Here is a 144,179-nt window from a genome sequence, read left to right as displayed (position 1 = left end):
CTGCTCTAGATGCCTGATAATCTACACGTCCTTCAGGATGGAAGAGCTAGCAAAACAGATGGGGTGATCTGTAGGCTTCTGCAGAGTTGAGTGTTAATCATATTTTTATCTAAATCATAGTTTATCTTTACAAATTTTGGTGTGAGGGGATTTTCCCATGCTTAGGGGGCAGGCTGGGAGAAAGTACAAGGATGACTGGGGGAGAAGAAGGTGATGGAGGCTCATTTCTTGGAAGAACAGTGCATGTTGATGGCTCAGAAAACCTAAGCAATCTGATAGGACACGGCTAATTGATGAAACTTAATGGTTCATCGTGCTGAGCCATTATCAATTAGTATTATCATTATTTTTCTAATTACCTGTGCCATGTCTAGAAGTGTGTTAGGATAATTTAATAAACAGGTAATTAGGTAAATTAGATATGGTCCAGAAAGCTTCTTATCTACATTTTAGGAAGAACACAGCAAATAAGAGTGAATAAAGATATGATTTGGATGTACTTAAACACCAATATAAAAATCACACAGATTTCTTACCAGAGCATTTCTCTTTATATTTATACTTTAATTAGTTCCCCTCTTGTAGACTCCATAGCAGAAGTGAGTCTTTCATCAGTGGATCCAAAGCTCTGAGTTGAACGCAAAGAAATGCCCTAAGGCAAATGTGTTATCCACCTGCTTTTTTTACATTACTAAAACTGATGTACATATATCGTTTGTCTGAACCTCTGCCATCCTGAAGGGCTTTTATCAGTAGTTAAGAGGGAGGAGAAGGTACAATTATATATTTGTTAGTGTGGTGTTTTTTTCTGATTTGTGGTATAAACTTGGTGTCAATTGCAAGTGCTAATTGCACCAGGCCAATAGAGATAGATGAGCACACAAACTAGAGTATACCCCAGGGTACGCTCTGTGCCCAAGAATGCCTAATTTCCTGTAGCAGAACATTGATTTTTTTCATCAGTCAAATGAATGGATAAGCTAGTTGTGAATTACTCAAGAAGCCTTAGAATTGCTCATACAAGAATGACCACTGATTTTTACCAATTAACCTTTAAGACAGCTCTTCAGTTAGCAACATTATGTTTCTAATGACTATAACTCTGCTTAATAAATAGGATATTTGAGTCCCTCTGAAGCTGAAGCAGTTGCATGTAGCAGAACCAGAGTGACTAGTTCAGCACTATCAAGATTTATTTAGCTACGTTTTAAGCCCTGAACCACTATCCATTAAAGTCAATGAAAGCTGTTTCACTGACCTTATTATGCATAGACTGAACCTTTCAAACATACATTTAATGTTGAAGGCCTGATTCTACCATTGTAGTTTGTGGGTAACTTTATTTAAGCCATTGATTTTACACTAATGTAAAATAGATGTAAGAGCAGAATCAAGGCTATCCTAAATTATCTCCTTTCAGTTATACTGGTACCATACCTCACATATCAAAGTATCTCTGCAGGTGGAGCTAAAGGAAGAATTTGGATTCATACATCATTCTTTGCAGCCCTTTGTAAGTGTATTTGAAATTCAGAATAGGAATAGACCAGCAGCCAGCAAGCTTTAACAAGCTGCAGGCCGCAACGACCTGGCTCCAGTTTAATTCAGGCTGGGTGGCTTCAGTGGTCTGTCAGTGGCCAGGGACTTTGCCTGTGCTCATGCCAGGCTAGGCAGCTGGGAGCTGTGCTTGTGTTGCTGTTGCTGCTTTCCCCAGCCCTTTCTGCTATCCAGCTGGAGCGTAGACAGTTTCCAGCTGGTGGGGTCAGGCAGTTGGAAACTTCACCCTTGATGATGCCACTTCTCTCCACTCCCCTGCTCATGCCCCCACTTCCTAGCTGTGGTGCAGCTCCCCACCAGCTGGAAGCTGTGCCCATGCTGCTACCAGGGCATGGGGGCTAGGAATAAGTGGTGGTAGCATGGGCATAGTTTCCAGCTATCCAGCCCTAAAGGAGCTCCTTGCTGCCCTGACCCCAGCACAGATAAAGCATTTCAGCTACATGAGCCAAATCCACCCCAGGGGCCATGTGTTGCCAACCCCTGGAAATACACAATGGCCTGTCTCACTGGGCATCTAAACATGTACATTGTGGCTGCCCTGACATGCTGTAATTACAGCATGTCAAAGCAGACTTGATTAATGGAATCTACTGAAGCGTGGTAATTACCACGATCTAGCAGACTCCAGTATCACAAATATCAGCATCCCTGTGCTGAAAAGTGGCGGGGGGGGACTTTAACTAAAGCTTGTCTGATGAGCTTTAGTTTCAGCACCCCTGCCACCATTTTTTAGCATAGGGATGCTGATGCATATAACACTATGGGTGTTTTAATTACAGTGGGTCTTGGAATCGCTCAAAGTCAAGCTCCTCCTCCCTCCCCTCCCCCCCCACCCCCTGACTCCTGGAGCATGTGTATAAATGCCCACTGGACTAGGAGCAAACCATGTCATAAATGTTTATCATCAATAAAGAGGGGTGGAGGGGTGGGAACTGAAATTCCCATTCTATAAAATGTCCAAAATTTCAGTTTTTCCTCATTCCAATCTGAAATGAAAAGCTGAGATCTCATGCAAAAAGCAGCCTCTAAAAAGAATGATGGAAGACTATTGACTCATTGTTTCAACTTATTAAGTTACTGCCTTTATAGTAAAGTTCACAAATCAAAATTAACTATCACAATCAGAGTGATAGTTAAAACAAGAAACATTTTGATGCAACTGAAATGAAACAAAAAGGTCTATTAATTTTTTTTTTTAATTCATGCATTTTTGCAAAATATTTAGATTTTGACAGAACAGCCCTGGAACAAAGATGGTCAAACAGTATGTAGCAAAATTAATCTCTTCCTTTAGAAATTTCAGCACTGCATTAATTCTTGGGAGCATTTCTGCATCAAGAGTTTAATCAGAGGCTAAGGCTGTACACACAGCTCCCTCTACCTAGAAAGTCATATAATTAACAGCACAAACTTTTATTCCCAGGGAACAAATTTGTCACACGCTGAGAAAAAGACAGTAGAAGACTTTATGTAAAAGTTGCATTGTGTAATGTCTGCCATAACAGAAGCAAGTAGTTCTATTTGTGTTCAGTAAAGATAGCAGAGCACAATCAGCACTAGTTAGCTCATTCTAATAACATCTGAAGAATAGTTAGGTGTTACAGTGAGAGGTTCAGGCAAACAAGTTCATTCAATTTAAAATGGTACTCGGGCGCATCTACATGCATGCTTTAAATGTGCATTAGTCTATTTTAATGCATATTAAAGTGTCACTTAAAAACATGCAATTTAGTTAATGTACATTAAGATAGGTTAATGCGCATTAAGCATCACTTAAACTGTGAGTGCTTGTACACAAGCACGGAGGCTGTTCTGATGCACTGTAAGTACAGTGTGTCAGAGCAGACTCAATTAATTGAGCCTGCTGAAGCATAGTAATTACCATGCTTCAGCAGCCTCCTGTGTCTCATGTATCAGAGTCCTTGTACTTAAGAATGGTAGCAGAAGTGCTGGAACTAAAGCTCACAGAACAAACTTCGGTTCAAGTGTCCCCACTGCCATTTTTAAGTGCAGGGATGTTGATACATGAGACGCTATAGTGCTTTAATTAGAGCAGTTCTTGTAGCTACTCTAATTAAAGCACCCCCACCTCCAAAGTACATGTAAAAGAGCCCCGTACCCTTTAGTTAATGCACATGAAGACAGGCTAATGGGCATTTTCCTGGTACCTCCTAATGGAGGTACTAGATTTAATGCACATTAACTAAAACAAGTTAATGCCTGTGTAGACATGCCCAGTGAGACTGAATTGCCAGAAGCCCTAGGGCCATGATAAATGTGCATAAAATACTATGATTTTAAAAATAAATGTACACATGATAATCTGTTTCTGCCTTAGGTAGATATATGGAAGTTGCTTACTGGGTGAGGTCATCAGCAATTCAAATCTATTAACTTCCAAATTATTTTTATCCTGCAATTGTGGGAAAGAGGATGACTGGAGGCCATATTTAGGTTTGTCAGACTAGGCCAGTATGTGTCCTCAGACAGTTCCAGGAGTATCATTACTACTGGGGTTTTTGGGTCTAGAGTGAACCACTGAAACTTTCCACATAAAAAGTATAATAGGGTCATTTGTTTGACGTATGCATTTCTGTTGTTTTCCTAGTGTATTGTATTGTTAAATTTGAAAAACCGAGCTGAGCAGCTACACGATATTAAAAATGTCAGTATTCTTTTAAAAATCTGAGATGTCCAGTGGTCTATTATCAGCTTCATCTGCACACATAATTTTCATTGACTATAATGGGAAGTACCAAATGGGAGCAGATTGCTTAAGAATGCTTGTCTTTGAGGCAACCAGTCTGATGAATGAGCTGATTGAAACCAGTCAGAAAGACAACAGGAGAGACTGACTTGATTATGAATAGAGACCAAAGCTAGGTAGTCATTTGGGCCTTTCTTGTATTGAAAAAAGTGAAGAATCTTCATCTTCAAAGCACTACTAATATTGACCGGTAATTTATGCCTGACCTCAGAGGGACAAGTATTGTTATCTTCATTTTACAGAAAGGGAAACTGAGGCAAAACAGTTAAATGACTCTTCTACATAAGTGAAGCCAATGTTAGATCTTAACTGAAGAGTTTCTAGTTCTAGCCCTATGCTCAGGTTGGTAGACACTGCAGTTATTTGGTAGAATGAAGAAAACTAGTAGCAACAAGTACTTACTGGCTCTGCAAATACAGTAGCTGTCTTGAGCTGGAGGTCCTTCTGCTATTGTATCCATTGAAAGAAGCACATATGCAGATCTTATGTCAGATGTCTTGTGTCACCACAAGCTGTCATTTCCATAGGAAACAATTGAACATTGGTGAGATCTTGCAGTGCAACACACAAATAGGTCTGGGTTATCTCCTGTGGCAAACTTTATGGAATGCTGGGAATGAAGCCCTGTTTTCTGGCTTTCCCCATTGGTTTCTGGGCTGGTCTTTAGTTGCTCAGAAAAGACAAGTACTGTAAACAGGATGGTACATAAATGACAAAAGCACTTCAACTTTTAACTACAGCACATAAAAAGATAATATTTCCTTTACATATTGGTATTTTCAGTGTTTCTAATAGGAAGTATGGGCTGCAGGATGGATTTTCTTGGCAGCTAAGGATCAACTTGATTAAAGGTAGTGCTTTATAAAAATTTTCCAATGAGACTTTTTTTTTTCCTTAGTAAACACTATTACATCAAAATATACATTTTTTTAAAGGGAAAGCTGACCATTTTGATTAAACCTCATTTATGAAAAAAAAAAAAAATGAAAATCCCAGTGGTCTAGATCAAAATTAATTTTTATTTGGAATGTTTCAATTATCTTTGTAATATAACTTTTTTTTTTAAATGGAGTTATTTGTTTTGATTTTATTGACATGAAATGTTTTGCTTACCCCTAAACAATGTCTGGACTACATGTTGAAATCTTGTTATGAATTTATGGAATTTCTGTAAATTCTGAATTTCTGAATTTGAGGGTTCTTCCTTTTGTCTCTAGCTTCTTACTTATTAACTGCAAGTAAGTAAGGTGGTTAGTTTGAAGTCAGGCAGCAGGTAGAGCAGAGTGGTACCATAGACCATTTGTAGACGTGCTCACTGTTTTCTAAACCGTGTTAACAGATTTGCCTCATGCAGTTCAAATCAAATTTCAATTTGAATTAGGGTTTAATAGGTGATTCTTGACACAATCTATACACTCGACCTTAATAGATCCAATTCACAGCCTCTGTGTGTGGCCTATGTGTTTAGCACTTGGGGTTGGAAGTAATTAGGAGTCAATAATAAGCCTGTTTAAGCACTGCTACATTGTGGCAAACCTACTAACAATGAACTAAAGTGTTCCAGAATCCCTAATGGGTGCAACGGACCCAAGATGACCATCTCAGCCAATATGTTGGGGGGAAGAGAGGAGGGGACAACAATGGGATTTAGTCACAGGCGAGGTGTTGTTGGCACATTTGACTTTATAAAGGTATTACTTTGTGCCTGATAGCCTCTGTTGTGTGGCAGAAACGCAACTGAGTTTTCCTTGCAGGAATTTATATTTTCAATGCTTATCTGCCAAGTTCCTAAGGATTGTTTTTCCTAAAAGCAACGCCATATATACATGGTAATTAGTACAATTTAAATCCCTAGTTTGGACTGCCCTAGTCTGCATTAACTTTAATTTTCTTATAGTGAGGATTAGTTAATTTGGACTGAAGCAAATTTTAATTTGGACTACAAACATCCACATGTATATAGTGATAGCTGTAGTCTGGATTAAACCTAGAACAATGTGTCTATAAGCAGTCATAGATGCTAACTGGTTAAGAGACGCAAGCTTTTGTGAGCAATGACCTATTTCTTCAGCCCATTCCCAGGATCTGATGAAGTAGGTTGTTGCTTATGAAAGCCTATGCCTCTTTGAACCAATTAGTCTTTGATTTGCCACCTTCTGCAAATAAATGCTTAAAGTACAAGTAGATCTTGATGAAATAGCATATATAACAAGTTTCTGTGTGCCAGTTCTAATCTATTCCATGAACACGATGTAGATGAGTTAGTGGGGATCTTAAGATGCTTCTGTAATGAACATCAGTAGGCTTTTTGACACTGAAATGTGATAAAAAATCAGGTGGGATTTTTACAGGAACCTAAGGGAATTAGGCATTTATCACTTTTTGAATTTCTATTAGAATTGGAAGCCTAATTTATCTCAAGCTCTTGTGAAAATCCATCTAGGACTTATTTTTCCCTTAAATGTTTTTGTTAATTTTTTTGTGATGTACACAGTACTATCAGGAGACGTACACAATACTGTTAGAAGTGATATACACAGTACTGTTAGGAGACGGTGTTATTCAGTGAATAGCTGATGGGATTGGTAGTTAGGAGACCCAAGTTCTTGATTTTGCCCTTAAACTTTTGTGTAGTCTTAGATGATCTTTGTATATTTTAGTTCTTCTGTTCCCCCTCCTTCCTTTTGTCTACCTTGTCTATTTAGATCCAAATGGTGTATCTGTCCCAGTTGTGTGTCAGTGAAATCCATAGGGTTCTATGTGATTACAGGGATCCATATGGATTTATTAACAGGTTGTATTTCTTATAATGTACGTTCAGTAGGAAATGTCTCTTTATAACTACAATGGACCGTAGGCATACAGACATTATTATACTATAAATAGTTTCAATGAAAAAAATGGGTGCTTGAATGTAATCAGTTTGTACCTCTGGATCAGCTAAGTTAGTCTATTAGACATAATGGTGCATATCATTTTCAAACAAATTGTTTTTACTTTTTACTGAATAAAAACATTACCATAACATTTTGTTGTAAAGTTGGTGTCTTACAAATTGTCACTCCATTTCAAATGCAAAAATATGTTGATGTAATCACAAATGCTCCTTCAGTTTGAAAACTTTAGGATAAAGGATGTCTGTAATTTCAGGTGATTTTTGCTCATGAAATGTAGACACTTGATTACCCTGAAGACTTGACAGAATTAGCAACAGTAGTTCAAGCTGCTCCCTTCCTCCTCTACCAGTGTTTCCCATGCTTCCACCAGTATTCTCAGCATAAATGTAGGTATCTCTCTCTCTTTTTGGACTTACCAGAATTAATGTTAATCAAAGACCAGCTCAAATTGTGAAGCTCAAATTGACAACAAAACTTCCCCAATGTTTGGAGGCTGCTGATCATGGATTATAGTTTAGGCTAGAAGTGGCCAACCTTTTTGGAAAAGTTCCATAAGGTAAGCCCTGCCCCCCTCCTGAATACGACTCTGATCTCCTCCCCTGAGAGGTGTACCTGATAGACTATGTGCCTTGAGGCACTGGAATGGAGGCAGGTGGGCTTGAACTTCTGGTTGCATAAAGGAGAGTGGGGGCAGGATGCTGCTGTGAGAAAGGTTAGCTGCCAAGAGCCAGGTTAACCCTCCCTTGGCCCTGCAATTGTTTTATATGGCAAGCAAAAATCCAAGGCCTTGAATTTGGCAGCAGCTGCCAGGCCAGGGAAAGGTTAATTTGGATCTTGGCCAGCACTTGGACACCTGACACCACCTCTCCTAGCAGCATCCAGCCCTACCTCTGATCCACCAGGCCAGAGGCTCAAGTCCCCTTGCCTATATTACAGTGCCCCGCAGGCTTGCATGCCACACGCAGCAGCAGCCTATGCTACTTGTGATGTACTTGTAGCAGGTTGGCCACTCCTGGCTTATACCTACTTATAATTGTATCAAAAGCAATGATTCTTTATGGAAACATTGGGCAAAATCTTATTATTGACATTACTATTGCTACTATTGTCTTCAATGAGAGTTTCATCGAAGAATTCACTCTTGCTCTCTAAATGGACTTTCATTTCACTTAAGGTACTCAGCTTCCATCGGATGGTAATAACTTTTTGGTCACAGTGACCTTGTCTGGATTTTAAATGAGTACCAACATTTACAACTGTCAGTGGGCACATCTACACATGCTATTAATACTCAGCAATAAACTCCTGTGCATATTGATGTTCAAACGTAGCTCCCGGGCACCATGTTTGAACATGCACCTGGGACTGTATCACACTGAGCCGAGTTGGAGCAGCCCCAGCTGGCAAGGGACCTGGGGTCGGCCTGCCAGCCTGGTGCTGCTCTAACCTGGATCAACGTGCCCCTGGCTGGGGCACTAGGGTGCTTCAGTGCGGGACTAGCCATCAGGCTAGGTCCATTTACTGTGGAGCTAATTAGATGTCTGTCATGTAGATGTGGCCAGTGTTTCCATCCAACTCCCATTTATTTTCCCACTTTTAATATTTTCCCTTTTCCTGGTTAATTTTGAAGGGGGGGGGGGGAGGGAGGTTGCCCCTTGTTTCCTGTTCTAAAATAATCACTTTATAAGTTGGATTGCCTATGGGATACAGTCTTGCTGGATGGGTAGCTTTCCCTGAGCACTATACATTAGAGTTTCCCTTCTTCATGACAAGTCTTTTGGTTTCTTTCTTTTTTTTTCTAGGCACAGAAAAGGCCCAAGAAAGTATTCCAAAGACTAGGAAGTTTGGGAAACTCCTAGTGAACGTCCATGTTCTTTAAGACTTGGATTTTTCTAGAGTTTGAAATTCAGAGCTTATAGTTGTTAAAATTTGGTAATCAGAAAGTACTGATAAAGAAGAAAATGGGCTTAATCATCCTGAGGGAGAGATCAATGAACATCTACTAAGCAAGCATTTTTTCCCTTACAAATCTCCCCCAAGCTCACATGCCCTAAGGAAATCTTAATACAGTATTCCTGCTGCTGACAGTTTGTCCTTTCTCACACAACCTAGGCACAGGCATCAGGCATTCTGCATTCAGCTTTTGCTCTTGGCTTGATGAATTGTAAGACATTTCTTTTTTTTTTTTTTTTCCAAGATTTTCATTTCTTTTTCAATGTCAGGCTGGAAAGCGGAAGTGAAAAAAATGTATCCAACCTGTTCAGAATACCAGCAAATATTATCTTGGCATGAAGGTTTGGGTGAGTTATTAATTTATCTTCACCAGCTCACTGATTCTTTTATATTTTAAATACATATCAGTCTAACAGAACCCCTGAATACCTTTTAAACTTGGGGGGTACCTTAATATTGGATTTAAACACTGTGCATGGTCCTTAGCTTTAAAATGGTTTAAATCCCAGATAGGAAGCTACCAAACTCTCAAGAGAGGGAATTGTACATTAGAATCCAACCCCATCTTGGGTTTTAAATCATAGAATCATAGAAAAATGAACTAACTAAATTTTCTAAGTACTCTTTAGTTTATTCTCCTCTCTTTGACATCCCACCCTGCTTTGCAAGCACCTCCTTCCACATAACAAATTCATTTCTTTTAATTTCATATAAAAAGTTCTATCCTATTATCCCAATAGCACAATCCCCCTCATTTTCCAGTTAACACACTGATTTATTGAAAATAAAAACAGTTATTCCATGCCACTCTTCCCACAACTGCACAATCCCAGCTGATTTCTTGTTAACAAATTGATCACTCCTTCAGCAGTTGTAAGGCTTGAATTTGAATGTTGGGTGTAGTAAAACCTGGCAGCTAATGCACGCGCTGCTGTTTCATGGGGAGTTGGTCAAGTTTTCCGCTCTCTAACAAAATCTTTTTTCTGTGGGTGTTTTCATTCTGTAGGTCCATAACTATTAAACAGACAAATTTACTAGAACACAGATCCTTTGTGTTATACTAGAATAATCAGGGAAATATGCCTACGTAAGTAACCCTCTTATCCTTAAAAAACAAACAAACCTTCTCTCTCTCTCTTTCCTTCTCTGCACTGAAGAATTGTATCATTTTTAGCCTCAGCTCATAGAAACATTTTTTTTTCTAAAATCTTGAGACCATCTCTAATTCACCTCTCACCCGGTGAATTATTTTTTTTCCTCAAGCTGAATGTGGCGGCTTTGTGCTGATTTCAGCTGAGTGCTGCAGAGGTCAGAGATATGAATGGCAGCAGCATTTGGTTGGTTTCCTGGATATAGATCTAACAGTTGAATGGCAAGGATTCCTAAGCTTGGAAAACTGAAAACTCTGGTAAATAATTGTGCTCCGGCATTTACTAACTAGAGAAGATGAACAATGGAAACTTTTTAAAAGCCAGCCTTCTCTCTCAGCTTTGTAGTATTTTATTTATTGTATGTTTCTTTCTTTCTTTCTTTCTTTCAAGATGGCCGCCGACAGCTGAAGCCCTTCTAAGCTCCTCCAGCTCAGGTGCTTTCAGCTCGTTGCCTCGCACTCCCTGCCCCCCTTTTCCCTTCCCCCCCCCCCCCCGAAAAACCCCTTGCCTCTCCCCACCCTGTCCCTGGGGACCCCCTCCCTGCCCCTTCCCCCCACTTTCTGAGCCTTTTTCCCCTGGGCTCTGGCAGCCTCGTTTGCCTCTGCCCCTCCCCCACCCCCGCCTGAGTTGTCCCTTTGATTTCTGCTGCCTCCCTCCCCCAGGGCCCCTTCCCTTGGTCCCTGCCATCTGCCCCTGCCTTGGGGCTTGCCCTGAGCCCCTGCGGGGTTGCTCTGCCCCCCCTCAGGCCGATTTGGGGGCGTTTTCAGCCCCCTCCCAGTCCCAGTCCCCGTCCCCGGGTCAGCCTGAGGCTTTTTTTTTTTTTTTTTTTTTTTTTTTTGCTGCGCTTCGCAGTTTAACCCTGTCCTGGCGAGGAATGGCGGCTCCTACGCCTGGCAGCTGGCATGAGGATGTCTCTCAGGACCTCCCACTGCCTCATGGCCTGAGGGTTCATGCCCCTCTCCATGTGGGGCTCGAGGCTTGCGTGGAGGCTCTGGCCGCCCTCCTGGGATGGCGTACCATCCGCTACGCGGGGCGCGTGAACACGGTCCCGATGATCTATTTGAGCAAGCCCGCCTTGGTTGACAGGGTGTGTGCGGAGGGCCTGGACATTGCGGGCATCCACTACCCCGTCACGCCCCTAGAGACTCAGGCAGTGAGGGTGGTGATTTCCAACGTCCCACCGCACATTTCCAATCGGGAGCTGGCCAGGGGACTCGAGGCCTATGGGGTTGCTGCGAGTCCTTTTCGCCGCCTGCCGATGGGAAACAAGAACCCTCAGGGCAAGCACGTCCTGTCCTTTCGGAGGCAGGTCTTCATGCTCCTCAAGGAGGGCCCCCAGTCGCTGCCTCGCTCCCTGAGCCTCACGCTCGAGGGGCGGCGGTTTATTATCTATCTGTCTGTGGGAGAGACCACGTGCTTCAAGTGCGGGGGCTCCTCCCACCTGGCCGCGCAGTGCCCTCGGAGCAAGGCGGCCGGACCATCGCCGCCTGCGGCAGCGCCGAGAGACGGCGCGTCGACCTCTGGGGCACGCGGCAGGCCCAGGGAGGCTGGGAGCTCTTCCTCCCGACCTCCTTCCCCCCCCATTCCATCTCAGGGGACCGGGGTCTCCAGCGGGAAGCCATCGTCCAGCCGAGGGGCTGGCGCTACTACCGTGGCCCCGCCGCCCCCTCCCCCGTCTGTGGCGCCCCCTGCCCTCGGTGCGGCAGCCCCACCGGGTGGAGAGGCGGACGCCTCCCCTTGCCCCCTGCCTGCCCCGGCCGAAGTGGCTGGGGTGGCCAGGGACTGCGGTGCTGGAGCCTCATCGGATGATGGGGCTCGGGCATCCTCCCTACCACCCGAAAAAGAGAGGGAGATGAGGGGGGCCTCTCAGGACACCCCATCCCTGACAGACCCCTCCTCGGCCAGTGCCGAGGACCCCCCCACTACAGAGCCGGACCCCGTTCCGGCCGCCACACCACCCGCCCCGTCGGATGTAGCCACCGACGAGGCAGACTTAGCGGGTGGGGGGGAGGGGCCTTCAGGGGTCCCCCTCCCCTCGCCTGTCCCCCAGCCTCCGGAGTCAGGCGGCAGCAGGGATAGTGGCGAATGTCTCTCTTCCGGTGGCCTGGCCCCGGGGGTGGCGGGAGAGCCCGCTGCCCCTTTGGTCACGCCCCAGCCTACCGGAGCAGATGGGGACGTTAGCGAGATGGAGATCCAGCTCTCGGAGTCTCGCAAGAGACGTCGTGAGCGGGATGGCCCCTCCCCCCCCAAGAAGACAGGGAATGTCCTCGCGGAGCCGGTCCTCGACTCGGACGACGAGAGGCGGCTGATGTGCCTGGACATCGAGGGGGTCGACGCTGCAGTTGCGGGCGAGCTCCCGCCGGGGGTGCGGCCTCGCCGCTCTTCCGTGGGCAACATCCACCCCAAGCTGGCGGAGCCCCCCTGGGTCTCTCCTGACTATGGGGGACTCCTGTCCTTGCTGAAGCTAACCAAGGGGCAGAAAAATGTAGCGGGGCACATCACCCAGTGGTGTGCGGACCCCAAAGTGTTTGTCAAGGCTGCCAGGGCGGCAGTCAAGCTCATGAAGCAAGATCGGGGCACACGTCAGATGGCCTACCGTCTGGACAAGCTTGCCCAGAGGGTGAGAGTGGAGTGGGGCCTGGGCGGGTCCCTCGACTAGAGTAGGGCACGGTAGGCCTTCCCTGACCTGTCTGTATTGCCTTGCTCTGCTCTTGGGTGCTCGCTCTTCCACCCGCACTCTGCTTTGCTCCTCCTCTCCCACACCCACCCCCATGGCAGCCACAACCATTGGCACCTTCAACGTCAACGGCTGTCGAGACGCGGTGAAGCGCGAGGCCGTCCTGGAGCTCCTGCGGCAGAAGAGGCTGGCCATCGCCTTCCTACAAGAGACCCACTCTGACAGGTTCAACCAGGCGGCCTGGCGGGCTGCCTGGCGAGGACAGGTGTTCCTGAGCCACGGCACCAGCCTCCGCGCGGGGGTCGCGACACTCTTATCGCCGCAGCTGCAGCTTGACGCGGCGGTGCCGCGGGAGGTCGTCCCCGGCCGCCTGCTGACCGTCCGCGTCACCCTCGCGCAACACCGTCTGCTGCTCGTCAACATCTACGCGCCCTCCGATGGCCAGGAGAGGGTCGCTTTCTTTGAGAGCTTGGCTGCCCTCCTGCGCGACGCTAGCGAGGATGATGACCTGCTCCTCCTCGGGGGCGATTTCAATTGCACCACTGCCCCGCGCCTCGACCGCACAGGGCCTGAGCCCCACCTGCCCTCCGCTCGCAAGCTGCAAGCTGCCCTGGAGGGGGCAGACCTCGTGGACGTCTGGCGAGCCCTGCATCCCGATGCGCGCCAGTACACCTGGGCCAAGACGAGCGCCGGCGGTCTCACCATGGCTCGCCTCGACCGCCTTTATATCACCAGGCACCACCTGCCACTCCTGCGCAGCAGCCGCATCGCTCCCTCGGGTCTATCAGATCATAGCCTGGCCTTCAGCGAACTGAGCCTGCCGGGGAGAGCCTGTGCACGGGCACCGTATTGGTGCTTGAACATTAGTCTGCTCCAGGACTCTTATTTCCGGGACTGCTTTGCCCACTTTTGGCGGAGGTGGGAGGCTGCGAGACCGAGCCACTGCTCCTGGAAGCTGTGGTGGGACGTGGGCAAGGTCCAGACCCGAGCCTTCTGCCAGCAGTACACCCAGCTGGCCGCGAACGAGACGCGCCGCCGTATCCAGGAGTTGGAGGAGGACGTGGCGGAGCTCGAGGCTGCTCTGCTGGCCGCCGGCAGCGACGCGGCACTGAGCGAGAGCCTCCGGCTCCGCAGGAAATGCCTGCGCGACTTGGCGGAGAGCGCGGCCCGCGGCGCGAGGATCCGCGCCCGCTGCCAGGAGCTGGTGGAAACCGACGCCCCGACCCGCTTCTTTTTCAACCTGGAGCGGCGGCGGGCAGCGAGCAAAGTCTTGGACCATGTCAAGACTCCTGAGGGCCGGGTCATTACAGAGCCGGGCGAAGTCCGCGAACGTGCCGTCGCCTTCTATCGCGACCTGTTCGCGGCCGAGCCGTCGTGCCCCGAGGCCACGCGGGAACTCCACGAGGGCCTACCGCGTCTCGATGCCCTGGAGGCCGGCGAGCTGGAGCGGGACTTGTCCCTGGAAGAGCTGGCGGCCGCCACGGCCGGCCTCGCCTCCGGCAAAGCCCCGGGCCTCGACGGGCTGCCTGCCGAGTTCTACAAGACCTTCTGGCCTCTCCTCGGCCCCAGCCTCCTGCGCGTTTTCCAGGAGAGCCTCGCCGACAAGGTCTTGCCGATCAGCTGCCGCCGAGCGGTGCTGACCCTGCTGCCCAAGAAGGGAGACCTGGGCTACATGAAGAACTGGCGGCCGGTCTCCCTGCTGTGCGCGGACTACAAGATTCTGGCCAAAGCGCTGGCCACCCGCCTCCGCGCGGTCATGGCCTCTCTCACCGGGCCCGAGCAGAGCTACTGCGTGCCGGGCAGGACCATACAAGACAACCTGTTCCTGCTGCGGGACCTGCTCACGGCCAGCGAGCTCTTTGGCCTCGACGTCGGCCTCCTCTCTCTCGACCAGGAGAAGGCCTTTGACCGCGTGGGCCACGCCTACCTCTTCCGCACGCTGGAGGCCTTTGGCTTCGGGCCCCTCTTCACCGGGGCCCTCCGGGTCTTGTACCGGGACATTTCCAGCCTGCTCAAGGTGAACGGGGTGCTTTGCGCTCCGTTCCCCGCGCGCAGGGGCATTCGCCAGGGCTGTCCGCTGTCGGGCATGCTCTACGCCCTGGCCATCGAGCCGCTGTTACACGCGCTGCGCCGCCGCCTGAGCGGGGTGGCCCTGCCATCGGCCACGGGCCCGCCCGCTGGCCCTCGTCTCCGGCTGTCGGCCTATGCGGACGACGTCACCGTCTTCCTCGCCACCCGGGAAGACGTGCGGGCTCTGGCAGATTGCCAGCGGGCCTACGAGCGCGCCTCCTCCGCCCGCATCAACTGGGGCAAGAGTGACACTCTGCTGCTTGGCGCATGGACTGGCAGGCCTCCGCCGGACTTGCCGGGGGGCCTCGCCTGGCGCCGCGAGGGCCTCAAGGTCTTGGGCGTGTTCCTGGGGCCGACGACCTTCATGGCGCGCAACTGGGACGGCCTCGAGGAGGGAGTGGAGGCCCGCCTGCAGCGGTGGCGCTGGCGCCTGCCCAGCCTTTCCTACCGGGGGCGCGTCCTCGTCATCAATAACCTGGCGGCGGCCACCCTGTGGCACCGCTGCGCGGTGCTGGACCCTCCGCCGGAGCTACTGGAGCGACTGCAGCGGCTCCTGGTCGATTTCCTGTGGGACGGACGCCACTGGCTCCCACGAGCTGCCCTCTACCTGCCCACCGGCGAGGGGGGCCAGGGCCTGATCGATCTGGCCAGCAGGGTGGCCGCCTATCGGCTGCAGGCCCTCCAGCGGCTCCTGTACACCGAGGGCCACCTCCCGTGGCGACAGCTGGCGTGCCGATTCCTGCGGCGAGTGGGGGGCCTCGGCTTTGACCGGGAGCTGTTTCAACTGGACCTCACCTTCCTGAACGGGGCGGTCCTTCCCCCGTTCTACCGCAGCGTGGTGCGGGCCTGGCGGGCGGCCTTCCATCTCTGTCCCCAGGCCAGGCACCTGCGGTTCCCGCAGCTCCTTCGAGAGCCCTTGGTCCACAACCCGGCCCTGCACCGTGTCGTGCCGAGCCTGGCCTCCGCCAGCCTCACGGCAGCTCTCGTCGAGGCGCGCTCCACCCGCCTGGAGCACCTCCTGGACCCCGCTCGGTCGGACTGGCTGTCACCCGAGGCCCTGGCTGCCCGGCTGGCCATGCGCTCCGTCCGCACCGCGGGGCGGCTTCTGCGGGCCGTTAGGGCCGCCCTCCCGACGGAGGCAGCGACCGCCCTGGAAGCCCATCTCCAGACTCGCCGGCCCCTCCCCGCCGCAGACGCCGCAGAAGACGCCTTCCCACCGCTACCCGTCATCCCAGCGGTACCCGGCGAGCTGGCCGAGCGGCCCAACACGCTGCTCAGGCTCCCGGTGCCCCCCAGCAGCAATACGGGCTGCCCTTTTGGCACCCTGCCCCGCAAGGGCCTCTACATGTGGGTGGTGCGCACCCGGCACGCCCAGGTGCTCGCCGGCCGCCCGGACACCGCGTGGCGGCGGCGCCTGGCGCGGCCCGGGACCCCGGCGTGGCGCACGCTGTATAAGGCGCCCATCGCCAAGAAGACCGGCGACCTGCAGTGGCGGCTCGTGCACGGCATCCTGGCCACCGGCACCTTTGTGCGTCACTTGGAGCCAGCGGCCTCGGCGGCCTGCCCCTTCTGCCCGGGGGTGCTGGACGAGGACATTTTCCACGCCTTCCTCGACTGCCCCCGGCTGCAGCCTCTCTTTGCCGCCCTGGGCGCACTGCTTCGGGTACTGGGCCGTGACCTCTCCGAAGACGCTTACGTCCACTCCTTTCCATACCGGGCGGCCGAGCGGGCCACGGTCAGCCTGGCCAACTTCCTGCTGGGCCAGGCCAAGATGGCCACCCTGAAGAGCCGGCGAAACCAGCTCAGCGGCACCGGGATGGTCGACGCCCTGCAGCTCTTCCGCCTGCTGGTGCGGGCCCGCCTCTCGCTCGAGTTTGAGCACGCTGTCCTCCGGCGGACGGTGCCCGCCTTTGAGGAGCGCTGGGCCCTCGAGGGGGTGCTGTGCCGGGTCGAGGCGGGACGCCTGATCCTCGCTCTGTGATGCCACCGGCTGCTCAAGCCGCAGAGACGCGTCAAGCGGGCCGAGGCCCTGGACTTTTGCTCGTGCGGGTCGACCCCGGAGGCCTCCATGGGTGTCCCTGCTGGCAGAACTGTAAATACTGTAAATAGTCCTTATGTTTCTTTGTGTTGGTTGTTTTTTTTTTTGACTAGAGTGTACGGGCAGGCCTTGCAGGCCACGAGCCCAGGCCTTGTCCATGAGGCCCAGAGCTTCGGGCATCCTTGTACATGCTTTTGACTGGCTCCGAGTCATCACCCTCCGGGGAATAAAGGTCTCTTAAAAGTCAAAGTCTTTCTTTCTTTCAAGATGGCCGCCGACAGCTGAAGCCCTTCTAAGCTCCTCCAGCTCAGGTGCTTTCAGCTCGTTGCCTCGCACTCCCTGCCCCCCTTTTCCCTTCCCCCCCCCCCCGAAAAACCCCTTGCCTCTCCCCACCCTGTCCCTGGGGACCCCCTCCCTGCCCCTTCCCCCCACTTTCTGAGCCTTTTTCCCCTGGGCTCTGGCAGCCTCGTTTGCCTCTGCCCCTCCCCCACCCCCGCCTGAGTTGTCCCTTTGATTTCTGCTGCCTCCCTCCCCCAGGGCCCCTTCCCTTGGTCCCTGCCATCTGCCCCTGCCTTGGGGCTTGCCCTGAGCCCCTGCGGGGTTGCTCTGCCCCCCCTCAGGCCGATTTGGGGGCGTTTTCAGCCCCCTCCCAGTCCCAGTCCCCGTCCCCGGGTCAGCCTGAGGCTTTTTTTTTTTTTTTTTTTTTTTTTTTTGCTGCGCTTCGCAGTTTAACCCTGTCCTGGCGAGGAATGGCGGCTCCTACGCCTGGCAGCTGGCATGAGGATGTCTCTCAGGACCTCCCACTGCCTCATGGCCTGAGGGTTCATGCCCCTCTCCATGTGGGGCTCGAGGCTTGCGTGGAGGCTCTGGCCGCCCTCCTGGGATGGCGTACCATCCGCTACGCGGGGCGCGTGAACACGGTCCCGATGATCTATTTGAGCAAGCCCGCCTTGGTTGACAGGGTGTGTGCGGAGGGCCTGGACATTGCGGGCATCCACTACCCCGTCACGCCCCTAGAGACTCAGGCAGTGAGGGTGGTGATTTCCAACGTCCCACCGCACATTTCCAATCGGGAGCTGGCCAGGGGACTCGAGGCCTATGGGGTTCCTGCGAGTCCTTTTCGCCGCCTGCCGATGGGAAACAAGAACCCTCAGGGCAAGCACGTCCTGTCCTTTCGGAGGCAGGTCTTCATGCTCCTCAAGGAGGGCCCCCAGTCGCTGCCTCGCTCCCTGAGCCTCACGCTCGAGGGGCGGCGGTTTATTATCTATCTGTCTGTGGGAGAGACCACGTGCTTCAAGTGCGGGGGCTCCTCCCACCTGGCCGCGCAGTGCCCTCGGGGCAAGGCGGCCGGACCATCGCCGCCTGCGGCAGCGCCGAAAGACAGCGCGTCGACCTCTGGGGCACGCGACAGGCCCAGGGAGGCTGGGAGCTCTTCCTCCCGACCTCCTTCCCCCTCCGTTCCATCTCAGGGGACCGGGGTCTCCAGCGGGAAGCCATCGTCCAGCCGAGGGGCTGGTGCTGCTACCATGGCCCCGCCGCCCCCTCCCCCGTCTGTGGCGCCCCCTGCCCTCGGTGCGGCAGCCCCACCGGGTGGAGAGGCGGACGCCTCCCCTTGCCCCCTGCCTGCCCCGGCCGAAGTGGCTGGGGTGGCCGGGGACTGCGGTGCTGGAGCCTCATCGGATGATGGGGCTCGGGCGTCCTCCCTACCACCCGAAAAAGAGAGGGAGATGAGGGGGGCCTCTCAGGACACCCCATCCCTGACAGACCCCTCCTCGGCCAGTGCCGAGGACCCCCCCACTACAGAGCCGGACCCCGTTCCGGCTGCCACACCACCCGCCCCGTCGGATGTAGCCACCGACGAGGCAGACTTAGCGGGTGGGGGGGAGGGGCCTTCAGGGGTCCTCCTCCCCTCGCCTGTCCCCCGGCCTCCGGAGTCAGGCGGCAGCAGGGATAGTGGCGAATGTCTCTCTTCCGGTGGCCTGGCCCCGGGGGTGGCGGGAGAGCCCGCTGCCCCTTTGGTCACGCCCCAGCCTACCGGAGCAGATGGGGACGTTAGCGAGATGGAGATCCAGCTCTTGGAGTCTCGCAAGAGACGTCGTGAGCGGGATGGCCCCTCCCCCCCCAAGAAGATAGGGAATGTCCTCGCGGAGCCGGTCCTCGACTCGGACGACGAGAGGCGGCTGATGTGCCTGGACATCGAGGGGGTCGACGCTGCAGTTGCGGGCGAGCTCCCGCCGGGGGTGTGGCCTCGCCGCTCTTCAGTAGGCAACATCCACCCCAAGCTGGCGGAGCCCCCCTGGGTCTCTCCTGACTATGGGGGACTCCTGTCCTTGCTGAAGCTAACCAAGGGGCAGAAAAATGTAGCGGGGCACATCACCCAGTGGTGTGCGGACCCCAAAGTGTTTGTCAAGGCTGCCAGGGCGGCAGTCAAGCTCATGAAGCAAGATTGGGGCACACGTCAGATGGCCTACCGTCTGGACAAGCTTGCCCAGAGGGTGAGAGTGGAGTGGGGCCTGGGCGGGTCCCTCGACTAGAGTAGGGCACGGTAGGCCTTCCCTGACCTGTCTGTATTGCCTTGCTCTGCTCTTGGGTGCTCGCTCTTGCACCGGCACTCTGCTTTGCTCCTCCTCTCCCACACCCACCCCCATGGCAGCCACAACCATTGGCACCTTCAACGTCAACGGCTGTCGAGACGCGGTGAAGCGCGAGGCCGTCCTGGAGCTCCTGCGGCAGAAGAGGCTGGCCATCGCCTTCCTACAAGAGACCCACTCTGACAGGTTCAACCAGGCGGCCTGGCGGGCTGCCTGGCGAGGACAGGTGTTCCTGAGCCACGGCACCAGCCTCCGCGCGGGGGTCGCGACACTCTTATCGCCGCAGCTGCAGCTTGACGCGGCGGTGCCGCGGGAGGTCGTCCCCGGCCGCCTGCTGACCGTCCGCGTCACCCTCGCGCAACACCGTCTGCTGCTCGTCAACATCTACGCGCCCTCCGATGGCCAGGAGAGGGTCGCTTTCTTTGAGAGCTTGGCTGCCCTCCTGCGCGACGCTAGCGAGGATGATGACCTGCTCCTCCTCGGGGGCGATTTCAATTGCACCACTGCCCCGCGCCTCGACCGCACAGGGCCTGAGCCCCACCTGCCCTCCGCTCGCAAGCTGCAAGCTGCCCTGGAGGGGGCAGACCTCGTGGACGTCTGGCGAGCCCTGCATCCCGATGCGCGCCAGTACACCTGGGCCAAGACGAGTGCCGGCGGTCTCACCATGGCTCGCCTCGACCGCCTTTATATCACCAGGCACCACCTGCCACTCCTGCGCAGCAGCCGCATCGCTCCCTCGGGTCTATCAGATCATGGCCTGGCCTTCAGCGAACTGAGCCTGCCGGGGAGAGCCTGTGCACGGGCACCGTATTGGTGTTTGAACATTAGTCTGCTCCAGGACTCTGATTTCCGGGACTGCTTTGCCCACTTTTGGCGGAGGTGGGAGGCTGCGAGACCGAGCCACTCCTCCTGGAAGCTGTGGTGGGACGTGGGCAAGGTCCAGACCCGAGCCTTCTGCCAGCAGTACACCCAGCTGGCCGCGAACGAGACGCGCCGCCGTATCCGGGAGTTGGAGGAGGACGTGGCGGAGCTCGAGGCTGCTCTGCTGGCCGCCGGCAGCGACGCGGCACTGAGCGAGAGCCTCCGGCTCCGCAGGAAATGCCTGCGCGACTTGGCGGAGAGCGCGGCCCGCGGCGCGAGGATCCGCGCCCGCTGCCAGGAGCTGGTGGAAACCGACGCCCCGACCCGCTTCTTTTTCGACCTGGAGCGGCGGCGGGCAGCGAGCAAAGCCTTGGACCATCTCAAGACTCCTGAGGGCCGGGTCATTACAGAGCCGGGCGAAGTCCGCGAACGTGCCGTCGCCTTCTATCGCGACCTGTTCGCGGCCGAGCCGTCGTGCCCCGAGGCCACGCGGGAACTCCACGAGGGCCTACCGCGTCTCGATGCCCTGGAGGCCGGCGAGCTGGAGCGGGACTTGTCCCTGGAAGAGCTGGCGGCCGCCACGGCCGGCCTCGCCTCCGGCAAAGCCCCGGGCCTCGACGGGCTGCCTGCCGAGTTCTACAAGACCTTCTGGCCTCTCCTCGGCCCCAGCCTCCTGCGCGTTTTCCAGGAGAGCCTCGCCGACAAGGTCTTGCCGATCAGCTGCCGCCGAGCGGTGCTGACCCTGCTGCCCAAGAAGGGAGACCTGGGCTACATGAAGAACTGGCGGCCGGTCTCCCTGCTGTGCGCGGACTACAAGATTCTGGCCAAAGCGCTGGCCACCCGCCTCCGCGCGGTCATGGCCTCTCTCACCGGGCCCGAGCAGAGCTACTGCGTGCCGGGCAGGACCATACAAGACAACCTGTTCCTGCTGCGGGACCTGCTCACGGCCAGCGAGCTCTTTGGCCTCGACGTCGGCCTCCTCTCTCTCGACCAGGAGAAGGCCTTTGACCGCGTGGGCCACGCCTACCTCTTCCGCACGCTGGAGGCCTTTGGCTTTGGGCCCCTCTTCACCGGGGCCCTCCGGGTCTTGTACCGGGACATTTCCAGCCTGCTCAAGGTGAACGGGGTGCTTTGCGCTCCGTTCCCCGCGCGCAGGGGCATTCGCCAGGGCTGTCCGCTGTCGGGCATGCTCTACGCCCTGGCCATCGAGCCGCTGTTACACGCGCTGCGCCGCCGCCTGAGCGGGGTGGCCCTGCCATCGGCCACGGGCCCGTCCGCTGGGCCTCGTCTCCGGCTGTCGGCCTATGCGGACGACGTCACCGTCTTCCTCGCCACCCGGGAAGACGTGCGGGCTCTGGCAGATTGCCAGCGGGCCTACGAGCGCGCCTCCTCCGCCCGCATCAACTGGGGCAAGAGTGACACTCTGCTGCTTGGCGCATGGACTGGCAGGCCTCCGCCGGACTTGCCGGGGGGCCTCGCCTGGCGCCGCGAGGGCCTCAAGGTCTTGGGCGTGTTCCTGGGGCCGACGACCTTCATGGCGCGCAACTGGGACGGCCTCGAGGAGGGAGTGGAGGCCCGCCTGCAGCGGTGGCGCTGGCGCCTGCCCAGCCTTTCCTACCGGGGGCGCGTCCTCGTCATCAATAACCTGGCGGCGGCCACCCTGTGGCACCGCTGCGCGGTGCTGGACCCTCCGCCGGAGCTACTGGAGCGACTGCAGCGGCTCCTGGTCGATTTCCTGTGGGACGGACGCCACTGGCTCCCATGAGCTGCCCTCTACCTGCCCACCGGCGAGGGGGGCCAGGGCCTGATCGATCTGGCCAGCAGGGTGGCCGCCTATCGGCTGCAGGCCCTCCAGCGGCTCCTGTACACCGAAGGCCACCTCCCGTGGCGACAGCTGGCGTGCCGATTCCTGCGGCGAGTGGGGGGCCTCGGCTTTGACCGGGAGCTGTTTCAACTGGACCTCACCTTCCTGAACGGGGCGGTCCTTCCCCCGTTCTACCGCAGCGTGGTGCGGGCCTGGCGGGCGGCCTTCCATCTCTGTCCCCAGGCCAGGCACCTGCGGTTCCCGCAGCTCCTTCGAGAGCCCTTGGTCCACAACCCGGCCCTGCACCGTGTCGTGCCGAGCCTGGCCTCCGCCAGCCTCACGGCAGCTCTCGTCGAGGCGCGCTCCACCCGCCTGGAGCACCTCCTGGACCCCGCTCGGTCGGACTGGCTGTCACCCGAGGCCCTGGCTGCCCGGCTGGCGATGCGCTCCGTCCGCACCGCGGGGCGGCTTCTGCGGGCCGTTAGGGCCGCCCTCCCGACGGAGGCAGCGACCGCCCTGGAAGCCCATCTCCAGACTCGCCGGCCCCTCCCCGCCGCAGACGCCGCAGAAGACGCCTTCCCACCGCTACCCGTCATCCCAGCGGTACCCGGCGAGCTGGCCGAGCGGCCCAACACGCTGCTCAGGCTCCCGGTGCCCCCCAGCAGCAATACGGGCTGCCCTTTTGGCACCCTGCCCCGCAAGGGCCTCTACATGTGGGTGGTGCGCACCCGGCACGCCCAGGTGCTGGCCGGCCGCCCGGACACCGCGTGGCGGCGGCGCCTGGCGCGGCCCGGGACCCCGGCGTGGCGCACGCTGTATAAGGCGCCCATCGCCAAGAAGACCGGCGACCTGCAGTGGCGGCTCGTGCACGGCATCCTGGCCACCGGCACCTTTGTGCGTCACTTGGAGCCAGCGGCCTCGGCGGCCTGCCCCTTCTGCCCGGGGGTGCTGGACGAGGACATTTTCCACGCCTTCCTCGACTGCCCCCGGCTGCAGCCTCTCTTTGCCGCCCTGTGCGCACTGCTTCGGGTACTGGGCCGAGACCTCTCCGAAGACGCCTACGTCCACTCCTTTCCATACCGGGCGGCCGAGCGGGCCACGGTCAGCCTGGCCAACTTCCTGCTGGGCCAGGCCAAGATGGCCACCCTGAAGAGCCGGCGAAACCAGCTCAGCGGCACCGGGATGGTCGACGCCCTGCAGCTCTTCCGCCTGCTGGTGCGGGCCCGCCTCTCGCTCGAGTTTGAGCACGCTGTCCTCCGGCGGACGGTGCCCGCCTTTGAGGAGCGCTGGGCCCTCGAGGGGGTGCTGTGCCGGGTCGAGGCGGGACGCCTGATCCTCGTTCTGTGATGCCACCGGCTGCTGAAGCCGCAGAGACGCGTCAAGCGGGCCGAGGCCCTGGACTTTTGCTCGTGCGGGTCGACCCCGGAGGCCTCCATGGGTGTCCCTGCTGGCAGAACTGTAAATACTGTAAATAGTCCTTATGTTCGTTGTGTTGGTTGTTTTTTTTTTGTCTAGAGTGTACGGGCAGGCCTTGCAGGCCACGAGCCCAGGCCTTGTCCATGAGGCCCAGAGCTTCGGGCGTCCTTGTACATGCTTTTGACTGGCTCCGAGTCATCACCCTCCGGGGAATAAAGGTCTCTTAAAAGTCAAAAGTCTTTCTTTCTTTCTTTCTTTTGTAAGCTGCTAAACTGAATCAGCCATTTGCAAAATTAGAGTGTGAGGTTAATACTATATCATTTTTATAAAGTTTATTTTGCATTATAGGTACTAATATTCTAATGATTTCCTACTTTTAAATCAACTTTTTCATCCTTTTTTAACAGCCCTACTTATTACATACAGTTGTATTAATTGATTTAAATAACTGCTGAGTAAGTCTTCTGAATCCATAACCAGCAAAAAGTTCTATTCAGTGCCATAGGTAAGTCTGTTGTAGATTTTTTAAGTCACACTTCACTAATTACCTTATTAAAATGAGTGACATCTACTTTCCCAAAAAAGTTCTTAGCAGTGAAAGGAAGTGGAGTGGGATATTTCAAGAACCATATAAGCTTTGATGGTTCTGAATAACTTAGAATAGATCCAGAAAAGAACTGACTTGCTCAGACAGGACTTAAGGGGGCTTTAGGCACCTCAGTTCAAAACTGTGAACTAAAAAACTTCCTGCTAACCTACCACCTAATATTGGAGACACCTCTGCTTGCTAGAATATGCTCTTCAACCTGCATGTTCCCAAGGCTCCTGCAACTCTGCTTCTGCACCTGCCCAGAGCTTCCCCACTGTGCAACTAGGTCCCTGACTCCCACCTAAGCATCTAAGGGGCCCAATATGATTGTCTTTCACATATGCAATACAGGTGTAGCTACTTTAGTTTCTAAACTGCAGCCAGAAGAGGTGGTGACAGTCACCTTTATTCAGTATGCTATTGGTTGGAGCACTTGCCAAGGAAATGGATGACTTTATGCTCTTCTCAACCTGAGATGGTTTAAATCCATATCTCCTGCATCCAAGAAGAGAGCGGCTCTCAACCAGAGTATAGGCTGTGCAGCAGCAGAGATGCTTTCCCTTCTAGTTAAGCTGTGTTGCTATGCAGAAAAAAAATGCAAGATTTGTAGGACCAGGAAGAAAAAAATGCAACCTAGAGCATTTTTAAAGAATGCTCAGCTTTTTTAAGGAATACTGAAACATTTAATATTAGCATCTAGCTTCTCAGTTCAGTTTTTCACATTTGACAATACTGTACACTAGGAAAACAACAGAAATGTATACATCAAACAAATTACCCTATTATACTTTTTATGTGGAAAGTTTCAGTGGTTCCAATCTAAACCCCAAAACCCCAGTAGTAATGATAGTCCTGAAACTTCCTAAAAAATGCACCCTGTTTAGGGGACTTAGCTTGTAAGGTGAAGTCTAGGGATTCAGTCCTTGCTCTATGGACGCTCTACATGTTTGCATTCACCATTCCTGGTTAACAATCTAAAATAAACTTGGGAGCAGAAATCAGAACCCAGGACTTTCTCCACTTCTCTCCTCCCTGCTGCTGCTTGTTTTTTTACATCACAGGTAAATGTCTGAGCCCATAAGCTTCCTTTTTTTGTTCTCTTTCTGGCCTCATATGAATCCTGAATTCAACAGCAGGGATGGAAGGGAGTTCCCACACCTTAGTCCTGCCTCTAGTTGAGGTGTGGGAATTCCCTTCCCGCTCTCAAAGGGTAGGTAGAGGCAGATTTGAACTTTCAAACTAAGATCTTCCATTTCCTGTGTCAGTTCACTAGCCATTGGACTATTATGTAAAAGTGGCCACTGCTACCACCTAATCAACCACACTTGATACATAAATGCATTGGTTGAGCTTTTCTGACCTTGTTATGCACCCCTGTTCTAGATATACTATGTTCAAATGTTCTCTGCCTAAAACATCTACTACTACCACTATCAGAAACAGGATACTGGGCTAGATGTATCAGCAGCGTAACATGGCGTGGGCAAGTCTGGCACGTGCCCAGGCATCGCCTAAGGGAAGGGGTATCAGAAGGACTGAGGGGGGGATGTCTTACCCCAGGGCTACTACTTACCTTGTTACTGCATACCTTTTGCCCACCTTGCTGCCTGCCTCTATGACACCCATTGCCAAGACCTGCAATGTAGGAAGGAGGGGTTATAGAGCCCAAGGCATTCTGGGAATCAATTTTGTAGACAAGTAGTGGAGTTTGCAGCTGCTGTGGGAGAACTGATCCCCACTTTTTGCTGCTGAATTCACCTTTTTTTTGGCCTTTGGACATGGGGCTTCAGCAACAAAAGATGGTATGATTTTTTTCCCTTAGCAGCAGTAAACTCCACTGTCACTCTACAATTACAGAACTACAATTCCCAGGAGTTCATGACACTGTGCCTGCAAGTGAGAAGGCAGGTAGAGAGGGAAGGGGTTGGGGAGGAAGGATGAGAGACAGCTGTCCTGAGCACCATGCTAGACCTCTGAATTAAACCATTGGTCTGATCCAGTGTGGCATCACTTATGTTTGTATGAGATGCAATTAGATAATCATAAAGGCATCTCATCACTTTCAAATGGTGATAAAAATCTTATTGCCTTAAAATGGCTGGATGTTCCTTAGGACAGATTCTATTATAAGTCCCACTCAGACAAAACTCCCTTTAAGTTATTTTGCTTGCTTCACTTCTTATTTTTGTTGCTGGAGCCAAGACTTACAGTTTACAGGCTTTTTGGACCATTGCCTTCACCCCAAACCTACTTGGGGCAGGTCTTTCCTCACTCTGCCACCTATACCATTGCTGGTTGCTCTGCATATACAAAGTCTGGACACTGGAAGGGCTGGATAGAATTGAATCAGTTCTAGGAAGGGATCTCTCTGAATACAATGCCTGAAAAAATGATGTGGTCTAAGACTGTATTTTATGTAAAGTTGCCACCTTCCCCCTCTGTATCTCAGGAATCTCTTGAGGATTGTATCCAACAGAATTAAACTGTCTGAGCTGGTCAAATCCTGGCTATAGCTAGAGAGAAAGATATGTATATGTAGGCAGCCTACATAGATCTAGAAAGGTCCCTTTGTATTTTCTGTAAGTGTGGGGCTAGTCCCACTAATTATGAGCCCTTTCTTTTCCAATTGGTCAAGTAAAAAATATAGGTTAAATGTTCACCATGTAGAGCTCAGTTCTTAAATCCTTTCATCCAAGCTCCCACTCACTTTCCCAGCACAAGCTCAGAAGGATTGTTGCATTGGGAGGAGCAGTGCTGCATGCACTTCTAAGTATTATAGAACTTGCTTATATGTTGTTGCCTCTTTCAGCACCCTGACTATTAAACTCTTCAGAAAAAACAACACTTCCACATTCTCCTGCTCTGCTTGTATGCCCAATCTTCTCATTTAAGTATTTTAACCAGAAATTGTTGAACTCTTCACAGATGTATGACCTCTATTTTTCTTCTCATAAGGTGGTCATCATCAATGTTTTTCAGCATTTCTAATGTTTCTGCAACTTTTTTTTTTACTCTTCTCATTAACCAATAGCTTTGCCTTGGGTGAATCCAGTCTAGCTTGGCTTTTCTTATTATTTAGAAGTGCAATATAGAGATGAAAACTTTAGAAACCTGGAGACTTTTCTTTTGTTTGATGGATTCTGCAATATTGGACTAAAGTCCACAGAAAATCCCTTTTATATAATACAAGACATAATTCATTGAAGAATCAAGCCAATAAATTTACAGCAGCAGGAAAGGCACTTTTACAGCTGACACTGCATCCCCTCTTGCATTGAGTTTGGGCAACACAGGTGATTAGTTCTGTGAACATAAACTTATGGAACTGATATCACTTTGAGGCATAAGTCATTGCTGGTACACAAACTCTCTGTTTTGAGGCAAATAAAAATGAGACATCTAAAGAAACACAAGTCAGAGGATTTACACAACTCAGAGAATCTTTGAACTTAATGCTTTACAGGAAAGAATAAGGCTCAAAACAATGCTTGCTTTAATCTCTCCCTACATATATGTCAAGCATCAGCTTATGTTCTTTGGTGAAAGCTGATTCACTTCTCTGTTTTTACCCATACATCTCTCATATACAAAATCCAGGACCTCCTGAGAATCTTATTAACTTGGGATTTAAAGTGTGACCTATTTCATATGGCCTACAGGCTTCTGAAGCTTGCATTTTTTATGAAAAGCACCATAAATAAAAAGGTCATTAAATTAATGAGAAGCATCATTATGCCAACAAATTAAATGGGTGCCAAATCAGTATCAGTTTTTCAGAAGAAAACGCCAGGGGTTTTGATCTGGTTCTCATCTATGCAAAACTTTCAGAGTTTGGCACTAGTTTCCTGAGTATATATATTGTATACAACAGGAACAGAAAATAATCATGTTAATATATTAAATCATAATTTTCTATTATTCAATAAAAATTGTAATGAGAAATGAAACAGATGATAAAGCTATTTGTTTTTACCATATAAAATATTTGCATCCATTATAATTCTTGCCAACTGCTAAATTTGCAATTCTATGATGTGTAGATAATTAAGATTTCAAGAGTCAGGTAGGTTACATTTTTTCACTGTAACTACTGAAAATTTGACCTTAATGTAAGGTTTAGTTTTGGGTTCAAGTTCTACCAAATGGCACTCAGATTAAACTTTGGGTGCACTGCCCTGTGTTTAAATATGAACTACTAAAAAGAGAGATACAGAAGTTTAAAATAACAGCATGCAGATTTCTTTATAGAATTTAAAGAATGAAAAACACTTGAAAAAATATTAGCAGGCAGGGGCAGGAAGAACAAACGGTAACCAAATTGGTTCCTGTGACAAACCATAACATTTACTTTAAACCATCAGCATGCTACTCAGTAAAAGTCAAGCTACTACTCTTTTAATAGATCCCAGGCCTTCTTAAACTCACTGGTCTGAAAGTATTACCCAGGTCAAGAGCAGGTCAAAAAGTGAAAACCCATGTGAAAGTAAACTTTAAAATATCTGCTTGTGAAGAACTACAGCAGACAGTCTCCTGTATAGTAAATATACTTCCTTTTTCTGTATGGCACTGGACAACATATTGTACTTAAATACCTCTAGGTAAAATAAACTGCATTACACTATTTGTTTTGTAAAACAAAAATTAAAATCTTCCCACTTTTTGTTACTAGAGCCCTATTTAACTTACTGTGTAAGACTTTATTATAGAATTTTATTAGATTTTTTTATTGCAATCATAATACATTAACATAATGCATTTTTTCACTTTCTTATGACACTTCTCTGAGCAGTGGTTAAAGAAATTTGCAGTTTCTTTAACCATATTAAATGGATTCATTTAAAGAAAAATTGTTTTTAGAATTAATGTTTGTGAAGACAATGGAGTATCAGCATCCAAGATGTTGATAGTTAAATCCCAGAATTGATTCCAAAATCATAGGTCATCTTGTATTGATATAGATTAATTAAAAAAAACAAACAAACCCTTTTGTCCTTTAACATGACCAGAATGAGATTTCTGCCTTCTAAAGAAGACTTGTAAAAAAAAAAAAAAAAAAAATTATGGCTGTTGTATGTCACTATTGTGAGTTCGTAGCTTAGGCTCTGTTCAGAAATGGTATCTGCTTAAAACTGAAACTCTTGTTTCCTTATATATTCAAGAATCTTCTGACTGACTTGCTGTTTTGAATTTATTTGCCTAGTAAAATGGGTATTAATTTGGCCTGCAATACACTTGCTACAGCTTTTGTGGAAGTGAAAGGTCAGACTCTGGAGCTGTTTTTCATTTTGTTTTATATGTGTTAATGTAATACCTTATGAATTACCTTGGAGTTTTGTTCTGACAGCTAAAAAGCATAATCATTTTTCCTTCCATGAGGGCTGAAAGAAAAGCAATTGTTCCTATTTGTGAGATGATTTATTTATGATCTTTTCCCTCATATTTTGCTTCTACATTTATATATAGAGAGTGAAAGCCTGGCTTCATTGAAGTCAGTGGCAAAGCTCCCATTTATTTCCATGGGGCTGGGCTTTTGCCCAATATTGTTTTAGCTTTCAGAGCTTGTGTCTTATTTGAGATCTTTGCCAGTTCAATAAAAAGGCCCATTTTTGAAGCTGGATAGTTCTTAATTTTGTTATTCCACAAGGGCCTATTCCTGCAATCATTACATATGTAAAAGTGCCATTATAGCCAGACCTGAGGGCCTATATAAGAAAAGAAAAAATATCAGCAATTGTATCTTTCTTGCAGCTGACTTCCGACTTTGTACAAACTTTATAATCTGTAAACTAAACTTATACTTGAAATGGGAGAATAGGTAATATGACATTGTAAATGTCTGGAGCAGTGGAGATCTGTTTTTCCTGCCCCCCCCCCCCCCCCGCCCCTCCATGTTTTGCTTTCCAGTTATAACAATTGGAGCACATTTTACCTGTAGTGACTGCAAGTTTGGTTGATGTTTCTTTTTTAAATACCAAAGAAATGTGTAACTTTTTGGGGGGCAATTATCTGGGATTCTTAGATCCTTCTTCAAAAAATTACACCATCACCAGTCATTTAAACACTTTGCAAGTAAAATTATGTTAGTGGCAACTGTGAAATGTACAATTGCAAATTAAGGTAAGTACAGATGTTCAAAAAGTCTGAGGAGGAATCCATCTAACTTAAGTGGTTTTCTGTAAGTGGCCTAGTTTAGGATGGTAGCAAACAACATACATGTTTTCCCTTTGTGGGAGAGGGCAACACAGGCTACCTGTACTGGCCAAGGCCTGCAGATTGGGGGCACTTCTGCAGACCTCCCAGCATGTCTCTGGGACATGGAGCACAGCCGAGCACCCAGACCACTTTTGACTGGCTGCTGGGCATGGGCAAGCATGCCCCCAATGTCCTGCTACATCATGGTGGGCCCTCTCCCATATCCAGCTGTAGGCTTCCAGAAATGCCCCAAAATGATTGCCCTCCATTGTGAATTGGATGTGCCCCCATGTCCTGGGTTGCCTGCACCCTGCCATGGGGTCCTGCCACCCATGCCCAAGCAGGGAGACTCAAGAGCTATGGCGTGTCCTACTTGTCACTCTGTGTGGCTCTTGACAGAGGCTATGGGAAACCTGCACCCACCAGCACATGAGGAGGCAGCTGGTTACCATGGGACACAGCTTAGTGTCCCTGAGCCAGCAGCCAGACGTCCCATGTGGAGCCACCCACCGAACCCTGTGCCTGCCAAGTATCCTGGACTGGGCCACCAACTTTCACTTGGCCAACAAAGATGAAGCCGCCTAGGACTATATGGATGCTTTGGCACTACCTCCAGACCATTGAGCACTGGTTCTGGGCCTGCACCACCAGTATTAATTGGTGGGAGTGGATCATCCTAGACACCTGGGATGATAAACAGTGCGTCCAGACCTTCTGCATGCACTGGGCCACTATCACCCAGAATTGGGACATTGTGTACCAGGATGTCAGCCTGCAGCTACCCCTCACTCCAGAGAGGCAAGTGGTCATTACCATCATGAAACTGGCTACCTCCAGCAGTTATTGCTACATTGCTAACCAGTTCAGTGTGGGAAAGACCACAGCCAAAGAGGCCATCTGGGAGGTGTGCCTAGTCATCTAGGATATCCTGGCCAACCACTTCATCTGCCTCATCCACTCACAGGAGGTGGTCTCTGGCTTCCACTGCATGGGCATCCCCAACTGCATAGGTGCTATGAATGTTCCCATCCTCTGTCCACGTTCCCATCCTCTGTGTACCACGGGGCACCCAGGCATTCATCAACCACAAGGGCTACTTCTCCGTCACCCTTCAGGGCAGAGTTGCCCACCAGGGCCACTTTATTCACATCTTTGCTGGCTGGGTGGGCAACGCTTATGATGGCCACATCTTCTGCAACTGCCCACTCCCCAGGATAATGGAGGAGAGCAGATGAGTTCCTGGGATCCCTGATTTTTGTCATCAGCAATATTGTCATTCACTCCCTCATCATCGGGGACCTAGCTGACCCCCTCCTGCCCTGGTGATGAAGCCTTATGGGGGCAGTGGACCACCAGAAGGAGAACTTCAACTATTGCCTGAGCAGGTATCACACAATGATGGAGTGTGCCTTTGGCTACCTCAAGGCACACTGGCAGCCTCTCAGTGCATGCCTCATGTGAGGTGACTCATTGTTGCTGCATATATCCTTCACAACATCTGGACCCACTTGGGACCCCCATTTCTGTTACCCCTGAAAAGAACCCCTGGAGTGGGGCACAGCATGCTGTGTGGGGGGTGGGTGGCAGCCTCTCCTGCCACTCCTGGCTGGGAGGGCTACAGGTACTCTATAGGAGGTACTGCTGGCTCCAGTCAGGGATGTAATAGGTGGACACAAAGTGGACCGGACCCTGTCCATAAATTCCCTTTCCAGGTGCTGTGACACTGCCAGCTCTGCAGAGATTCAGGTTGCCTCCTTGAAACATCAGGTAGTCATCTTGACCTCCCAGTCCTGCACCTTATCAGCCCAGGTGTAAGCATCCCCTAGCTTGAGCATGACTCCACATCTGGAGTCTCTCCTCATGCTGGTCTTGCAGCTCCTGGTGCTAGGAGTCAGCTGTTCATACCTGGAGCTTGGACTGCATTAAACAAGGCCTGCAGCATCTCCTCCTCCTTGATTTTTCAACACCTCCTCAGGCATCCCTCATGCTCTGCAGCTATGCAGCCCCCAGGCCTTGGGCTGGCACCGCATCCTCCCTGCACTGTCCTCCCTTGCACAGGTGGTGGCTCTGCAGTTAGACAGGGGAGACACAGAGTCTTTGTAAGAAGTTGCAACTTTTGCTGATAAAATGAAGTACCACAGCAGGCATCTGGTAGTTTCCCAGCAGTCGCTTGGGCAATCACATGGAGATGGCAAAGTAGCTATGGTAAGTCCCATGTCTGCACACTTCCCCCATCCAGGGCTGGGAGCCATGCTATTACTCTTCACCCAGCACAGAGGAGACTGGCATCCTGGCTGTGCTGCAGGTGGGCAGCAGGCTCTGCAGTGGTGCTGGGACCAGTTGCATGGGAGGGAAGACCTGGATCCCTCTCCAGGCACTGCAGTGGGCACCTGCTCCCTTCTCTTGGAGCATCCAGTGACCCAAGGTCCCACAGCGACTTGAACTATCCCTGGAACAGAAAGGGACTGACCACTCCAGGGAATGACAGCAGGGCTCTTGCATCACCCCCTCTACCTGTCTTTCCTTTACAAGAGAGGCATTTCAGCGCTGTGTCCATGCACAGGAGTGGTACTTTGCCTCCAACATTTTCCCAGTGAGAGTTGGCAGGGCCTGGGGGGATGAGCTTTACCACTACTCCCAGGGAAATGTGAGCCAATATGCTGTGCTCCTGCTGCAGAACATGGTCTCCTGGGAGGCTCTTGACAGTTGGAGGTGGGCCATCTGCTTTGACAACATGGTAGGGAAGCCCAGGTTGCCATTCAACATGAGAATCCACCTTGTATGCTACCTGTGACTCTGCTATGATGAGCTGACACCCACGGATGAGTTTGCAATCATCACCACTATTGATGTGCTGCTGAACCTGTGACCTGACCCTGGGAGAAGTTCCCCAGACCCTATCTGCCTAAGAAGAGTCCTTCCACGTGCTGCCCTTGGCTTTCCAGCACCAATCTCTACTTTGAATACCCTGTTGTGAGGATTGCTTTGCTTTCAGGTCTTGGGGAAGGGGCAGGACATCCAGGACCAATGATGGGGCTGCGATTGCAGGGGAGGCACTGCTTTGAAGGATTAGTACAGTAACTGGCTGTACCATGAGACTTGTAGACACCTGGCACTTTCCTCAGGGATCAGATCAGAGGTGGGAGGGGGGGTGGGAAGCAGTGCTGGAGTACCACTTACAAGCTTCTTCACAACTTGAGTGTCACCCTGGCAGTGAAACTGGATCAGCTGAGATGATAGTTCCCACATGGGACTCCTGGAGTCACATCTGTGCCTTTCTTGGCCTGGGAGGGAGGGAGAGTGGTTGTTTGGCAAAGGGGATTTTTTCTCATTCCTGCTGTACTGCAACTCTCCCAGTTCTTATAGATAGCTGCGTATTATTGCCTGTCCCTGTCCTCAATGTTGTCTCTGCCAACCAGGCCCATGGTGCTGGCAACTCGGGTGGAGTGCCAAGCACTGGCACTTATACCTGTTTTTTACACTTTGTCAGCAGAACTCATTAAAGTATTTTAGTGGCTTTCTGTGAGTGCAAGGAGGAGGAGGAGGCTGTTTCAGTGCCAATGCTCTGGTAAGCTGGGAGGAGGCTTCATTTCCACTACAGCTCCAGTCCAGGACTAGGAGGAAAGGAGGGATCATTGGGTTGCTTAGTGCTGAAAGGCAGAAATCAAGAGAGTATTTAGTGGCCTGGGGACCTGTGCTTTGAGCAGTCAAGGTGTGGTGTTCAACCTCCCCCTAAACCCCTCCACCCCTCCACTGTCCCCACACAACCCCATGTGACTTTTCAGCCACAATGGCCTGAGAGAGGACTGTGACCAGTGAAGGGCTTGAGAGAGGGCCATTTACTTCAGGGGGACTGAATTTTCCTGGTGCCTGGCTCCCTGTTATGACCGCATGGAGTGGGGGCAAACTACCATCCCAGGCTGCATGGCATACTCATCAGCAGAAGTGGGGATGAGGGCTGTCCATGGGTTCTACAGGTTGGGCTGCAGCAATGACCACTGTGCTGGTAGTGGTGGGGACTTGGGGGTGTTCTGTGTCTGGAAAGGGGGCAGGGAGGTGTCAGAGGATAGGTGTGAAATGCCTCTGGAAGCTGTGTGGGGAACAGTGTCCTGGGGCTTGAATGTTCAGCCATAGCCCATGAGGTTAAGGAAGAAGGGGGGGAAGGGGGGATGGCCATAAAATGGAGGGCATGGGCTCAGATTCCAGGTCCTGTGCCATGCTTCCTGCTCTTGACCATGCCCAAGAAGATTTCAAGGGTGCTCAGGTCCAACTGCAGGTGCAACTCAGCTCCCACATCCAAGAGGTGGTGGGGATCAGCACCAACAAGGCGAATTCCTCGGGGGCCATTCGCATCAGCTGATTTTTAATCCTATGGTCCCCGGGGACTTGGTTGTTCTGTCATCCTGGGGCCTCCCTGTACCTGTTTCTCTGCTGGGGTCCCTGCTGGCAACAACTCCCACCCCTGGTGGTGTGATAGGTATGCAGGGTCTCAACAGCCCTGTCTGTGGTGTGGAAGTGGGACAACTCCTTGTAGAAAGGCATGGTCTGCCTCCTCACCCTGGATTTTTTGTTGTCATCATGCACACACATATGCTGGATCTTCATCCATTTGCTCTTGGTCCAGCACAGCTCCCAGTCCATTATGTGCCCCTGCACCTGTGTCTGCTGGGCAGTGCACTTGAAGACATTCCTGTTCCAGTGCCCTTTCTGGAGCTGGTGCTAAATTTCCTGCTTACCCCAGATGGCGATGAGATGCCTCATCTTCCCATAGTTCCAGTTATGTTACCAGGGTTGCTTAAAGGAGGTTGACAGGACAGGTTCATCCCTGGTCTGTGGCAGTGTCTGTGAGTTCTCAGTGTCAGTGGGTAGGTGAGGGTCTGGCTGCGAGGGGATGGATGAAAGGAAGACTAGAAAGGCGGATGGAGTAGTGGATGACCATAGGTGCAGGTCCTGCTGCATGCCCTGTCTCTGCAACTGTGTGTGGCCCCTGCTCCAGACTGACTGGGGCTCCACTGGTCAAGCTACCCCTACAACCTCAAACTTTCCAGGTGTTTCCAGCAGACACCCTGTAATTCTGGCAATGCCCTACGCTCCACCATGTAGATTTCCAGTGTCCTGTACCTGCACCACGGAGCCAGCTAACTACATCCCACCTGATGAGATTGTTAGTTCTGGATCAACTATTGCACCCTTTTGTAAGCTCTGCCATCTTCTTATACTTCTCCATGATGCTACATACTATTTTAATGGTGTTTTCCTACTACTTAGAACTAGTAGAATCAACAGCCTACACTTTCTACAAGGAGGTGGTAGAGCAAGTGCTATTCCATGCCTCCCTTCATAGCCCTTGGTTGCAGCTGCACTTTGCCACTCTCAGTGCCTTGTTTTGGACTTGGATTTTTCTGAATAAGTGTTTTCTTTGTTCTTAGCTGAGCAGCTGAGGGGAGTGTGATGTCCCTGGCCAATTTTCTGTTGGCCAGGCCAAGATGGGAACCCTAAAGAGCTATAGGAACTGGATCCCAGGGGCACATGTCTCCTTTAAGTTTGGAAACATCACCTTAGAACAGAACAAGGGCTAGTTTGTGCCATGCTGGGCCACTGAGGGGGCACTCCATATGCTGAAAGATGACCAACTAATAATGTGACCACATGAAAGGGTTTTGGGAAAGGGAGAAGGAGAGGTCAATCTCTATCTGTAATAGTAGTTTGTTACTAACAAGCCTTCTCATGCCCACCCCCTTAAGGGGCACTGCACCTCTGCACTTCTATGTTTTCTTCTTAACATTTGTCCTTAATACTCAATAGAGTATTGAGAGAGAAAGAGAAACTATTTATATCATGTGTTCTGAGTTATCTTGGGAATTTCAGTTGAATCTGAATGGACATGTTTGGAGAACAATAGTAAAGATCTGCATCTGATCTATAGGATGAATGAGTACAGGAGGGGGATTTTAGCCTAGCAAAAATCAGGCTGGGAGTAGTCCATCAAAGGCTCTTCATTGTGGGAAACCAGAGGGATCAGCAAAACTGGGTGAATGAGCATGGATTGGACTAATGGGCTGAAAATGCCAGCAAAAGGCACAGGAAGATCTACTCAGCAGAAATGGAGATTTCTGCCACAGGGCTATGCAGGTGCATGAGTTCTGCCAGCAAAACTTCATAGCATAGACTAGGCCCAGGTGTAAGAAAGGAGGGTAAGATGTGGATGAAGGTGTCTGTAGGCGGAGAGGTAAAAAGAAGGCTGGAGACTTACTGGGATGTGCCAATGCTCCTGCTGAAACCAAAGCCAGAGTTCCTGGTTAGAGGGTCTTGCCCGTCTGCTTAGGGTCAGAATAATTGCTATATTTTGGGCCAAGAAGGAATTTTACCCCATAGTCAGATTGGTATGGACTTTAGGGCTTTTTGACTTTGTCTGTAGTGGGTGGCATGACTCTCTAGCTGGGATCTCTTGAGCGTAAATTAACAACCTTCTATAGAAACAGGACATTGGCTGCCATCATTCCCCTGCTTTACCTGTGACAAGTTAGGGTGTTAGGTCTGTGTTGTTTCATGGTTGATGGTAGTCTTATGTAGAGGTAGGTTATGGATTGTATAGGGTGGCTTGGCTAGGGATGATCCTGTCTCAGGCAGGGGGTTGGACTAGATGATCTCTGGAGGTCCCTTCCAGCCCAACTTTTCTATAATTCTGTGACCAGAAGTGGAACACGCTTTCTTTATGCTGCTATAAAACACTTGTTCTGACACATCATCTGAGAATATTTTGTATTTCTGCTTTTAAGGAGTAAAGGTGACTAAAGAGTTAGTTGACTGTGACTTTGGAGATGAACTTGGATTCAGTTCTCTCATAGGTGGATCCAGGATTTTGTAAAGAGGGCTGTGGGAGCAGCCACTGATGCTGCAGTGGTGGCTGCACTTCTGTTTCCAGCTTTTCTGCTCTGCAACTGGACAGGCATAACCTGCAGCAGGAGCACCAACAGGGGCCTTTAAGTCCCCACATCAGGTAAGAATCTTCCCTTTTCCCTTTTGGTTCTGCCTCTCTTCCCTTATGTGCTCAGTGACATGTTTCCTTTGCTCCATTCCTCAGCTTTCCCTGCCTACCACAGCTGCTGTCCCCAGCTGCCCCAGGGATGATTCCAGAACCACTCCTGTCTGCTCCTGGTGGGCTGCACAGGGAGCTGGCATTGGGTGGGAACAACAGCAGCGGCAGATTCCCTCCCCCATGCCTGCTTCTAGACCAGCAGAGAACACCTGGGGCCGTATGAGCATGGAGGAGGAAACTGCCTGCCACTGTTCCTGTCCCTGATTGAGCTTGGTTCACCACAGAGTTTGGCTAGAGTGGGGCAGGAGCAACTGTGCAGCTCCCTCTCCCCATCCCCATCTCCAGAACAGCAGGGACAGCAGCAGCAGCTGGTGGAGGAGGGGGAGAATGGGAGAGGATGGGACATGACGCAGAGGGGAAGGTTGTGGGGGAAAGTCTTACTTCCTTTGGTGTCTCCCATGGCATTAACTGAATGAGGGGAAGGTGCATCCGCATCACTGTGCTCCCCCTGGATCTGTCCTCTGCGCCACCATAGATTTCCTGTGCACATTAGAAAAGTTACTTAGACCCTGAGGTTTTAAAACTACCATCTTTTCTTGCATAGCACACACCCCAAAATCATGCATGCAACTTGTTTTTTGGAGAGCAGAATGAAGAAATGTGTTTTTTTCCAGAGTCATGCTTGCAAAGAGCAGGTTTGATTAGTGGAACATCAAGACCATTAAAAAGGAAAGAGAATCACCTGTGGAAAGAAAAACCAGGAACCATTACGTAATTTTTTTCACCTCAGTTGCCTGAAGTCTTGTGAACAACAATCAAAGCTGAAACAGGAATCAAAGCAGGGTGTTTCTACTCCAGGCGGAAAAATCAGTGTCTCTGCTTAAGATATGCACCCCAATTTTGGGGGGCTGATCTTTGGGGAAAAGAAAGGTATGTATAGTATACAAATAAATACAGTATCTGGTTCTCTTACCGTAAACTACCCTGAGCTTTTGTTGGGAAGGACAGCATAGACATCTAATAAATAAATAAATCAACAAATAAATACAGTAGCATTCTTATGATTACATTGCTCACCAAGTTCCTCACCTGGGAAGCAGAGAAAATAATCCTTCTCTAATTCTCAATGCTGTAATGAAGAATAAATACATTCAAGACTGTATGGCAGCTGGATCCTAAAATGTTTGGGACCTTACTATTAGTAACTTACTAGCTTCTTTAAAACCCTGACTTTCACCTTCCAGAATGACTGGATGTGATTGGTTGCCTTGTCTTTTAGTTGATCTAGGTCGCATGGTTTTAGGAGGATGGATGCTGAGCATTTTCTGAAAATGAGGCCCTACTAAGCTGTCTTAAGTTGGGTACTGAAAAAATCACTAATTGCTCTTGAAAATATAAACCGTAAAACCTCACTACACTCTTGTGTGGTGAGAAAAACTACCTATACTATACTTGAGCTGGAGTTAATTTAGTTGAGCTGCTTTAGTAATTTTGAAAATCCCTCACTAAGGGGAATTTTACTAGTTTAGAAATACTGGTAGTAAAATCAGCACAGGTCTCCCCACAAGTGAAATAAGGTTTAACGCACACTTGCCAGGAAAGTTGTGTCTAGGAAGTCTTGCCAGCAGGGGTTTCTCTTAGTTAAAGATCATTCAAACAATGTATTCCTAGTCCTATACCTGACCCATTAGACCATTGCCTTGTATGCCTGGAAGTGGTGACCTCAAACATAGAGTGTTGCTTCACTGGGATTCTTCCTAAATAAGAGGTAGTGTAGCCATGTTCATAGCATGCAGTGAAGAGGCAAGTTAGCTTGCTCTGGAGGAGTCTGGGTTGGTGGTGCATAGAATTGATAGTTACTTGAGTTCTAATTATCCTGCTCACAACACTGAGTAGAGGTGACTGCACTGTTCCCTTATCAGGAGGCAGCCTGTATGGAGGAGCAGGCCATGTCTACTTCTGCTAGACATGGTAATTTTGCAGTCTAGACATAGTGATTCTTCCCATTCGTATATACATAACATAGTTGGTTTGACAAGCAAATGATAACAGGAAAGTACATAAGAACCTGTAACTTCTCTTTTACAAGCTAGTGTTCAATTTATTGACCATTCTTCACTTTTTTTCATAGTTTTGCTGTTGATTGAAGCTATATATAAGTTTTGGTAAAGTTATTGTGTATTTTGTAAAATGGATCTAACAGTCTTTCACTAGTTCACAGGGGTGTTGTAAAGATAAATAGGTTGAAGATAGTGTTACAGTTGCATGTTACAGTACTGGAGGGGCACATTACTAACTTACTACCTCCTTTTAAAATAGTTTTAAAAAACTGTTTTATATTCCCCTTTTCCATTTTTTCACTTTCTTTTATTCCTTTTTGTATCAAGCTGGTGAGGGTTAGAGACCATTGCAAAATCAGGGGCTACAGAGTAAGCTGAACTTAATTTTGGTTAGTGTCCCACTTCACAGCACTAATCTAGTTTAATAGATGTTTTCAATTATTGTACTGTTTGTTTTGCCTTATGATCCGGCACTACTGATATTCAGACAGCACTCTACTATATGTACAGTCCCATTAGATGTTTTGCAATATATCTTTATTCTTTGCCTATCTTTTTTTATCCCAAGGACTCTGTCTGCAGTTGCCATACAGAACAGCATGCAGATTTAGTACAAGGAAATAATAGTAATAAATCATTTTCAAAATCTTTACTTTTAAGCTAACAGTTTGGGGGGGGGGGGGGGGGGGAGGGAGACAGACCCACAGTAGTTTATAGATATATTTTCCCTAACCTGGCTAAGATCTCTTACACTGAGTATCACAGAGCAAGCTGTTTATTTACAGGGGTCTAAAAACGTGTATTTTTATAACGTTTCTGCTGTCATAATGAATTACTAGCTATAAGCTGTCCTTTGTTGGTTTGGGTGAAAATCAAATGAAACCCAGCAGGAGCTCCCAGAGTGTATTGTCCGAGAGTGTAAAAATGCTGTGTTGATGACAGATCATACTGTTTTTATTAAAGCTAAGAACACTGACTTTGCTTTTTGACCCCAGTGCTTTACTGTCAAGGTGATTTTATTTCTACAAATTTTCCTTCTTCAGGCCTCATCAACGATTCACCATAAAACATTAGACAAATTCCCATCATCTGTATATGATTATAGCAGGTTCTGTTGTTCTGCTTGCCACAACTAAAGAGATGTTTTTCAGCTTTGTCTAAAATGGAATCGGTTTACCAGCCTTCATTCATGATACAATGTCTCCTTGTTTTAATACCAGTTTTCTTTGGTTCTTTATAAGTTGATAAGGACATAATCAAAGGAATTTTAATGCATTGTTTAAGAACATTTGCTAAAGACCAAAACCAATGTTTCAGTCTTACCGGGGAAAAAAAATTACTTGGAAAACTGTTTTCAAATAAATGAACTGACTGCAACAGAATGCACTGTGACAATCTGGAAAGTACTTAGGTTTATTGGAAAGTTACTGAAAAAAGATTCTTCCTAGATCTGCTGAAAATTAAAACTGGAAAGTTAGTCAACACCTTTTAAAAGAGATGCACCCGCATATATTGATACAATTGCATGCACTTAACTGTGTACCACAGCTGGTCATCTGCCTCTCCATCTATCCTTGTTTGTTTGGGTTTTTTCTTTTTTAATAGAAAATTAAATTTGTTTTCATCCTGTATTTAAAACGCCCTCATTTTTTTGGTTTTGTATTCAATTCTTTTTTTTCATTTTCTGAATTTAGCAAACCACAAATTTCAAAACCCTTTTGATGTTTTTATTGAAAAAATATATAAAAAAACAAAATTCTAACAATTTATTTAGCATACAAGATTATATTTTCCACAAAAAAGATTTTGTTAAATAACATGACCAACTTTTTACGCTGTAAAATGCCCAAATTATGTGTATATATGTGGCCCTGGAAAGCAATGCTGTCTGAAGGACTCCATGTACCTTTGAAGTGCTCCAAGCAGTGAGTAGACAGATATGTGGCTGAAGAAATGCTTCTAAAATGGCCATGGGGCTAAAAAATGAACCTAAAAATGAGGAACAGTTTTTAAATACTTCTTTTTGAAGCACTTTCTCAAACACATGTCTGCATACTATGTAGCCCTTCAGTTTTCTACAGTGGTCTGCTTCCCTTACATCCACAAGGGGTTGGGGAGCACATCTGGGGCTGACAGCCAATGAACTCCTTTGTGCCTGGCAGTCCTCAGGAACTTCTGGAGAAGAGGCCAAGTGGCCTGCCAGGGTTCCTGCTTACCAGACCCTCTCAAACAGGCCTTTGTGAACATCTTGAAGCACTTCAGAGGGGAGGGAGTATTACCTATTTACACAGCACCAAATCTGAAATCCTTTGGATGATTGGAAAAGGGCAAATATAGTGCCCACCTTTAACAAAGGGAAGAAAGAGGATCCAGGGAACTACAGACCAGTCAGCCTCACCTCAGTCCCTTGAAAAATCATGGCGCAGGTCCTCAAACAATCCATTTCTAAGTACTGGGAGGAGAAGAAGGTGTTTAGGAACAGTCAGCATGGATTCATCAATGACAAGTCATGCCTGAGCAATATGATTGCTTTCTATGATGTGATAACTGGTTTTGTGGATGTGGGGAAAGCAGTGGACATAATATACCTTGACTTTAGCAAGGCTTTTAATCCCCCGCCTTCTACAGTATTCTTTCAAGTAAGCTAAGGATGTATGGGTTGGATGAATGGACTGTAAGGTGGATAGAAAGCTGGCTGGATTGTCAGTAATCAATACTTCACTGTCTAGCTGGCAGCTGGTATCAAGTGGAGTGTCCCAGGGGTTGGTCCTGGTGCCAGTTTTGTTCAACGTCTTCATTAGTGATCTGGAAGATGGAATGAACTGCACTCTCAGCAAGTTCATGGATGACACCAAGCTAGGGCATGTAGTAGATACACTGGAGGGTAGGGCTAGAATTCAGAATGATCTAGACAAATTGGAGGATTGGGCCAAAAGAAATCTCATGAGGTTCAACAAGGACAAGTGAAAAGTCCTATACTTAGGATGAAAGAATCCCATGCATAGCTATAGCCTGGGGACTGACTGACTAAGCATCAGCTCTGCAGAAAAGGACCTGGGGGTTACAGTGGACAATAAGATGGATTATAAGTGAATCAGTATTTGAGTCAGCAGTGTGCTCTTGTTGCCAAGAAGGCTAACAGCATACTGGGCTGCATTAGTAGGAGCATTGCCAGCAGATCGAGGGAAGTAATTATTCTGCTCTATTCAGCACTGGTGAGGCCACATCTGGAGTACTGTGTCCAGTTTTGGGACCCCACACTATAGAAAGGATATGGACATGTTGGAGAGAGTCCAGTGGAGGGCAATGAAAATGGTTCAGAGACTGGGGTACATGACTTAGGAGGAAAGGCTGTACAAACTGGGTTTATTTAGTGTGCAAAAGAGAAGACAGAGGGGGCAATTGATAGCAGCCTTTAACTACCTGAAGGGGAGTTCCAAAGAGGATGGAGCTAGACTGTTCTCAGTGGTGGCAGATGACAGAACAAGGTGCAATGTTTTCAAGTTGCAGCAAGGGAAGTGTAGGTTGGATATTAGGAAAAACTTTCTCACAAGGAGGGTAGTAAAGCACTGGAACAATTTACCTAGAGAACTGGTAGAATCTGCATCCTTGAAGGGTTTTAAGGCCCAGCTTGACAAAGCCCTGGCTGGAATGATCTAGTTGGGGCTGGTCCTGCTTTGAGCAGGGGGTTGGACTAGATGACCTCCTGAGGTCACTTCCAACCCTAATTTTATATGATTCTATGAGATACATGTCAATCCATGGCTTTGTGTGCGTAAGAGAGAGTGCATGGATATTTTTGTGCAAAAATTAATAAAACATAAATCTTTGACAAAATGGCCTCACATGTCTTAATAATCAAAGACAGACACTGAACATATTTTGGAATGTGTCAGTGCTGTAGGGCTATAACTTGACGGTGACTCACCTACACAACTCCTACTGGAGTCAGTTGGAATTCCCTGGAGAAACTGAAGCCAAAACATGACCATCACTTGATCTACAGAAACACAGTTAGCAATGTTGGCTGCTGACAGATGTGAAAAAAGAAAAACAAAAACAGTGCTTTACCAGAAGAGGAAGCGCTTTAGTTGACCTGGCTCCTCAATGTCTGTATAGACCCGGCATTTCATTGGAGCTTTTTGGTGTTTTTGTCTAATAGCTGATTCAAACAGCTATTAGATAAAAGCACCAAAAAGCCCCAATGAAGCACCCGATCTATGCAGATGTTGGACAGAATGGGTCAAACTAATCCAATGCCTTTTCACCAAGCTTAAAACTCTTTTTTTTCACATCTGTAAGTAACCAATAATCTGAAGTCAAGTAGAAGGCAGGGTAGATTTGAGCCTTACAAACTAACCTCAGTAGCTATATTTATCTAACAAAAGCTTTCTTGGGTTGAAAGGATGTGCAAAAAGGCACATGGATAAGAGGGAAAGAGAAATTTGAATACAAAAGGCAGAAGTGAGGGGAAGAGAAGGAGGAGGGGAGAAGAGTGGCAGCGCTCAGAGAGACAGACAAGCCAGCAGTAAACCCATAGGAACAAAGGAGTCACAAAAACCAATCCAGGTAATGGGATAAGAATCCACAGTTCCTGCTTAAACCATATTTAACACAATCCTGCCTGTGGATGATTTCTTGTTCCTCAGTTTTCCTTTCAATTTGATATTTAAAGGTTTGCTGCCTAAAAAACAGGCACCCTGAGGTCAGTGCTGGAGTGTACAGGGAAGTTAAAGTGTTCTGCCACAGACCTGTGTGTCTTCCTGCAGCTGATGTCAGATCAATATTCATTCATTCTTTCACAATGATATCTTCATTTTTAAACTTCTGTTGTCTAAGAACAGTCACTCTGAGGTCGGTAGTGGGATGTCTAGGGAGGCTTAAGTGTTCTGCTACTGGATTGTGTATCTTTCTGGAATTGGTGTCAGACAGGGGTCCAATCTAGGTAGCAGGGGGGCACTGTGAGGATGTGATGGCATATATAACATTGGTAGAATTACAGGTGATTGGACCTTGGATGTTATAATCCATGTTACGCAGTCCAGTGATGATGTGGTTGGTCTGTATTGAGGTTGGAGCATAGAAGGCATCTAGATCCACCGTGAGGCCTGGTGTCTTGGTGAGATTGGGTATTAGGTAACTCGTTGCTTGAGAGATGCTGTTTGAGGCTGGGGGACTGCCAGGACAGGTTTGCCCCCATGACTACTTTGAAGCAGTCGTCCTTTTCTAGGAGGGGTTGGAGGTCACTAATGATGTATCTCAGGTGTTCAAGCTAGGGGCTGTGTAGGTGACAACCAGAAGGACTTTTTCCTTTTCCTGAGGTTGGTATTGTAGCAGGTTGGAGCAAAGTCTGAGTTGGGCTTTGTTGATCTGAGTGGCTACGGTTCTGGGATTGTATTGTAACTGCAGGAATCCCTGATTTAAATCTTTAAGTTATGTATCCTGGTCAGTGGGATCAGATCAGGTACAGTTGTAACATAGGGCTCCTACGCATGTGCAGGGAGGCTGCTACAACATGCTGTAATTACAGCATGTCAGAGCAAACTCGATAAACTGAGTCTGCTGGAGTGGGTTAATTAGCGTGGTCCAGCAGACTCCAGAATCATGTGTATCAGTGTCCCCACGCTGCAAAATGGTTGTGGGGCACTTTAAACTAAAGCTCGTTCAACAAGCTTTAGTTCAAAGAGCCCCATCACCATTTTTCAGCACCAGGATCCTGATACATGTGACACTCTGGGTGCTTTTAAATAATGTGGCTCTTGGAACTGTGCTAATTAAAATGCTGCTCCTCCCCCTCTCAGAGCACATCTATAAACACCCATAGAGCTTAGCTGATCAGTTGGTCTACCAGTGTTTTTGTGGTGGCTGGATGTTCATCCAAGCAACAGAGCCTGTGTCTCCTTAGAATATTTGACTTTACTCAAATTTGTGGTCTTGGTTTAGAAGTTTAAGCTCTAAACTTCAACAGTGATGGGGAAAAGCAAGAAAAGTCAAGTCCAAAATTCTGGATCACAGCTGTTTCTTGTGACCGGAAATCCAGCCACAAAATCCTAAACTAGCAGATCAATTGCAGCATAAGTAGCAGTTTGATAACCTATAGATAATTTTGTAGGTGATAAATGTCAAACTCATACTTCTTAACTTCACAGTTAATACTAGCTGTTGACTTGCTCTAACCAAATCTTTTTTCTTCATGCTCTTGATAAGTACCTTGCACCATGGCTTACTCTGTCACTTCAATACTGGAAGCAGTTTTGATTTAGTAGCACTATTGCCAGTTTGGCCCCTCTTGCATGAATAAATATGACTCCTGTTTTCTTGTGTAATTTTTGTGATCCTTTCCTCCCTCCTCTTTATCCCACTCTCAATGGATGCATTTACACAAGACACTTTACTATGGAGTAGAGTTAACTAATGCACAGTAGGTGTCCGCGTCTACATGTGCAGATGTTTACTGCACAGTAATTGGCTCTAATTGCAAGTAAATTTGCCACCTGCAAATGCAAGTGGTAAATGTACTTGTGATTAGTAACTACACAGTAGTGCACACATAGATACCTTGTTCGCAAGGTGCAAACGTATAGACACCTATGCATAGCACACATATAGACACCTTGGGAACAAACTTGTTCTTGGGCAGCAGGCAGTGGGAAATTGCTCCCTGCCCCTGGGAGCTGCCTGTTGCTGGGGCACTGGAGACTGGTCAAAGTCAATGCCCCCAGGACCCAGCAGCAGGGAGTTCCCAGCCCCCACTCCCCAATTAGAATAGTGGAGCAGGGGCTCGGGAGATTGTTCCCAGATACATCTCTATAATCATTATTGCAGAGCTGGGGCTGGGAACAGGTTGGAGAGATGCCTGCCGAGGGTAGGTTTACCCTAGAGTAATATATTCTAGAGTAAACCCACCTGGGAGCAAATGCATGTTTAGATGTGCCCAATGAGTAGCTATTGCTTTTGCATCTTCTCAAGAGGTGTGTATTCAAACACCCCTGGATGAAAGTAGGGACTTGCCTTCTTGAGACAAAGGGACTGCATTCTGGCTTTGACAGCAGAGCAGGTATCTTTGCATTTCCTACTGACACTGCCTTTTGCCATACAAAAAGGAGAAGGTCCTGTGGAGAGGATCTTCTTTGTTCCTACTCTAGCTGGTTGGGTCAGGGAAGAGGAAGGTGCTATATTAAACAGCTGTAGGATCTTTCAGCTAAAGACCTAATATATAGATATACTGTGAGTATAGTTTGTAACTGTGATGTTAATTGCTTTGTTTATCTCTTGCAGCACCTGATGAAGCCACAAACCCTAAGTACAGAATCTTTCTTTACAGGATGGTTGATGTGATTCTCAGATCTTATGGTGAGTTTACTAGACCAGCAATTAGAAAATAACTTTTTTTCTTTCTTATAAAAGCGAGCAATTTTAACATGGACTCAGTAATAGACACACATACAATACATTTTGAAACCAACTCTATAATTTTTGCAAGGATGCATTTTGGCATAGAGTTTGAAGTGGAGCAGAGGAGTAGGTTCCTCCAAGAATGTTTCATGGCACAGACTCCAAGATAAAGCACATACAATGTGGCACAGCCATGTTTTCCACAGGCTAGTTGTATCCTAATCAGACCTTAGCAGGGGGAGATACAGAGAGGGTACAGTGGCGTGGAAGCACCCTACTTTTGGACCACACTGGGAGCACCAGCTGAGGACTTTTCAAAGTCCCCAAAGCTGGTAAGAACCTGCCCCCCAGCCCCTACCCCATCCTGAGCAACACATCCCTTCCTCTCCCATTCCCTCCTCCACCACCTGCTGCAGCTGCTGTCTCTGACTGACCTGGAAGCCAGGGGAGCTCAAGAGTTGCTCCTGTCCATCTCCAGCTGGCTGCACAGGAAAGTGAACTCTGGTGGAGATGGTTGCAGTGACAGCAGCAGGCAGGTTCTGCCTCCAAGCCCAATCTCCCTGGGTGTTCCCTGCCAGCCAGAGCGTACGGTCACGGCGCGGGAATGACAGCCACTGATGTTCCCAGCTGAACTTGTGCAGTCTGGGTGGAGAAGGGCAGGAGTGGCTCTGTAGCTCTTCCCACTTTGCATCAGCCAGGGACAGCAGCAGAGATGGGTGGGAGAGGATTTGCCACTGAGCACCAAGGGGAAGGGAGAGGAGATTCTTACCTAATTTAGGGATTTAAAACAAGTCCTCAGCTGCTGCTCCAGTGGTGTTGTCTTCCCACCCTGGAAGTAGGGGAAAAGCTGGGAGTGAGGCTACAGCCACCACTATATTTCCAATCGCTGATCCTGAACACTTCCCTCCCACCCCTTTACAAAATCCTGGATCCATGGATGTACCTAAGAGATGCTATCTCACACAGGGCTGGTGGGTGGCTGTAATGGGTACAATCAGAGCACTGAACTGGAAATACACAAAGTCAGGACCTTACCATATCTGGATTTTAGCAATTAAAATAAAAACTCGTCAAGAGTCTCTCTTGTATTCCTGAGGTATATGTGCATTACTTGCACAAAGAATAATGGCCAAAATCAAATAGAATGCTACTGTTTTATTGTCTACCACTTCATGTATCTTTTCTTTTATATCAACATACATTTTGTTCTGTTTTAATGAAGTATAAACAGGTAGAAGGGACAATCTTACTGCACATTTTAGCAACAAATATAAATTATATAAATGTTATTTTATTATATATATTTTTTCTTCTTCATTTTATCATCTCATTTTGGCAAAAGCAGTAAATAAACTACAAACAAAAACTCACATATGTTGAGGTACATATGTAATAAGTGGTTTTGATGGTAGAATAACATGTTGAACCTGTTCCTGACATTAGGTTCAATCTTGCCAAGAGCTGGAAGCCAATATGAATTTTAAATGGCAAACAACTTGCAGAATTGGGTCCTTTCAGCATGAATTAAGTATATTGCCATTTAGGCTATGAGTTATGTCAACAGGAAATCCAAGCATTTTACACTTTTTAAATGGCTGGCAAAATCACAGGTTATCCCACAGGAAATAAAGTCACACAAACCACATACTTTAAAAATATGCAGGAGGACTTTTTAGACTGATGAGACACTTCTTATGGATTGTTACATGTATAGATCTTTTAAAATTTTTTTAATGTTTCCAAATGTATAGACAGCTGAAGTCTCAGATCATAAGTATTCAAGCATGAGTTAACTTTATAGTTAACTGGTATAGAAAAGTCCCAGACTTTCCCAGTGCTCACAGGACAGACATCACACCATGTAGATAAGCAGGAGCCAGAGGTTTATGCATCAGGTATACAGCAGCATCCAACTCTTTCCTTCAACCTCCTAGAATCTTTTCTTAAGCTTTGGAGATCACATATACAGAGAGGTTAGCCTCTGACAGGACCAGGAGGACATATGTGTTGCTCTACAGTGAATCTCTGAGCAGTTCTACCAGTCAGTATAAACTTCAGTTTAGACCTGTTTAGTACTTTGGGAATTACTGGGTTCAGGGACCTGGGTGGATGAAGAAGCTCCTTTGAGTAGTTGTAGGATTGGAGCCAACTTGCTAAGAACTAACATAGAAGGAACATACACAAATGGCTTTGACATGCCAGTTAAGGGGGCGGGGGGACAAAAACCAATTGCCATTCTAGCACCTTGCTCCCTCATCTTGATTTAGACTTCTTTGTGCTAGATGCTGTATATAGCGTATAGAGTGAAAACCAGTCACTGCCTCTTATGTTCTGCACTGTACTCTAAATAAACTAAAGGGTGGAAGAAGAACTGGCACTAACTTGCTCTAGATCACACAAGAAGTTTGTGATAGGTTGGAATTAAACCCTTACGTGCTGAATACTTGTACATGCCTGTCTTTACTCCTAGAATTTCAAGAGTAAGGGGAAGGGTGGGGCGGTGGGTTTTGGGTGCAAATCTTTCTAACTGTTCTACCTGAGGCACCCCTCAAAGTTTTGCAAAACAGTGAAGGGAAACCAAAGGCGACTTTCAACTCTGCCCCATCTGGGTTTCTCTTTGGAATGAAATGATTCAGCTTAGATGCTGTGTCCAATAGGGCTGTGTGAAGCTTCAGTCCCTGATTCGATTTGGTGGAGATTTGGCCCAATTCAGTGGCTGAATCTCCGAATCCGAATCAAATCAGAGGACCCTTTAATCTCTCTGAATTGAATCAGAACTCTCTGAATTGATTTGGAGAGATTCAGACATAGAGACAGCTTTAAATGTGTTTTTTTTACATACCTCTAGGTAGCAGGGGCTCGTGAGCGCTGCGATGCTGGGGCACATGGAGCATCCCACAGGAGCATGGGGGGGCTCCCCACTGCACTCAGCAACAGACCTGGAAGTGAACCAGAGTCATTTCCAGTCCACTTCCAGTAACTGGTGCCTCCTGAGTCTGGGGGGGCACCTGGGGTCCCCCTGTGGCCAATCTCCAAGCTGCGGAGGTGTGGGGGGCCCCCCCAGCCTGCTCCCCAGCAGACCTGGATGTGAACTGGACCTACTTCTGGTACACTTCTGGGTTTGCCGCCAAGCACATGGAGGGCTCCCCCACACTCCTGTGGGATGCTTTATGTGCCCCAGCATTGCAACGATCCCCACAAAGTGGGATCTCCATAGAGACTGGCCTGCGCTCTCCACAAGCAAGGTCCACTTGGCCAGGCAGATGGGATGGGCTATGGGTGGGCAGGAAGCAGAGTCTGGGAGTGGCCAGGACCAGGACCAGGGCTGGGATTGTAGAGAGGTGACAGTGTTGTCGAAGCACTGCAATCTGCTTCCCGCACTGCCTCTGCTGGGGGCATGATCCACGGGAGTGTTGTGGGGTAGGCGTGATCTATGGCGGGGGAGCATGTGCAACCTACAGGAGTGATGGGGGCGGGGGCAGGAACATTCCACAGGAGCAATGGGGAGTCGAGCACAATCCACAGTGGGGAGCGGGGCAGGCACAATTTATGGGATTGATGGGGGGACAGGCATGATCCATAGGAGTGATGGGGGCAGGTGTGATCTGCTGGGGGAGGTGGGATGGATCAGACTCATCTTGTTATCTGAAAGAGCTAAGAAACAAATAACATACAACCCAATCAGCAGCAGAATTGTGAACACATTGGATGGAATTTTATGGTACCATCTAGTGGAAACTTATGAGCTACTATTTTGCATGACTCCAGTTTAAAATGCACATTGTACAATAATGAATCTATGTGACACAGAAGTGGGCTGTCCTCTATGAAAACTTATCCCTCTCTGAGCCAATTGGTCTCTGAAGTGCCACACTGCCCTGCTTTTGGCATGACATTTTATGGCAGTAGGGAGCCTTGCATATTATTTCTGTCAACCTGTTCTATGCCGTGACTTCACAGTACAACAGTCTTGGAACACAACACCCCCTTGTTCCCAGGAGCTACAAAGAAAGTGAGGGGGTCCTGTGGACCAATCTGAGATGCTTTGGATTTTAGCTGATCTAATCTGACTTCCTGCCTGCCACAGCATTTCATCTGCGTACTCTTCTGCTGAGTCTAATAATTGATCTATCTAAACAATTATATCATACTTCATGAACACTGTTTCAGGGCCAGATTCAGCAAAGCACTTAAGTACTTGTTTAACTTTAAGCACATGCTCAGGTATTATTGATGTCAATGAAAGTAAGCCATGTGCTTAAAGTTAAGCGCATTCTTAAGTGCTTGGCTGAGTAGAGATAAACTTAAGCATGTGCTTACATGCTTTGCTGATTCAGCTAAGTACTTGCATTTGCTTTAGATTCTTGTATCAGTTCCATTTTTACTCCTTCAGTGTATGAAGTTTTCTTTTTTCTAGTTCCTACTGTCAAACAGTTTGGACCGGGAGGAGTGAAATATAAAAAGGATACTGTACTGGTACATTATACGTTTTCATTTAAAATATAGCTTTCTTTTTAAAAGTGTTTACTGTGCACCAAGTTGGGGCCAAAGCCACTGATTTATATTTTCATTCCTCTGTCTCTTTAAATCTGGAAGTTTAGGCCCAGGTCCCCAGAACAGCTTTGGAGATCAGGAAGTGTTTTGCTTCAGGGGTTTTGGCTTCCTGTAACTCTTCCATATTGAGCTGTCCCTTCTTCGACTTTGCAGGTACTGTAACCCTTTTAAAAGCTGTCTAGTTTGATTTCTACAGCTATTACTGAGTTTAAATAGTATTCCCAGAACTAGTAGTGACAAGCTATGCCTGCGAACATTTGTCTCTACGAAAAAGCTGTAGCAGCCAGTTGCAAAATGGAAAACATTCTGATTGAGGTTAGTGCCTTGAAAGCCGTTCTTGTATGAAGTAAATACATAACAGCGTTTGGAATTTTAGTTTGTCAAAGGACTGAAATTTCATAGCAAGTTTGGACTGAAGGCTGTGATCTTTGCAAAAGTGTTTGCGCTACAGTCGTTGCAGCTAGTTGCCAGCTCAGGATTTTATTGCATGCCTGGATGTATTTGGTGTTTTTCAATAAAACCCCAGCTCTTGGAAGCAAGTGATTATGTGAGAATCTTGGCTTTTATTAGACAAAAAAAAGTGAGTTTTCAGCTTTTCAGGGATCAGAAAAGCATGAAACGCATGCCCTGAATGCACCCTACAGGGTCAGAAACCAGAATGCAAAGGGAATGGTCCAAAAAAAAATTTAACTTATTACAAGTCTTTTGGAAAAAAACTTAAAAATGATGATTTGGGGTCCTCTGTCATGATTTTTGAAGGCTGAGTAAATCTGACCTATTTTTTGGGTATTTTTGCTTTGCATTGAGAATTTTTAATCTGGAAGCGGTGTAAATATGTTTTTTATGTGATTATGCAAAGAAAAGGTAATTTGCCAAAAGGATTCAATTCTCCTGGAACGGTTTCATAGTGACTTGCATCTTTCAATTTTCATACCTGCCAATATAGCATACTTACACTTAAGAGATCAAGTTGTCTAATGCCTAGGTGGGCACGGAGCTTAAGAAGCAGTCTTTACTAGAAGTTATTGTAACCTTTAGTTGCAATGCATATCAAGCAGAGTTCATATTTGAGAACAAAAGTTGCTAAACCTTTCTTTTCATTAACCATTCCTTGAAAAGACAGCAGAAATGTCCAACTTGCTAAGTATCATTCTTTCTTTTTTCAAATGTAAATAGTTTTTTTCTTTTCACAGTTGGATTTATAGGAAAGCCACATGCATAATAATAATAATATTAGAAAAGCAAACAAAGCAAATTTTAAATGTTTGTAACAAAGTATTTTACTCTTTGCACAGAGCACTTGCTTCTGTTGCTAGGAATGGGTAAATATCTACTCCCAAAGGAAAGGAATTATCAATAATAAATCATTATCTTTTGATAATTACAGCATAAATAATATATGTAGATGGAGGCAGATTTCAGATGGCCAAATTCTGCACACATTGCTCGGGAGCTGTTGAACAATAATTGACAGGAGCATAAATGCCATGCCCAACTCACTTAAGGAATTAACTTTGACAGAGAAACTTACATTTTGAAAGGGATCTTAAAGACCACATTTCTCTTCCTTGTACCTACTATTTTTCAAAGATTCGAATTGGTTTTGTGAACCTATCAAAATACTGTACAATAAGTAGAACTCTGCTCAGAAACATGCACGCACTGAAAGAGAGGACACCGTAAGCAAAGACAGTGTGGTCTAGTGGATGATGACTTAGGAGGCTCCCCCTTGTATTTGAAACCCTTTTAAGTCATTAACTCTAGGTGACCTTAAACAAGTCTCTTGACCTCTTCTTGCTTCATTCACCCAGCTGTAAAATCGGGTAAAGCAAGACCTCTTTGAAAACCAGATGTTGGTTCTGATCTGAGTTTTCCTGGGTACAAAACTTTTGGGTTAAAAGTCATCCAGAACAGCATTTGTTAAACATTTACTGCTCTCCACCTACAAGGTATAATGTTTATGCTGTAATCTACATAACTAATTAAACTATGTCAGGATTTATCCTGAATGCTTCATGCATATCATATTTGGAAATGTATCCTGCCCAGTTAGGGCTAAATAAATCTTGCCTTCTTCTAGATGGCTGTGTGAGGATGAGGAAAGAAAGAGGTCCTCTTTCCCTCATACAAATAGAAAAGCAAGGTTTCTTCTCAGTATTCAGGAGGGAGTGAAGAGAAAGTGTAAGCTCATATGCTGGCCTGCAAATCTCCTCAAATGGGGCAAGGTTACACAACACAGGGTGTTTTTAGCAGTCCAAGGGTAAGACAAAAAAATGAATGTTGGTTTGAACTCGTGAAAAAGGTTACTTAATTCATGTTCACATTTCTCTTCTATTTGCTTTCTTCAAATACTCTAATGCAGGGGGGTCAAACTCAACTGGGGCCCCAGGCTGGATTCATACTCCTGGGGTACTGTGGCTGGATTCAGACTGGGGCCTGAGGAATGCCACAGTGGCCACTGTGGTGGCGTGGCAACGGTAGTGGCATTAAGCATTAAGCGGTGTGGCTGTGGGGGTCCACGGGGAATTGCTGGTGATGACTATGCCTAGTGGAGCCAAAGGGCCCTAGAGTCTGTGGCAGGCCATGCTCCCCACAACTTCTGGTGGCTCAGATAGGCTCTGTGGGCTGCATGTGGATGGCTGGCTGTATGTTTGACACCCCTGTTCTAAAGAGTAAACTTGATGATCACATAAACAGAGTACATGATCCCTGGAGGACAATGTTTGTCTCTAGGTCCTGGTCATACATTAGAGAATGCACAGAAAGGCATTGTACCTACGACAGAATTCACTGCAGGATTTGGGCTTCAAGATGTACGTGTTATTTTTCCATCATTTTAACAATTACTTGTCTAATTGGGGAACAGAAATGTCATATGGTATATTTGGCCATTTGTACTAACTGGCACAGTTTGAATACTGCCAGCTAGGAAAGAGTGCATATTTTACTACCCTTTGTGGACAGTTCACACTGAAGAAATGACTTGTGGTGTAGATCTAGGACCTACAGGATGTAAGCAGGCTGTTCACCAAAAATTATAGTAAATTTGGGCATGTCCTGGCAAGAGTTTGCCAGCTGCAGTTGCAATATGGAGAAAAGTTCACAGGGAAGGAGATATACAATACTTCACTCATGTAGGCTGATGGAGCTAACATTGAGCAGCTGCTTTTTGTTGTGCAAAAAAAGCTGCATGATAACATTTTGACTTCTCTCTCTTATTTGGGTTCAGTTTAGTTAATGCGCAGAGCAAAGTGTTAAGAATGGCTATCTTATCTAAAAAGAGATGAAGGGAGGAGATGAACCTCTTAGTAGTAGACTTTTGCCACGGTTTGGGGTTCCTTAACCAACTCTGCCAAGCCCTGAGGTAATCAATGAACTTTTTTAACAAAAGCAATACTATACATTTTGAAAAAAAGTAATGGATTTCCTCCCTTTTTTAAGCAAGTCTTCATCAGTAAGAGTCACAAGGAGTCATTTGTGGAAGAAAAACCATGCAGTTAGCTTGACTTGGGGGCTGTGGGGCCATTTTACACCTGTGCTTTGGCCCCTTTGCACTTACCTAACAACATAGAGGGCTGTATTGGTGCCCCCTTACCCAGTGCTCTCCCTCTAAGCATGCAGTCCTTAAGTCATGAGGACAGGAAATGAACACAAAGGGTATATACAAGTGTTACATTTATCTAAATACCTGATCATGCAGGTGTTCACGGGGCTTAAATTGTCCAAAAGTAGTGTGCCCAATCTAAGTTGATATTAGGAGGTAAACACTAACTTTAAATCGATTAAGGGTTGACCTGATATACAAAGTGTTAACCCATCCTAGCAAACATCTGTACACATTCACAGCACAGTCTTGGGGCTGGGAAAGCCCACCACCTGCCCTCGCCCGGAGGCTGTGCCATTTCTATCCCCAGACCTGACTTGGTTATTTTTAGCCCCCAATGACCTCCCAAACCAGTCCCTTTCCTCCCAGACCTGACAGCCCCACCAAACTCTCCAGCAGCCCCTCCCCACCCCGCAGCCTGGGCATGCCTCCTCATCCCACTAGCCCCTCCTCCCATCCTGAGTTACTTACCTTGGGCTGTCCACCCTGCTCTGGGATCAGCAAACACCCTCTTTGCCTTGTGTAGTAGCCACTCCATTTTTCCCCACTGGTGTCTTTCCTTGCTCTTCCCAACAGAAGCTGCCCAGGATCCCTGCTGCAAGTTGTTTCTTCCCTAAAGCTGTTTCTTCACTTCTGATCCTCTGGCTGTGCTCTCATAGCCTTTTCATATCTCTTGGCTCTCAGCCCTCTCCAGCCCTCACATCTAGGACAAGCAGGGCCAAGCTATAACAAGCTCCTGTCTGGAGACATCAGGCAGAACTGTGGATACTAAGGCAAAGTGAAAATGCAAGAGACTACAGTCCTTCTTTGGGTGGGAGATTTTTTCCTAGGTGGATCAGATTACTAATTTGAGTTGATAGAGGTGTGGTCCTAAATTTAAATCTGGCACCCCTACCAAAGTGGTAGAAAACTTGTATGAAAAATGCATACTTTTTTCCAAGCAACACCTCAGATATGTGGCAGAACATGGCCCTAACATACCAAAGGAATTACTTGCATTCTTCCTCTGATAGCCCTAGCTTGGTCTTTGTAGGAAATATAAAAACAGTGGTACTTTTCTTTCCCCTTTTTATTGGGAGGGTGAGGGGGGGAAGTAGTTAAATTTATCATTACAACTGTAATGTACAAAAGGTCTAAATAATAACGTTCCATATTACTATCAAAACCAGTTCTGTTATGCTGCCTAAAATCAGTTTACTGCACACTTAAATATGATACCATATAGATACATGTGTATGTGTGTATGTGTATATTGTTAACATTCATTTAAAAGGCATGAAGGCTATGCTATGCCCCAGTAATCCTATTATAATCCTTGAGGAGGAGGAGGGGGAGCAAAAAGGACATATTTTCAGCATCTTTTCTTTGTGAGGCGGGAAATTGTATTTGCTTTTGTTCACTTATAGACCCAGCATACTTTAATGGATCTGTGACATAGATAAAAAGCAGAAGTGCGTCTAGAGTGCTGACTTTTACATTTATTTCCTCAAAGCAGAGGGCAAGGAAGCTAAAGATTTAAAATGCATGGATTCCTCTGAAAGCTTTAAACCTATTAGGACAGACGCACAGCAACTTTGCACACAGATTGCCCCCAAAGTAAGTCTTGATTTTAGGACTAAGCCAAGCTGGCATGCAAGAGCAGTTGCTGTTGATCTTTTATACTAATTTTGGATTAATTGTGATCTACAGCACTGCGTAAACATGCTAACCTAGTACTTCAGCTTCACCACAGCTAAACATTAATCCTTCTTAATGCTCTAAGTCAACTTTTAGTCCTTAGCAGAATTTACCTTAATCTCTGGCTAGGAAGCTAACTGATTTACAAAACATAATCCAAGAGCTCCAGAATCTTAAGGAAAATGTGCACAGAAGCAATTCACCTATGCAGAATAATATATCTGCCTGGCATCCTTCACAGAACCAAGCACTTGGAACAATTGATCAAAATTGTACTGAGCAATACGGTGTCATATTTCTAGCTGATAGACTGAATAGAAAAAAGCATTTTACTTGAGCTTCTTTTATGCTATAATTTTTAGAAGCTTTCAGCTTTTCCTCATTTCTGCTTCTGTTCTTCTTAGAGCAGATCAGCAAAAGAACTCACTAGTTTGGCAAAAAATGTTGGTCTTGATGATCTGTGATAATTATTAAAATGGAACCTTGTCATTTCATAGTATTTAAATGTCCTTCAAATGGCTTGGGCCCAACTCTTCCTGTATGTATTCTGTCACAATTTGCATGTGAAAATAATAAATGTTCATGAGTCATGACAGGTTTGGCACTGTAAAGCAAAACAGTTGTTGAGTTGCCAGAACACTACATAGTTCTTCAATCATTAAATTCATGGGTTAGATTTTCTACTATGTTCAGGGGTGGGAGCTTTTGGGAGGTGTTATGGCTCTGTGATTCTTCACCAACCATTTTGTGCCTTTCTTCACCTGGGCTAGGGACAGAAGTTACACACAAACCGGTTTAAGTGATCAGAAATGGATTTCAACCTGTATCAGAACAGAAATTTAGTGCACATACACCATTCTTGAAATGGCTGAAACTGGTTTAAGATAAACCCGGTTGAATGTAGTATTAGACTTAACTGATTTGGGTCAAACCAGTTTATGAAACTTCTGACCCAGACTGCTTCCTGGTTCAAGTTAAACCATAGCCCCCAGTATGCTTTCCAGCCCTGGGCTGGGCTGGGCTGTGCTGTCTGCTCCAGAGAGCAGGGCTGGCCTTGCCCTTCTGCTCCCTAGCTGGAGCAGTGAGGGCTAGCTGACTGGCTGGGGGTTCAGGGCGGGGGGGTGGAACTGACCCTCCCAGGCAAACTCTGGCTGGGGTCTGGGTCCAAGGAGGGGGGTTAATCACCCCTGCCTCTGCTCAAATTTACAGCTGGCTGCAACTATGGAATACAAATCCCAGAGGCACCCGGAAGCAAGAAGAGGAAGTGATGAGCAACCCTGCAGAGTCCTGCTGCTGTAACTCTGAACTGTAAATTCCAGACCTCAGGGGCAGCAGAAAGAGGAAGTGAACACGCAGCCAGAGAGCTGTGTGCTAGCATCTCCAAAAGCTTCTGACTTGAGCCACTGCAGGCATGTGGCTGTATTTCCTGAATCAAAGGACAATGTCTGTTCACTTCTGTTCCAATTTAATCTGTGCATTTTAGACTAACCTGCAAAGATTGAATTGATTCAGTCTCAGGATTTTTGACTGTCTGTACTTAGCCTTAGGCACAGGGACTCTCAGTCAGCTGGAGTCACCCAGATCAGGTTGTGCTGCAGCCTCTTCTTCTATGTTGATCGTTGCAGTGAAGGTGCAGTGATAGTAGCCTATCTTTACACTAGCTGGGGACATTAAGTTGGGGAATCCCTGGTAAGGGTGTTGTTAACCTCTGTACCTATGCCAGCTCCAGAATACAAAAGGAGCTGGGCAGAAAATTTTCCTTTATGGTTCAGATTACTGATTTGAGCTGTTAGAGGTCTGGTCCTAAATCTAAATCTGGCATCCCTACCAAAATGGTAGAAAGTTTGTGTGAAAAATGCATACTTCTTTCCAAGCAACCCCAAGGTCTACCAGCTTGTGATTCTTCCACTGCATCTCTGACTTATTCCATACATGTGCTGAGAGGAAGGGGAGAATACAGTTTTCTCCTGCTGAGTATGTATACAATGTGCACTAAAGAATAACTTCCAGAAAGTCTGGGCAGTCCCCTGGCATCTAAACAAAGACTCTACAGTAGAGGCTGCTGACAGCCCCCCTTGTCTTGCTCTTGCTAGTTACCTTTGTATGGGCATGTAGGGAGGCTCCTGACTACCTTGATTGTAGATAGAGGAGTCTGGGAAGCCTTCTGAAGAACCTGAGAGAAAACAGAAGCTTATGGATACAAACAACAAGTGTAGGAAGAGAGAGCAAGGGCCCTAGTTTGTCTGTGCCTTTAAAACCTCTGGGCTAGGGTCAGAAGTTACACATAAACCAGTTTAAATGATCAGAAACTGGTTTAAACCTATAACAAAACACAATCTCAGTGCACATAAACCAGTTTCAAAATGGCTGAAACTAGTTTAAGCTAAACCTGGTTAAATGTAGTATCAGATTTAACTGATTTGGGTAAAAACGGTTTATGAAACTTCTGTCCTTGACCTCTTCCTGGCTCAAGTGAAATCAGAGCCTGCCAGCATGCTTTCCAGCCATGGGCTGGGCTGTACTGTCTGCTCCAGAGAGCAGGCCTGGCCCTGCCCCTCTGTTTCCTAGCTGGAGCAGTTAGGGCTGGCTGACAATGGGGTGTGTGTGTGGGGGGGGGCAAGACCAGCTGGGGATGCAGCCCAGTCTATAGTGGGGGACTGCGCACCCCCCAGGCAAACCCCAGTTGGGGCCATAGTGAGGGGTTAAACACCTGTTCCTCATCTCAGACTTACTGCTGGCTGCAACTATGGACTACAAATTCCAGAGGCACCTGAAGCAGGATGAGGAAGTGATGAGCAACCCTGAAGAGTCCTGCTGTTGTACTTCTGGACTGCAAATCCCATAGATCTTGGAGCAGCAGGAAGAGGAAGTACTCTAGCACCTCCCAGCTTCTGGCTTGAGCCACTGCAGGCATCTGGCTATATTTCCTGATTTAAAGGTTCACTTCTGGTTCAATTTAATCTGTGAAACTTAGACTAACCTCCAAAGACTGATTTAGCCTTGGGCTTTTTGACTGTCTGTACCTAGCCCAGATGTGGAAACTGGGGTCTTTCAGGGATTTGACCCAACTGCATGCAAAATTCAGAAAATTGGATCAGGTTTCCAGATGCAACTCTGAAATTTTAAAGACCATGGCACTTACTTTCCTCCTTCATCAACTGACTGTCCATCACGACTGGAGCAATGGATTGTCTGGATCCCGAATTCTACTTTGGTCTGGGCCCTAGTAGTATCCAAAACATTTTTCTTGTTTTATAAAAAGTACAGTAGTAGAGATTTTTTCCCCTTCACTTTCATTTATATTTTCCATACATGCTTTTCTAACTGGCTAATACTTAGATGGAATGAGATAGAGTATAGTGTTTTTTTTTCTGTCATGTCAAACAAATGCAAATGAACTCAACTACTCCTTTTTAAGTTAATTTGATTGACTTTAAAACAGTAAAATCCAAAATGCTATTTTTAAAATTCTTTTTCTGCACAGGCTGCTGATCTATAAAGAGAAGGAAAGAGGATGGTAAAAGAATTGCAGCTCTGATGATTTAGTTTGTGAGTATTGCAGGATATGAGCATAGAATTACAAGGTGAATAATCCATTTACATTGAATATTTTCCTTACTCAAAACAAGTTTCTGGCATAAGACTGTATGTTTGTCATCACTGTGACATTTGTAACAATGAAATTCAAAAATCTGACAAGTTTTTCATAACCCCTTTTTGTAACCTCTACTGTTGAGCAAACTCATTCAACTAAATTTTCATGTTTAACTTTCTCTTTGTAGCATAATGGAGCATGTGGAAAAGGTTTTTTTAAAAATCATTTGAAATAGGGAAGTCATAATTAACAAGGAATAAAAAATAATGTGATTTCAGGACTTTTTTTTGATGAATTTGTGAATTTTGCATTTTTTTGCTGCTGCAGATGTGTGACTTCACCTACTTTTTGCCACAGTTAGCACCCAGCATGGATGATATGATCCAGGATTGTGCTTTCAGTGGTCCAGCAATTTTCAGAATGGGTAGGAGCAGTGTTCATCATTTGGAAGCTACTTGCAAATGTTCGTTACTGAGCTCCCACTTCTAATTTGATAACCATAGTCTTTGTGGTTGCTAAGAGCAGCCTGGAAATCAATGGGACTCTCACACTGAGGCTTTGATGGACAGCTTGTCTCTCTTCCCAGTTCCAGCGTGACTATGGTTGGGAGCCCACTTGGAAAGCAGGAAAGTGAAAAAAAAATGGCTTCTCTGCTGCTGGGAGTACTGCCTCTAAGGAAAAGTATGAATTAGTCCTTGAAAAAGGGGGTGCATTGTGTAATTAAGTAGCTAGTTAAGTGAGCCTCAACCTTAGAGATTTAACTACTGTGTGGGAATAATTTTTATTCTTCAAAGGTAGGTATCAGGACTAGGATTTCAGGCTAATCTAGAACAACTAGGGTCTCATTGTTAGTGATTATTAGAGGACCTGTTGCTTCTACTTATGTCTGACTGTTATTTAAATGTATTAATTGTATCATACAGTTCATTAACTTATTCTCTCCAGGCCTGGGGAAGCCTGCAGGATGCTGATTTCCCACAAGGCTCTAATAATCAGAGTAACTAATTTTTTTCTCCTTGGGTTGCTTTTGTGGTTGTCTCTGTGTTTCCCAACACTAACCAGTTTGTTTGCACCACTGCTCACATATGCTCAGAGTTCTCTGAAGCAAGAGCAGGTTTGCTTTACAAGATAATTTGACTTGAGAATTTGGATGTGTCATCTTGGGACACCCCGGAAATAGTTGATCTGATTTGTTCAGCAAGTAAACAAAATGTTTTTGTTTGAAATAAAAGTGTACAACCAAATGTTATTCAGACACCTTAGCAGCAGGTCCTGTAACTGCAGCCTGTATTGAGTTCAGTGCAAACTCTCTATACTGAGAAGGTACGAACAGCAGGCCTATACACTTTCCTTTTTCCACAGCAACTGACTTCCCAGGAGCAGTGGAGAAATGGATCCATGTCCTGCCACCTCGTATTCTTGGTAGCTGTAAATCCTTTAGTTATGTACTAGAGGCAGTGAGGAGACTGTTTCTTTTTATAGCAGCTAATTATTGAGACAGCATAATTTGCTATGTTTTTATTTACTTCAGGTTTCTTAATCATCCTGTGAAACATCCTTTTATCTTTGACTAGAGTGAAGGGTTATGTTACTCTCTTTTCTGTGCTGCTCACTGCTAGTATGTGTGGAATCTGTCTTGCAAGGAAATGCAGCTTGTTCAATTTGTGTAATATACTTCTGCATGCTTTTTAAAAGGGAAAAAATGGTGAAAAGCAAGGATGGAGGGAGGGATATACTGGGCAGATCTACTTGAACATGAGATGCTAACTGCGCAGTAGCCTAATAACACTGCACAGTAGTGTGCCAGGCAAACACCATGCTAATACACTTTTGCACAGTAGTATTAGGCTACTGCTCAGTATGTGTCACAAAAAACCCGTGTGCTGGCGCTACTGTACAGTAGCTCAAGTTACTGTGCATTGATTTAGTACTTGGTTAACCAAGTAGTAAACTTAATGTGCCATAACTATGGCACATTAATGAACATGCAGATGTGCCTACTGTGCCTAAGTATGAAGGTTTTTCAAAGTGTAAATTAAAGGGTGGGATTTGTCTCTTGCACAAGATCAGTGAGAAGGTTATGTCTGCCACAGTAAAGCTTACTTTTCATGTCTATCTATGTCTATTTCTACACCTGTATTTAATAGTATTACTATTGGCCCATTGTAGTGAGGTATTAAGGTAGGAAGCTGGTAGTATACTAGCCCCACACTTATGCCTGAACTTATGCCTGAGTTGTTTAGCATATAAAAGTAGGATTTTTTTTCTTTTTTATAGACAAACATGTTTGATTACAATGATTCAACTGCTTTAGTGTTGTTGAGGTCTGTAATCATGGCAAAAGAAGGAGAGTGACATCTGAGTTAGAGAGGCAGATGCAAATGCCTAATTGGTTGTGCATCCAGAAACCTTTACGTAATTTTCCAAAGCCCTTTCAGTGTTGATGTGTTTAGCTGAATGTCACATCTTAAAAGGATAGTATATTTTAAAAATCTACAGGTTTAGAACTCTTTATTACAGATTAATTTAAACTATTAAAGAGAATTATAAACACTAGTTTACTTTTTGCTATTTATAAATGTTTCTTTTTTGCATTAAGCTTGGATAACAAAGTTGAAGGAATGAATATAAGCATTGCTTCTGCTGTAATGAGCACTTATTTTGTTTAATACTGAGAACAATAATATATTATTATCACTCTGACATCAGGCAATTTGTACCTCTTCTTTTAAATAGTTCAAATGAGGATGCCAACCCAGCCTTCCCTTTTTCCCATCCCTAGTCAGTTTCATTTTAATTAACAAGAAGCTTGAATATTATATTTGTATGCAATTTGCAAAAAAACCCCCATATTACATTATAAAACCTAAATTCTAGCAATATAATGACATTTTAATTTTATACCTTAGAATCCAGGGTAAAAGACTTGCATTCCCCCCCCCCCCCCGCCCCCAACATAATAGCTAATAACAGGGACAGACAGTTCTGTGAATATTTTAATTTGAAGGAGTTTTATTATGCAACTCTCAAACTACAAGTTTTCGAAAAAAAATTAGTAAGTCTCCACTTCTTGGTTTGTTGTAAAACATGTGCGTATTTGGTTGCTGCGCTCTATGGAGTGGGTGGGGAAAAAGGGAGGCCTGGATTAGCATAATTATGTTAGCTATTTTAGGAGATCTAGGATGAATAAACAGATGTCATAGGGATAGTGATGCTAAAATTGTCCTCAGTAATGCTAAAGAGGTGCTTATCATTCAGTGAATGTTTTGGTTGTGCACGATCTGGCCTATATTCATCAGTATATAAATAAGCATAATTATTTTTAAATTACTTTAAGTAACAAAGAAGTTGGATAAATTATGTAGGACACAAATCTCTCTTATGCAGGCATAAACGCATATGGATGGAAATATGGCGACACACTGTGTTATTATTAGCTGACAAGCTGAGGCACGATACAGCATTTAATAATGGCTGGTAAATCTCTAAATGATGTCAGTGTATCATAGTGTTCTTTTCATGATATTATCAGCAGACATTAAAATTATTTATTGCTGTCATCATGCATTTCTGTCACCCGTGGCAACTTGGCAGAAAATGTATTGTTAGCACAGCTGATGATAGATTCAGTTTCAGATTTTGGTTCTAATAATCTGAACATCTCAATGGTATTTTTATGTCTACTGGCAAACAATTGCTTCTCAGGTCACACTGTATTTACAAATAGTGCCTAAATAAAGCATTTTGGATTTCTTGCATTCTGCCTATTAATAATAATCTTTTCTATGGAGTTTTTCATTTGCAAATCTCTATTAAGATGCATAAATTGTGTTCTCTCCATTATATTGATCACGGAAACTGAGACACAAAGGCTAGGGACAGAAGTTACACATAAACTGGTTTAAGTGATCAGAAACCAGTTTCAGACTGTAACAGAACAGAAATTCAGTGTACATAAACCACTTTCAAAATCACCAAAACTGGTTTAAGATAAATGTAGTATCAGACTTTAATTGATTTTGGTCAAACCAACTAATGGAACTTCTGTCCCAGACCCCTTCCTGGTTCAAGTTAAATCACAGTCCCCCAGCATCCCAGGAGGCTTTGAAGCCCTGGGCTGGGCTGTGCTGTCTGCTCCAACAGAGCAAAGTTGGCCCCATTCTGCTGGTCCCTAGCCAGAGCACTATTGCTGTTCCATCTGGCTGAGAAGGGGGTGGAGGTAGGAAACCAAGCTCTGACTTGTGGGAACGGAGCAGCCCCTCACAGGCTTTTCCCCCACTTGCTGCTGGAGCAGGTGGGATGGGGGGCATGGCCAGATCCCAGGCCAGGCTGGCAGAATGAGGCAGGGGGTCCCTCTTGCATGGGACCTCTGCTGGGGTCTGCCTGGCAGGGATGGAACAACCCCTGCCTGGCTTTTCTTCACTTGCCACTTAAGCGGAGGGGGCAGGGGTGTGGGCAGACATAGGCCAGGACCAGCATGCTGAGGCAGAGGGGAGGGAGGGGGTTTAAACTCCTTCTCCCACCTGCATGGGACCCCAGCCATGGACTGCTTGGCAGGAGTGCAGCAGCCCTTGCCTGGATTTTCCATGCTCACCACTCCAGTGGAGGGAACAAGAGGGGGCATATTCTGAGTGTGGTGTGTGTGTTTCCAGTGTGCATGCATGTTATTTAGACACAGCATTAGGCTTCGCTGGTCTAGCAGACTTAAATGAAATTTGCAGTGCGTGAAGGAGCTTGATTGCAACAGTAACTTTTTCAAAACAGTAACTTTGTCCCTAGGGTGTTTGTTGTGTGTTGATTTTCCTATATGTTAAATATTTGGATTTTTAATAAACAAAACATTCTAACTTTAATTTGTATCTTCCATAGACATTAATTGTTGCTATAATATGTTTTAATGACTGCATGCAGTATTAGATGTATCTGTCTGTGTAAAGGCTAGTGTACAGTTTTTAAATTTTGCCTTATTGGATATACTGATGAGAAATACTGCAATATTGCAATAGATGTCACCACCATGTCATTAAACATAAGATTTTTCCCCTTCCCGGACCTGGAGCCCTTGTGGATGCACTTGTCTGAGTGTAATCAGTAGTGGTCTGACATGTGATAGAGCCTGGAGGTTTGAAGTTTTGCATGAGACTGACTACAAAACGCATGAAGGGGGCCCATATTCAGGTGGGGTTTTGGTACTTTTACCTGTTATTTCATTCTAGAAAAGTCTTTTTTTCCCTTTTAATATTTAGTTCCTGCCTGCTTTGGATGCAACTGACCTGTGAGATGGTACCTAGCTTGTATGACGCAGTTGGAACATCTGGAAGGTATACAAGATAGATGTGTAATCCCTTATCATTAGAAACTGGGAGGATCTGGAGCCACTTACTTAAGAGAAGTGTAGTTCGCATCTGAAATGTAGTTCCACACCACCACAGAATCACTGCTCTTGCCTCATACTAAACAACAGCATAATTTGCGCTGATGCAACATGCAGATTTATTTAAAATAAATACAAATTATTTTGGCTTCTGAGTTTTAGCAGAGTTTTTGAAGTTTCCTTAAAGTTATTATGATCAGATGAAGCTAATTACAGAGTACTTTACATATACTCATCTGGTAAATGTCATACAACAGACGGAGTCAAAGGGAAGGTATGTGGGATTTTTTGGTCTTTTCTTTTTCATTCTCATTAATGTTCCTGCTCAATTCAAAGCATGCACTTCTGACATAGTTTCTTTTCCTTGGAAACCATTTCCCATTCTAAAGCCAGTTTCTCCAGTTCATAATTATCTGGAGAACTTCTCAAAAGTGGGATGAATATCATATTTCCATTACTGTGTATGTGGCCCAAGAAACTTGTCTGGCACTGTAAAAGCACCATGTTTAGAACACAAGTATCAAAGCCTGCACATATCTACTTGTTAAAAAAATTGTAGCTCTCTTTTGCCACTCTTAATTCCAGAGGAAGGTGGAAGGGCCTGGGGTCTTTAGTCAGGAAGCCACTAAGCTACTGCACCCATTCTCCAGCTAACGCTCTCAAACAAACTTATATCTCACCTGTACTCTTTGTCCCTTAAGGAAACTCTGTGAACTGATTAGAAAATATAAATGGAGAAGGAGAAATGTCTGTTGGATGTTGCCTTTGCTCTATGTTACTTTAAGGGAGTCTGTTCGCCTCCTTTTTTATATACCATTTTACCTTCTGTTTTAAGTCTTTTAACTTGATCACTGACTCTGTAAATTTGATTTTAGAGCTAATCAGCATTTACTGTTTAACCAGAGGTTTTTAGTTTTAGGAAATGCAGTTTTATTGTGTGTTTTGCTATTTCAGATGGGCAAAGAAATGGTCTTTTCAAACAGTTTACTCAGAACTGTGCTAGCGTGATTTCCAGTTGTATTGTATACATTAGCAGTGATAAGGGCATAGACTAATCTATGGGGTCATCTTTTCCTACTGTAGTAAAATAGTTTTAGCATGTGTAAAGTAGCTTTAGTTGTTTCATACAAAAAATGCAGACAGTCATATAGGTGAGCATATATATATATATATATATAGTTAAGCTTCTTGGAAAATTATATTTCTATTGAATATGAGCTTATTAAAAAAACCTCTGAATTTATAATTCTGTCTCAAGTTTTGTACCACAAGATATGAACACAGTTTTTTACTTTGCATAGATGAGATAAATTTTCATATCAACTTATTTGAAACAAACATTGACAATGTCTTGTGCAAGATACACATTCTCCTGCCTCATGTTGAATAGCTTCAGAACATGGCCAGTTGTTCAGGAAAAACACTACTCAAGAAGGGAAACTTAAAAAAAAATATACTGTGTCTTTATAAAACAAAGTGCCTACTTCTGGTTATGCTAAATAGCGAGGGGCCTCATCTGAGTCAGTGTGAAAACAAGATTCTCTTAGTAATTATGAAACAATCATGTTTAGCATATTTTATCAGAATTTGCATAAAAGAAACTTCTCTTCACAAAATTGAGCTTGGATTTTTTAAAAATCTGTTTAAGAAGTGATTCTAATAGCTATGCCGTCATGCTTTTATTTACAGCATACAAGGATATTAAGAAAGAGGGTCGAGACCAATCTGGAGTGAATTTCCATCACCCATAGTGGTTTTTGCTAAGAAAACAGGCTTTAAATATAAACAACATCTGTATTTTTCATGTTGTCTTTCTAAATAATGGTTCTGACAGCTTGCTCTCATTGTAATGCAACAGTTTGATTCCTTCATCTGCCAGTCATGCAGGGCTTTGTGCAGAATGCAGAGTTCCAACATATTTAAACATACATCTCTCAAAACTTTTGATATCTTTTCCCCCCCGACAGGATTTCAAAAGGTAGATGACTGTGAAATGCACTTTCATTCTCTGTGTTAGTGCTTTAACATTAGTCTGACTTTAATAGGCTGGGATGATTTCAGCTTATAAATCTTCAACTGGAGGATAAAGTTCAAGTAGATAAAATCAAACAGATGTTGGTGGGAGGATTTCTTCATGACCCATAAAAGTGCTATCATCAAAGCCTAGAATCATTTGTTTTGAATTATTACATTGTTATCAAAAGGACTGTAGCAGTCTGTTTGTTGAGAAATTGGATCTGTTTATCTGAAAACAGAACAAAGATGCCATGCTAAGATGTCCCTGGGAAAGTGTGGGTTAGCTGATGGCTGACACGGTAGGGTAGCTGTGAGACATTTTGACTGACAGCTGTCAGCATAACTGCGAGACCTGGAAGCTTTTGTAGACTATATTTTTCCTAAAAATGGCATAAAATGCAGTATTATGCATTATCGATGCCTCTCTAAAAAGCAAACTTTCTTAAAAAAAGAAAAGAGGGTTTTATATACAATTGGTAGATGTGAAATAAAGTTACCTTTTAATAATAATATTCAACCCTTTTTAAATGGTTTTTCAGATAAGACATTTCATGCTTTTATTTCAACTCCAGCACACTGTTTAAACGGAAACAAGTTACACCTTTGTAAGTGAAAAAATGTGGATTTTTTATTGCCCATCACAAAGACTTTGCTCTTTCACTCCTGATTCATAAAACAAAAATTAGCGTATAAGTGGCACATGTACCAATGTTTGAATGGATCTAAGGCCAGCTCTCAGATTTAAGTGGAAATCATGTAAAAGCATGAGGACATAACTCTCCTAAAATCCTACAGCTACTACATATGTTCATGTGTAGGAAAAAAAAGTGTGATTGAAACTTGGCCTCTGACAAAGACTTTTAGGGCATTCTCTTTCCGTTACAGGAGTGCTGAATGGGAATTAAAACAGGCCAGAAATTCACTCTGTCCCATTGTAATAATGATGAAATCTTGTCCCAAAGCCCTTTACAGACATGTGATACTAGCTGCCACTTTAGCTGCATGGGGATTCCCAAGTCAGACTGCTTTGTGGTGGTTTTCTTCACCACTGTACGATGCCAGTTCAGGAAAGTGTCACAACCCAAGGGTGTGATTTTTTGTTTGTGTGTGCTTCGGCACTGCTAAATTATTTTCCCGCTGTTTGTAGCTTTCTTTGCAGGGTGCATTTCTTCGGTGCAGCACAGAAATGCACATTGCAAGGAGTTCCCGCCATTTGTATTTAGATTCGTGCCCCACTATTGGTCAGTTTTAAATTATTCCTACGTGGCAGCTAGCGATTGGCTTGCTAGCCGTATAAGAGGCTTGAGTGGTTTCCGCCCAAGTTGGAGGACTCCACGAACATCAGGAGGAGGAGACTTCACGTTTTGTGAAGATCTCTAAGTGCTGCGGAGCCTATTGGACCCAGCGTGAATATCAAGAAGGCATCAGGGGTCTGATCACCCTCTAGCCTCTCCCCGTCACCAAGCGAAATCCTCGACGTACCCTTTCCCTGCACGCACAAGTTCCATGGAGCCTAACAAACTTCGTGTGAATGAATTTTGAGTGAATCCAGAGCTCTGTCCGAGTCCTTAAACTGGGACTGAAGCGAAGTATTCCTGGAAGTTTTCCAGCCTGCACCGCGACCATCTACGGTGTAAGTAAACAATCTTAAACAACCATTAAGCGTCCGTGCCTAATTCTAGCGTGCTGCCTGCCTTCCCCGACCCGGCGTGTCCGGGCTGCTGGCCACAGCCCGCCGCGCGAAAAAAGGGCCTCGGACTGCTCCCGGCCCGCACAGAAAGTATATAAAAGCTTGTAAGTGCTCTCTTGAATAGGCATGCTGTCCTGAATTGGGGCTGGAGGGAAGAATACCTCCATGGTGTGCAGACTGGGCCACCTCTTTACTCTACAGTGGAGGCCAAGTGACTACAGGCATGATGAGTTCTACCTCTTCTGGTGAGAAAGTAAAAGATTCCTTCCATCACTGCTTCCACGTAAGTTTATAAATGAAACACTTTTTTCCTCCATCTTGGTGTCTCAAACACAGTGTTTCTCAAACATGGTATCTTACCTCATAGTGAAATCCATTTTTAGTCACTAGTATATATATTCTATAGTATACACGCATGCACATGTGTGTATACTCTCTCTCTCTCTCTGTATGTATACACACATGTATACATACATATAGTGTGTGTGTGTGTGTGTACACATGCACACCAGTGCCACACACATGGAGAAGTGTACTATATATCTATATCTATATATATTTACACACATACACACACCCTGCGTGTGTATGTATATACACAGTGAAATCCCTTTCTTGTCAGATAGATATACAAATAAAATATGCTGCTATTAAAAAAAAAGATTGAGGGTGAGGGATTTTACTTTGAGGTAAGATGCCGTGTATACCTCTGAAAAAAGGATGTGTATGTGCGTGTATTTGTGTATATAACAAGATATACACAAACACAAGATAGTCCACTTATCTTCTGGAATCACTTACTGAACTTGGAGTAGCTTCAGATGGGGGTTCAAATGCATCACTGAAACCAACAGAAGCAGGTTCAGTCATTTTGCAAGTCATGAAAGGGAAATAAACAGCATGTGATCTTGAGAGGGCATATTATAATTATGAATTTCATTAGAGGATTTGGTGAATACCAAACATGGAAGGTATTTACATGAAAAACGTGGCAATGTTCCTGGATCATTTATCTATATAATTTGCATTTTCAGGTTGTCAAATGATTACACTCTTACGATTGCAGCATCTAGTTGGCCATGTCTAAAAACATGCTGTGTTAGACATTGGCTTTTGTTGATAGTTATTACAAAAGCTACTCTGATAGGAAATTGCCTTCTGTATATCTTAAAAGGTAGACCAGTGTCTGATGGGCATATTGTGACTCTTGGTAAATGCATTTTCCACTAGCCTGTTGTGTTATCATGTTTGGCCAGGTACAGACATTACACTTTTACCAGTACAGTATATGTGATTGGAAACTGGTCTATACCTGTAACAGAACCAAAGTTTGATGCACACGGACTAGTTTAAAAATGGTGGAACCCAGTTTAAGATTTGTCTCCCCGCCCCCCCCCCCCCCCAATTTGTGTACCAATTTTTGGATTCATTTTTCACAATAGAATCTGTTTTTCACAAGAGAATCACAACCATTCCCACCTTAAGCGTGAGTTGAGTGGCTGGGGGAGCAAACTACTTTGTGACTAACTGTTAAGAAACTTGGTTGGATATCAGATATTCTTGCTACAATGTTCATTATTTTAAGCATTAAGAGCATATGCTGAAGTATACGCTTTCTTCTCCAATAATTCTGTCAGTTATGTCCTCATTTTTAAAACCACAGTTTTCGAGGCAAAAATCACAGATTTTGAATTGTGGTGAATAACATCCTCTGAAAAGTCACTGCCACCCACTTGATTAAGTAGTCTTTTTTTAAAAATGCAGGTTTCTGGTACTTTGCTCCAATCTTAATCAAAGTACCAGAAACCTGCATTTTAAACAAAGATTACTTAATTAAGTGGATATATGGCAGTGTTCTATATAGATTTGCTCCAATCTTATCAATCTCCATACATAGGTTCCATATATAGGCAACATCCTTTAACATGGTTGCCAATTTTCTAACTAACAAGGCCTCTCATGTCACAATACTGGCAAACTGATGACATATCACTAGTGCCAAATACAGTGGTGTTCAATGCAGGCTGAAGTGTGAATCCTGCAGAAACTGATTATCTCTGGACAGAATTTCATAAAGTTATGTATAACCTGTATACAGTAAGCACAAATGTTCTTGGACCATCTATGCCTCATCTTATATTTGTGTGTGTGTGTGTATGTGTATATGAATACATAGACATATATGTATATGCATACATACTGTGGCAGGGTACCTGCAGTGCCTGCCACTTCAAGGTTTCTAGTTGGCAGTGGAGCAGCTGGCAGGTGGATGATAGCCTCATCAAGGCTAGCACATGATCCTAGGAGGACCCTGGGATTGGCTGAGGGGGCAGAGCAGACTTCATTTTAACCTAGGTCCTCAGAGAGAGAAGGAGCAGTCTGTGCTGAGCAGGCCAGGAGGCAACATCAGTCTGTGCTGCTCCTGGAACATCTTGGAGGTAAGTGTCCCAGGGGAGCCGGGTTGCAGGAAGACCCCAGGCCAAAATGCAAGAAAGCCCCCACTTACCTCCTGCAGGGGCCGAAAGGCGTGGGGAAATGCGCGCAGCAAAACCGCCCATGCGGTTCGTCAGCCGCGCCCATATCCAGCTGGGGCCGGGTGATGTCAGCGGGAGACGCCGCCTGGTGGAGATAAAAGGCTGCCCTGAGGGCGCAGGAGGACAGCGGGGAAACAGAGGCTCTGCAGGGAAGCCCAGGACCCGAGGGATGCAACCGCAGCGTCCATCTGGCCGAGAAGGTGGGGGCGGAGCCAGCACCGACAAGGAAGCCGGCAGTAAAACCGGCACCAGCGCTGGAGCTGGCAGCAGAGCCGGTGAAGGCTCCAGCAGGCAAGCCGGCAGCAGAGCCGGTGAAGGCTCCAGCGGGGAAGCCGACAGCAGAGCCAGCGAAGGCACCGGCAGAGGTGCCATTGGGAGAGCCGGCGAGGGTACCGGCAGAGAGATTGTCAGGGAAGTTGAATGGCTAGCCAACTGATAGGGAAAGAAGCTGAAAAGCTACCGTAGGGAGGAGCCCTGAGTGGGACCAGCTGCTAGGTTCAGGGGAACTCTGGGCCTGCTGGTTCCCACTTTACTCCAGCAATCATGGTGGTGGGGAGTGCACAGCTATCATGGTGTGGGTAAGATAGGGAGCTGGGCCTAGGGATAGACGAGGCTAGGGCCTCAGGCCTTGGTGCCGATACATTTGAGCTGAGTCCCTGGGCCACTGGATGCTCGTGGCCGGATAGCCAGGAGATACCAGGGTAGAGCCTGAGAAGAACCAGGGGCGCTTGAGGGCCAAAAGATCCACGATCGAAGGTGGCAAATGGCTGGGGTGTAGGGTAGGTCGGAGCCCCGTGAGTGCCCGCCACGCGGTGTGACAGCCCTGAAGGCTACCTCAAGGGAGCACCCCTCCACTGAGGTTACATTCAAAGTCATGGCAGGCGAGATAAGGGGAACCCCGAACATCAGCCGGGGTAGCATTTGGGGTCCCACCCCAGGCCTTGGACAAAAAAGATCACTAGTTCGGGCCAGGGCTGCAAGAGAGTGCCTAATAGAACAGAGGCAGGCACAATAAGGGCAGAAGCAATGGGGATGGTTTGGAGGCTCCTGGTCCTGGGCATGACCTAAAACTGCACCCTGCCAGGGATGGGTGGTCTGGTGGGACTGTTCATGGCAGAACAGTCCCCCAGAAATGCCAGGCCAGTTACCACCCCAGTGAAAGGTGAGGAAGGGTGCCATAAAAACCCCAGCCCTTGCCTATGGGTAGGTTACTGACAAGGAAAGAGACCTGGGCCAGGCAAGCCCAGAAGGGGACACAGGAGCCCAGTATAGTGGGGCCAGCCAGGTATGGCAGCAGCCACCTGAGCCTACAGGGTGAGAGACCCCAGTGTTAGGGGCCGGGCATGGCAGCAGCCACCTGAGCTTACAGGGTGGAAGATCCCAGTGCAGGAGGCCAGGCACAGCAGCAGCCACCTGAGCTGCACTGGGTGAAAGAACCCAGTGACCCAGTGAGGGACCAGGAGAGTAAAGTGGCCCAGTGAGGGGCCAAGCAAGAGTAGAGGCCCAGTGAGGGGTTGAGTGGGTAGAGTCGCCCAGTTGAGGGTGATAAAGAAGAGAGGCCCTAGTTAGGGGCAGAGCCACTGACTTGGGGAAATAGATATATTGGATGGGATAATATTGAAATACCAGATGTGACAGAAATATTGAAATTGACGATATGGAAATACAGGATGTGACAGCAAAAGCTGTGAGACATGGGACACATGTAAGGGGGGGTTAGAGCATGTACTTAGGCCCTTGTTATAAAGAGGTCAAACAATGGGCAGCCTCCCGCCTTAGAAATAACATTCATATTATTTTCAGCAAGGCATGGCAGGCCAGTGAGGCAGGGATTTAGACCAGAACAGGCGGCCGGCCGGCACTGAGACCCAGCCCTGAAAGGCGAGCCTGTTGTACATACGTACGTACGTGTGTGTGTGTGTGTGTGTGAATATATATAATGGTTACATGGAGTTAATTCTTAATTATGTGAACTTGGCCTTTTCAACTAAAGCATGTGCTAACTCGTCATTTGTGAGGCAGTAAAACTCAGTGGCATTAACACTTCTCTTGGTCTTGCCAAAACTAAGCTTTTTAGTTCCTTCATTGTCATACTACTCTTGCCCCCACCCATTATCATTCTTTTTCATTTTTTATCTATTACCAACCACGCTGCCTTTGGATGGAATAGTGTCACTGCTGATAAAATGTCATACTCCAGGAATTAATCTGCTGAAATTGCTTTAACAATATACAGGGTGGCAGAATACTTTTTTAGATCTAAAACTCCAATAGGATGTTTGAAATGGCTGTTTGTTCAGCTAGTTCCAAGATAATTACCTGGGGTTACTGGAGCTCTTAAAATATTTTAGTTGCAATACAATAGAATGCAGGTACTGTAGGTAATATGATGTGTACAGCATTTCACCTTGCTATTTAGCTGTGTTACAAAAGTCCTAAATGCTAAAACCTTAGTCTTGAGTGCTGCCTCCTCTGATGGACTATTGACACTGGTCCTGATTCTGCACCCTTTTTCAATCAGTAAGGCTGTAGTGTCTGCAAAGAGACCCACTAGTTTCATTTGGGCTCCATATAGGCACAGCAGGTAACTAGCTTGCTTTGCACTGTGGCCTTCTTGTATATAGATAAAAGAGAAATTTAGGCTATCACCCTGTAATTGCCTGTGTCATTCACCCAGACGTCTGGTACGGATGGGTTTTTCCGACTTTGCCATTGCTTGGGGAGAGGACAGTTTGCTGGGATAAACTCCGGAAGGCCCTCAGGGGTTGTCTCCTGCCACATCTTGCTGGAATAAATTTAGTTGGGAGGAAGATGGTCTGTCCTGCCTTTCCTGGTACCTTCTTTTACTCTTCCTGTCCATCTTCCTGTTTGGAGCTCCGCCTTCCCTACACCCCACCTAATGGCAACCAAAGACGTTGTTTCCTAGTCTTCTAGATCTGTTTTGGTATAGGTCCTTATATCTTGTTCAGTTGGATTGTATTAGTAGGATTCAGACGTTGTCTTGTCTGAGTTTCCTTAAGCCATATTAGGTCTTGACTATATTCCTTCCCAACCCTGGGTTACCTTGCTCCCTGGTGTAGATCTTTCTCTCTCTGATCTATACTTGCCACAGTTCAGATGTTTGTTTCTCCTTTTCTCCTTAGGTCCTTGCTTGGTCCATTCTTGTCTGGAGATGTCTGGAGTCCACAGCACCATTTCAGGTAAGTCTGTCAGCCTTCCTGGGCTCAACTTATTTTCAGAGGCCCCTTCCTTGGGTAGCCACCACTTCTCTTCAGTGGGGCTCTGCTCTGCTCCAGGCCTCTCTGGGCCCCCTGGGGAATCCAGTTGTGGTCCCTCCTGTTTGTCCGCCACCAGGCTTTTTATCCTGGCTCCAAGGGGCCAGGTGGCAAATTGGCACTGGCACACCACCATAAAGCACACCCATGCCAATGTGGGAGCTGGTCCCAGCTCCTCCCAGACTTGCTGTTCTTTTTTTTTCCTTTTCTTCTGCTGCGGCATTTTTCCCTGCTGCGGCTCCACTTCCGGTGTGTTCCCAGCTTGGTATGGTGCCCTACCATCTCTGCTCATTCCCCGCTCCAGGTAAATTTATCTTTGTGGCCTTGTGCCTGCCTCACATCCATTTCTACACAGAAGTAAAGTCCTACAAGCAGCTGGAGAAACAATTTTTCTACTTTGAAAGAACTGAAATGATTGGCATGGCAGTAATTTTATCACATTCAGTCCCAATTAAATTCTTATAGCTCGATTAATGCCCTGTTATTTTGCAGTATAAGACAGTGTTTGTCCCCTTGGACATGATGCTTTAACTCCTGGTGAGCCAAACTAAAGTACGTCCGAGGAGTTTTACTTTAATGCACAAGAAAGACTTTTAAAGCATCTGGAAAGCCTGCTCATGCAAACAGACATGCAGTTGCAGCACATGAAAGGGCAAAAACCGTGGTGTGTACATACGCCCATTATGCTCAATGAGGCCTGGAGCTAGCAAACCCTGTTCAGGGACACAACTCTTTAAAAACAAGTAGCTTTTAGAAGCCTGCTAGAATTTCAGCATAGTTCCAGGAAGGAACCTACAGAGACAGTGCATGAAAAATAGTGTAGTTTGAGCCCAGGGTTAAGGCCAGTGACTCAGGAGAACTTGGGGTTGTTGCAGAGCTGCCTTACACAGAAGCAGGTGGTAAGTAGGATGGCAACATTAGAACACAGACAAACTAGACGTTCTGAGGGGAAAAAAGGATTTGGGTATAGAAGGGCTAAAGGAACTGTGTTGATTTTGTGGGGACTTAATGGAATGCTGGGAAGAACTCTATGATAAAGCTCCTGACTGTGAGTTAATTAGAGAACCAAAAGGGGTACTAAGGTTGGGTAATTGCTGTGACACACTGCAGGAAAAGAAATAAGATATCTTCATAAGAACATAGAAGTGGAAAAAACCATTCAGGTAATTGAATCTAGGCTTCTGCAGTCACAAGCAACAAATACCCAACATTTGTCCTCAAGGACATTTACTCCAGGTTCAGCCAGGTGCATTCTCCAGAAAAACTGGGCTCTTTTGCACAAACCAAAAACTGTGGTACGCTCTAGGTAGAGACCCGGCTAGATAAAGTCACCACAAATGCTGTTTACAGTGATCTAGATTGCAGCCTATGATATGCAGCATTTACAAAGCTAACAAATGTTTCCACCTTGCTCTGTTGGGAGAATTCTACTTTCACCTGTACCAGCATCATGGATATGACAACCAAAACCACCTAGTTCTTCATTCACATACTGAAAATATAATAATGATGTTAAGATCATTGCATGAAAATGCACCTTGATGTATCCTTCCCCCTGAATGGTGTCCATGATCTTTAATTACCCAAGTGTGTTTACTCTGGTTCATGGATGTTTGTTATATGGAAACCTTGTTAGGAAAAAGGTAGGATCTGGAAGAGGCAGAGAACCAGTGGAAAATATTTAATACAGTTACAGCAACTAAATGGACAAAACATGTTTTTGTGGTTCTAAAATCTTTCCTACTTCTATTGCCAAGTATAGCAAATTAGCTGTTTCTGTTCACTGTGCCACTTCTTCACACTATGCGAAAGGAAACATAGCTTCAGTCTTCCTTTACTGGAAAAACATTTTTGGGGAGGGAGAAGCCATTCATTATACCCATCACAAAAGCACTTCATGCTATTCAAATTAGCTATGACTTTTATTATCTACACAATGTCTAGAGATGCATGTACATTAGCTTTAAGAACAGGCTCAGTTGAAATTAAGAACCCCTCAGGTCCCACACAAGGATTTATTGTGTTCTGCATCACTATCAAGTTATATTGGTGGGTTGAGGAGGTGTGGGCTTTAATGCATACTTCTCTATTTTCTCTGTTCAGGAAATCTGACACTTTTGAAGAATTGTGTTTGGAAAAGGCCAGTTGTTTGTATCACAAAGGTGTCAGAAGCTGAGAGAGATGAGGGGTCATGTCATTTGATTTTTCATATTCTAATCTTCACTTGTTCATTTTAGTTGTGTCTTCAAAATCATACTAGAATAGGGGTGGGCAGTTATTTTGGCTAAAGGGCCATTTAACGAGTTTTGGTGAGCTATTGATGGCTGCATACACAAAATTAATGGCAAATATATTTTAACAAATTATAGATAAAAACAAATCATATGCTTAAAATCAACATCTACTATCAAATATTTTAATTTTATTTCAAAGAATAATTTTTGTCCTGATTCATTTGGGGGGGGGGGGGGGGGCGGATTGAGTAGTGTATATAGAGGTGATTGGATAACAGCTCAGAATAAAGTCTTGCTCTTATACATTGAAAATTAGGTTACAGAAAAACAAAGAAAATCCCTCAGTGGGAAGAGTGAAGCCTCTGATGTGCATTAAACAGAGAATTGAAGTCAGGCATCATCTCTGTTGTTGCAATGCAGAGCACTGCTGCAAGGTGGTCATTGCTCATAGAAGACCTTCATTTTGATTTATTGAATTTCATCACAGAAAATGTCTGCTGTCATATATATGTTGATTCAAACAGCACAAGCATCTTCCAGGCATGAGTCTTGATCTTTGGAAAGTTCTGTTAATTGAGAGAGGCATAAAACCTAGGAAGCAGCACCGATTTGAATTGGTCTGCAAGCAGCGTATAACATTACAGGTCAATAAGCTCAAGTTGGAGGTCACATGGAACATTGTCAACATCAAATATGAAAGGTGAGGAGACCAAAGACAGGTTATTTTTTATCCTTTGAAAATCCTTGAATCAGTGAAAATATTCATTATGCAAGTTGTGTAGTGTATTTTTTCAGGGTTTGATTGCAGTCATCTGCCGCAATGTAGGAAAATGTGTGAAATCTCTATTTCCTATCTGACAGAAGAAAAGGAGTAACTTTGTCATAAATGATGTGACACTGAAATGCAATTCATGATCAAGAAACCCCTTCCTTTGTAGTCCTGAATTCAGTTTGTTTATGTGGCCCACGATATCAACAGCAAATGCAAAATCAGAGAGCCAGTCCACATAGTTCAGCTGTGGGAAATCTGAATCTTTTTCTTTCATGTTAAACAAACCAGTCTTGGCTCTCAGTTTCCACACTCTCCAAAATGTTACCCAAACTTAGCTCTCTTATGTTGGTATGATCAGAACATCTGTGGGTTCAGATCCTGATTCCTCAGTTACAAATTACCTGTGGCTTATTCCTCTCGCTTGAATGTAGTTGACCACTTTCATAACTGTATCCATGACAGTCCTGAGTTTTAGAACACTTTTACAGAGGACCTCTTGAAGAAAAAAGCAATGTAGAAAAATTATGTTCTGTTCAAAATTTGTTTCTGTGACTTGGTCTTGAATTCTTTTCAGCAGTCCAACATGTTTGCCTGTCAGATTTGGGCTTCCATCAGTGGTCAAATTCACTAGTTTTTTCCACTCCACTTCTAATTTTGACATGCATTGATTTACTGCCTCCAGTAAATCTTTTCCCATTGTCATATATTTCATTGACTGCATTGATGGCAATTCTTCTTTGAGCTGAAAATTTTGGGTGATATCTTGAATGAAAATCAGTAATTGGGCTGTGTCTTTGACATCACAACTCTTGAGTATCATTGCAAAATATGAGAAATGAGAAACAGAATATAATGATATATCCCAAGAAAGAGACTGTCCCCATGTAGTTGTGTAGATTTGAGATTTAGCTAAAATGTGAATAAGATGTACCTGGAATCTGAAACGTGTAAGGTCTATCCATAAGCCTCCATAAAGGTTTATATTTTCATGAGTCAGAAGACAGCAATTTCATGAGAAGAAATTCCTGACTGAAGTGTTTAATTTCCTTCATAAGACAGTCTTTCATCATATTCCTTGAAGATCTGTCCCCTCAAGGTGTAAATAGAAATGTTTACACCCCAAAAGGACTAAGGTGCCCAGGGGGAATGCAGATTATGTCTGTGTGGCATAATGAAGTGCCATTTAGACATATCCAAACTAGCTCTGAACAAGTTAGTGTGGGTACCAGAAGTATTGTTGTGTTTGTAAGATACTCTCCCTGGGATAAATAGCTCTGCTGAGTCAAATGAGTTAGCATCTTGGCATGTCAGTACATTGTGCTAGGTTGTCCCAAAAGCTTAAGAAAAACTGACTATTTCAAATTTTATGATGTTTAATGCTATTTTTTGTTTTCCAGATGACTCAACTGAGCACATATGTAGTTCATAAAATCACTTTCCTCATGCAGTTGTTTTTGCATCTTTGGAGCATTTCAAAAGCTTGAATAGTTCTCTCTCTTAGTTAGGGTTATTCTCATGTTCAGGGCCATAATGTTTTGGCTTTTGCCACTTTCACTCATCTCATTGCTCTAAAGGAATGAAGGAACAGCTGGGGAGACCACAAAAATTGTACACAATGTCTGCTCTGGCCACATTATTGTGTTTGCTCAAAAGATCAGACTGTGAAATAAAGGGAGCATATGCACAGAGAGCCCATAAAAATCCTTTCTCATTCTTAAGGCAAACACCCAACTTACTCTGTTTTCAGAAGTGCCTATTTAACAATGAGCTTAGTCAAGGTGCACATCATTTGCTCACTGACCACTGTGAGTAGCTGAAAAATGGGTCTGCTTCTCTGAGTGGAGAAAGATATGCCCAAACTGAGTCAATTTATCCCATAGATGACATTTTATACCAGGCTTTGCCTGATCATGTAATAATACGACAAGTGGTGAGAGATTTTGGATTTCATCAAAGCATTGTTTACTGCTGCACCTTGTAGCTTGAAAGCGTTCAGCATTCTGTTGTGATTTTGGCACTTAGCTATTGCATATCCTACATATGCATAAAATCCAATGGCTGTAACAAAAAACAAACAAACAGAAAAACCCCCTCCAAATCATGGCAGAAGTACCATCAACACTGCTTGCGGAAGATCCTCTGAATCCAGTAGGTAGACAGTCATGCCAACATTGGCATCCTCTCGCAAGCAAATGCCATGAGCATTGAGGCGATGATCATCCATCATCAACTTCGCTGGGCCATCCATGCCATCTGAATGTCTGACTCCAGACGTCCATAGCAAGTTTTATTTTCTCAGCTCAGTCAAGGTATATGCTCAAGTGGAGGGCAGAGAAAGTGCTTCAAGGATGTCTTTAAGGCCAGCTTGAAAACATGCAACATTGACAACTCATGGGAGACTTGCCCAGGACTGCCCCAAAGAGTCTATTGCAAGGATCTGAGTTCTTTGAAACCTCACAATGACACAGGAGACAGAAAAGTGGAAGTGGCAGAAACAACACTTGCAAACCGAACCAAGAAACCAGAGCTGCCCACCCCACATGGAAACATGTGGCCGAGCTGTAATAGAACCTGTTAATCCTGGATTGCCTCATCAGCCATCTTTGGGCATAGATAAAAGCAATCATGGAAGATAATCATCCTCAACTGTGAGGGATTGCTGTTGCTGATGATGTTATAAAAAAAATAGTGATAGAAAAACAACTACGTATGTTTGTTACTGAATACCAGTTTTCAGGTACCATTGTGATGGGTGCGGTATAAATAACTAGATGGAACTTTTAGCCATGAACTGCTGAACACTTTTACCCATGAAACTCTCTGTGTCCTAAAATCTCTGTGGCCCAGTGATCACCCATCCCATCCCTCTGTTTTACATCAGTGTGCCAACTCATTTGGCCCTGCGAGCTGGATGAGTCATGCAGGGCCAATCCATAGGCCATATCTGGCCCACAGGACTGGAATTTAGGAGAGACTGCATTAATGCTGGAGTTTCCAGAGCTGCAACAGCCACCACTTCTCCCAGCACCAAATTTCTGGCTCTGCTGGCCAGATGATATAGCTCCACACTCGAGATCTGGCTCATGGGGCTGGAAATTTGGTGGCTGAATGAAAGGCATCAGCATGAATTGCCATGATTAGGAGCCATGGCAAATAAAGCCACCTCTTGTTACACCACCAAGGAGCCCCTTTGGTCAGATGACATGGTTCTGCAGCCTGGAGCTAGCCTAGAGACCAGATCTTGGGTCAGCCTCTTTTTTGTTATGCAGATCTCTTGGACCTACTTTTCCACATTTACCATGATTTTAAACTGGTTTGAGGGAAGAGTGAAGGGAGGAGTGTGAAGATTTATAAACTCAAGGATTAGCCCTATTTGAGAAGCATGACACTGCCATGATATCACCAAAAAAGGCTTGTGAGCCATGTGGTCAGTGACCTCTTCATTAGCATATGAATTTTTTGTTTGCTGTTTGGGAGCACCAACAAGAAAACTAGAAGTTATAGTGTATTGTAAAATAATGTGCATATGTGACCTTGGTACAGTTTTTATTGTTAAGGATGACCTCTCTGTATGAAGGGGAGAGAGAGAGGACTGTGGAATGATGAAGCTTATTTTTTAAGGTTTGGTATGATGTAGGCACACAAAATTAGAAATGGCATTTCCCCACCCAGCACACACATGCACATGTGCGCCATACCTTTAGGGCAAATCGGCAAAGGCTACCAGTTGCTTCAACACTATCTGGATTATGTGAGCAGCAGACTGGGAGGAGCTATAGAAAATCCTGCTCCAAAAGCACTTCCATTTACCTTTAATCCCCACAGGTAGGGGCATTCTTGGGGATAGCACTGCCAGGCCTTGGGTCTGTGCAGAAATAGTTAGGGATCTTCTGTAAGGGCTGGATGTTTTTAAATTTGTGGGCCCTGATGCCCTCCACCCATGGGTGTTGAGAGAGCTGGCAGGGGTCATTGCTGTGCCCTTGGCCCGGCTGTATGAGTGATCCCGGTCCACGGGCCAGGTGTCCGGAGTTTGGAAACTAGCTAATGTGGTCCCCATTTATAAAAAAGGGAGAAAGGAGGACCCAGGAAGCTATAGGCCCATAAGCCTCACATTGGTCTTGGAGAAAATCCTTGAAAAAATTATTAAGGATCACATCTGTGAGGGGCAGCAAGGGAGATCATGCCCAGGGGAAATCAACATGGGTTCATCAAAGGCAGGTCCTGCCAGACCAACCTGATGGCCTTTAATGACCAGGAAACGAAATCCCTGGATGATGGTGTTGCCGAGGACATAGTCTTTCTGGACTTTAAGAAAGCCTTTGACACTGTCTCTCACCCCAATCTCATTAATAAATTGAGCAACTGTGGCATCAATGCCTACACTGTTGGATGGGTCAAAAATTGGCTGATGGGGCACACCCAGAGAGTGGTGGTGAATGGGTCGTACTCGACTTGGTGGGATGTGAATAGTGGGGTCCCCCAGGGCTCAGTCCTGGGGCCTACACTGTTCAACATCTTCATCAGTGACTTGGACGAGGGGGTGGAAAACACATTGTCCAAGTTTGCCGATGACACCAAGATGTGGGGAGAGGTAGGCATGCTCGAAGGGAGAGAGAGGCTGCAATTAGATTTAGACAGGCTACAGAAGTGGGCGGATGGTAATAGGATGGGCTTCAATGTAGATAAATGCAGGGTGCTGCACCTGGGGAGAAGGAATCCAGCATACGTACAAGCTGGGGAGCTCCCCCCTTGTGAGCACAGAGGTGGTAGGGATCTTAGAGTCATTATTGACTCCAAGATGAACATGAGCCGCCAATGCCAGACAGCATCCAGCAAAGCCAACCGCACCTTGTCGTGCATCCAAAGATGCATCTCAAGCCAGTCCAGAGAGGTGATACTCCCCCTCTACATGACATTGGTCCAGCCTCAATTGGAGTACTGCATCCAGTTCTGAGCACCGCACTTTAAGAAGGATGTGGCCTGCCTTGAGAGGGTCCAGAGGAGGGCCACCCGCTTGGTTGGAGGGCAACAGGGAAGGCCCTATGAGGAGAGGCTGAGGGACCTGAACCTGTTCAGCCTCAGAAAATGGACTTGGTGGCTGCCCACAAATTCGTTAGGGGAGATCAGCAGCAAATAGGAAGGGTCCTATTCCCCCCAGCAGCACCTGGGGTGACGGGGAACAATGGCCAGAAGCTGCTGGAGAATAGGTTCAGGTTAGAGATTAGGAGGCACTATTTCACTGTTAGGGTGGTTAGGATCTAGAACCAACTTCCTAGGGAAGTGGTCCTTGCTCCTACCTTGGGTAAATTCAAAAAGAGTTTGAATGAACACCTGTCTGGGGTCATATGATCCCAGGGTGTGCTTCGGCCAGTGGCGGGGGGTTAGACTAGATGATCTATTTAGGTCCCTTCTGACCCCAAACTACTATGAAACTATGTGTTATAAGTTCCTTTTTTGTAGTGACAAATTATGCAAAATGGCTGATATGTGCAACAATTGGTTATTAAAAGTTTGTGGTAAAGTACTAAAAGGGAGGGAAGGTGTAGGAATGCAAATGCTCAGAGAGCCCAGGCAAATTCCACTAAGAGCGATAGATGTCTTCAGACTTAATGAACAAGTACCTGTCCAAATGTAGATTCTAAGGCTAGGGACAGACATTCAAAAAGCCTGAGCCTGAATTGATTTGAACTTTTCAGGTTAGTCTAACTTGGCTAGGCTGAACCAGTTTCCAACCATACAGGCAATCCCTCTGGTCTGAGGAAATTCATTCACATGCCTACAGTTGCTCAGGCTGAAAACCGGGGGACACTAGAGCAGCCCTCCCTTCCCTTGAACAGTATTGAGCTGAGGGGTATGTGGCCAAGTCTCAGCAGGAGGCTCTGATTAGGGATTGGTGTAAACCCCCAGCCTGCCTGCAGTCCCAGGCTTTTCCCAGCTCACTGCTTGAGGGGTGGGAATGTTCCCAGCTCTCAGCTAACACTGAGGCAAAGGGTGGTGTGCAGTACATGCATCTGTTGCTGATACAGAGCTTTTCAATCTCCCTCCCTGCTTTTGTATACTGTCTGCAGCAAACTGACAGGCAAATAAGCCCAGGGTGGGGGTCTGATAACCATGTCACCCGTATCTCAGTGTTTATCACCCCAAACAGAGGGTCATTACCAGCTACCTGTTGATTCTGCCTGTTGATTCAGCATGGGCCCAGCATGTGGTCTGCTAGATAATACACAGATACCTTCTCTAAAGGCAGAAGGGAGGGGGAATTCCTGCTTAGCAGGGAGTGGTGAGGGGGAGAAGGGAAACAAGCAGCTCTTAAACAGCTTTTCCAAGGAAAGACATAAAGCTACCTTTTGAATAGCTCCAAAAAGCCTGTCTGCCTCTGTCATCTCCCACAGCACAGTCTGTTGCCAGCATGTGGTCTGCTAGCTAATGCTGAGGTGTTTGTGATGGATGGGAGAATGCCTGCTTAGCACAGAGTGGGGAGAGGAGCAGAAGCCAGGCAGATGCTTGCAGAGACTGCTGAGCTCCAGCGAGGTACCAGAGGGGAGGGGCCTGCCCTGCTATGGAGTAGAGACATTCACCCAGCCAGAGAGCATGCCGGGATGCTGGGGGACTCTGATTTATCTTAAACCAGCAAGGAGCCTTGGACAGACATTGCATAAACCGGTTTGAGCCAAATCAGTTAAGTCTGATACTATATTCAACCAGGTTTATCTCAAACTGGTTTCAGCCATTTTCAAAGTGGTTTATATACACTGAACATCTGTTCTGTTACACATTTAAATCACTTTCTGAGCATTTAAACCAGTTTTCATAGATTCATAGATGTTAGGGTCGGAAGGGACCTCAATAGATCATCGAGTCCGACCCCCTGCATAAGCAGGAAAGAGTGCTGGGTCTAGATGACCCCAGCTAGATACTCATCTAACCTTCTCTTGAAAACCCCCAGGGTAGGGGAGAGCACCACCTCCCTTGGGAGCCCGTTCCAGACCTTGGCCACTCGAACTGTGAAGAAGTTCTTCCTAATGTCCAATCTAAATCTGCTCTCTGCTAGCTTGTGGCCATTGTTTCTTGTAACCCCTGGGGGCGCCTTGGTGAATAAATACTCACCAATTCCCTTCTGTGCCCCTGTGATGAACTTATAGGCAGCCACAAGGTCGCCTCTCAACCTTCTCTTGCGGAGGCTGAAAAGGTCCAGTTTCTCTAGTCTCTCCTCGTAGGGCTTGGTCTGCAGGCCCTTAACCATACGAGTGGCCCTTCTCTGGACCCTCTCCAGGTTATCCTCATCCTTCTTGAAGTGTGGCGCCCAGAATTGCACGCAGTACTCCAACTGCGGTCTGACCAGCACCCGATAGAGGGGAAGTATCACCTCCTTGGACCTATTCGTCATGCATCTGCTGATGCACGATAAAGTGCCATTGGCTTTTTTGATGGCTTCGTCACACTGCCGACTCATGTTCATCTTGGAGTCCACTAGGACTCCAAGATCCCTTTCCACTTCCGTGCCACCCAGCAGATCATTCCCAAGGCTGTAGGTGTGCTGGACATTTTTCCTCCCTAAGTGCAGCACTTTGCATTTCTCCTTGTTGAACTGCATCCTGTTGTTTTCTGCCCACTTGTCCAACCTATCCAGGTCTGCCTGCAGCTGTTCCCTGCCCTCCGGCGTGTCCACATCTCCCCATAGCTTTGTGTCATCTGCAAACTTGGACAGAGTACATTTCACTCCCTCATCCAAGTCACTGATGAAGACATTAAAGAGTATCGGTCCAAGGACCGAGCCACTGCCCACACCCTTCCAGGTCGAGACCAACCCATCCACCACGACTCTCTGGGTCCGACCCTCTAGCCAATTTGCCACCCACCAGACTGTGTAATCATCCACGTCACAGCCTCTTAACTTGTTCACCAGTATGGGGTGGGATACCGTATCGAAGGCCTTCCTGAAGTCTAAGTATACGACATCCACCCCTCCTCCTGTGTCCAGGCGTTTCGTAACCTGGTCATAGAAAGAGACTAGATTGGTCAGGCACAATCTGCCCGCCACAAACCCGTGCTGGTTTCCCCTCAGCATAATTTGTCCTGCCGGGCTCTCACAAATGTGAGCCTTGATAATTTTTTCAAAGACTTTACCAAGGATGGAGGTGAGACTGACTGGCCTATAGTTGCCCGGGTCCTCCTTCCTCCCCTTTTTGAAAATGGGGACCACGTTGGCCCTTTTCCAGTCCTCCGGGACCTGGCCTGTGCGCCACGAGTGTTCGAATATTCCCGCCAGTGGCTCTGCAATGATGTCGGCCAGTGCCTTCAGCACCCTCGGATGGAGCTCATCCGGGCCTGCCAACTTAAAGGCATCCAGTTCTTCCAACTGACTCTGCACCATCTCAGGGTCTACGCATGGAAGTCTGGTGCCTTGCTGCTGTCTCTCTACAACCCCAGTGAGAGACTTGTCGTGTCCCTCACTTAGGAACACTGAGGCAAAGAACTCGTTGAGGAGTTCAGCCTTGTCCCCCCTGTCCATCACCAATTGTTTCTGCCCATTTAGCAGGGGTCCTATTCCTCCCTGGGCCTTCCTTTTACTCCCTATATATCTAAAAAACAATTTCTTGTTGTCTTTTACTTGGGTTGCCATCCTCAGTTCCATGGTAGCCTTGGCCCGTCTAACTGCCTCCCTACAAGCACAAGCAGAGGAGGTATATTCGTCTTTGGTGATCTCTCCCTGTTTCCACTTTTTATGTGCTCCCCTTTTGTCCCTTAGGCTGTCCTGGATTTTTCTGGTCAGCCAGGGAAGCCTCCTGGCCCCTTTCCCTCTTTTGCCTCGCTCGGGGATTGTCTTGCTTTGTGCCCGAAGGATCGTTTCCTTAAGGCACAGCCACCCTTCTTGGGCTCCCATCCCTTCAAAACTCCTACTCTGCAGTGCGTCCTTGACTAATCGCCTGAGTTCATTGAGATCAGCTTTCCTAAAGTCTAGCACTTTCACCCTACTAGTTACCTTACCCACTCGACGTCTTATGTTGAATTCTATTATTAGGTGATCACTGTCCCCCAGATGGCTACCGATCTGGAGGTCCTCTACCATGTCATCCCCCATTGCCAATACTAGATCCAGTATGGCATTCCCCCTAGTGGGACTGTGTACCTCCTGTGTCAGGTGGAGGTCCTGTACACAGGTTAGAAACCTGCGTGAGCGGTGGGACTTTGCTGTCTCTGACTCCCAGCAGATGTCCGGGTAGTTTAGGTCCCCCATGACTACCGCCTCTTTAGCTTTTATGGTCTCCGAGAGTTGCCTCAGGAGCCCCGAATCTCTTTCTTCCCCTTGATGTGGGGGTCTGTAGCTGACCCCTACCACCAAATCCCTTTTTCCTTGCCCCCCATGTAGTCTAACCTATAATCCTTCTACTTCCTCAACCTTGGATTCTGTCTTGATGAGGGTTGATGTATATTGCTCACTGACATAGAGCGCAACCCCTCCCCCTTTCTTCCCCACCCTGTCCTTTCTGTACAATCTATAGCCCTCAATATGTACTGCCCAGTCATGGGATGAATCCCACCAGGTTTCTGTTAGCCCCACTAAGTCATAGGTGTTTAGTGCAAGCAGGAGCGCTAGTTCATCCTGCTTGTTTCCTATGCTCCTAGCATTAGTATATAGGCACTTGAGCCCTGCGACTGGTGCCTTTGCTGCCCCCCCGCTCCGAGTCCCAAGGGGCCCATTGTTTCTTACCTTCTCGTTTCTTACCTGTGCCGTAGTGCTGGTCTCCCCATGGCTTTCAGGTTTCCAATGCTCTCTTTCTTCAGGCTGGGCTGTCCTTGTGGGTGCCACATGGTTTGGTGGTCCACAGCTTCCCCCGCCCTCGTACTCCCCTCCCCCCAACGAGCCTAGTTTAAAGCCCGCCGGAGGAGATCCGCCAACCTGGAAGAAAACACACGCTTACCTTTGCGGGACAGGTGAAGCCCATCCCAGCTGAGCATGTCCCTTGTCGTGATGTGCGGGTCGTTGTCCAAATAAATTTGCAGTCCATAACAAATACATTAAATTAGTTCAGAGATTTGTAAACTGAAAACTTTTCTTTCAAGCCTCTCCTATATGTGTTCCTCAAGGTGACTGACCAACCTGACGGTGGGTGGTTGGACCCAGAAAGGTGCTGTGCGAACAGGCCAGGGACGAAAGGGTTACAGGACCTTGTTTCTCCTTCTCTTATCTCTTTTCCCATTGACAGAAAACAATTAAGGAGGCGGTGTAACAAACAAATGCTTTACTCACACTTTCGTATAGGTGGTTTCCTTTACAGCAGTTTCAGCAATAAACCCTCTGGTGACTCGAGAGCTCTAAACACATTCGAATAATGTACTCGGTCGTAATGGGGGCGTCCGGGGGGAAGGGATTTCGTGGACGCAGGACCTCCGGTGAGGGTGATCAGGCCTCTCCGATATGATGTGAGTCCCCCTTCTTTTTGGCGCGCGCGCCTTTTGAACGGGCCTCATCCGCACGCCCCCTGCCAATCAGTGTTGGCCGGGACCGCCGATCTCACAGTTATCAGGCCGTGCCCATCACCTTCGCCACGCCACGAGCACAACTTGCTCTCGTGTCTGGCATTTGGTCACTTTTCTTTTTCTCTTTATCACAGTGACTACTGGACAAAGATACAATATGGAAATGGTTTCTTCAGTATGATGCAGTCATGGAGCCCTGGCTTGTGTCCAAGGGCTCCAGGTTCAGTGTTAGGAAGGTACTGAAAGTGAGGTGCATAATAATATAGTTCTCCACTTTCAAGTCACTTCCTGATCCCATTTTGCCTACCTTTACATCAGTTTTGGCAGTTGTGAAGAGGGTGTCTTCTGTTCGACAGTCTGAGGTTCATAATCTTCCCAGCAAATATATTCTGTGCAATATGTTGCTTAGGTGCCAATGTACCTTGCCTTCTGCCTGACTTAAGTCTAATGTAGCTAACTACTTATCTTTGCTTAGTTGCTGGCCAGGGAGTTATTCACATCTGCTGCTACAAAGTGGTCAGCATGCTGGTGAAGTGGTGAAATCATGACAAGGTTAACAGGGAGTAAGTACCCTAAGAATGAATAGTCATGTGTATGTGTTTCGACAGAATGAGGAATTACAGCTTCTGTAATTAGCAGGGAATTTTTGTCTTATCATGTGCCAAGTGTGGTTGTTTTTCCATTGCTTTGAGTCCCTTGTTCAGAAAGGAAATGGGGTAGGGAAAACATAATGAGAATGAGATGGTATCTCCCTTGCACTGCTAAATGCTTGATCCTATACAAGGTGCCAGATTTATGTCCAGCACTGGTAAGGTAGGGTTAGATTTGCAACATCATCATGGATACATTCTGCCTAAGATCAGCTTAGGAACACCCTAGAAAAAACAGGGATAAAACAAATAACCACAGAGGGGCACAGAAATTATTTTCAAATTGAAAACAATTATGTGAGTGCAAGTCTGTGCGTTTGAGGACTGTTAGGTAGGGATGTGCAAAATGGGCTGTATTTGATTTGGATTCAGCCTGAATCAGGGACAGTGATTCGATTTGTTGATTTGAATCACTGTCCCTGATTTGATTCAGCCAAATCTGAATCTGAAGATTTGATGCTGATTCAGAGAATCAGTGATTTGGCCATAGACACAGTTTTAAATGTTTTTTCCACATACCTTGAGATACTAGGCTCAGCTTCTGAACCCTGTGATGGTGGGGTGTATAAAGCATCCCACAGGAGTGCAGCAGGGCCCCCCACATGCTTGGCATCAAACCCAGAAGTGGACCAGAAGTACACCCCACCATTGCAGCATTCATGAGCTGCTGGGTCCAACCCCCGTGCCCCTCCAGCTTGGCGATTGCCTGTGGGGGGACCCCGGGTTCCCTCCCAGACCCAGGAGGCACTAGTCACCAAGCCAAGGGACCCAGAAGTGGACCGGAAGTGCTTCTGGATCTGCTGCTGAGCACACTGGGACCCTCCTGTGAGACACTCCATCCATCCCACCATCTCAGCATTCACGAGCTGCCTGGTACCTAGAAGTATGTAGAAAAAACATTTAAAGCTGTGTCTGTCTGAATCGTTGAAACTTTCTGTATCTCTCCAAATGGATTTGGAGGGTTCCGATTCAATTTGGAGAGATTTATAGGGTCTCTTGATTTGATTCGGATTCGGAGATTCAGCCACCGAATCCAGCCGAATCTCTGCTGAATCAAATCAGTGACCGAAGCGTCTCACAGTCCTATGGTACAGGTGTTGAACATATAGACCAATACTGTATGCTTATGTCCTTGCTTTTTATCTCTTAGAACTAAAACGTCACAGCTATAGCAGATGTGCTTATTATGCCTTTATTATGGATTTTTAAAAGGTATCAAGCCTTCATCAGCTCCCAGAGACATTCTCCCTAAGGAAGAAATACTACACTGATTTGTCCTGGATGCGTCTTTTAAAGGGTTACAGCTTGTGTTTCCCCAGTCCACCTGGGGCCTGAGAGCCAGAGCTAATGGGGGTTTGAGCCATGGCCTATCTACTATCATTTTTTGGTGTTGGACATCACAGAACCTTGTTCTCAGACCATCAAGTTCTCTCTCCTTCTGCCTTCTTGTCTATATAAGGACAACTCATTCTGGCTGTGGAGCTTCAAACCTAAGAACAGAATATTGTCAATTCTAAGAAGTGCTTCCTGAATACAAAGTGACTAGAAAAAAATGCACGAAACATTTTTTTTAAAGCCTCACACAGTTACCAAAATAGTTTTATACATTCTTTATGTTTTATTTAAAATCTGGATTTTGGATTGCAGTTGAACCTGCAGTTTTATTTATTGATAGAAAGAAAGTTTTTATAGGGCTCAAAGTTCCTGAGCCTTTGGTCTCTTCTCATTAGTAGTACAAAATATGATACGCCTTTTGTGCACCACACATGTTTCATAGAGTCAGAAAGCTCTGGGAAGGCAACCTCAAGAGACTTGCTCTTTTTTTGTTTTGTTTTGTTTTAGGATTTTCACTCCATATGTCATTAAATTATTATAACTGCTTCATTAAACTGTTGAATGTTATGGTAGTGGATTCACATATTTAAATCAGTTATTTTTGTCCTTAAATATATGAAAGCTGAGGACTGAAGGAACCAGCTTACCAGCTGTATTTCCATTTGGTTGAATGGTGTTTGATATAAACAAAATGCTTTTGCTTGGGTGTTTGGCAGCCTCAGTCCAACCTGTCACAGAAATAGTTATGACTGTTTCTCAGTCCTCAAATCAGAGTGCTGAAAACTTACAGCCTCTCTGGGAATTTCAACTTCTTTCCATGAAACATTAACAAAAACCGTTTTATGTTAAGCTTAATTGCTGACAATTTAGAGTGTTAAGACTTCTTTCCTGGCAGATGTTAAAAAAAAAAATACTATTAAACAAATAGTTATTCCCTTTGGCCATAGCTACACATTTTACATGACTTAAATATGATAAAAATGTTATACTTTATCATATATGGTAGAAGTTTTAAATATAGTCAATGTTCTCAGTTGGCTAAAAAAAAAACTTAAAAAAAAAATCAAATGAACCAGACATCTTAAACTGCTTTAATTTACATATAAAGGATACTGGCCAAATCTGCCTCTCTGTCTTTTGTCTTACAGTATATTGTTTATCCCATAATTCGCTTTCTTGCTCTATAGCAAGGGTGGTAAATAATGGAGGTTGAGTTCAATTAAAAACATATATAGTATGAGATCATAAAGGATGAATAGTTGCACCACCTGGGCAAAGACAGTAAAACTGTGGCAATCAAAATTAGTTTATGTGCTTATTTTTGAATATGGGGCAAAAACTTTTGTACTCCTGGGCATATTCATATGAACTGAGGTCTTGTGGGTATATCTGTAAAGACAATATTTATTACACAGTAGATTCATAACAGTTTGACTGGTGTTTAAAGGCATTTTATGATGGATGCTGGAAACTTCCTATTTATGAAAACTGCTACTTCAAGTCAGGGAATGGAAACCATGTGACTGAAGTAGCCAATCATATAACATGGTTAACAAATAGCAGCTGTTTTGTGAACAATCCACAGGCAGTGGTTTATTTTTTTTTTAACTTACTATTCATCTAACAAGTGAAAGCTATTTGTTTCTCATGGGAATAATTTGCCTGCTGGTACTTCAAAGATAGTATCTATAACAGACACTTCCGTGGGGTCTTCCATACGACTTAGTGAAATTTTTGACACTGCCTTCAACAGAGTGTTGGAGGACCTTTAAACAACAGGACACTTTTGATTGGATATATGATATGATTTTGAATTATATGTTTAACACACAGGATTTTTTAATATATTTTGGTTGAAATTAGAGCCCAGTGGTACTTGTACCTGGAAGCAGCACCCAGATGAAGAAATAGTCAGAAGGGTTAGTGGGAGATTTTGAACCCTGAGCTGTGTTTTTTACCTGCAGTTTTACTGTTTTTTGGACTGGTACCAGATCATAACTTACGGGGTTAAATTAATTCACTAGTATTTTAAAGATCAGTCCTTTCAACAAAGAATGAGTACAATGTCATTCCAGGCCCCAGCATTGATGTTTTTGGAGCATTAAGTAGCTGCAGTTCTCGTTTATCAGAATACTTGCTGCCTGCATCCATTTTTTTGTTTTCACTAGAGTAGGTATCTATGTATACATATGCCCATGTACATGTGTGCACACATTGATTAGATTATTGAAAATGTATCCGTTCTGTTGTCACAAAGTAGCGAAGTTGACTCCTGGTTCATAATTTGGGCTCCTAAGCACTGTGGCATACAAGTAATAAATAATTGCATTATAGTTGCATAACTTCTCCCTATGTGCTAACACTGGATTTAGTTGCTAGAATTGTTTGCACTCAGATTTTGTTACGAAGCCTCATCAATCCTTGGTGTTTCTTTCTGAATTGGGCATCTGATACACCTTTAAACATGTGCTTAATGATCTGTGGTAAAATATCATGGTACTCCTGGAAGCATTTTAATGATGTGTCCCTTGATATCTATTGATAATTGCTTCAAATAACATATTTCATTTCTTTAACTTAAACCAAAAACAAAGCCCAAAAATGTTACATGATATGTTTCCTGCTTCTTTATTATGGTAGACGGGCTTGTGTTCATAGCATGTTCCCACAGCAAGGAAAATAATGACAAAGTGATAGTTTTAATATTAGAACAAGTTTTAAGAAATACTTAAATTGCTTTTAAAAATAGCAATTTTTAATTGGTTCTATTTGCCTCAAGGATTGACATGCATTGTCCAATGGTATATATTTACCTTAACCTCAGGGTCAAGTCAGAACTACTTGGGCTGCTCATGGAGATGGAAAAGATCTCATTAGTTCAATGTCATTGAGTTTTAAAATGCATATGTACAAGAACAAAGCACAACAGGATATGACCAGAGATTAATTCATTTTGTACTTACTGTGTTCTGTAATGAAGGCAATATAAAACTTGCAGGGTTTGCATCAGTCACTAAATCAAAGTAGCCTCAGTGTAGGAGATCTGCAGCCATTCTTTGGCCGTGAGAGCCAAAGTACGTAATAGACACAAGTACAACTCTTCTCAGTGTCTGCCTTACTCAGTGCATGAAAGCCCAGATGCAGACTTTGCTCGGTCATGGTCTAAGGCAGGAATTATATCCTCCTTTATCTCTGGGCGCGAACAAACGTAACTTCTGAAATGTTTCCAAGTGAAGCAGGCTTGGAAACATTTCAAAGACATACTGTTTTAGCCATGGGACATCTGGAATGCCCCTGTGGTGTATCCAGGCTCTAACATTTTAAAATTGGTCTACAGTACTCTCCAGTAAGGGGATGCTAGAGGAACAGTAACATACACCTCCACTCCTCTCTCCCCACACAAGGAAGGGGAAGTGGAGAGGTGGAGGGTGAGGGGGGGATGCCTATTACTAGGATCCCAAGTCTCCAACCCCAACCTCACCCTGAACCTCTCCACTCTGCTGCTCAGTAGAGGCAAAAAACCTGGCTCTGGTAGTGGCTAAGCCCTGGGATTTGGCAGGGGGTGGCCAGGATGTGGGGAGGAGAGGGGAATAAACTCTAGCTGCAGCTCAGAATAGCAAAGAAACAGAAATTCAGAAAGGGACCCTGTGCACAAGAAATCAAAAGTGAAATGCTTCAAAAAAGGTAGTTTTGCAAACATTTTGGAATGTTTCAAAGGGCATGTACATTTGTACAGTTGGCCTGTTGAAATGCTTCAAAGGAATTCAAAACATTTCAGTTGTTATTCTTTTGTCCCTATAGGAACCCTTCAGTATTAAGTCCTGTTGCTCAGGATTAATGAAGTTTAGAAAATGTGGTCCGTAATAAACAGTGGGTTGATAGGCTAGCTGGTCCATATGACGAGTTAAGGCAGTGGGTGCTTTGAACAGAGCTAATGTAGAGCTGCACCTGCTATTTTATGTTGCACTTACCGTAAGATGCTCATGCAGTGGAGAAGCTGAACTGTGTTAGTTTTTAATAACAGTTGAAGCATCTTTTAGCAACTTCAGTGGAATAAATCAATTAGTGACAGATGATGCAGAAAAGGCTGAAGTGCTCAATGCCTTTTTAACCTCAGTTTTTACAGGCAAGGTTAGCTCCCAGACTACTGCACCTGGCAGCACAGTTTGGGGAGGAGGTGAGCAGCCAACAGTGATGAAAGAACAGGTTAGGGACTTTTTTAGAAAAGCTGGATGTGTACAATTCCAGGGGACCAGACACAATGCACCTGAGGATGTTGAGAGAGTTGGTGGATGTGATTGCAGAGCTGCTGGCAATGAAAACTTGTGGTGGTCAGGAGAGGTCCCAGATGGTTGGGAAAGGGCAAATATAGTGCCCAGCTTTAAGAAAGGGAAGGAGGAGGATTTTGGGAAATATACACTGGTCAGCCTCACCTCAGTCCCTGGGAAAATCATGGAGTAGGTTCCCAAGGAATATATTTCTAAGCACCTGGAGAAGAAGGTGATTAGGAACAGTCAGCATTGAATCACCAGGGGCAAGTCATGCCTGACCAACCTGACTGCCTTCTATGATGAAATGACTGACTCTGTAGATGTGGGAAGAGAAGTGGAAGTGATATACCTTGACTTTAGCAAGGCTTTTGATACCATCTCCCCCAACATTCTTGCAAGCAAGCTAAGGAGGTATGGGTTGGATGAATGGACTGTAAGGTGGATTAAAAATTGGCTGTATTGTTGGGCTCAACAGGTAGTAATAAATGGCTCTATGTCTAGTTGGCAGTTGGTATCAAATGGAGTACCTGAGCAGTCGGTCCTGGGATTGGTTTTGTTCAATCAATATCATCATCAATGACCTGTAATATGGGATGGAGTACACCTTCAGCAAGTTTGCAAATGATACCAAGTTGTAGGGAGTGGTAGATATGCTGGAGGATAGGGCTAGGATTCAGAGAGACCTAGACAAATTGGAGCATGGGACCAAAAGAAATCTCATGGAGAATCTCAATAAGGAGTCCTGCACTTAGGATGGAACAATCCCTTGCAGCGGTACAGGTTGGGAACTGACTAGCTAAGTAGCAGCTCTGCAGAAAAGAACCTGGGGGTTAGTGGATAATAAGCTGAATATGAGCCAACAGTGTGCTCTTGTTGCCAGGAAGGCTAACAGCATAGTGGGCTGCATTGATAGGAGTGTTACGAGCAGATCAAGGGAAGTAATTCTTCCCCTCTGTTCAGCACTGGTGATGCCACATCTTGAGTACTGCGTCCGGTTTTGGCCCCCCACTACAGAAACGATGTGGATAAATTGGAGATAGTCCAGCAGAGGGCAATGAAAATGGTTAGGGGGTAGGGGCACATGACTTCTGAGGGGAGGATGAGGGAACTATGCTTATTTAGTTTGGAGGCTTTTAAGACCTGGCTAGATAAAACCTTGGCTGGGATGATATAGTTTGGGATGGTCTTACTTTGAGCACAGGATTGGACTAGGTGACCTCCTGAGGTCTCTTCCAACCCTAATTTTCTATGATTCTAAGAAAAAGGCATGCCTTTGTTCACTCCTGACAAAATAACTTTCATAAATCTGAAGCCCTATGGTGTAATAATTATTTTATATGCTTATTAAGAGAAAGAAAAATAAATATGAAAGATTTTCCTATCATTTAACGAAACATTTGTTGACAGAATCTAATTTTTTGTACTATCACTGTTTAAGTAATTGGAACTTTCTTTCAGTTCTACTTTATTAAACTGAAATGTACTGAAAAATATAATACTGAGAAATATTAGGAAAAAAAGCATTTAAAGCATTTTTTTTTAAACTGTAAGAATCTATTAGTGCTGAGTATGTCCTTAGTGAGGATTTATCTTGGCATTGAGCTAAATAAGTTGCAGCTTTTCTACTGTGGACACTTTCCCACGCGGTGGCCATATCTACACAAGACGCTTATTGTGCAGTAGCTTGTTATTACAGCACAATATTGTGACCAGGCACAAACCGTGATGCAACATTACTGTGCAGTAGTATTGAGCTACTGTGCAGTAAGCTTCACTGTTGTAGGACAGTACTGTACACTAACACCAGTTACTGCACAGTCGTTTAGTACTTGGTTATGCAAGTACCAAATGACTGAGAGTAACAACTGCACAGTGCCACAGGACAACAGAGCAGGAAATTTGTGTTTCTGTTTTTTTGTGTTGATTCGTTCAGTACCAACAAAAATGTGTAGTAATGGAGGTTGGCACTGGGTACTGTTGTGCTTTGCACCTCTCACTAAAGGGTAGCTCTAGCTTCCATGCTGCCCTTTGAAGCCTTTGTATTCATGAACATAGTAACACCATATCAAGTTCCATGTGCAGAGGGATATTGTGCTAAGGCACAGCCTTATTCCACTGAGTCAGAGCTGAATAGCAGGATAGTGCTCAGAGTTGTTCTCATGTGGGCCTCTTAGTAGCATGGTCTTTTAAATGTAGGCCCTTCCTCACTTAGGCCAGGTACAAACATTACATTTTTACTGGTATATGTGATTGGTAACCAGTCTATACCCATAACAGAATGGCACACAAAGCTAGTCTATACCCATAACAGAACAGAAGTTTGGCGCACACAGGCTGGTTTAAAAATGATGCAATCCTGCCCCCTCCAAAGGGTGAATGTGTGTTCTGTTCACTCCTGATCTAAACTATACCACTTACAAATAACTGTGGTACATGTGTCACTTCTGCCTTGGGCTCTTTGACTGTCTGTACCTAGCCATTAACTTCAAGGGACAGACAGCACATTGCCTAGGGAACAAAAAAATTAGTAAACATCCTAAGTGGGTGCTCTGGGGGTTTGGCTTCCATTGCACAAATCTTTGCTTCGTACCAAAGATGATAGCTCACCTCATTTCAGAACACAGGCAGTTAGTGTAATGCTCTTTGTGCCCATTCTGACTTTTCATGTTTTTCCTCTCTGCATCTTAGAAAATTATGTATGTATGTGTGCGTGAAAGAGAGAAAGATGCTTTTCTATTGCTTTGCTCTACTTTGTGAAGGATAAAGAAGTTAGAGGGATAGATGGATGCTACTTCACTAGAATGTTGGTATATTTCTGCATTATCATTATTATCAAATAAAAATAATAGAAGTATTTCTTCACAAAATTATTTCTTTGCGCTAAATAGCTATGCCACCAAAATTTCATGGAGAAATAAAACTGTTCAGGTATGAAATAGCCCTGAATTAAATTATGGAACTGTTTGCATGAAACTTCATTGAAATTGCTTTGAACTTTCATACAGTTGTAACATATACAACATAGCTTACGAGTAGCATTTATTGGTATATTCCCTTTCTAATGACTTCCATAGGTGACATCTCTATTTTATAAAGTGTATTTGTACACTGTACGTCTACATTTTCAATAATTAATTGCATAAAGAAGTAGCAGATCTAAAAATAAGCTTTCAATTCTAAACTAAAATATTTAAATGACCAAACCTTTCTCGCATCTTGCAGAACCAGAGGGCAGAATCTTGGGGAGTAACATCTAAAAACATGACAACCCAGTGTTTAAAGCTTGGAAGATGGCATTTGCCAGGATCTCTGGATCTGATGATCCAAGCAAATTGTGAGTACTTACAGTTTTAACTGATCATTGTAGATAGGAAGGTACAAGTTAATGGAGATACTTGAAAAGAATGTTACATTCTTCTGATGGTTACTGTAAGTATATCAGTACAGTAGATATATATAGTAGACACATATAGAATGTGGCTCCGCAATGGAGGATGTTGCATTGGGACTTTCTGCAGTCTTTTTGATATACAGGTTTCCCTCGCTTTATGCTGTACATGTGTTCCTGGCAAATGACGCATAACTCAAATTCACATAAGGGGACCACTTTACAATGTAACAAGCAGGGATACATTCCACGACCTTGACTGAAGTGACCCCAGACCCATTTCTACTAATTTTACAAGACAATTTTGGTACTCACCAACAGCAAGTGTACACACAAGCATAGGGTGGTGGTGAATATTTTGTTGGTGTGAAGAGAGGGTGGTGAAGGGTCTTCGTTGTCAGATTCCACATCGCTGGAGTGTTGTTTTGGATAAGCTAGTGGGACATTTAGAAGCCTTAATGGGGATGGCCTCTACAGAACCACATATCGCAGAGAACAAGCGAGGAGCACAGATCTACACAGGAGACTATATTTTGGTGTGCGTCATTCCCACAATGCACTGCACAAAGCAGCTGACTGCAGGCTTCCACCACACCAAATGCATAAGAATGAATTTACCTCGCATATAATGAATTTTTGGTACAAAAAGTATCATCACATAAGAGCAAATTCACACATACGGAACCCGCATAAAGCAAGGGAAACCTGTAGCTATAAAATAGGAAGACAATGATTCATTTATGTATCACAGCATATGTTTAGGTCATCTAATAATTATGCTGTGGTAGCAGGACTCAGGAACAGAGCTATTTGTAATGTTATAATAGTGAGTGAAAGTGAGGTTTGTAAATTTATCTGTGAATTCACTCAAATGTGGTGGTAACATTTTCAGTGGAAATCAGTGCTTTTTTAATTGAGTACTTTAAAGGTTATAGAACTAGGAATAACTTTCACTCTGTGGGTAAATAGTCAAATCTTTTCAAATTTACTCACCATGTCAAAATTATATTTATGTCTCCCAAGAATATCTAAGAAGGTACTGAAAGAAAAGGTAAGATACCACCAAGGATATAGAAGTGTAGAAGAAGGGTTAAATTCGATATCTTCCATGTTGCAGGGGTGTAGGTTGTAGCTGTGTTGGTCTAAGGACATAGGCAGACAAGGTTCTTTGGGTGAATCTGATATCTTTTATTAGACCAACCCAAATAGTTGGAGAACAGTTATTGAACCCGAAAGCTTGCTTAATAACTGTTCTCCAACTATTTGGGTTGGTCTAATAAAAGATATCAGATTCACCCAAGGAAGAAGGGTTAAAAAATTTCAAAGTAACTCTGATTCTCCAGGTCTATGCTTCTGAAAATCAGTATCTTCATTGACCTATGCCTAGATTTACTTTACTTGGATAGTAGTGTGAGAGCTGGTGCTTGAGCTGCCCCTCAAAAAGATGCTCAATGTTAAACATATAGCAGTAGAAGAATGAACATCTGTTTCAGTGGCATTCAAGAGCATGTTGATGTACAATCCATATAAGTATAGTGAATACATAGAGCAGGAAATAGTCGGGAATAAGCAATGAGAGAAGGGAATTAGGAGGTCTAGCACTGAGACAAAAGGATGAGAGAAGCAGAAAGAGAAGTTGATAGGGGAAGACTAATTTAATCTGTTGATAGTTAGGGAGAAGATCCAGGCCTAGAGGGAGAGGTGGGAAATGTTGCAATGTAGGGTATATTTCTCAGTAATCTTTTTTATGTAATTAAAATAAAAGTCAGAAAGAACTCTGAACAGAAATTCAAGAAACATTAAAAACGTATTCAGTGTAAGTAAAAAAATTATTCTGAAGTCCTATTGGGCTTCAACCCATTATTATGCTTTTGAAACTGGCAAACTTAGTTTATAATGCTATTCAGTAAATATGATTGTAAAACATTTATTCTATCCATAGAACCCTTACAAAATGTACATTCGGAAATTTAAAAATATGTCTGCGCTTATTCTAGTAAATATCAGTGCTACAGGAGAATTCTGATAGACAGATCCTTTGGTTCAAAGATATGAGTTTTGCTTGCATAAGGAATGTGAAGTTGTGAAGGACTGTATTTTCTATGGGCAACTGAGGAAATTTGATCGAAGGAGTCATAACTGGATGCATATGATACTATATAAAGCACTTTTTAAAAACAAAATATTCCATTACAGTACCTTCTTTAAAAACTGAGTTTTGTAGTTGGAACTTCAAAAAAATATGTATTTTGGAAGCTCTAGTACTTACTTAATTTTCTGCATTGTGTGGAGCAATTTAGTTCACATCTTTAAAAACCCTCATGTTATTCTTAAAGTTGACAGTTAATTTCTATCATCTGATGTACAGAAATAGAGAACACATACATCAAAGTTTATGTATAAACATAATTTCTAAGCAGATAATAAATGCCTAATACAAGATATCCTTGCTATTTAAATCATAGAATTTCCTTGTTTGTTCGATTCTTCAAATACTTCTTACTCTCCTATTGCTTAGAAAAATATTTAGAAAAAGAAATACCTGCAATGCCTGATTGTAAATCCACTGTATTATCTTCTATTCTTTTAGTTCATTAAGCACATACTCTAGCTGTGAGAGTATTCCGTCCAATAATTTTGAGTTCAAATTTTGTTTCCGTAGCTTGCTCCCTAGCGCCCTTGTGATACACTGTAATATTGTGTAGTCTGATATTTAAAAGAGAAGTATTTGCTAATCTTTTGCTTTGGATGATCTGTTTTTAAAAAAGCTTATGAGTGGGTATATCATAGAGGAGGGGGAGAGAGAAGGAAAGAGAGTGGGAGAGCAAAATGTTATGGTAGATGACATACCACTGACACATTTTCTTTTTTGTTTATACAGGCTCTTTGTGTGTGTGTGGACTGTTTGTTATTGCTCTTATGAGTCTAACTTTCTTTAAACTTAGTGAAGATTTTGTTTTAAAAATTATTAACCAAAATATCTTTTTGTTCAGATTTTATTACAATACTAATCAGTGCTAATATCACTTTATCAGTTTTTCACAGGGGTTGTATAGGAAGAGCTTTCAAGAGAAGAATGATTATTATACCTTAAAGCGTAATAAAAAAACACATTTATATACTATTTTGGCACAGACTGTCTCGTTTTGTTCAGGCAGAATTAATGGGAATACTTCTGTAAGTAAGAATAAGATGTGTTCCTTTATTTAAAAGCTGTTTTGGTTTTCCAGATTGCATAAATTAAAGATCCCGCTGAAAAAACAAGACAAGCTTGAAAGAATTTTTCATAAGGTCAGACCTTTGTTATCACAGATAACAGTCGGGTTGCTTTTAAAGTATAGCTCAGAACCTAGAGAAAAGGAACAGGCAAAAAAGCAACAATTTGAAGAGGATAGATTTAGGATTGGTAGCCTATTGTTTCATAACCTGAAAACCATGTCTGGCAATACAGACTAATATTCTACACTCGCTACTCCAAAGCTTAGATTATGCTCTTCATACCTTCATTTCGGCAGGAGGAAGTCCTAGAAACATAAATAAAATGCTAGATTACAGCTGGCATTGTGGTTTTGGGATTGGAAATATTGGAGTAGGGACTATTTTTTTTCCATTACTGCAATGGAGTCTATAAAACAGACAGACAGAGAACAAAGAAAACGAGAGATGAGAGAGAGAGAGATTAAGGAAGAAAAAAGAACAGTCAGGCTTATCCATTTTATTTTCATGAGGAAAAAATAAAAATGAAGAATGTTGAGTGAGAGGAAGGAGAAAGCTTTTACCTTCCTGTAGTTCAGTGCATGAAAAATACCCAACATTATTAGAAATTAATTCTGATATTATCTTTTGAAGGTCAAGTGAAATTGTGCCTCTTGGTTATAAACTACAAGACAGGAATGTTCTCAGAGCAATTAAAGGCAATGCATGCCACTAAATACAGTAAAAAGCATTTGAATTAGTTTGGAGATACCGATTTTTGTCTTCATTTTTATTACAACAGTGTATGTTTTCAAGTGCAGGAGTCTTAATCTCTAATATTAATTTTGATTTGAAATGATAAAGATATCCTATAGTATTGAAGGAAAAAAAATCAGCCCGTCACTTTCTTTTCAGACTGTGCTTAATCATGTTAGCATGTTTTCAGTGCCATGATATAATTTTTCTTTTCATGTTCATGAGAAATAATAATCCAAGTAATGTTGCCAAATGCACAGTGAGAAAATGAAGTTATTTATGTATAACAAAGAGCAGAATTTGGCTCCGTCTCTCGAAATCTGTGTGCCATTAAAACATTTTTTTAAAGCCTGTTGGAGCCTTGTATTAGGATTTTGTTGTTGTTTCTGCCTTGTAAAGCCATCCATTGGAATCATTTCATTTCCAGAATTTTCAGATTTGGGTGACAGATTTAGGTTCCTCAGTTCACATTTCAGCAGCTAACCAAACGCCTACCCAGGACCTGTTCCAGAGCTCACTGAAATCAAATGAAAGGGCCCTTATAGACTTAACTGGGCTTTGGCTCAGTCCCATGGAAGCTAAAGCACCTGGGGTCTATGGAGCAGAAGTCCAATTGAAAAGCTGTTTTGAAGGTTAACTGTTCCCTCATGATTTAAGTTCAGACATCACATCAGATAGCTTAAGACCTGCAGCCTTCCTCCACAATACTACTAGTGCAATATGTTAGGGCTTTGGGATCCATTTAGACATATCTCACTGTCTTGCCTCTACTGCTTCAGTCTTCGCTAGCAAGGCTATACAGAGAGCCACAGCATGTTGTGAATATAAGTGTAGGTGTCCCAATGTGGCTACTTCAGTCCAGTGAGCCACAGTGCAGGGCTTGCACAATGTAGATGATCTAATAATAACCTCACTGCACCTCGGGGTGATATTTTCCTGTATGCAGAGGCCCAAGAAAAGGCATACGCATGCATATTAGTTCCCAAAAGGACTCAAATGTGCTTGAAATGGTGCATAGGTCTTGCACAGAGGCACATTCAGCCAGTCCTAGAAATACAGCTCTTTCATTTAGATGATAATCTTACTGTTGCACTTGAATCTATCTCTGCTCAGCATTTGAGTTTCATGTAATGACAATAGCAAGTCCAACACTACTGTACTATGGAGTATTCATATCTGTAGTTCAGACATTTTTTTTTTCTATTTATCATTCAACATATTAAAAGAAAGTGTACATTAAACGTGGACAGTTTTAAGGTCTTAATATAGCTATAAAGATTGCTTTAAAAATCGTACATCTTTATGTATTCAATAACATTTTAGTTGATGATTTTGTATTGGGAATATCATTTTTCTGGTTCGTTCATGTATTTGGTGTACTGTACTGATTTGGATTCTGGTTTACATGGGACTCTGAGTAGCTTTTCATAAAAATGGTAGGATGAAAGAAGGGTGAAAGTTTTAACATTGGCTTTCTATTCGATTATTAGAGCTTGTTAATTAGGTCTGATACATGACATGTCCATTGGATTGCTTATCGCTGTATTTTGATATTTTTGGCCTTCTCTGCTGGGATTTATTAATCCATTTTATGAGCAAAATGTTAATCACCTGTTCAGAGATGGAATGCAGACTGAATAAAAGCAGAGCTGATAATATAAAAGCTATTGAAAAGGCCAATGGAAGACTTTTTTACAGAATTTCTTCAAAAAATACATCAAACTTTGTCTTCTGGGGAAAATTACTTAGGGTCACATTACTGATAGTATCCTTTAAATGCTGAAGAGATGTAGCAGTTGGTATTAAAAACCTATTTTATGGGAGGATCACATCACGCAATCATGTATGGGAGGAACTTACTCATGCGAGCAGTTCCGGTGACTTAAGGTAACTTCTGTATAAATATCTTCAAGTCTGGGTCCATAATTCAATAAACAACTTCTATTTGAAAATACTTCTTAAAAAGTTGACCCAAGTTCTGCTACAACATTGTTCAGTGCTCCTGTCTCTTGCAAAGGATCCCAGACTCCAAACAAACTTGTGTGTGTCAGTCTGAAGACACTTTAATCCCATGCATAATTGCTGTTTTTGCTTTAAAAGGTGGTATTTTGTAATCGGACGTATTTAAAAAAAAATAATTCTAATCTACTCTCTTTATATAGCTCTGATTCAAGAGACAACAGTATAACAATGGGTTCTGCAGGCCCTGAAATGTTCTGCAGGGCTGCTGTGGATTTCAAATCTCAGAGAGGAGAGAACGGTGACAACATACTGAATAGTTTCAATAAAATAGAATTTCTTATACCAGTGCCACCAGAAGGGAGGTATAGATAGGTGTGTGTAGGGCAGGGAGAGAAAATTCTCTTTTCAAGCCTTTAACAATAGAAAGTATGCACTGGAAATGCTTAGGTCACACTACAAATGCTTAAATACAAGCATATGGGCCTGGGAAACAACAATTTTTGTCTATACGGTGGAAAATCTCGTCTTGAAGTCACAGCTGCAGTGGCACAGTGAATCATAGTTTATAAAGTGCGGGTTACTCCCTTTATAAAATGGAATGGAATGAGCTGCCCTTCATATGCAAACTTGTTTCCATGAGCTATGACTAAACTCCTAACAAAAATGTTTCAACTTGTCAAGAAAAATCCAGCTGAATTTAGAAAAAAGAGAAAAAGAGAAATCAGAAAAGTGAAATTTTGCAGAAAGCCAAAATACTTGTTATAGCAAAGAAAAATGTAGGTAACCATTGTTTTTGTTAATCTTTTTTTCTTTGTTTCAAAACAACAAGATTCACTCCAAAACTTCCCTTGGAATATATGTATTTCTTACTGAAAGAGAATTGCCATCCTCCCACTCCTACCCCCCAGGTATTTTTACAAGACTTGTTCTTGTACAACTGCATACAATGACTACAGTCCAAAAGCTCTTATGTCCTGTCATAAGTTCAAGACATTCTGAGGAGATATTAACATTGTCAGAATTTAACCATGTGCCTTTTGGATAAATGTTTTAACCTTTTTTTCCTTACTGGTGAAAAAAATCCACTTTAACAGGGAATACTACAGTTTGCTAGAGATGTAGGTCTTTGTTCTGTAATGCCTCCTTATAGTTTAATTAACAGCATTAGTGTATCATACTTGAGCTACATTGGAACTTAAACAATTTAATGCCAAACACTGCCTTTATTTTTACATGTACTGGGGGCAAGAGGAGCCTGTGCAATAACAGAATTTAGTTCTTAAAGCTTTTCTATACTGCAACAGTGAATTGAACATTGAATTTTGATGGCCAGATTCTGCTTTCTGTGTGCATTCCATGTTGGTGAGGTCCACGTGAGATGATATCCATGGGCCTTTCTTTTTTTTTTTCACCACAGTACAAAAAAAAAGAAGTCAGAGTCACCTGCAGCTGTGACAGCATACAGTGCAGCAGCGTATGTGCTGAAAGATTCCAAGAAAAAAAGAGATTGTGCAAGGGGATGCTTTGAGGACCAAATGCTGACCTCCTGCAGTGTTTCTCATGGCCACAAATCCACCTGAACTGGTATGGCTAATTTGAAATGTGGGAGAGGGAGCAAGCTGCAGACAGACAATGGAAAGACCTTGCACCTGGTTCATGCCAGAGTGCTTCTGTCAGCAGCTCTCCTAAGGAGCCTGCTGGCCTGGGGACAGGGCCATTTCCTTTACAGATGCAGATTAGTTTCCATTCCAGCTATTAGGTGTCTAAATAGATTTAGGCACCTAAATGAGATTCTGTTCCACCCAGCTAAAGACAAAAGTGGGTGGGTTTCCCAGAATAAGGAAAGATGCATAGCTAGCATACACAAGAGACACTTAATGGAAGAGAGATTGCTTTAGAGAAGCACTTATCTCTTTCTTATCCTTAACTTCTGTTCAGCTTCATGGTAAGGCAATACACACAATGGCTTAACCACTGCTGGTCTCAGTTTGTACCGGATAGGCAGGGGAGTAAGCATCACTTGAATCCAGAGCCCAAGGGAGCTACATTGGAGTCTTGTCCTCCATACAGCACAGGCCATTGTTGGGGTCTTCCATAAGTTAGCTTATCAGTGTATTTTAGTAGTACTTAAAATAACAATTAGAAAGGTGAAGAAATACTGCTAGCATTGAGAGAACTGTAGGATCAAGTTCACAGATTTTTAGGGTAACAGCAGTATGTTCTCTTACAAAGCTTCTTTACTCTAATGTTGTTGTTGTCGGGGATTAGCCCGTCTGACATGTTCGGAGCCACTTATTTGAAATGTATGGGTTGATGAGCACAGAGGCAATTCCAGTAGTACACTTTAAAGAGGGCAGAAAGCCACTGATATTGAGATATTATACACTTATCTGTAAAACCAAAGCCCCTGCTCATAAATTTATCAATATTAAGCCTGTAATTGTGGAACCTGAAATGACAGGACAAGTGCCTTAATTTGAAGTTCTAAGGAGTAGAAAAGTATTTTTTAAACAGGTCTTTCAAAAACCACTTATAGTTTATGATGATTAAACCTGTTTATTTATTTTGTATTATGCAGTATATAATATACAGTGTGTGCTCTTTGAGTGCGAGTACCCATTATTGTCATTTCTATTTGCTGTTTGTATTCTAGAATATAAACTATTGCCACACATGAAGAACAGTAAATAAAGTGTACAGCCATGGATCTCCTTCCCAAATAATCCCTGTGTATTGTGGCAATATGATCGTAGAAGGGTGTGGCGAGCTAACCCCTTTCTTGATCTTCCTTTCCTTTATTTGCCCTGAGCTAGAGATCCAAGGAATATTCTTATGGTTCTTTTATGGATATCACGAAGATATTCCATCTCCAGCATATTGTATTTGCAGGGCTAATTTAGTAAAACGTAAAGAATCTCTAAACCCTTTAGAGCCAGGGCTCTATAGTTTAACAATCCAAACAGTAGTGTACAGATAAAACGAGCCCTCAGGGAATACGGTGTGTGTTCACATACAAAGTATACAGAATAAGGACTGTTTTATTTATGTTTACTCTTCAAATGATACACTTTTGATGAACTACAAACTGTCTTGATTCTTGCAAAAAGAGAATTACACAGGTTTGGAACAATTTTAATTTCTGAGCACACAAGATTGTAATGCAGTGGTTCTCAAACTTTTTGGACAAAAGGTATTTCTTGTTAGTCTCAAGGAGCCCTTGCTTTTAGTTTTCACTTATTTTTTACTATGAAAAATAATACAGTAATAATTCTATTGCAGATAACTTAGAAAGACTATAATGGGTCAGAATTTTTTTCTTAACACCATGGGCTCTTACTCAAAATTATTGCGTTTATCTTGTGAATCATGTTTGCACGCTAAGCAATGTTAACGTTGCATGGCATCCTGGGCCACCCCTGAGAGGATCTCAAGCCATGGCACCCTGGTGGAGAATCACTGTCCTAATGTCATCATCAAAATAACTGTTTGCTACTTTTTACTGTTCTTAATATCCGATAATTTTTTTCCAGGATATGCTAAAAGAATGAATGAATATGTATACATGCATATATATACATATACATATTCATACATAGTATAACCACATAGTAATGTTATGAATGAAATAATTTAGGAAGGTGATGCTTTAGGTGTATGTAAGAAAACATGGCTGTTGGATAGATAACTATAATGAAATTAGCATGTAAAAGTCATGTTTACATAGCTATTGAAAAATAGGTTATGGTCTGTATATATGATATGAATACTCAAGTCCTTTTCAATTTGAAATGTACAGGGTAGCTGCTTATGATTTACTATCAAGATTTAAGAGAGAAAGTACATACTGCTCTAAGTGCCTGATGTACATACTTCTTTAAGTGCCCATTAAAGTCAATGGAGAGCATTTCAGTTGACTTAATTTAGCTTTGGATCAGGCCTTAATGCAGCAAGAGGATAGCTTTAAAACCAACTATAATTTGCTGTGTTTGATGCCTCGCAAACGTTATGCTGTGTTGTTCAGATGTTGTGATTGGTTCAGAATCCACATTTTTTATTTGAAGCGATTTCACATTACAGCATCAACCCCACTATTTACTGTTCCCAAGAATTCTTTAATATTTTTTAACTTAAAATAAGTTACTTTAAAGATTGCACACACACATTTGAATTTAAGATATTTGATCTAATATACAGTATCTGTTTTCTCATATGGAAGGATAATCCCGTCCCTGTTTGGCGTGGTAGTGTGTTCTAAATTTAGAAACGAAAACACTGGATTATCTTGAGCTGATCATTGTTCTATATAGGTGCTAGGAAAATTTCTTAAACAAAGAAAAAGGGTTCTGGACTTTTTGTTTTACTTTTGGAGATTACTAAATTGCCTCTTGATGTAACTTTTATATGAAATATATGAAGACATAAGTTGTCTGGGAAAATCATTTTAATTCTGGTTTGCATTTACTAACTAAGCAGACTGGTATTTGATCTTGGAGCCAAGATAAAACCTACAATGAGAACCCAGCAGTACAAACAAACACTTCTTTTGCCTTTTTAAGGGTATGAAATGCAAGAAGATTCCAACATGTATGTTGTGGTGTGTAACCGGTTACTGTGATGTGCAACATCAACATTACAATGGAGCATCCTCAAATAAGCACGGCTAATGAGCAAAGGTAATAAGATGTCCACTAAAAACTAAACTCCAAGGTAGCAGGGATGAATATCCATAAAACAAATGCTGATACAGGGTAGGACACTAATGCAAAATTGCCTGCTTTTGGACCTCATTTCATACTTCGCTTTCATTATTAGGCATTATGGTAAAGGAGTTCTTAAAATAAGTAGATTTTCTGTACCTATTGTTTTTTGTTTGCTTTACTACTTTTTATTTAAAATGTTCTTTTTAATCAATAATCCCTCAGAAATTGGATTGTAACTTTTTGCCCTGGGCAGTAACAAGCTGACTGAGAGGATTATTTCTATTATGAATTCTATTCTTTTTTCTTTTCATTTTTTTATTTGTAATGGTCTTCATCATATGTGGAGAGAACATAGGCTCAGCTGGAGTATCTGTTTAGGGCAGTTGGTGGCTTCAAACTGATTTTCAATCATAAAAGCAAACACAGAGGATGGGGTTCTTTGTATTCTTACTTTCCCTTGGTTCCTGCATCTAAACAACATAAATGGGAAAGAGAGAAGCATTTTAGGGCACAGTCTTTTACTACTGAGCTTGCAACTTGATTTCAAAGGGGCTGCTTCCAGAACTAAGCACAGCTATTGGAAGTATTTGCAGGATGGAGATTTAATATAACACTTGTACAGGACTTGTGTGGCATTAACAATTTTAGGTCCTTGAACCTTCAAGCACGTACCCATTTTTGTAATTTTACCTCCCTGAATGGTTCCAGAGTCTCACATGAGTATAGTATAGTAAGTGCTTGCAATAAAGATCCAGATATTAATTTCCAAAGTGCTTAAAATTGTAACACCCATTTCAAACTTATAGTGCCATAGTCTGTGTAGCTCTACGTATGTGTGCGTGTGTTTTGTATATTACCCAGGTGCGTACAGATTCACGCATACATAGTTATACAAGGTAAGACTTGTAATTATGCAGCATAAAACTTGGGAATAAATTTGCAGACATGTAAATGCCTGAGGAATTTTACTCATGTGGGTATTTTTACTTGAATGAATTAAATGAATGGGACTATTTGGAAACATCTTCTGCCAAAGGTTTGCTTTTTAAAAAATCTTTGGATGAACTCACATTTTGTTCCATGTCTTGAAGCAGTAATGCAGTACTTATTAAGCATGAGCTTTCATGCAAGTTACGTCCAAGTTGATGAGGCCCCTGAATAAGTAGGTAACACAGTTCTGATCCAAAACTTATTAAGTCAATGACTTCAGTGGGACTTGGATAAGGCCCATGTTACAGGGGTAGATATTAAAAATAGATTTTTAGGTTTCAGAAATGTACACATTCAGAATTCATAAATATTTACTCCTGTCAGGGGGTCAGAAAAATACAGTTTCAGTATTGTTTGTCCTGAAATCCTTTCTCTGTCCATGTTTGTACAAATCTTCTGATTAAAACTATACAGTTTTACCCGGGTAAAGATCAAGTAAAGGGTTAAGGTTTCATCATCTGTATTTCTTTATTAAGGTCCCAATCCTGTATGGGGTAGACTTTATTTGAAGGGGCGGCGCCCTTAAAGATGGGTTCTCTCATTTTTATATAAATTCTTGTATATTATTAAAAAGAGAATATTGAAGATAATAAAAGGAAATAACCTTGTTTTCTAAAGGATGGGAAAAATCATTTCTAACACAGAACAGGTTGCTGGTGCATGGGCATTGATAATCTGACTTTATGATAAACTACAAATCATAGACAAGCAAAAATAATGGCAGTAATTAATATGAAATAAAAATAGGATCTTCATAATAATATCTTTTTTTTTCTCATTGCCTTTATAAAGAAGTTCATATTAACTAGAATTATGTATGTATTATTTAGATTGCAGTAGTGCATAAAATTGACCATGTACTTTCTACCCAAAATGGTACATATAGTCCTTAGTCGAAAGAGCTAACCTAGCTTAAATAATTGAGTGATTGAAATATGACTATTTTCATTCTGTTGTTTTGAGAAGCTTCTGTAACAAATTATTTACTTAAATTTCACAGATGGTTTGGGGGCTATTTTGGATAGGTCTTGGAGTTTAACAGTACTCTTTATAGTTGCTATGGAAACTTTATCATAAATGCAGTTTAAGAATGAGAAACTGTAAATAATTTTTGCATTCCTAAATCGAGTTTCCTGGTAATAAAAGGAGCAATCATGAATTACAAGATTGTTACTATGGCTTTCCATAAAGACAGATGAATGTTTGGCTTCAAAGGTGCATATTAATTGTTTCACATGCACTAAAACAAGTGGAATTGTACATTTTCTCATCAAAACGATTAAATAGTTTTGACTAAAAATAGAGTGATAATATTTTGTATGGAATCACTACTTCCAGTTTTACAGTATCTCATTTATGTTCTTTATCATTGTAATAAAGTAAAGTAATGTTTGTCTAATATTCAATAAATGCTTTTAAAAATATTTTTTGGCTGTGACTCCCAGTAGGGAGCTTGAATACAGATGTCCTCCTTTCTTTTCTAATGAATTTTAATGTCATAAAGGATCAACTTATAGTACAAGAATTTGCTTACTACTAGTCATATATTCTTGACAACTGACAGCATAAATCTGCTGTCTTTTTACAGCAGGACTAAAGAGCGTTAATAAAAAGTTCTTAATAGAACAATGCTTTAAATATATTTGTAGAATTATTCAGAATTCAATATTTTTGATAGTTTGGCTAAAATTAATATAACCTTTCAGCAGTATACAACTGAGTCAGCTATATCAACATGTTAATTCTTAAGGAAAAATAGTGTATATAGGTTAATTGAGTTTCCATGCCATTTTCTCTTCTTGATAGTCAAAATTAAATGCTTATTTATAATAAATGTTCTGTTTTCCCAGAAATAAAAAAATGTCATTGATGGAGCAACACTTTCACTTTAATGAACAAATTATAAGAATTTACAATAATTTTAATCTCAATTTTTTTTTTTACTTCTCCAGTTTACTTATTTTGCATAAATTATTTTGCTCTAAGACATTTCTTTAATATGTAATTATGTGGACATTTTTAGTTAAAGTAGTTGTGTGTGGCATAAGGGTAAATAATTTTGCATTCTACAGTATTTCACAATGTTGCTACTACTTCAGAATCATAGACTTTCAGTTTCTGTAGGAAAAGTATGATTAGGCAGTTCCACAAAGCAATATTATATCAGAAATAAAAAGCAGACATTTGTATGAGTATATAGACAAATGGAACTATTTTAACACAATAATTAAAAACATTTTAAAATCTGAAAGTAAATGCATGCTGAAAGAGTTTTGCTGTAGCACTTTAAAATGCTTTGCCATCTGCAGGCCATATATTTGAGAAAACGTATTACAAGAATTGCAATCAAAAGGTTAGAGCTTTAATTTCTGAAATTCAGAATTGATTAGATCTTTTTATTTTACTTTCCTGTTTGTGAATTTGTCAAGTTATTTCCATGGGGATATGAAAAATAGGTTTTGGACAGAGATAATCCACTATAATCCCAAAACAGAAATCAGAGGACAAAATGGTCACAGCAATAAATTATTCTTTCATACATACTTGTTACCTTGATTCCTCCAAAATTTTCCAAATCCCCTACTTAAGGTCACAGGAAATATGAACCTCACAAAAATCTTAAAATAAAGAGGGGGATAATATGTAAAGGTATAGTGGGAGATTATGTTAAATAACATGATTTCATTGTGTTAATTTAGATGTGTGTTTTGAATGTGCTGGTTCTAGTTTCAATAGTAAAATTTATGTACTTTGTAACTTGGACATTGTAAGTGTTCATTAGTTAGATAAATCTTAAAATATGCCTAAGAATTCAAATTTGGGTTGTATTTATTCCATGTCACATGCTTAAGCAGAACATGCAGATGGTCGTAGACCAACTTTTAGAATAATTATAATTCCCCCCTCCCCCCTTTTTTTTTTTGGCTTAAACTGTCTTCAAGAATAAGTTATTAGTGAAAAGAATTTCCATTTCCTTTACCATTGATGTGGAATTAGGAATGAAGTAAAGATCATTTACTTTGTAGGGTGGGCATACCATCTTCGAAGACATGCCTGCCATGCATTTATAAGAGAAATCAGTTGCATTTCATAAGGAGACAGTATTATGTACACAGTATGTTCAGAGCTTTCGCTCTCAGATGAGCTTTGCTAATCACAGATTTATGAAAAACATTGAAAGGGTTGAGAGTGGAAAGCCTGTAGAGTATATACTGAAAAAAGTTCCATACTGGTCATAGCAAGATCATTAGTAGTAATGACAGGACACATGCTTTAAAAAGTTTATAACAGAACCTGTTCTTTGTGGTAAAAATATTTGGAGCAGCATATGTATCATTTTTCTTCTGTTGTAGAAATTAACGGTTAAATTGATTTTCAGTACAGTTTTTGTCCATTATTCCTTTTAAATAGAGCATACTTTAAGGGCATAAGATATTCTTTAACTTACAGTTTGTCACTACTCTGACAAAGAACAATACTGCCTATATAAAGTGTTACTGAATATAATAACTCATACTTTGAATTTATTTAAGGCACTGCATATAAGTTTTGAAAGTTTAAACATGATATCCTGGATTCAATTTAGCATTATTTGGCTCTATGTAAATATAACTATTGGTCATAAATTAAATATTTGATGATTAAAGCATGCCTCCCATGGATTATATCATTAAAAATGCAAAACATTGCTTTATGTCATGCATAAATTATCATAGTTCTGAAAATGTGTCAATAGAAATACTTTTATGGCTGTGAAATAAATGTGTGATGAGGTAACCCCATTTGAGGCTAATACAAAAATTATAGCTGCTAACTTAAGGAAAAGTTTTCATGCAAACTGAAAATATTTGTTTTAGAACTAACATGAAAAATTGAAGGTCTTGCTTACTTATTTGATTAAATGCAAAAGTGAGACTGCATATAGGATTTTGTTGTGCTGTGATAGAACTTATTTTACCAGTCACTTTCATAACCTTTAAACAGCCTTAAATAGTACATATGAAAAACACATTCATATCAGGTTCCCCATAGGGAATTTTCTTTGGTTTAAGAAAATTTTATTAAAGATTGGCATTGCAAATAACATTTTTCATAACTATATGTAGACCTGTTAAAATTTTTATTAAAACTGGAGTTCGGCCTGTTCTTTTTCATCATTCTATCAGATATTAAACTCCAGCAGCAGCTGTAGGAAATAGAGAAAGGGATTTTCAAAGGGATTTGAGTCTCCCTGTCTCTGTGCCTTTAGTGATCATATTATCATAACTATCACACATAACAAAGCTCTAAATCTGTAATTCAGATAAAGTAGTCAGGACTTTGAAATACAGAAATCCAAACATATGCTGTAACATTTTTTTTGCAATGCCGGTTCCTTTAACATGGATTTTGTAAACTTGGAGAGGCATTCAACAGATTTTGTATACTAACACATGCTAAACGATTTTATTACTTGTACATTTGAGAAAGATTTAATTAAAAGTGTGTCTTATTATACCTACAGTAGTTCCACTAAGAGAATACCAGATCCTGTTCTACCAAATGATGATCAAACCAGTAAAGGTTAATAAGAAATGATGTTAGAAGCGTTCTTGAAGTGAATTATGTAAGCTAAACTGCTGTGGCGGCAATGCCTGTCTCCTCAACAGTGTGAGTCCTGTTTCATGAGGACACTGCTCAGCATAGTGCTGTGTTAAAATGGTAAGTGTGAATACAATTCTCTGATGAACTTAAGCTAAAATGCTATGTAATAAAAGTTGAATGGAATAACTTTTAAAGCAAAAGCAATGTAATACAAAAGAAGTTGGTTCCAAAGTGTTTAAACTACGCCTGTAAGATTATTTTCACGGACAGGATAGTTTTGGAATCAAGTGCCTAGGGAAAACAGTAGTTGTATTGTGAAAAGTTAGCAAAACTTTATTCTCAATTTCAAACCGGCTTGTAAATGAGCAGTAGCATATATATTTATTGTAACACTGCCTTCTGCTGGTCACACCTCATTTATGATATAAGTGAATGTGCTGCATGGTAATGAAATGTTGTTTTATCCTGAATTATTCTCAAATATAGTATATTGATTGATTTGGAAAAAAAATGTTAAAGAAAACTAGCACTTAATAGGCATATGTCAGTGATTAGCACATTCTAGCTATGCTTTACTTTTATAGCTGAGAAAGTTGCATGTATTTGAACTTCAGCTGGAAGGAATTAATCCATGTTTATCACAAAACAGTTTCTGAACCTTTCCCTCTTCCTCTTCTCTTTATATCGATGTCTACTTTTTTAAATAGTTTTATAGAGTTAGTATTTCTCTTCATTTACATTTTATCAACTGTAGTGCTTCTTATTGTAAATGCCATTCACTGCATAAGGCAGCTGCAGAGAAATACGTATATTTAGATGCAAGTGGATAAATAGGATTGAAATCAGAGAACTATCTTGTTAATTGTCGCATGTTTATGTACATATGTACATATTTGTATATCATACACATTTTCTTGCTTTTACAATGTTAACTGTTTTTCTCAAATCTAGCGTTCAAAATACATTACAATTAAGGAGAACTAAAGATGTGGACAAAAGTGTATTTTTAAAAATTGTAACTGCAAAGGACATTCTACTGAAAGTAGTCTATGGAGCAGTTTAGCTTTATTATATAAAGAGAAACATGAAAAAATGCATAAAACGCATCTACATCTTTGTGTATGAACATACAGAAACAGTAGGAACAAAAGCAAAGTTGCTGACTTCATTAACGTTATCACAATCAATGAAATAGAGACGTAATAGTATTGTGTTTTATTCTGATAAAGTAGCTGAAATTAAAAGCCAAATCTTTGGTATGAATTATCTTTAGCTGCAGAAAATATAATAGTTAAACTGCACATTTACTCAGTGAAAACATTGGCATGCATGTCTGACTGTCTACACTAAAATTAATGACTAGATTCTGCAGTGTGGGAAAATTTTTATTTTACTTTGGTTTTCCTCAAGAAGTGAAATCCTGCTTTAGTTGCCCGAGGCAACATTTTTAAGCACCTTTATTACAGCACAGTTAAAAACCCAGTTATCTGACAAAATGCATTCTGTTTTATTACAAAGGATTACTTCAAAAAGCACAATTCTGTATATGTTAGGGATAATTTAAACACTAGGAATCCCTATTGTATGCCATATCACAAATAATTATCCAGAAATGCATACTAGAATTGCATTTTAATGACCAAGGCGTTCTGAGTAACATGCAGATTATGAGAAATTTCTGTATTGAAGTTTCTTCCCAGAATTGAGGGGCCTCATCCTGAAATCCAGAGAGGATTGTGCCCTGGGTTCAGTGGTATCTGTGTCTGAGCAAGGACTATGGATTCCAGCTCCTGAGTCCTCAGATGATCACAACAGTCCCTCCTGACCTTAAAATCTATAAATCTTACAGCTTTAACAGTCAAAGACAGACCAGGTTCTGTGTGTGTGTTTTAAATTCCAAACCTATATGTTAGATATAACAGTAATTAAAAACTCACTTGCAGAACAGTAATATAGTCAATCTTGTAAATGCAGGTTTAATGGCATATGTACTAAAATACGAAACATCAGCATTATAGTAGTATATTAAGACCATGCTGGGAAAGAATAAATACTGTTAAAAATAGTGAGTACAATTTTAAGCCAAAATCCCAACATACAATTAGAAACAAAAATCCCAATAAGATTTTTGTTCAGTGTTGGAAAGAACCAGGGTTTAATGGCCACAAAACTGACCAAAGTGTTCTCAGGATTGGAGCAGGTGTTGGTGGCTGTATGGACACTATTTAAACTGGATCTGTTTCAGTTTTGTAGAGCTTCATCTGCATATATAAAGAGAAATAAATATACTGAATGAGGGAGGAGAGGAAGAAAAAGAATGGAGAAAATTGTTGGGTCACACTATTTTGTCTGTTTTATTTACAAGTATGTATATGTGCAGTTTGTGTTTTACATGTATTGATACATACAATACATACAATAGGATAGCTGAAAATATGAGTGATGTGTGTATACTCACAGCTGCCTACAAACAAAATTAAAACCTGAATGTTAAAATGCATATATTTAGAGAAATAATATGGACTAGTGGGCATCATAATTCATTTTCATTTTCCAGAGTTAGAAATAACTGCATAATTCATGAATGGCAGAACAAAGTCAAGCCATGAGTGAGTTGCACATGGACATCCCTAATGAATGTGTATATTACCTTGTACCCCTTCAGGTTATACTAAAATCATGGCATTTGTTGTGTGTACCTTTTCTTAATAAGTTCCCCCCCACACACTTTTTTAGTTGCCTGCATAATTTTTCAACACAATATCCATAGAAGATATTTATATATTTATGCTGCCCCTCCCCAAATGAAAAATATCCATAAAATCTATCTGTACTATAAAGATATTAGTGTTTATATGATATTCTGTCCTTTGATTTTCATGTATGTATTCTTGTGTATGTGTATGCATATGAACATGACTGAAGGTGGGGCTTGGCAAACATACTTATTGTTTAAACTATACATATTCGTGTGTATGACCCCATATTTTAATGTATTTCATGTCTGCTGTATCCCTTATTCTAGTGTCTGATTTATAATATGCTCCATAATTATTCCTTTCATGGATTTAGACAATAGTGATTGTTGTTATATCAAGAATAAACCATCTACTGAACTTGTAGGGTCCAAACACGTTTTAATTTAAGTATCACCTTTATAATAGAACCTTGGTTCAATGTCTCAGTACCAAAACATCTACATTAGTCAATGGGAATATTTAAATTTTTTACCTTGAGAGTATGTAAATAAGCCCAGTATCTTAAGCACAGTAAAATATGAATATACAAGTAAATCATCAATGTATTTGTCTTTTCTTTTTTAGTATGTATGTAAATGCAGTTTTCATTCTGTTGTTTTTTAGCTCATTCTGTACATTGTATTTTAAAACAAAGTGACTGCAAAATATTAAATAAATGTTTTTTATGTGTCTACTTAAATCTGCTCAATTTTTTGTTAAATGAAAAATGTTTTCTACAATGCATAAAATACATACCAGTCTTCACTTTGTAGTATTGTTTGCAGATTGTATTTCAAAACATGGATTATGTTGATTATATATGTATACAATCAGCATATTCCATTCATATGTTTGTAAGGACCGAGAGTTCTCCAGAGAGAATCACAAATCCATTCGATGCTCTTGAGTGCTGTATTCTTTTTTTCTGATTTTTTTTCCCCTGAAATATGTGTAAAAACTCAAAAGCCTAAGGGATACTCATTGGCCCCACAATTAAGTGGTCTCACAGACATACACACATGTTATCAAAGCTAAATTTGGTAGAATCATATGTTTCCAAAATGATCTTTAAGTATTTCCTTTTTCAGATGGCAGAAAATATTTTTAGTTCATTTTTGACTAAAACGCATCTCTCTTAGAATGGTCCTTCATCATGTGCATACACAGTGCTGGAGAGCCACGTACTTTGGAAGAGAGTGTGTTCTCAAGTCATATTTTAAGCAAAATGGCTTTGTTCGGTCTCTCAGTGACATATTTTACTCCAATTTTCAGGAAGTTTTATCACTGACACCATGGTGGAGAGAATTAAGCTGAACAGAAATAAATGTACATGTCCATGTGCATCCTGCATTTTGTTATTCTGTCTCAAACAGAGTGATGAAAAATCTTGAAATAGGATTTCACATGGGGTGTAAGCACATATCATGTAAAAATGTATATGTCTATGTACATGCCAATATACATATTTGTATGATACATTAATATACATATTATGTATTAACAGATGTAAATGTGAGATTCAGCATAGGCACTATCCTAAATTTTATAGAATTTTGTTGGAATTGTAGAATAATTCCATTGATTTCCATCATGTTCCTCCTGATTTATCCTGATATAAGTGATAAAATAATTAAGATCACAATATGAACATGTCTTCCTATCTAGTATGGTATATATACATTTTTATATAAAGTTTTATATAAAGTGGGTTTTTTTCTTATTTGAAATGTAAAATACTTGCAACATATTGGGGGGGGGGGGGGGATCCACACATTTCTTCTCTTTTTTTTTAACCCGCTGGAACAGCAAGATTGCTGATTTTCAGGGTAGTTGTTATTGTAAATCCCATAGGCATTATTATTGTGATCATTCTTAGGCATCAGACAGGTATTTAACAGTTTGGTTCAGGTTGTCTAGGACAACAAAAATGCTGCTATGCTGCATCTCAAAGCTGCTGGGATGAAATGAGTTGTGACATACCAGGGAAGATTAAATTTGTAACAGATAGAACACCTTTGAAGTACTAGCTTATGATTTCACAGTGGTATTATGAGTCTTACTGTAGTATTTAAGCAGTTAGAAAGAATGCTGGTTATTAGTGGTTGAATTTTGTAAAATAGGATTTTATTGTCTTTTAAATAGCCATGACAGCAGTTTGTATTATCCAAGTACAACATTTTTATTGCCATGTATTACTGTTGGTGAAGTGCTTTTTTCACACTCTTGTATACAGAACTGAGATACTTACCCAGGTGAATACTCTTATCTGTTGTACACTACCCACATTGCTGAATTAAAAAAAACACAAATAACATTTTGATCAGTGGCGGGGGGGGGGGGGGGGGCGAGGAGGAAGGGAGGACAGAAACAACTCATGTTTGTCTCAGGTAACACAGTAATATTGAATGTCCAAAACTTGTTCTAGATCTGGACATTGTTACATGTGGCAAATTACTTCTTTTTTTTTTTTTTTAAAGCATAATTTCAGATGTCAAATCTGCCTTTATCATAAGGCTCTATGGTATGACATTAGCAATGCATAAAGCTACTATGCTTGTGTCTGAATCTGATCACAACAAAGTTTCCTGAAATATTGTGTAACAGAAACAGAGGCTTGTTTAAAAATAAAAATAATGTCTAGAAATCTTGAGGTATTCATTGAACCATTTTTGGGGAAAACAGGAATGAGTTTCTTTTTTCCCCTATGATAGGCGTTTATTTGGAGCTCTGGTCTCAAGATTACAATTTTTAATGGTTCTAATTTGTGAAATTCAGTTTACAATATTAATATTTGCATTGGCGGATCTTTTAATGAATCTCTAGACTGCAATGGGTTAATTTTCAATGAGGGTCGGGTTTTATATGTTTATATTTTCTTAGCCTTGGTCAGGAGAAGTGGCTTTGCTTGCCCTTGTGCTGTGCCAAAGTGATAGGGTTTCATTCGTTTGAAAACCTAGCACATCCCTAGAGGTTACCTTGGTGTAGATTTCTTTCTTTCTGTATTAAATCGCTCATTGTCGCAAAGTGACTAGTGCTGCCGGACTTTGAAAAGAACTTCTAAGAGGTTAAAAAAAAAGCTTCTGTATAGAAGGATTTTTCAGTTCTGCAGACAGAATACAGTTTGCAGCTGTTTGACTTGCGACAGTGATATGGATCTGATTGTATACAGTATACTGGGAGCCATGGATGCAGCTGGAATAGAGGTTATAAATTTTAAAAGCAATGCAGATTTTGGCCATTAATTGGCTGCTAATAAAAGCAAACTCAATGGGTTCTAACTGTGGGAGCCTGTAGCTCTGTATCTGATATCAGGAATTCATACACATTACACAGTTTTAGTGATTCAGACCATGACTAATTGAAATATGAGGCATACTGATCAAATTTAGCATTACCAGCATGCACTCTGGTTTGGGACTGTATGGCGACAAGGTAGCATTTATTACTTATTCTCCATAACACTGCCTGATTGAAATATCTAGCTATGTTGTCAGCAGAGGCCCAGCTGGGCTTTAGTACAGCTAATTAAGTCATTAAAAGGGAGGTCAAGCAATCTAACTCTTGCATACTAAACTACATAAAAGTCTTTATTATATTTCTTAATAAGCCAAGATATGAATTTTTAAAGTAGTTTGTTTTTATAATAAATTCATTTGCTTTGCCTAAGGCTTGATTTAGAATATAGTTTTTCTAGATAAAGTGAGCACTTCTAGAAAAGTTAGCTATTTTTGGTGGTTAGAAACTAAGCTTAATGTAAAAATAAATATGCATACCACTTTTCATTTACATATACGCAGAAGTTGGGTGCATCCAGCCAGTGGCTGGATCCATGGTATCTGAAATTGCCACTATACATGGAGGGTAGTTGCTTAATGCTAGTAGTATTTTTTTTTAAATTAATTCATTACTTTTTTTTAGAGTTCTTGTCCTTTAAAGTGTTTCAGCTAAGAGGTGGGCTTGGAGGGAGTGGTTTCTTGGGGTGAGAGCAGCACATCATGCTTAGTTAATGATGCTTACTGAATGTGAATTCAGACAGAACAGGCACTTAGATAATTTCAAGAAGCAACAGTGATGTCTCAAGTAACACACTCTGCCCTTGAACATGTATGTACAATGTCCAGAGCCATCAGCCTGGATGCTGCATGTGCATCTGAAGGCAGAATTTGAATTTAAAGCATGGGAGCCTAAAATGTAATAATATTCAGATACAAAATGATTCAGTACTATTACCTTTATCTTCCTAAGGGAGTCGTGTACCTATACTAAGCATTCCACAGCTCAGTAGTTTTATGAAAGTGCTGCAATCTATGTGTACACTTCTCTTTGTAAGGTCAGACCAGTGCAGCACAAACAATAAGAATTATGTTCTTAGTTGCCGTCTCTGTACCCATAGGTTTGTACAAAGTCTAGTGGAGAATTTTGCTTTTATATAATATTTGTCTAAGATAAAGTACAATAGAATTTGGAATAATGTTGTGGATTAACTGTTGCAATATTGGCTGATTTGGAAAATTAATAAAAATCAATTGGTGGAGGCTGCCAGTGAAACTGTTCCCAAGCAGAGGCTGCTCATGAGAGAAAAAATAATTGAATATAAATATGTAGCCAGTCTTTTTGCTACTAATATAATCAAGCCCTAAAATAAAGCACCAGAATCACTGATACAGATTTGAGAGTCATTGGAGTTATTGATATAAGGAGGGAGATGAATGGTGTCCAAAGAGTTTTGTTGTATTTTTTTTATGACAACACATACTGAATAGGATGTCTTCACACACAATCTTTGGTTTGTCTGACCTTATGCCCATTCAAATTTTTCAGTTTGAATCTTTGCAGTTTTAATTAAATATTCTAAATTGTATGGACCATGCTATGATTGATACTTTAAAAAAAAAAAGAAAACATGTCGGAGGATGCATGATAAGTGATTTGCAATATGTATGAACGGAGGTGAAGAAAGTAGAGGAAGGATCAGAAACAACCCTCTAAGAAAACTACCGATATATGTATTCTCTTACTTTACAAGAAAGCTTACAATATTTTTTTAAAGGAAAATAATTTTGGTAACATACAGTATTATGAGTGAAAAAAGATTACTATTTGCAGTTTAGCTGCCTTTGCAGTTTAATACAAATCACCTACTTCTGTTTCCTGTCTTTGTAGAACATTAGTTAATCACTGTTGTTATTATATTTTCAGAGTATTTGGGATTGAGAAGTATTGTCTGGCAGTGAGCACCACCAAGATGCAACTGTTGATCTTACTACAATGTGCACTAGCATGAGTAAAAGAATGTGCTCACAGCAGTTTTCAAAACATCAGGAGGTGCAGCATTGGTAGCAGTGTAATGAAATAAGGCAATTTTGTGTGTCATTGCCTATGAATTCAAGCATTTTTGTATATTACTAACTGGTGGAGGCCATCTTTTAAAAACAAAATACAAAATATATCTGTTTATGTTATGTTTTCTGCTATACTTAATGCGGTTACACAAGAAAAATGTTTCCTTTTCTTAATCCAGTTCCATCTGTAAAAAAAAGGAATTAAAACCATTCAGTAGCTAAATGATATTGTAGGTAAGATCTCAGTGTATCATGTGCATTGGCCATTCTTAGGGCCTTGTTACACCTTATACTGTGAGCTGCACACATTTTGATCAGTGTCAGTGCTAGGTCAAATTTGGGGAAGTCACACTTTAGGCCAGCAGGGGCCTGGAAGACTGAAAGGTAAGAATCCCCTCTCCATTCTGGGCTTTTCCCCGGCCCTCCAGGGCTTCCCTGGTTCCTCCCCATCCCCAGGGATCCCCCTTCTGCCCCTTGGGGTACCCCTCTCTCCCCCCCTCCTACTTACTTTTGGCTGCCTGTGCTGACTGTTCCAGGAAACCAGGCAGGGAAGTGTTAACCTGCCTGCCTGGATGCTGCTCTTCTCCAAGCTGAGCCCACCCAGAGAGCAGCAGTGGTGGTGGAAGCAGATGGGTAGGCAGGTTAACCCCTGGAACAGACAGTGTGGGCAGACGCAAGCCACTCTAGGCTAAACCTTATTGTAACATGAGTTGGGTAACAGGGATCAAAGATAATCCTGCCCTGGAGTGGCGTTACTTTAAGCCTCATAACGAGTGCTTAAAACTATTTTTTGGTGTTAATGTGCGGACAATCCAGGTGTTAAGAGCTCCAGGAGCCACCCAAAAGTACCATGTAACAAGGTTCTTAGTCACAAAACGGAGTGGCTAATTCTGTGGACTGACAACACAGTCTCATAAATAAAATAATTCTTAATGGAATTTGTACTCCAAGATCATAAGTTTGCCCTCTCTCATGTGTGAGACTTAAAGTCACCATGCTGGAAAACATTGTATAGTTTTTCCACTCACAACTATTTTTCATTCCTTTTTTATCCTCAAAGAAGAAAACAAAAGCTGGGTGCTCAGAAATGCAACTGTTGCATTCATTGGAACCTGGATTTAGAACTAGCTCTATCTTAATCTTTTTTTGATTGGGAAATTGTTGGGCCAGACCTCCAGATTGAAACAAAACAAAATAAACAAAAAACCTCAAAAAACTTTGACTGGTGCCACAGGAGAAAACTGCCAGGAGCAATGAAGACTGTAATAATGGTGATCACTCTTAGAAATTTTCACTGAACAAGTGTGGAGAAATTGGGGTCAGACCCTTTAGGAATAGTGGCATAGAAGCTGTTGCTGTGCAGCAAGATTTATGTACCTAGGAATTAATGATGCAAGAAAGGTTCAAAGATGTATTGGGGGCGGGAGTGGGTTGCTACCAAGACTAGTAGTAATCTTCATTTAGACTAGAGCTAAACTGCTTCTCAATATTCAAGAGAATTTGGTAATCTTTGTTTGCAATGAGAAGACAAAATGCCAAACTACGCCGAGAAGAACAATATCTATATTAGAGAGCTGAACTTCTGATGGGATGGTATGGAAAGATTGATGGATCCCAAGTGCCCATTGTACATGCATTCTTAGTGGCCCATTGTGACAGGCACAGATATGCTAGGCAAAATGTGGGATGCCAGAATTTTCAGAAAGTCTGGGTTTTTCACATGCGAAGAGAAGAAGGTTATTTCTTCAACTCCTCCCTCCCCCCCACCTGCCCCGTCCCCGTCCCTGGAAAGATGACAGTTTGACTATACAGTCAGTAGATGGAAGATAGCCATTTGCTATGTAAGTTTGTCCCACGGTTCTTGAAACTGGAAGAGTTGAAGGCTTTAAAGCCTAGTCTTAACAGTGACACAAAAAGGTATAATTTTGTGTGTGGAGATGAGATGTGTAAAGGTATTCCAGGAGAACTGAAGTAGTTAGTCTACCAAATTTCTTTTAGGGTTAGTGAGGTAGCAGGAATTTAAACATGCTTCTGGTATTTTTGGTGAAGCTGATATCAGAAAATCTTCTAATCTGAGATAATGAAACAGAAAGAACCCCGTTTTTACTGGAAGAAAGTTCAGAAATTTTCAGATAAGTATATGATGTATATGTATTTCTTTTATAACTGCATTCCCCAAAACTGTTGAAGTTTGTCTGTTGGTAGCATGTGTGTGAATACTCATTGTATTAAGTGTAAGTTATTATTATTTATATGAAATTATCATTTTTTACTGTTGTTAGTTGCAGAGCATAAAACAGCACCGAAGGTGAACTTCTGGCCTTTGTGTTAGTGGCAAAACTCCTATTGACATCAGTGACTGTGTCCAGATGAGCATGGGCCATTCATTTCCCCAGGGATGAGTAGCAGCAGCATACCTTGTGCCTCTGCTACTTGTCCCTGGGGAATGCCGATGCCACGCATGCTCTGGCATGCAGCAGGTTACTGCCGGTGGGGTAAGGGAGGCTGGGGTCAACAACTGTGCTGGCTCCAGCAGCCTTACCTGAGATTATGGGGGCCTTAGAGAGCTGCAGCACTCCTGCAGCTGGGAGCCTGGCCAGCAGCTGGAGCATTGCTCAAGCTGGCCAGGCTCCGGTTTTGGGTGGCACATATGGTGGTAGCACACGCTGCCCAAAACCAGAGGCTGGCCAGGATCTCCTGAGGTCAAAAAGCGCCTCTGCACTGCAAGGTAGCAATGCAGGGCATGCCTGCATGTACTGTGTGTGTTGCTGCAAACGGGTCTGTGGCACCACATACTGCACGTTCACACTTGTCTGGATGTGGGCAGTAGGACCAAGATTTAGCAGTAAGTTTATATATACATTTCTATTTTAGAGGTCATTTTCAGTACTTTTGCATTTTTTTTTTTTTACAGCCTCTGAAATCCCTGGCTAATACTTGGTAGAATTTTTTTTCCATAGATTTTGTATTATATTTATTACTTTTAAAAGTTTGAAAAAAAATGGAAGAAATAACTGTTTTGCATTAAAAATAAAATCATTTGACATGCTGTCAGATTAGTAGTTACTAGCTGCAGAAGAATCCCTTGTTGTTCTGGTAAAAATTACCTGTCGTTTTTCCATCATAAGTTTTTAAAATGTGTTTTACGTATGCGTGCTGGATTTTCTAAAGTGGTTTATGACTTCCTTAATGTTCTTTGGCTTTTTTCTCCTTGTCCATGTGTACATTCTGGTGTGTACACACATGTGTCTCAAGCACTTAAGCTTGGAGAATTTTTAACCTAGCAATAACTGTACAGAAAACATGCATGTGGCTTCTCTTCGTGTTCCATGCTGAGGTCATGAAAACAGTGCAGCGCCTCAGTCTTTTTTGGTCGTCTTGGCTTCTAATGAACCCCTGCAGTCTTTTCCAGACCGAATGCTTGGCTTACAGCTGTCATTCATATGCATCTTTTTAATACCCTTTTTTCTTTTCTGTATTTAGTTAGCTTTATTTTAGTTTTTATTATTATTTTCTTCCAGTCTCAGTTGTTTTCAATGAGAAATGGAATTCCTTGGCTTGTCACATGGCTTCTCTATAGCTTTAACTCCACATTTCTTCCCACTCTTAACTATTGGCATGACTTTCTCCAGAAAAATGCTCTGTGCACTCCCCAGCTTCCCCTCTCACACCTAACCATCATACAAACCAGTGCTGAAGCACCATTGTCAACGCTGGCACTTAGTGTTTCATTACCAACACCAGCTGCTCTGCTGAACACAATCCAACTGTGAGGGCTTCTGTCATCGAGTCGTATCCCATGCACACTTTTCCTGTTTGTTGTGATGCCTCCTTGGTTCAGTGCATAGAATGACCCATCTGTCCAGCTTGAATTAGAGTTCCCTACTACTATTCTGGTCCCCACTGCCCTTTTGGTCCAGGTCTGGGGCTGATTAAGGAATTATCCTTAATTCCAGGTCAGTTGCCACTGCCAAATTAGGTCTCCTTGTATAATTCTTCTTTTGACTCTGAGGATGACTGCAGTTGCAGCACCCTTTTATCTCAGCGTGGTTATGGAACCCCTGCGGCAAGAAATAGTAAACTTCTGCATCACCACCTCATGCTTCTAGGTCTTTAGTCTAGTGGCATCAAGGATCTTTTTCTTTGTGGCCAGAGGTCCCTCACTCAAGGAGTGATTTCAGAGATCATGATCACCTGTCTCAGCAATTCACGTTTACGTGCTTCCCTCATTTCTCTAATTCCATGAATCTGCCCGGCTGAATCAGCCTTGTGTTATGCCAAGGAAGATTTAAAGATTTTACAGTTGCCCCTAAACATGCTGTCACAGAACAGGAGGAGGACACATCAGAGACAACTTCATTCATACAAAGGCTATACTAGATTAATTTGCCTGGCAAAACTAGAGTTTTGACCTGATGCCATGCAAGAGCTCTTTCTCCCCATAAAACCTCAATTCTCAGAGTCTTTGATTACTTGGTTGAGCTGAAGCATGGTGACCAGTCAGTCAGCTCTGCCAAGGTATACCTATCTGCTCCTTCATCTTGCCACCCACCTATGAAGTGTCAATCTTTTTTCCCCTACCCAACAATATTGATTAATAACTTGACTGAGTACAAGATCCCATCCTGCACTGGGGTTGAAACCTGATCTTTGCTTTTCCTTAAACTAGTGGTCACCTGCCAACTTGCTCCATCTGCCTATGAGGTCAGTTACATCAAGATAGCAATGGTGGTGGCATCCCCCATGTTCAGCATTTTGTCATAATGGGCAGACTTGCACCACATGTATACCCAGTATTGTCATGGAATTTCATCTTAGCCAGAAAATTCATCAGCTAGTTTTCATTCCAAATATCACTCTTTGGGAGGTGAAGCATTTTTATGCTGGACATGAAGAGTCTTGACCTTTCATCTATGGAGAATTGTGCCTTCCCAGAAGTCTCCTTGGCTATTTGTTTCCATAGCTGGAAGACACTGAAATTTCCTCCCAAGGATGGTCTAATTGGATCCTGGGCTACACTAAGCTAGACAAACCATTTCACTTGAGCCCAAGGGTCTTTTGTGGTCACCTTTGAATTATGTCTATTAAAGCTATCTGGAGTTCCATATAGTAGTGTGACTTTACAGAGGCTTCTAAAGTAAGGGACCCCTGGCCACAAAAAAAAGAGATTTTTGCAACCACTAGACTGAAAACCAAGAAGCAAGAGATGGTGATGTGGAGGTCTACTATTTCTTGCCACAAGGGTTCCATAACCACATAGTCAAAAGGGTGTGGCAAAGCAGCCTTCCACTTCACTTCTCTGAAACCTACCTTCATGAGGTATCATCCTTGGTAGACTACCCATATGGACAAGCCTTTGAAGGAAAGAAGTTATTTTCCAGTATTTGGAGTTCTTTTAGATGTGTTGATCACATTCTGTATCCAGTTCTGCTTCCTAGAGTGCCTGAAACTCTAGGGAATCAGTGATTGAAAATAAACAGTTGTAGGAAGCATGCCTTTATGCCCTTGGTATAGAATACATGTCAGGCTGCAGCCTTGAACCTGAGGGCTTAGTCTGACAGCATGGCCACTGCTTTGCCTACCACCCCATAGCTACCAGCCCAGGCTGGTCCAAGTTGGTGTGAAGCTTCCAGTAGAACCTATCACTCTGCCTGTCACTTGAGAGACTGGCTGGTGTCAGCTGACCCTCCACTTCCCACATATAAGCCCTTTACCCAGAACAAAAAGCATCAGATTGTGCCAGCACACTGAGCCACACCACAGCCTAATCCAGCATTTGGGGCTGGAATGATGTACGGGGTTATACCACAGACATATCCTGCCTGCCGACCCCATGCTGGGTCTGGCCTGTGGACTGGTTCCATGCCATTCATACAGCTCATGGGGCCAGAACGTTGAGTGCTACTGCTGCATGATATTCTACTTCAGCAGCAAATAATTAAAAGATAAGCAGCAAATAATTAAAGATGAAGAAATTTATTTCTTTTCTTTTGATTGTTGAAAGGGAAAAAGAAACTATAAGAAAATCCATACCAAAAAATATGTTAGGGTTGCAAACTGAGGCATTCAAAACTCAGAAAATGGTGTAGCTGTTGCATAACTTTAATTTGGTCTCTTCCTTTATATAGTCTTTAATTACATGACCATATATTTACCTTTCAAAGTCCTAAATACCTCCCAAAGCCCATTTAATTCAGTAGGAACTGCTAGGTCCTCAATATTTTTATACTAATGCAGTTTGTTTAAACATCCAGGTATGGATTGAAGAGCTTAACTTTAGGCTCTCATTTCAGAAAAATCTTGGCCCAAATATATAACATGCAATAATAAATGTTCTTTTTGTTTCTCTTTGTCCTATCATCTGTCAGTCCTAGCGTACCATTTGCAATGGAGATGCTCAGTAGGATATTAGTAGCGACTGCACATATATATTGTTAATTCAGTAAACCCATCAAATGCAACAGTTGCCTTGTCTGCAGCTGACCTTTTTATTCTTTTGCCTATCATGGTAGGATTCACTGATAATACAGCCAGAAACAGAACTCCTGGTGTGTCTCAACAGTATCAGTGCAGATGTGATGATAAAATATGACATTTTTCAACAAGATATACTACTTGGCTGAAGAGAGTAGACTGACTGAAAAATTATAGTACTTAAGATAAAAACTTTTAGCTTGTTTAATGAAATGCTATCAGTCCTTTAATGCTGCAGAAGTATATAATTAAATACCATTAGGGGATGTGATCCTGGACTGTTTATGCAGGAAAAAGTCTACAAAAATTTTGTCAGTAATTTCTTTGCTTTTGTCGGGTTGGTTCATGACCTTAATAATATATACTTTCCTCATTTTTTTGTTAAATGATGTCTAGTGTACCATAAATGCACACTGTCTTGTACCAGACTGGTTGACCTGAATGTGAGCTAGAGTAGAAGGGAAAGAAAGATTGTAGTTGGCTTACTGAGCTTTGTTAGAAACATCTGGTGAAAATCTGGACTCATTGAAGTCAAATAGTAAAACTCTCATTGACTTCAATAGGTTCAGGATTTTGCCTGTCATACAGAGAATTAGGAGTGATGGCAGTTTTTATACTGACAAACCACATCTTAATTAAACTTAACTCTAAGACCTGGATCCTGGTTCTCACTCTGGTCCCTTTAATATTCTCCATACAAAAGATGCAGAGAGCTAGTTTAAACAACCAGCTGAGGTTTCCCTCAGCATGGGGATGTCTCAAGGTAGTTTAATGAACCTGTTTCCAACCCCATCTTCCACTCCTTCAGTCTAGGGGATATGTTGTGGGTAACTTGCATCAGTGAAGAAATGTGTTTAGAAAGCCCAGTGCTTCTCAGGTGGCATAACAACTTACGTGTTGGTGCAACTTGGAAGAACTCTAATAAGTGTCAGAGGGTGAGGGGACTGACTTGGCCTCAGAAATGGGATGCTGCATAAAAGTGGTATAAAACTGTCTTTATGGTATGCCCTTGTAGCTCCCCAGATGTGACTGTTAAGCCACCATCTCATGAGGCTTTCAAATTCCATGAGGTCCCTAAAAATGTGTGCTTTGATTTTTTGATGAAATCTGCCTAGGGATTAGGTTTCTGTTTTAGGATTCTCCCCCATTACTATAGTATCAAAACCCCTTACAATCTTTAGTATATCCCTACTCTTAGCACCCCACTGAGGTGGGGCATTACTACTAATCCTGTTTTCAGATGGGAAACCAAGGCACAAAGTGACTGAATGACTAGTCCAGAGTCACTCAGGAAGTCTATGGTAGAGCAGGAAATTGTACCTGGCTCTCCCAAGACCCAGCTTAGCACATTAAGGGAATGTGAATAAAAATAATAAACCATATCTCCAAGCCTTTGTCCATTTATCAAGATGAATTAGTTTTCTTGACTGGTTCCTGCGTAGAGTTAACATTTAGACTTTTTAGATTTCTGAAGTGTTTGGGTAACTTCTAGGGGTTTAGGTTGTAGCTGTGTTGGTCTAAGGAGGTTCCTTGGGTAAATTTGATATCTTTTATTAGACCAACCCAAATAGTTGGAGAATAGTTATTAAGCAAGCTTTGGGGTTCAAAAACCCTTTAATTTCTGGTTTCAGTGACCAGTTGCAAAAATATCACACAACATTCTCTTGGTATTTCTGGTCACAACCAGAAGTAGAAATATAAAGGCTCTCATAAAGAAGCCTGTCCTTGAATTATATCTGGCCTAGTTTTACAGAGTAAGGAGAGGCAGAGAATTCAAGTAAGTTTGGGAGAAGTATCCAAACCTCCAAGGTTCATCCATAGTTACGGTTGTTTACAGAGAGGCAATACTTGTTTTATGACTACTTATTATGCTAATTTTTTATGCTGGAAGCAATGATACATTTTCCAGTTTGTGGGCTGTTCTGGTTCACTTTCAACTCTATATACTTTTCATTTTCCCTGCCTTGCTGTCTCCCCAGCTGTGCTGTATTTGAGAGTTTCCTTCGCGCCTCATTTACACAGCTTTTTCTGCCATAGCTTTAATTTTTCCTTGGGACAGGTGCTCTCTTCTGTGACCCTTACTTTTGTTACTATGTTTGGTTCTTTTGCACCTCTTTGGTAGCCACTCCTGTAGTCTCAACACCATTTATAGAAGAATCTGGTTTGTAGACCAAGACAGCAGCACAGAGTGACTTCTGAAGTTCTTTGCTTGAAGGTTTACTAGGGAAAGCAGGATGTCCTTCATGACCTGCACTACCTGTCTGGACAGGTTTTGGGCCTTAACATTTTCTATTAATAATTTACTATTTTCTTTAGACCAGCACTGTCCATTGGACATCCCGCAGGCTACATGCACCCTGCCCCAACCCCACGGAGTTAACCTGTGGCCACTGGGCTCCCAGTCCAAGTGTTGCTTCCCCCCACTGCTTTGGCTGCTGCTGCCACTGGACTCTATGGTGTCTGCCTCCCTTCTCCTGCTTCCACTGCCTGCCTCTGCCCCTGCCTCTGGGGTGGGGTTGTGCAGTCTGTGTGACTGAGGGCGTCCATGGCTGAGTGACTTGGGGGGTGGACCCAAGAACCTCACATGGCATGCTGGCACAATACAGTGACCCTCTATGCAGCATAGCAATAGCATGGTGGGGGGGAAGTGGGGAGGCATATGGTCATGTGGTGCAGGGGTGCTGGAACAGTGCAGCAAGGGGCATAGTATGTAGCTGGGGGGCATGCAGCTTCTGGATATGCAGAAGTTGGACAGCCCTTGCTTAGGTTGTCATGGTTCCTGTAGAATTTATGTGGCTTGCGCATGAATACTGTTTGCAACGTTAATTTTTAATCAACAGGTCACAGTGACTTTTTTATTAGATGGCAAATATTTGATATATAGACTGCAGCAGCTTCTTAGGGCATTATATCTGTTTTATTAATAAAAAGCTATCATTGTCCATTGATAATATATCCTAAAGTTTCTTGGAGGGGGCTTGCTGATGTTATAAGACAGTGGTGCCCAACTTTTTGGCCTTGTGGGCTGGATGAGTAGTATGGGGTCAGTCTGCAGCCTGGATCCACTCCCCTGATCCAGCATGGGGAAGCTGCCCCATCTGCAGTCTGATCAGGTGCATGTCTTCAGCCCCATGCACCAGATTGGGCCCCATGCTAGATAATGTCTGAGGTCCCCATCTTGCATGCAGGGCCATGTCATCTGGCCCACAAAGCTTGGAAATTTGGTAGCAGGGGTCTGTTAATTGCTGCTACTCTTTTGCCACCAAATTTCCAGACCTGTGGGAAGCCCCATGGGCCTCATGGGCCAGAGGCCTGGTTCAAACTATGGGCCCAGCTCATGGTATGGCAGCTCCTTTAATCTTGGAGTCCCTCCCCCTGCTAATTTGCAGAGGGGCCCTGTCAGCCCCGCTACTTGCAGGTTGGTCATAATGGCTGGGAGACAAAAATTGCACCATATTTAACATCACAGTTTTCATCTCCCGGCCATCAGGAGCAAGTGGTTGGGCCTGCACGTTTGGGGGGAGCTCCAAAATCAAAGGAGCTGCCACATTGTGAGCTGCGTCTATGACTTAAACAAGACCCTAATGAAAAGATATCATTTTCCTAAATTAAGTTATTTTTGGATTATTTAGCATACATAAATGAATATTATAAACCAGCACAATTGCACTTGAAGAGTACGGTGGGAGTGGGAGGGAAGGAAGTAATAAGGAAAACCTGAAATAATACATGTTCTTTAACAATAGACCTCCTTGGCCAAGATTTGGGGTCCTAAAATGTGTCCCTCAGTTCTGATTGGATGCAGCCCTACAGAGAGGTACAGGCAGAGTTCTTTAGCTCTTTGCTTAGTCTTAATGGCTATGAGCCTAAGCTGCTCCTCTCACAGTGCTTCCCTATAGTTCCTCTTGTGGAAGGCCAGTGGAGAGGCCTCTTTGTGGGTGTGGGAGGGAGGAAGCCAAAAATGAGATGGAAAATAGTTGCCCCACAATTCTTTTATGGCCATCGCTATTCTGGAGTGGACATAGCCAGCCAGATTCGTTCCTCTGGCCTCAAAACCTAGTTCCGTGCTTCAGTTGCATGGTTGGATACTAAAGAACTCTGCAGAGCCTTTTCCTTAATGTCACAAAACCAACTCCATATCTATTATACCAGAGTAACCTATGTTCTCTTTGTCTTCAACTTCCAATTCTGAAGGAGGGAGGACTAGAGTCTTGGCATAATGGCAGGCCTATGGCACTAGACGAAGCTGAGCTCTCTGGTGTTGTGTCAGCCTACTGACCTCTTGCATGGGCTTCTTATATCCTACCTTGTATAGGAGAACCACAGTCTTTCCACCATGTTAAAGAGCTCTGCATCTGCAGAAGGTAGGAGAAGATTTCAGCCTAAGAGAACTGGGTAAAATCTTTCTGTCCTGCATCTGTACCACCTGGAAGTGCTAAAGCCCTGAAGAGGAAAATTCTAAGTGGCACTTAAGAGTAATGACACTAATATAATTTCAGAATTCAGTGAGGCTCTCGAGTTGTTTTTAATCCAGATGTTAAACATATAAGCAAAGACCTGTCTCTAGCATGATTTAAAAAAAAAAATTCCTCTTGTTTTAAAGTTATGTTTGTGCATTAGAAACATAAAATTAATGTAGCAACAGCCTTGTAGTTCTTGCCCCATTTTAACCCCTTGCCAAAGGTTTGTGAGGACTGAATATTTCAGAAAGCTGTTCTGACTATGATGATGATAGTGTAATTAAAAATCCTGTGACTTCATCAGAACAACAGAATTCATTCCAAACCTGATAGCTTTGCACTTTAAAAAGAAGACACAAAACAAAACATTTTACTATACTTCTTTTGTTCTGTCAACCATTTGGCAATATTTTACATTACAGTTGGAAGTTGAACACCATGGTATAGTGTCTAAATTCTTTGTCTGAAAGTCTTTTTGTTCTTATCCGTCAGAGAATATAAAAAATCAGCTGTGGTATTTTCAGTCATATCATATTTCAAATGCCTTTTTATTCAGTGCTTTTATGACCAGTTGCTTGACAACATATAGATACAGTTACTTCATGTGAACAATGCCCCTGTGCAATTGGTGTTGGTATGAATTTTTCAGGGCATATGTCGATATACAGTAGTTCCCAGCCGAGAGAGTTTTTAAAAGGGCTTTGCTGCCAGTGCATTTTTACATGGTGAAGTGATGTTTTCATTGAAACACTTCCATTAAATCCTCTCTTCGTTGCATCTATTTTAAGACGCTAGTTTTATTCATCTCCAGTGTGCTAGGCCTAATGTACAACATTTTAGTGTTTAAAGCATTGTTTACAGAACGTCGTCTTGTTTTTGCAACAAGAGTAAAAACAAATAAACAAAGAAAACTGTTCAGGAAACTAGCATTTTGACTGGCTCTGTTGATAACGAGGCTTTTTTAATGAAAGGCTAAGGTAGTTTAAATATGTCAGTTCCACTTTATAAGTGCCAATGCACATTTTAAAAGCTTGATACTTTGTTGCAATGTAATTAAATAACTGATATCTCTTTTGAACAGTCAAAACAAGGTATCATAAAACTGTAACATTCTATAGTAATTTGAATTATTCTTTGGAATTTAATATAACATTATATCCTGTCCATAGAATTCTGTACATTAATTAAAAGAAACTCGTATCATAATAAATGCTACCTTAAAAAGTAACTTTTGAAAAATCCTACTTTAATTTTCTGTAGAACTGTATTGATTTTATGCTTACTGTAGTCTATATGACTTTTCCATAAGGAATGTAAAACTGTTGTTTGAACCAACAGGTTAACTGTTGTTTTAACCTGTCCATTAAGTGAAGAGCAAGAATGTAGTGGCTAAAGCATACTTTGTTTGTTTGTTTGTTTAGCTTTGTTTTTTTTAATATTTTTATGGTACAGGCTGGCCATGAAGGTGACCATTTTTATAAAAAAGAATACAGATCTATAAAGTAAAGATTGAGATAGGCTGTGATTTACAGCAGTGATGGGCTTCTACTGGAGAGTGCCATACAATATTCTTGTAAGGGAATTACTTTAAAAAAAAGTACCTCAGACATATATATGACTGTAATTGGTATTATTCATATCCTGGGTGAATGACTAGAAATTTAAGGATTTTCATTATAGGCAAGCTTCTTTACTTAAATACTTCGGGTAAGTTCTCACTGTTATTAAAAAAAAACAAGTCAGGTACTTGTATCTATATAGGTAATGTATCTATATACTTGCTCCCCACTGGATTTGGGTTTATTGGCATTAGATACTTGGGGATTCCCTCTGTTTCCTAGGATGAGAGAGCACTTTGCCTCTCTTCAGTTCCACATGGAGAATGGTTATAAGAATGAGCATAAAATTTATAGTACAAAGTTATGAGGCTAAGCAAAATCATGTAGCTTACAAGCTAGTTTACTGCATGCAGACTAATCTGTCATATTCTGATTCTGGTAAATAATTTAAGGGCAGTGGTAATATTATTTACTTGGCAACAAAGGTAACCTAGGAAAATATGCTGTATTACAGGAATCCTACAGCTATGTGCAATGTTGAGCATAAGCAGTTTATTTTTTTTAATAGAATACTGTCTTGTGGGTCACCAAGCAGTAGATTTATACAAAGAAAAAATAGTTAACGGCAAATGCAGAGAGCTGATATGTTTTCAAGGAAGACTAGCCTGCTGCACTTGCAAGCGATGATAGATGTGTATGAAATATAATCCTGATTAAAAATGCATGTGTGAAACCCCTTCGAATAAAGTGCTGTGTCTGACAGCATGTTCAGAGCTCCTTTATGTGAGAAGAGAAGGCTAATATAACAGCTCTCCTACCATTCACTTTCTCCTCATCACTTGCCGAACTCATTGTTCTTCCAGAATTTTCAGCAGATGTAACTTTAAGGAGTTGCATCTGTTACGAAAGGGGCAAAGTTGGGAAGATGGGGAAAACTGCATGGTCAAATCCAGGGGATTAGCTTTGTAATGACTATAGGTTTTCAAAATATATCTAAAATATGTCATGTCTCTCTGTTTTCAGATGAGACAAGGAGCACAGGGCCTTAGTTACTGTCTTTTTGAACAATTATGCTCATCTGGCAGTTATTATTACCTGAACTATGTATTAACATCTCACATATATTTCATCTGCTAGTTGCCCACTTTCTACAGTAATTAAAACAGTGCAAATTTACTAACTTACCAACACTAAAACAATTCTAGGCAAATGGGTAAAGATACAAGAAAACACTTCTATTAGTCAGGAGGGATGATGACACTTGTCATCAAGATCATTACTTTACATTAATATTGTTAGGAATCAGATCTAAAGAATTCAGCTATTTTTTAAATAGGGAGGAATTCAGCTATTTTTTGAAGGGAGGAAAAGTGCTTGATTAATGGACCTTATGCTACAAGCCCTCCTTACACATACATAACATTGATCTTCTCTGCAATAGTTGTTAGGATCCAGTTAGAGCTGGCCTTAGGGAAAATGGTGCCTTGGTTGAACTTGTATTTGGCACCCCCCCCCACCCCCCCAGTGGCCCCTCAGTGCCTCCCCTGCCCTCCCTCCCCACCTCCCCCCAATGCAGTGGCACTGCTGCAGGCAGAGGCAGGTGGGCAGGAGTGTGGGGTACGGTCCGGTCGGGAGGAGAGACGACTGCACTGCCTGGCCCAGCTCTTCCTGAGCAGCAACTGGAGGCAAGGGGCAGCCTGGACTGGGCACTGCTCCTCTTGCCTAGTGCAGGGATTGGCCAGAGTGAGGCAGGATAGGGTAGGAGGAGATCACTGTTATGAGTGCACACATGCATGTGTGTGTGTGTGTGTGTGTGTGTGGTACCCTCCTGGCCATGGTGCCCTAGGCAGTCACTCATATCACCTACCCTTAAGGTGAACTCTGGATCTTGTTTAGACCAACTGGTTCAGTTAGCCATTTGCAAAATTATGGGAGGTACTTTTCTTGGGTGCCCTGAGTATGCTGCATTTAGGGTGTGAGTCTTTGACTGCTTTTGCCTTCATTTGACAACTGTTATTTTCTATATTCGTGGTAAAAACAGACCCCTTGAGTCACAAGACATTGGAAAGGTACTATGAAATAAGTCCCTAGAGTAGCAGATAAGATGCATGGAGAGCAGACTTGGAGACGAAGTGAGGGAAAGAATCTAGCCTAGGTAGAATAGTTGGGAACTATGTTTTGGGGCTGAGTAATATACCTTCAGGCACTGTCTGTTGTAAGGGGACAGATTGAAGCTATGATTTATGACTCTAAGTCACTTCTCCTTCCTCTGCTTCTACTTCAGACCCAGAAAGAAGTAATTTGCTGCTACTAGAGGCCAGTAACAAATTACTTCTCTACTGTCTTTTGCCAACTTAATGGCATTCATGGGCATGTTCAAATGGCACTTGGTTGAAACCAGTGCTTTATCCGTTTCCCAGACTATTCTAACCATTTCCTTCCCTCCACCTGTATGGAGGAAGAGGAAAGGGGGTGTACAGTGCCAATTCTGTCCTTCCTGTACCTAAAGCTAAAGTGCACAGAACCCATCCAAAGGCCTGTGGGCTAAGGACAGATCAGCACCTGGCTCCTTGTCAGACCCCCATATAAGCTGAGTTTCAACTGGCCATAATAGAGCATCTAAGGTCAGCTTTGTAAAAGTATTTAGATGCCTAAAGACGCAGTTGGTTACCTGAAAATGCAGATAGGCACCTAATGGGATTTTCCAAAGATGGATTTTTAGGCATTGATCCTTCCACTGTTGGAACATTTAAATCACAGTTTCAAAAATGTCTACAGGCCAGATTCTTAGAGATATGTAGGCACCTTGCTCCCATTGAAATCAAACAAAATTTACTGTAAATGATCTCATTTCCCAGGACAGCATTCTTGAAGTAGTACCTCCTGGAATATTAAGCATGAAAGACCCAATTGATTCTGAATTGAGAGTATAGCCATAAGTTGCTGTACATCTCATCTTTACTTAGAACTCTTGCCTTAAAAGATTCATTCAAGGATAAAGATCTGCTATCTCTTTAATATAATTACTCCATGCCAGTAATCTGGCATGATGACAACCTTCTATTAACTCTGAAACCCAGCTCAAAATAACTCAACATTCATTACATGCTTTTAATATATAATTTTAGTGAATGATGGGGGTTATGAGTGAGCAATGGCTGAGAGTCAGGATGAGTGCAGTGTATAATGCAGGCAAAATTGTGCAAGCTTCTCTGGACATCACGTAATTTCCTAATTCATGACAGTGTCATCCCCAAAACTCAAGGTTACAAACTCTCCAGTGGTTTTACATGTTCAGTGCATGTACAGCCAAGGGTTGAGAGGTGTACTAAGCTGCTTCACTTTTTTATGTAAACCAAGCTTGAACTTGGGCCTCATCATAAAGCTACTGCACAGCCTGGATGCACAATGTGAAGTTCTTTTTTCTCCCTGTTCTTTAAGAAACAATTTTATGAGTGTTGGTTTTTAAACAATAAGAGAAAATATCTTCTTTTTTTTAACAGAAATACTCCTTCAGATGCCCACATGCACATACATTTCTTATTCAAATACCATACAAGTCATTTTTATTTTGGCACTAAAGTTCTTAAACCTGTTATTGGGTGCTGTATGATATGCGGGAGAGTCTTGGTAGGGGAGGAAGGGCATTCTGGTGAACTGTTTTGCACAAATGTTTAGTACGTAGTTGCTTACAATTGTAGGGTACTGGGTTCAGTGGGATGGAGAATTTCTTCTAGTCCTATTGTTTCTGTGTTCTTATGTTCCTCTTTTGGGCAAAGGGTGGACTTTTATGAAGCCCTCATTACTGGCCTAAGTTCTCTTCCATTGAAGCTAATTTTAAAATTCTCTAACTTTGGTAAGAGTAAAGCTAAGCCAATGCTGACCACTTTTTATAATCATAAACAGGTAGTGTTGTACAGAGATGGCTCTTACTATCTCCATTTTACAGGTGGAAATACCAAGGCACATATGTAAGTTATATGGTTTGCTTGGTCATTGGTGGCAGGGATGGGGAAAAAAACCTCAGAAATCCTGATTTCCCCATGCCGCGTAGTTAGCAGGAGACTGAAAGAAAACATTTTGATGTAGTAGTATTGCATTGCTACTTTGTGCTCAATTTGCAGTTATAAATAAGAATTCAGTGAACCTCCAAGTATAAAAGCCAGATCTTGCTGTTCTTCCTCATATGAAACACTGGGGTGACTCGCAGGATCAGGTCCTGAAAGAGAGCTGAGTGGATGCACTGTTAATGGTTATCACTTTTTTCATCTGAGTGAAAAAAAAGTGGCTGTAAATATCAGAGAAGAAAAGAACATCTTGCTTCCTTCTTCCTGCTGTCTCCTGTCACTGCTGGAGGGAGCTAGTTTGCCATAACTTATACAATTACCAATAGCCTTTTTTTAATTTGACATTTTAAGAGCTGTGTTGGGTAGAAGGATAATTAATAGCACTTACTTGCTTTAAAGTTGAGCTTTAAATTATATATAGCATAATTATGTCTAAAGCCTCTAACTTACTAGTTACCCCAGTAGGTATTTTATGTGTGTTTAGCTGTAATACATCTCCTTCCGTACAGCAGGACTAATCCTTTACCTGGGCTGCTTTAAGCTCAGAAACATTGATTACATATTGTGATTTCCCTGCAATAACCTTAATTATTTCCTGATGCTTCTATCTTGCTTCAATTATTTTGTTTCAGTTCAATATAAAGGGAAATAAAATGGTGGATGAAATTTCATAACAAAATTTGTTGCAGGTAAAAACCAATGAATAAAAATTACTGTCTTCAAGACCCCAAACCACCAACCTTCTAAAACCTTTAAGACCCTGAATATTTTTTTCTAATCCCTTGGTGCCTTTTAACAAGTGAAAGTATTTTTTATTTTTTATAAAATTGTCAATGGCTTTTCTTCAGATTTATTGGGGCTTCTGTTTGGCTTCAATAGTTGCCTTTTGTGTTTCAGCGATATATGCAGTAGTTTATCTATATGTGGTTGTATTTTTTTCTTTTACCCTGACAGCAGCAAAAACAAAAGTGTGAAATGGTGATTCTATGTAAATGGCCTACATGGAAAACTGTACAATCATTCATCTTTTTTTCTTCTACAAAAATAATAGATTTTTCATTAAATATGCAGATATTAGTAGCAATGAAATCTAATTTATGCTTAGTATTCTTCATGTTTTACTTTACAATTAATTCTCCTTGCCATATTACATCTATATTAGTATATGTTTCCCTTCAAATTCTAAAGAGAATAGTGTCTCTAATTTATTTCCCATCTTGCAGTTGATTTAAGCAGGGTTTTAATGCTAGTGATCTCTTTCTTAGTTACAAATACACACTCTGAGTGTTCTGAGATTTATATAAGAACCTGGAATTCAGACACGGGGTTTTACATTGCTTCTTCAGTTAAGATTAATTAGCAATTATTATTAATAAAATTCGCAGTGTGAATAAAGTGTTGTCTTTCTAGTCTCTCTCGTAGTCTCTTCTATTTGGATTTAAAAATTGACAGGGCTATGAGCAGTAAAGCTGTTGCAACTACATTAAAAATTGGTACTATGGAAAGATAGATGGTTACTAGCAAATCCTATGTGAGGTGTAAATTGCCCTCTTGCTATAGTTTTATTGGGGTGATAGGGTGGTAGGAAAAGAACGGTGAAAAGCTACAAAGAAGAACAAGAAAAATGAGTAAGGATGCTTTTAAGTATTCTTTTTAATCTCAGATTAATTAAAGTTTCTCCCTTCAGTGCATATAAAATAATGAAGCCTTTACCTATGCACTAGATAAATAAAGCAACTTGAAAACAGCATTTAAAAAGGAAACACACATTTTATTGACTGTGCAATAGTCACTGTTAGTAAATTGTTTCTGAGCCATTTATCCAGAATGCCATTGTGTTGTAAGAGCTGTCATAAATTCCAGTTTTGCTTTGCCCTGAAAGTAATCTGTAAAACAAAAAGAAAGTAGATAAATATTGTGCTATGTTGGCCATTATGAACAGAACAGCATTAAAAGTCCCATTTTACAGCCAGTGTAATTCAAGTATACACACTCAGTACAAACTTTCCCCAAACTGGTTCACTTAACCATGAAAAATAAAGCTCTTTATTTAAAAAAAAAAAAAAAAATCCCTCTCCTTCTTTAAGTGCTTACTTAAAAAATGTACAGATCTAAAAGGTATTGCTAGTAGAGGGACTGCAAAATCTGACCTTGGGTTCTGAAATGGTATGGAGAAAACTGATCAGGTAGTCAACAGCATGTACAGGAAGTTTAAACTTTCTTACATATAGTTACATGCTGTCTTTGATGTTATAGATCTTTTAAAACATAAAAAGGTATAAGTAGGTATTGTTTACAAAGCTTTCAGCATAGTATATTTTTTGTTCCCAAAAGATATATGAATTGTGCCAGATACAATATAACATTTTCTCTTCTGCTGTTTGAATATGAACATTTTTGGACATACTTGGGAATATGGGCTTTAATGGGAGAACAGCATAGCCAATGAAAGCTGGACCTATAAATAAGGATCAGACAAATGAACCTTTGGTTCTGATTAACTTTTCTAATATACACTATACATTAAGTAGCTGTATGCTTTAAGTGGATTGTAATGCTTATTGCTCATATAATAAATAATTTTTTCCCAAGCAAACGTGTTTCTTCTTACCCCTAGCAATGACTAGGGGCAAATGGTAACATGCCTACTGGCCTATAGTCCTTAGTTAAATCATCAGTTTGTTAACTGCTGTTTGCAATCTAAACCCTCCCTCTGGAATGAACTTCTTTAAAGCAAAATGAAATAAAATAAAGGTAAGTAAAAGTAAATAGATTTTCCTATTGAAAGTTATTACTTCAGGAATGAAGAAGATGGATATTGATCTGCACCATCCTTTGCCATTACAGTCAGGTTCACATAGATAGCTCAGACACTTTATTCTAAGCAAACAGCCATTTTCTCTTCTGACTTGGATTCCAGTGAGAATTGAAAAAAGTAAAAGGTTTGTAAAAACATTTTTCTGTCCTTCTTACAGGGACAATTTATGTTGAAGTAACAGTTTCTGAGATACTTGCACCTGTTATTGATTTATTTCTTCTTTGTCATGAACAATCTCCTGTTTTATAATACAGTTACCCTTGTATGCTGCCCTATGGTAGTTATTTAGAAATAGTTTTTACTGCAACAAAGTCGCTGAGGGGTTCCAAAGATATGAAGCTTTCTGAGAAAAGGAGCAAACGTATATATGCATTGTTTTTGTATCTTATATAGCATATATTGATGATGAAAGGCTTGTTTCCATCATAATCAAGGGTACAGTATCATGTATGGACAATTGTGATAACATTGAAAATGGCATTCCAAATCCATACTGTCCCCATCATGTCCTGCCAGATACCTCTCACAGTTTGACCTTGAGAATCCAAGAACTGGAATAAAGTAAAGGAGTGATGAAAAGTAGGGTAGTATATTATCATCAGAGATACGAGTGTTCCTTCTAGAACAAAAAAAGAGCCTAAATCCAAATATGAATGAATTAGAAGCAAATGTGGTAAATGTGTGAGTATGTCGGTGTCTTTCTCTCTCACACACACTTTGCAACCCCAACACACAGAATTGCTTGCTTGTTTTAATATAATATTTCCATAATTTCTTTACAGCTTATAGTTTTATAGTTGGAGATTAATGTTTGACCCCTACCTTCCTGACTTCAACTGGTTACTATAGAAGGATTCTTCTGTTTTTACTTTTTATCACATCTTCTGACATTTTAGTGAATAATATTTGACAGCTATGAACATCTGCAAAAGTTATTGTTATCATAACTTGAGCTCAACAGAGCTACCGTCACTGATGCTTAGCAGATCATATTGCAGTAAAGACGAGGAGTACATTTACATTCTCTTTTTTAATTCTTCTTGGATTTACAGTAGGAACTTTTTGTTAGTGCACTTTTTCATCAACAAAGACGTAAGTCTTTTTCATATTTAAAAAATGATACATGTAGCAAATATAGCTTGGCAGTAAATTTACATTCTATCCAGACTGCTTGATAAAGTATTTTTATTTCATGTATGAATTTTACATGTATCATAGAATAAATTCTATTATAAAAAAAAGTTTAGTGTATAGGGCAAAGAGCTGTTGTTAGGCTAAAAGCTACAAAGCAGCTTTAAACAGTATAGACTTTTAAGTTATTTGTGTTAAAAGAATTCCACTTTATTCTTTCTATTTCTTATTCAGTATGCACCCAAGTAAACTGGTATATCACATTCTCCTTGAAGACAGCAATAGAGATAGAAAATGCAGTTAGTCATTTATGTGCATATTACAGTATAAATCACAAAGATTAAGGGGAGTCATTTTTGGGAGCACCACAATTTTGCAACCAAAAGCACTTAAATAATTACCTTTTTAAGCAACTTTTATTGACTATGCAGGAGGATAAAAAGTAATCTTACTTGTTTTAAATGGTATAAAGCAACCAAATGCTATTAACAGAGTGTTACATTTCTTATTTCACTAAGATTGTTGAAGCTTACCAGAAAGAGATAAAAAATGTATAAATTCAGGAACACTGGCTAGTAATATCCCAAACCATTGTCAGTGGACTCCTACTTTCCCCTGCCAAAATATGTGGAAGCATGCATGGATTGTACTAGATTAGTAAGAAGGGCTTGTTTCCGTGGCATTAGCCAGGTATCTTAGCAACAGGATCATACCAGATTCTAGCAGTGCTCTGTGGTGGTGCATGTAATATCCTGGACATAATCTGTCTTTTAATTTTCTTTGGATTGTAGTGATATTACAGATACATGTGTTCAGTTATAGATCTTTATTTAATAAGAAGAATGCTTTAGCTGAAGATTTGTACTATGTCAGAAGTGGGCAACTCACAATAATG

General features: G+C 43.0%; 2 long non-coding RNA genes across 4 annotated transcripts; both read left to right on the top strand.

Moving 5' to 3' along the window:
- Window positions 1-51,513: 51,513 nt before the first annotated feature.
- On the top strand, window positions 51,514-69,535 carry LOC109286311 (uncharacterized). Its single transcript, XR_002094314.2, has 3 exons — window positions 51,514-51,764; window positions 60,377-60,476; window positions 65,734-69,535. It is a non-coding gene; the product is annotated as an uncharacterized LOC109286311 (long non-coding RNA).
- A 1,428-nt stretch (window positions 69,536-70,963) lies between these two features.
- Window positions 70,964-123,246, top strand: LOC109286310 (uncharacterized). 3 transcript variants are annotated; one of them, XR_009459864.1, is made up of 7 exons: window positions 70,964-74,001; window positions 75,245-75,301; window positions 98,343-98,454; window positions 105,839-106,005; window positions 108,978-109,094; window positions 114,616-114,812; window positions 122,633-123,246. It is a non-coding gene; the product is annotated as an uncharacterized LOC109286310 (long non-coding RNA). The 3 variants fall into 3 exon arrangements; XR_009459865.1 differs by lacking the exon at window positions 122,633-123,246 and adding an exon at window positions 115,647-118,133; XR_009459863.1 differs by lacking the exon at window positions 122,633-123,246 and having other exon boundaries at window positions 114,616-118,133.
- Window positions 123,247-144,179: the final 20,933 nt, after the last annotated feature.

The sequence above is a fragment of the Alligator mississippiensis genome, chromosome 2 (genome assembly GCF_030867095.1).
Source record: "Alligator mississippiensis isolate rAllMis1 chromosome 2, rAllMis1, whole genome shotgun sequence".
Taxonomy (NCBI): Eukaryota; Metazoa; Chordata; order Crocodylia; family Alligatoridae; genus Alligator; species Alligator mississippiensis.
The sequence above is the reverse complement of the archived record's forward strand: the minus strand, read 5'-3'. Positions and strand labels throughout refer to the sequence as shown.